At 42.1% G+C, this 144,179-nt stretch overlaps 3 protein-coding genes across 3 annotated transcripts; 1 reads left to right on the top strand and 2 right to left on the bottom strand.

Annotated features, from left to right (window-relative positions):
* Positions 1-7,165: 7,165 nt before the first annotated feature.
* On the bottom strand, positions 7,166-8,319 carry LOC133454432 (alpha-taxilin-like). Its single transcript, XM_061733164.1, has 2 exons — positions 7,510-8,319; positions 7,166-7,204 (listed from the first exon to the last, which is right to left on the bottom strand). Exons 1-2 carry the CDS (start codon positions 8,317-8,319, stop codon positions 7,166-7,168), a joined length of 849 nt encoding a protein of 282 aa, XP_061589148.1.
* An 11,004-nt stretch (positions 8,320-19,323) lies between these two features.
* On the top strand, positions 19,324-23,442 carry LOC133455065 (proteinase-activated receptor 3). Its single transcript, XM_061733894.1, has 2 exons — positions 19,324-19,575; positions 20,922-23,442. The coding sequence occupies exons 1-2, from the start codon at positions 19,512-19,514 to the stop codon at positions 21,980-21,982; spliced, it is 1,125 nt and encodes a 374-aa protein (XP_061589878.1). The 5' UTR covers positions 19,324-19,511; the 3' UTR covers positions 21,983-23,442.
* Positions 23,443-31,784: 8,342 nt separating this feature from the next.
* Positions 31,785-117,253, bottom strand: LOC133454604 (synaptic vesicle glycoprotein 2C-like). The gene is made up of 13 exons (XM_061733325.1): positions 117,120-117,253; positions 103,410-104,318; positions 83,980-84,160; positions 75,054-75,205; positions 46,184-46,317; positions 42,757-42,846; positions 42,561-42,671; positions 42,372-42,460; positions 41,258-41,422; positions 39,107-39,240; positions 35,699-35,902; positions 35,335-35,494; positions 31,785-32,808 (listed from the first exon to the last, which is right to left on the bottom strand). Exons 2-13 carry the CDS (start codon positions 104,014-104,016, stop codon positions 32,625-32,627), a joined length of 2,211 nt encoding a protein of 736 aa, XP_061589309.1. The 5' UTR covers positions 104,017-104,318; positions 117,120-117,253; the 3' UTR covers positions 31,785-32,624.
* Between the last annotated feature and the right edge of the window lie 26,926 nt (positions 117,254-144,179).

Genomic DNA, 144,179 nt, shown 5'->3' with positions numbered 1-144,179 from the left:
AATCACACTACATGCATTTTTGTTTAGGTTGTATTCCCCCACAATGCCCTGTATTGTAGCCAAAAGTGATCACCAGGATGGTTCTCCTTCTTCCTTTTTCCTTGGCAAAGTCAGTTTTCTAGCCCAGTTTGGTACAGTTCTTCTCTGGCTACATATGACAGCTGTGGATTTAACAACGTGGTAATGGCCATGTGGCTTCCACTGTGGGCCCACATGTTGTTCATGGAACCACGAGGAGACCACAGCCTGTGTTTTTCAACATAAACTCTTGGGTAATTTCACTGGAAAGTGCAAGTGCACAAACTTTATTTATAAAGCACCTTTCATACATAGAATGCAACACAAAGTGCTTTACATAAAACAAATACAAACATAAAATGTATTAATGCCCTGCCCCCCTCCCCCCTCCCTGCACACACACAGACAGACAAGCACACCACAATTCACCCAAGTTACACACAGACACACACGCAGACACACAGTGTAGACATGGCTGAGCACTGAGGATCCAGGTGAGGAAATGGTAACAGGGAGCCGTCCACGCCAGGAGGTCTCATAACTCCACAGAGACCATCCCAGCCCGGATGGATAGAGGAGTCCACACCACAGCGGTGAAGCTGTGGTGCAGAGTTCCACAACCATCCAGGCCAGAACGACCCCCAGGACGACCCCCAGGACGACCCCCTGCAGGCCAGAGTCACTCCCAGCATGGAGGCTCCCCATGAGGAAACACTGGAGCTAAAAGCTACAAGAAAGCAGGATAAAATACGCTAAAAGAGTTTAAAAACTATAACATAACATAAAATCACTAAAAGTATAGAAAGCAAGACATTAGAGAATAAGACAATAAAATGTATAAAATAGACCATAAATAATGACTAAAACATTTAAATATAACATTGAGATAAAACAATGAGATAATAAAACAGGATAAACTAAAAATTAATATAAAACAGAGTAGTAAGATCCAATAGAAATAGGGGTGGGCATAAAAGAGTTAAATGAGTCAGTTAAAAGCCTGATTAAAGAGATGGGTCTTGCGCCTCTTTTTAAAAACATCAACAGTCTCTGCGGCCCTGAGGTTCTCCGGGAGGCTGTTCCACAATCGGGGGCCATAATAACTGAATGCCGCCTCCCCGTGTGTCCTGGTTCTAACTTTTGGTATTGTTAAAAGGCCAGCACCTCAGGGTCCGCGAGGGTTGATAGGGTAAAAGGTAGTGCAGACAAATAAGAAGGCCCAAGACCATTAAGACACTTAAAAACTAGTAAAATAACCTTAAAATCGATCCTGAAGCGCACAGGGAGCCAATGCAGCGATTTTAAAACAGGTGTAATGTCCTCCTGCCCTCTGGTCCTCGTCAGCACGCGTGCGGCTGTATTCTGTATTAGTTGTAGGTTATACATGTTCTTTTTGGGAAGACCGGAGAGCAGGGCGTAATCTAAACGACATGAGATAAAAGCATGCATTAGCACCTCCGTACTAGCCTGAGAGAGAAACGGGCGGACTCTGGCTATGTTCTTAAGATGGTAAAAACCTATCTTTGTTATGTTTTTAATATGTGGAATAAAACTGAGCTCAGAGTCAAGAATCACGCCCAGATTTTTAACTGATTTTGAGGGTTTAAAATCCTGTACCTTTGGTAAAAGTTTCTCTCTCTGGCCTTCAGGACCAATGAGTAAGACCTCCGTTTTGCCCTGGTTGAGCTGTAGGAATTTTGCTGCCATCCATGACTTGATGTCTAAAATACAGTTAAAAAGGGCATCAATTGGCCCAGTGTCATCAGGAGACACGGCGATGTACAGTTGCATATCGTCAGCGTAACTTTGGAAGCTGATGCTGTGTCTTCTAATGACGTCCCCAAGGGGCAGCATGTACAGATTAAAAAGAGTTGGACCTAAAATTGACCCTTGGGGAACTCCATACCTTATCTTATAGGTTTCTGAGGAACAGGTATCCATACTTACGAAAAGACTTCGATCAGCGAGGTAGGACGTGAACCAGTTAAGAACAGTACCAGAGAGGCCGACCAGGTTCCTCAGTCTATTTAATAAAATGTGATGGTCTACTGTATCGAAGGTGGCGGTTAGATCCAGCAGAACCAAGACTGAGTTTTTGGTATCTAAATTACACCTGGTGTCATTTAAAATCTTTAAAAGTGCTGTCTCTGTACTGTGGTTCATCCTAAAACCGGACTGATGAACATCTAAAATGTGTTTTGAGTTTAAAAATTAATTTACTTGATTAAAAAAAAGTTTTTCTAAAATTTTACTTAAAAACGGTAAGTTGGATACAGGCCGGTAGTTATTTAAAACATTGGGGTCTAAACCACTCTTCTTCAGAAGGGGCTTCACCAACGCTGTTTTAAAGGAGGCTGGGAAGACACCCGTCTGAAGAGAGCAGTTGATCAAATACATACAGTACATACAATACATATAATCTTTACACAACCATATCAGGATATTATATCAAGAAAAAAAAGGAAAGCAAATAAAGACAGGAAAGATACAGGAATATACAGTATATATATATATATATATATATATATATATATATATATATATATATATATATATATATATACAGTGGGGAGAACAAGTATTTGATACACTGCCGATTTTGCAAGTTTTCCCACTTGAAAAGCATGTAGAAGTCTGTAATTTTTATCATAGGTACTCTTCAACTGTGAGTGATGGAATCTAAAAAAAAAAATCCAGAAAATCACATTGTATGATTTTCAAGTAATTAATTTGCATTTTATTGCATGACATAAGTATTTGATCACCTGTCAACCAGTAAGACTTCCGGCTTATGTATATATGTATATATGTATATATATACTCTCTGCAGAGACACCGTGTATCAGATGGTCTGACAGACTGACATTGTCAATTGACAGGACAGGGTGAATAAAACAATAAGATAATGGAGGTTTGGGAATAGTTCAAGTTCAAGTCTAGACATCAACCCTGCTGAAATGTTGTGGTGGGACAGAGCTGTGTATAAAAACCTCAATGAAGTGAAGCAATGTTGTGAAGAAGAATAGAGCAATGTTCCTCCACAGACATTAGAGAGACTGATAAAGTCATACAGGAAGTGACTAGCTCACATTATTGATCTTAAAGTTGACTCTAGAGAGCTAATGAATCATAAAGTACACAGTATTGCCTTCATTATTTTAGTTATTTTTGGCTTCATTTTTGTAAAAAAAGAGTCGTCTGAGTCTGATTTTACACCAAAAACAACCAAGCGCTGACAGAGATGCACTATTGACTGTCTACAAGGAAGATGAGAAACAGGTGGTGGTAATCATGAGAGGCGAAGGAAAGCAAAAAAGTAAGAAAAGAACAAATAGGAGCTTTAAAGAAAGAACACCAAAACAAAAATAAAATTTACCAAAACAAAAGAACCAAGTTAATTCACACCAATTATGGTCAAGGGATTCAAAACCATGTCCGATGACACCACCCACAAGTCTTTATGTCAAACCATTCAAAAGTTATGGCCAAAAATAGGAACTATGAAATATCGACCAATCAGAAGAAGGGGCGGGGCTAATTTGCACCAATGAAGGTCAAGTACTCAAAACCCGAGTTCGATGACACCACCCACAGCTCTCTATGTCAAATCATTCAAAAGTTCTAACAGAAAATAGGGATCACCAATAAGAAGAAGGGGCGGGGCTAATTCAGGCCAATGAAGGTCAAGGACTCAATACCGAGTCCGATGACACCACCCACATGTCTTTATCTCAACCCGTTCAAAAGTTATGGCAGAGAAACGTTTTCTAGGGGGGACTGTTGAGCCATTAGGCCACGGCCATTAATGCAAACCATGAAATAACAAATTTATCGCCAGGCCTGGCTTGGGTGTCAAATTTGGTGACTTTTGGGGAACTATCAAATATGGAACAATCAGATGAAGGGGTGGCGCGCTTTTTGGCGTCTAGCGTTGCCGCGGTAACGCTTTTGAAAGAGAAAAGTAATGCACGTTGTCACAGGATGGAGACGCACCATTTTGATGTATAACACACCTTGGTGCACGTTACGGTTCGGGCTCTGAAGCAGCTGAAAAAATGGCATAAATTGTGCCAAAATGACACGATTAATTCAAAATGGCTGACTTCCTGTTTGGTCTTGGACATGACGCCAAGAGACTTTTCTTTAAGTTGCAACATGATACAGGTGTGTACCGATTTTCGTGCATGTACGTCAAACCGTATTGTGGGGCTTGAGGCACAAAGTTTTCAAGGGGGCGCTGTTGAGCCATCTTGTCACGCCCATTAATGCAAACCATGAAATATCAAATTTATCGTCAGGCCTGGCTTGCGTGCAAAATTTGGTGACTTTTGGGGAACTATCAAATATGGACCAATCAGATGAAGGGGTGGCACACATTTTGGCGTCTAGCCAAGGTAACGCTTTTGAAAGAGAAAAGTAATGCGCGTTGTCGCAGGATGGAGACGCACATTTTGATGTACAACACACTTGGGTGCACGTTACGGTTCGGGCTCTGAAGCGGCTGAAGAAATGGCATAAATTTCGCCAAAATGACACGATTCATTCAAAATGGCCGACATCCTGTTCGGTTTCGGCCATGGCACCAAGAGACTTTTCTTTAAGTTGCGACATGATACAGGTGTGTACCGATTTTCGTGCATGTACGTCAAACCGTATTGTGGGGCTTGAGGAACAAAGTTTTTTCTCTCTGAACCAATCAGATGAAGGGTGGGCACACATTTTGGCGTCTAGCGTCGCCAAGGTAATGCTTTTGAAAGAGAAAAGTAATGCGCGTTGTCGCAGGATGGAGACGCACATTTTGATGTACAACACACCTGGGTGCACGTTACGGTTCGGGCTCTGAAGCGGCTGAAGAAATGGCATAAATTTCGCCAAAATGACACGATTCATTCATTGTGGGGTTTGAGGCACAAAGTTTTCTAGGGGGCGCTTTTGAGCAATTTTGCCACGGCCATTAATGAAAACCATTAAATATCAAATTTTTCGCCAGGCGTGGCTTGCGTGCAAAATTTTGTGACTTTTGGGGCACGTTTAGGGGGGCAAAAAGGCCTTCCTTTTGTCAGAAGAAAGAATAACGGCAATAAAAATTCCTACAGATACAATAGGGCCTTCGCACTGTAAGTGCTCGGGCCCTAATAATAATAATAAAAATTCCTACAGATACAACAGGGCTTTCGCACTGTAAGTGCTCGGGCCTTAAAAATCTTGTTATTGTGTAAACGTCCTCTTAAGAGAACAATAGAGGCAAAAACAGATTTATTACAACGATTAATTAGGGCCCGAGCACTTACAGTGCGAAGGCCCTATTGTATTTTCTATTTACACTTAAATATTAACCATAAATATGTAGCGAACTGATGTCTGAGGAGAAGGGAAGCGACTTTTGTTATTTTGACTTTCCTGAACTCTTGATCTTTGTCCCAACAGATGACGCTTCTGCAGTGTTATGATATATCACCGTTTTGAGATGCAGGTTTTGCTAAACTCTGCTCAGAATATTGGTTTGGAGGCAATGCAAAACAACCTGCAGTCACAGTCATGAATAATTTAGAGGAACACAGATCCATTAAAGCCACTACTGGAGAAACCAAACATTTAGTCTGAGTGGTGTTTGTGGCCGCTCTGTGGCTGCTGACTCACACTTCTCCTCTTCGTTTTGCTTTCTCTCCACAAACTCCTGAGAAAATGCATGACATGTCTGTTTTGTGCCAGCTGGCGTCTCTCTGAGCCCGTCTGTAGCTCTTTAGTTGAGCATAGCTGCTCTTGCCTGCAGCAGAAGGAGCAGGGCTGTTTCCTGTTATACGAGGACTGTGTATGTACAGAGAGGCTGTGCAGCCACTAGAGGTCCATAAGCAGGGACATCTTCAATACGAGGTATTGGAATAGGAATAAGCTTTTCTGCTTTTTTGAAGTAATCTAAATAAGAACATTTCAGTGCTTCATTCAATGCATTTAAATGCACATTTGAGCCGAGCTGCAGCTGTTTACTTTTACTCTTTTCTTTGTATGCATGCTTTTGGTTTCTTTACACAACCCAGTAACTCAGAACTATGGTGAACGATGAACTTGACGGGTTCACACCTTTGCATTTTGCATGCGTCATTTGTGGTTTCCTTCTTGTCTGTGTTGGAAACTTCTGTTCTTTCAAAGAAGGCTGACGAAAGACACCCTCGCTCTCCCCCACATCTAGAAAACTAACATCCACTGCAAAATTAAAATGCATATATATCTCACCGATAAAGGTTTTACCAGATCATGGTGGAAAACCTCTCAGCACTGTCTCAGCAGTAAATACTGCTGTGTATCTGACTGAGCTGTGTGCATTTCAATGTTTTAGATGCATTCTACCTAAAGGTTCTGTCTGAATGGGGTAACAGATGTTCTTTTTACACCCACTCATGTCGCTGGCTGGTTGTCAATGAAGCAACTTAGCTTCACGATGTCCCTCCGGCTTTTCTTTTTAGTAAAAGTTGCTGCCACCAACAACTTCAAAATAAGACTGTACTTCTCAATAGAAGTAAAAATGCCTATTTCCAACATTTGTTCAGTTTTAAGTTCTATTGTGAAAAAATATATATCAATGAAATGTTCAAATTAATGCATTCTTTATCTAATATTTACACAGTGAAACACACTTTTCTTTGTTACAGCAGGGGTGCATTTCTAATCTTTTCTGTATTTTTAGAGAACTGCCGTATCCTTATGTAATTTTCTACGCTGTTGTGTTAAGCAGTTTGGAACATTGTTTTAAAAAAAGTGCTTTGCGTTTTAAAAAAAGTGCTTAGTTTTACCTGGACCATCTGCAGCAAGGCAACAAATACTGTGTCATGAACTGACTTCGTCATGACAAAAATGGGAGACGACACACAGGGATAAATGTTCAAAACAATGTATTTATTTATAATTAAATCAATCAAAATATATCTAACAGGTAAAGTGGGGTGTGAGTCATCAGTTTGATCAGTGGTGTATGGCAGGTGTGGATGTGTGTAAGTGTAGTGTATGTGCAAGTGCAGAAAACTAAAGACAAACAAACTCAAAACAACCAAAAGAAAGCCATGCTTACTGAGCAGGGGAGAGAGGCCAAATGGCCCTGACCAGCCTGCTTAAATATTGGGCCTGATTGGAGTCAGGTGTGCCTCCTCCTCTAGGCACACCCATGCAGGCTGGTCTCCTCCTCCTGCACCTGAACAGAACACCCTGTTAAAATAGGGTGGGTCGTCACACCTCCCCCCTTAAGAGAGGAGACCAACAGGTACTCCGTAACTTTTACCCATAACCAATACAGGTACCAAAAAAAAGAAAAATATATATATGTAAATAACTGAGCATTGCACTATAATACACGTGAAAGGGGATCAGCCATTACGTTTTCATGACCTTTAATGTGCCGAATGTCCAAATTGTATGGCTGCAAGAATAATGCCCATCTCATTAACTGCTGATTTGGGTTCTGAAAGGAATTGAACTTCTTCGAAAAGAAGACTGTGCCTGATACAGCTTTGCATCCACCAGCTGTTGCTGCAGGTCTTTATGCTTCACCACTTTGTCGATGTGCTCCTCGCGCAGTTTGTACTGTTCGTAGAGTTTCTTGAGTTTTTCTGCCAGGTCTGCGTTCTCTTGTCGAAGGCTGGCGTTTCTCTCGTTGTGCTGCTCCATCTGACTCTGGATGTCGCTCAGCGTCACCTGGAAATGAGAAGCCACCTCCTTCCTCTTCTCCTCCTCCAGCCGCGTTCTTTGGATTCCTTCCTCCTTGAGTGTCCGGTTGTGTCTTTGCAGCTCCCTGGAGAAGCTTTCCAGCTTGCTGCGGGCCAGGATGGCCTTGCTGTGCTCGTTCCTCAGGTTGTCTTTCTCCTGGACCAGCTGGTTCTGCTTCTTCTGCAGCACCTTCATCTGCTTCTGAGTGTTACGGTTCTCTTCCAACAGTTCGGCGTACTTCGTGCAAAGGCCTCCAAGCTTTTCCTCGGGGGTGCTCAGTGTGTTGAGGGTCTGCATGAGGAGGGTGATTTCTTTACCCAGGCCTTTCACTTTTTTCTTCTTAGCATGGGTTACTGCGCATGCCGGAAAAACCTCTGTTTTTCCCTCTTGTTTACTTGGGTAAGACGAGACTGGGACCTGGTTAACCACATTTGGAGCTATAGCCTCAGCCCACACTTTATTCCCCGCCAAATCATTTCCAAGTACTACATCGACCCCTTCCACTGGTAACTCAGGCCGCACTCCCACCACCACCTCTCCACTAACCAACCCACAGACAATGCTCATTCTATGTAGGGGCACCGGAACTATCTGCATACCCATACCTCGCATCAAAACGAAATCGCCCGTGTCTGACGTGGAGGAGAATGGAACTATGTTGCGACGGACATAAGTATGTAACGCACCCGTATCCCTCAAGATGTTAACCTTAATTGCCTTTCCACCAGACAGTGATACAAAACCCTCTGAAAGGAATGCTGAATACTCAGCCTTAGGGTCACCCCCAGCAGAAAACATGTCAGGAACACCTTCCATTTTAACAATTAGCTGAGGTGAGGGGACTACAGGTGCAGCCAACGCGGACGGTTTGATTTGGCAACCACTCAATGTCGTCTCTTTAGCTTTAAGAGCAAAACAAGAATTTTTCCAGTGTCCAGTTTTATGGCAAAAATTACAAACATTAGGGTCACTCCGTTTCCTGGAACCATGCTCCGAATTTAGTACCCCTGAATCCCCCTGCTTTCCTGTACGAATGGACCCACCAGTTTGAAGCGTGTAGTCACCAAATACACTTGTGTGTTAGACAGTACTCGTCAGCCAAGATGGCCGCTTCTTGGGGGGTCTTCACTTTCCTCTCAGTTATATAAGTGGCAATATCAACGGGCACACAGTTTTTGAATTGTTCCAGAGTCATTAAATCCCGAAGCCCATTAAAGGTTTTAACCTCTGATGCTACACACCATCGGTTAAACTGGACCAACATATCCCTCCCAAATTCCACATACGTTTGATGTTCCTCTTTCCTCCAAGTCCTAAAACGTTGTCTGTAGGCTTCGGGCACCAACTCATACGCACGTAGCACTGCCTCCTTAACAACCCCATATTTCTGACTATCAATCACTGATAAGGAAGCATAGGCCTCCTGGGCCTTACCTGTAAGGACACATTGGAGCAGTAGGGTGCGCTCACCATCTGACCAACCTCTGGCGCCTGCCACCCGCTCAAACAGGGCAAAGAACAAATCTGGATCTTTCTCTGTAAACTTGGGAAGTAATTGCAGATTAGAACCAACATTAAACTGTTTTGCTTCATGAACAGTCAACTGGAACTTATGATGCTCCAATTCCAATTTTTTTAACTCAGTCATTTGTTTTATCTGTTCCATTTCTTTCTCATGTTCAAGTTTAATGTTAAGCAATTCCTTTTGTTGTTCAAAAGTTAATTGGCTCGAAGAAAATGAAAAAGTCCCACCAGCACTTGGGTTCTCATCATCCTCTGGGACTACCTCCTCTGACAACACACCCTTTGTCACCAAACTGTCGATCAGAAAAATCTTCACCCTAACCTTTGATTGTTTCGAACGGACAGCAATTTTGTAGTGCTCTGCTATTTGTACCAGCTGGTCTTTTGTGCATCTGTCCAGTCTATCCACAGATGGATCCTGCAGAAAGTCCTCCACAGAACTCATTTTTTTTTTTTTTTTAAATATAAAAAAAACCCACTGCAACGGTTTAAACTAACAAATAGCAAAAGACCCCAGGGCCCAACTCCCCTATGTAACCTGCCTACCCAAAACCTGACTGACTGGCTCAACCCTAGTCTTCAGTGGCCCTCCCGAGTCCCCCCCTCCAACAAGGGCCACTCAGTGGTACCACCACACTCCAGCTTTCGTGGAATGCAATCTAAACCAGACAAAAAAAAAGACAGTGGGTCACATATGGAGACCCACTGTTAAAAGCTACCGGGAGTTGGAGCCCCAAGGACTAAAGCACTTTATAAACTTTATAAACCTGCAGTGAAAGAATGAGTTCCTAATGCTCTCCCCCCTCCCATACATACAAAACCTATGTGTGTCTCCCAAACCAGTTTGTTCCACAGAACACAAACAAAGCTTAAGTTTACCAAACAATTGATAGAAAAACAAGAAAGTAACAACCAAATCTACCAATAAACTTAAAGCAGCACAACGTAACTTTCAGCTTTTGTTGAGTTTGGCGTCTCCTTTGGACAAAAGCGGTAGTGCTTTACCAGTAGTGTGGCAGGGTTCCTACCATGCTCCTCAAAGTTACATAATGCCAGTGGAGGCGATACAGACCCCTCAGACCATGACAGAGGTTCATTAAACCTGTTGGAAGTTGATGAACCATCACAATGACTCTGGAAATATTATATTAAGGTGGAAAAGTTACGTAGTGTCGCTTTAACTAAAGTGACGAGCCCCCATCTTGTCATGAACTGACTTCGTCATGACAAAAATGGGAGACGACACACAGGGATAAATGTTCAAAACAATGTATTTATTTATAATTAAATCAATCAAAATATATCTAACAGGTAAAGTGGGGTGTGAGTCATCAGTTTGATCAGTGGTGTATGGCAGGTGTGGATGTGTGTAAGTGTAGTGTATGTGCAAGTGCAGAAAACTAAAGACAGACAAACAAACTCAAAACAACCAAAAGAAAGCCATGCTTACTGAGCAGGGGAGAGAGGCCAAATGGCCCTGACCAGCCTGCTTAAATATTGGGCCTGATTGGAGTCAGGTGTGCCTCCTCCTCTAGGCACACCCATGCAGGCTGGTCTCCTCCTCCTGCACCTGAACAGAACACCCTGTTAAAATAGGGTGGGTCGTCACAAATGGTAACTCTGAAAAATGTGTCTTAGGTAAGGAATACTGGAGTAATTCCTTTTTTACACGTTCCCAATGGTGCAGCAGCGCCTGGGAACATGTTTCCGTCTTACAGCTGTATTCCCAAGCGTAAAGTCTAAAAATGACTACCACTACTATAATTGTTGAACTAAAAATAGGCTCAGTTTACCAGACGGTTGTATCCATTGGTTTGTTTTTGTTCAGTGAACTTATGCATATACATTAGTTTGGAAAACGTTTCCACAGTTTTTCTCTTTTCTTTTCACCAAGAAGTTGAGCGTGATCAGTTATATGCTTACTCTCGAGGTATCAAATTACACTGCCAGTGAAGCGATACCAATATGACAAATAGTAAACAAAGTCACAACTTATTGTGTCGTCTTTTGTCTTTTTGAAGTGTGTCTGTAGAGAAAGCTATTAGTTCAGTCTGAGTATACACCATGTTCTTAACTGTAGTCAAGTCTGAAATGAAATGGTCCAAGGATTGCATCTGGCACACGTTTGGTTCAAGCATGTGTTCGTGAACATGAATAAAAATAACACGTGATAGCAACTTCTGTTGGTCTTTTCATTTTTACATCAGAGGATTGCCTTAATCTCATTGCGATTGAAATGTTGTTATCCATATGAACATACGCAATATATTTGGGATACTTCTTTATGAGATATTGCGTAAAGCCTGCCCCCTGCCCTGTTGTAATTGGTTCAGGTATACCCATTCCTACTGAGAGTATGGCTGTTCTGCTCCATCCTGGCCTGTGACCAACGCGGCTAGGGCGATGGGAGCTTCGGTGTCCTGACCAGGACATGCAGGGCTGAAAAAAGATCTGGACGTCTTCTGGCTGGAAGGCAGCTACCTCTCAGCCCACAAAGCCACACAAAATACAGCCATGATGTCATAGAAAGTACTAAAAGCATTAAAAAGGGAGGATGTAGTCCCCTAGAAGGAAAATGTATCAGTTTTATGACTTTAAATATTTTTCAGATGAATTAAAAACAAATAAATGACATATATGCTCTACTTTGTTTCATCAGTTAATGCAGTTTTAATGCAGACACCTGTGTCCTACCATTTCTGATGGCAGGACACTTTCATACATTATCTCCATCTAGCACAACCTACTTGTGTATCTGCATTACAAGGATTATTTCTATAACTTCTTTTAAATGTTCTTCTTTTAAAAAAGCTTTCATTGATTAGTTTAAAACAAAAAACAGTCATGGGAAAAAAGAGCTGTGGGGGCTGGGAATGTACAGACATGCAGGAAGCAGCTGAGTTGTGCAGATGCAGGGCTGAGAAAAGGAAGGAAGATCGTCAGACCAACATGCCTGAAATAGATTTGAGTGGGTTGTTGTTTTTTTTGTTTGGTTTGTTCTGTGTTTACCTGTCAATTTGGCCACAAATGTTAAGTCACAGACGATAAGTGTAAGATGACTTCTTGACAATAAACCCAACCCTATTTCATTTTCAACACATTTGGACGCAGCATGTCTCTGCTTTGATTGTGATGGTGGTGGATGGTACTTCTGTGCAGTAGTTCTTTGTTCTCACTTTGACACATTGAGGAAGTATCCGGGCTGATGTTATGGGTGAAAAAGGAAGATCTCACACCTGCAGCAGTCTTTGAGTGTTTATCAAAGCAGCAGACACATTGTTTACACTTTTGGCTCGGTTTGGCACTAGCAAGGGGATATATTCCAGCGGTCAAGAGTTGGGTAGAACTTAAGTATGGCATGTTTTTGATGATAGCTAAACACAACATACACTGTATGAGAAGAACTGGACAAGCCTCCCCCTGTGATGTCACCCATAGGTTTTTCAAAGAGAGTTTTTGAAGACTCTTTTTCCTCGTATTGCATGGTGCCATGTTGTAACGTTGGCTAGAACAAGCAGGCCTTAAAGTCAGCTAGAACATGTCAGTTTCGGTTCAGTCACCATTATTTAGCTATTCTCTTGGTTACCATAGCTAATATTAAGCTATGCCACTATTACTTTGAATTTATTTGAATCAAATCTGTATAAATATCCTCAGTTCAAGTTTGACGGCCAGAATCGCATCTGTAAGAAATGCTGCCGGAGTTGAAACAAGAAGCTTCTGTTTCCACCCCTGGATGCCTGCCACAGTTGTAGTCCCCTGCTGGTCTAGCAAGCCTACCGGTGTAAGACTCTTGAGTCACAGGTGACTGTGCCTCCCAGCAGACATCTCTTTCTGCTTTGGCAGCACTCGTTTCTGCATAGACGCTGATGTGCAACAGACAGTCCTGCTGGGGTCCTCTGGTAAGCCCAGACTTGTAGCCTTTGACTGGAGGTGAAGCTACTTTGGGTTGCTTTGCTTTATGTTCGAACTCGTCTACCCAGAACCAGTCACAACTGTCTCTTAAGACAATTAACAGCAAAACCAGTTATATTGTCTTTAAAATAAAAGTACCTGTGGCCTGTTGGAAAACACCTGCTGTCAGCCCGGCCCACTACAGATCTTGACTCATTATCTGATCCAATCGCATCCCACTCACTCAAGATTTGGTCCCAGATTCAAATATTTTATGGGTGTCAGTCTGGTTTGCTTCAAGGCCCTCTTCTAAAACCACCCCTTTACACCTTCATTTAATAATAGTGTTTAAGGATGGGTTTAAAAAAGGCATTCATAACTTCTTTGATATATTCATAGATCAGGGTTTCCCCTTCCACACAGTTTCACAAATATAAACAGATAAGCAAATAATTCATCATATTCAAAGGCTCCCTACCGATCCTCAATGGAAGCGATACTAATGCAAGCTAACTGATAAAGCTACCATGGATTATCTGAGGACAGTCCGGCAAGACGACCTCGGCAGGGTGATTACAGAAGGACAATGGTGAACAGCCCTCACACAAACTCTCGACTCGTCAATATGTGTGAGGCGTTGCCTCCCGCAGTTTAAAATAATACACAGCTTACATTGGTCAAAACAAAAGATTCCTAACATTTTCCCCTCAGTTGATCACTCATGTGACAGTTGTGGTTCGGAGTTTTATTTAAAAAAATTGTTTTAAGGTGACTACTGTGCTCTCTTTCTTAAACTTGATTTCTCTCAAAATACCACACTGGTTCACAGAAGTCATGTGACTTGAGGACTCGCCAGGAGGCGAGGTTAGAGGGACTTTCATTAGGAGAGCAATCAATTTAGGTATACAATATGTTTCAAATAATTGAGGCATATAAAATGAAGTTGAAATAAAAAATACTTTTGTTGGAATTAACATTACAAGATTGGCAGGAAAGGACAAGGCAACAGATGGCAGGCAGCATCTGGCAGGAAGCTGCAAACCTGTCTTCACTTCTCGGTTTTGTTGAGTGTTTTTTGGATTCATGTTGAGGTTCCCATACCAGCACATCGTGGAAAAACTGAAACAGTCTTGGTACAAGACTTATAAACACATTAAATTAAAAAAAAAAGTCATAGGACATATGACAGGTCATAATGTACCTGTCCATGTAAAAGTAGCACAATTTACTGCTGGCCCTTCTTTTTTTTTTAACAATCTGATTATAAGATAGGATAAGAAGCTTTATTGTCATTGTACAGTATAACGGCAGCATCCTCCAGGGACAGCAGCTACATTCACAGTCAGAATCCCAAACAGCAAAAAATAAAGGGCAATTAAATTATTTACATAAGGACTGGTGTTACAGTATGACTCCTGTAGCAGTCTCTTTACAGCCGTGGGGAAGAAGCTGTTCTTCAGCCGGTCGGTGCGGGCTCTCAGAACTCTGAGTCTACCGAGGTATCAAATTACACTGCCAGTGAAGCGATACCAATATGACAAACCAAAATTGAGAGAGGGACAGGTCCAAAACATTTGTGAATTGTGTGCAGTGATCTGTTGACATTGATTGCAAAGAGGAGACACTGTTTCAAACATTTTCGCAAGCAGAGCTAGTGGACTTGATGGAGAAGTCGGCATTGCATAAAGCCATGCCTGGCACAAATTGAAGATTTGAGCACTCTTTTTAAAATATCTTCCCAAACATAATCTAAGATCACCTCCCCCAAGTCTGTCTCCCAAACTGTTTTAAGTATGGTAGAAGAGCCTGGGCTTAGTTTATAGATATTCAAATACATAGGAGAGATGGCCTCCTTTAATGAACAGAGAGGTTTAAGAAATGCCTCCAATTCTGAAGGCATAGGAAGAACAGGGAAGTTTGGGAAATGAGTTAGGGATTAAATTTCGTAATTGAAGGTACCTGAAGAAGTGACTGTCAGGGAGTGAAAATCTATTCACTAGTTGTTAAAAAGAAGCAAAAATAGACCCAACATAGAGGTCCATCCATCCATTTTGTATCCCAGCTTTATTCTTTGCAGGGTCACAGGGGTCTGATGGAGCCTATCCCAGCTCGTTACAGGTGAGAGGCAGGGGTTCACCCTGGACAGGTCACCAGTCTATCGCAGGGGCATTTATGCCTAGGCTAGCCCTATAGAGAAAATACTATCCAATACAAATGGGGGAAAACAAGAATGTGCCTTAAGTATAGCCCAAACAGAAATTATTTGAAGATCAAAGTGATGTCTAAAATGAGACCAAATTTTAATACTGGAGGCCACTATAGCATTGTTAGTATAAGTAGAAAAGGACAAAGGTAAATGCAGCAAAGCCTTTAATAAAGTCAGGTGAATAGAATTTGCTTCCATGAGCAACCATGATGGATGAGGTAAAATTTCTAATATTTGTTGGTCAGTAATAATAAAGAAAGTTTGGTAATACCATCCCCCCTTTAAACTTTGGGCCTCTGTAAAATTTGCCAGCACAACCTGGGAGTTTTCCCGTTCCAAATAAAATCCAAAATTAAAGTATCTTCTTTACGAAAAAACAAAAGAGGAAGGAGAATGGGAATGGATTGAAATAAGTAGAAAAAGCATGGAAAAATGTTCATTTCTTTTTTTTTTTCTCCCTGTTTGCACACATATTAATGGTTAATACCAATGCGGGTAAGAACCTAAGGCATATATATGTGAATTGTTACTATATTTAATATATATACATATACGCATACATACGCATACACATACATACATACATATACACATACAAACCCAGTTTTTTTTTTTTTTTTTTTTGGGAGGGGGTGACATCCGCTGCTAATCCAGGACGCGAGAACACACATGGAGGCGTACGTCGAGCACTGGAAATCTGCAAAAAAAACAAAACAAAAAAAAACAGAACAGACACGAAACTCCCAAGTCTCTAGATCCAATCACAATCTGAGCTAAGCTACCGCGATTAACTAACTCCAAAAACTACAGAGCCAGCATGCAGGTGAACGAGCCGATGTATATGTCTATGTGTGTGTGTGTGTGTGTGTGTGTGTGTGTGTGTGTGTGTGTGTGTGTGTGTGTGTGTGCGTGTGTGCGTGCGCGTGTGCGGGTATATGTATGTGAAAAATGTTCATTTCAACTGCATTTATCCTGGCAGATATGTTAAGATTTAGTAGAGACCAACGCGCTGTTTAATTTTTGAGAGCAGAGCAACAACATTTTTCCTATAAAGAATATCCAAAGTTATGGCAACGTATACTCCAAGATTAATAAAACCAGAGATTGAGATCTTAAATGCCCAATTTTTAAGCAGAAGTGAGTGTTTATCTGCTCCTCCATTAAAAAGGTTTTATTTAGACGGGACAATGCATATTCATGAACACTACATTAGGCAGTGTAAATACACATTAACTACTCACTCTTGCTAAGATTTCATTTATATCCAGAGAATCTGCTAAATGTTTGTAAGACTGAGGCTCCATCTCAATAGCGAATAGGAGTGAGTTTAAAGAGCAGCCTTGTAGAACGATGTAAAAGAAAATATTCAGTTCATTTCATTATATTGTACCATCCTAACCTTGGCCTGAGGACAACATTGTTTATGTAATAACTGCTCGGGGGTCATGTTCTGGGTATGGGTCTCTGGAAAGCGTCTAGAGACAACTTTTGTTGTATTAGACGCTATATAAATAAAATTGAATTGAATTGAATTGAACAAGCATATTTTGTTTAACCCATGAAACCCAAAACCCAAAACCCAAAACCAAATTTCCCCAAAATAAAAAAAAGATAATCCACTGCTGACCCTTCTTTTGCAAGTTGTCGATTAGAGTCTCAAGTTCTCTCCACAAACTCCTCCTCCTGACTCTTTGCGATGGCGGTCGGGGGGATGTAGCTGCTGTGGAAAATCAGCAGACTTGGACAGAAAATAAGTCATCGTCGTCACCGTACAAGTTCATCAATGATCATTTTCACTGTCATCAAAGAGACTTGCAGAAACCTGATCATCAGTTTATGTCTAAATGAACCGGTAATTCCACTGACTCTATCAGTCATCAGTGGAGAGGGAGGAAGAGGCATCCAGACCCAGCTGATGAAGTCAAAGCATCTCACATAAACTTAGTGAAGTTCTGAAGTTGGTTTGACAATCAAGGATCCAACCAACCACATTAAAATCCAGACTAAAAAGTTTTAAAAGTGTGGCAGTCGTGTTCAGAACCAACAAAGTCAGAGTAACGGATGTAAAATCATTCATAACCAGTGTTGGGTGCAACGCAGTAACAAAGTAACGCGTTACTGTAACGAGATTACATTCGCCAGTAACGCAGTAATGTAACGTGTTACAGTTGTAATTTGGGTAATCCCGTTATAGTTACTCTAAGACAAAAAAAATACGTTACTTTAGTTACTTTAAGCTTTTCAGCTACATGTAGAACGGGAGAACAGAAAAGAAAATCAAACTTGCCTTTCATGCGTCTTCACGCGTTGCGCAACACTTGTCTGACTTAAGGCTGATTTATGGTTCTGCGTTAAATTGACGCAGAGCCTACGGCGAGGATACGCGGCGATGCACACCGTACGGTGCGCGTCGCCGCGTACCCTACGCCGTAGGTTCTGCGTTGGTGTAACGCCATAAATCAGCCTTTAACGTGATCTTACGGGATTTTACGGGACTTCTGGTGCTGATCTGGGCACTGCAGTAATAAGGTTCCAACTACAGGACTGTCTCAGAAAATTCGAATATTGTGATAAAGTTCTTTATTTTCTGTAATGCAATTAAAAAAAACAAAAATGCCATACATTCTGGATTCATTACAAATCAACTGAAATATTGCAAGCCTTTTATTATTTTAATATTGCTGATTATGGTTTACATTTTAAGATTAAGATTCCCAGAATATTCTAATTTTTTGAGATAGGATATTTGAGTTTTCTTAAGCTGTAAACCATGATCAGCAATATTCAAATAATAAAAGGCTTGCAATATTTCACTTGATTTGTAATGAATCCAGAATGCATGACATTTTTGTTTTTGTAATTGCATTACAGAAAATCACATATTCTAATTTTCTGAGACAGTCCTGTACATGTTGTTCATTGGCAATCGAGTTATGGTGCAGCTCAGGTGATATTGCGGAGTAATCCAAAAGTAATGTAACTAGTAATGTAACTAGTTACTTTCAGCAACCAGTAACTAAGTAGTGTATGGGATTACTTTTTTAAAAGTAACTAGTAATATGTAATGGATTACTTTTTTTGAGTAACTACCCCAACACTGTTCATAAACTTGGGATGTTTGGGATCAGCATGCTCTGTGTCCAGGTCTTCAGGACCCTCGGTTGATTGAGTGACGACTGAAAAATGTAAAACACGACCGGTGCTAACTGCTTGGCACAGTTCCAGATCTGCTCGGTTTCAGTCAAAGCCGAGGGATGAAGTTTGCTCTGAACATTCTTTGCTCTGTGGGATGTGTTGATGTTTGTGGCCACAGAGAAGATGGAAGGTCACATCTGTAATCAGCTGGATGTAAGCGCCCAAATAACAAACAGCCTTTTTATTACGTGCAATAAAAGTCGTGGAAAAATACTTTGACCTGCACGTGTGCATGACATCATAATCGGATTCATCCATTTAAAAATTGATAATGATACTTTAATCTATTTTAGTTTGGTTCTGATATCTTTCAACGATCTGGACTATGGAGCATCGTTACTCTGCTTTCTAAAGGGTTTACGGGGGAAAAGTTCACCGATGCTCATTTCTGAGGAAGCGAAGACTAAACAATGTCGTGTTCAGACAGGCTTATCATCTTCATACAGCCATTTCCTCACTCGTTCGCTCTTCTTGACCTTACGTCATGCTGCCCCGCAGGCACCACAGTTTCCAAACGCCAACAGAAAGTTGTGAAAATGCTTTTTGTAACATTTGAAGTAACAAACATTGACGCTTCAAATGAGCCTCTACATCAATAACAGAACAAACAAAAGTGTGAAACAGAAAAGACAAACAGGAAAAGACACTGAACCACATGTGTTTGTGATTAGCTCTCTTGAACATTGAGGCGTGTTGGACTGTTCCACTGAATCATTAAACACAAGGTTGTGACAAGGATCATGTGTGGGGCGTAGCCTAGAGCACTCACACTGCATGCTGAAGCAGAAACCAGAGACAGAGCACATTCCTGCCCAGCCGTCCCCCGATGCCTCGGTTTTCTCTCTTCTTATACTCAGCATTTGAGGAGATTTAGCGCTTTAAAAAAAAGTAACAGAGACGAGAGTAAACAGCGATGAAACCAGCTCCTCAGAGAGAGGAGGGAGATTTTTTAGCGTCTCAGTTCTGATTAAATAATATGAGAAATCTTCTGGTTTTTGTCCTTGTTGTTCTCTTGATAAGTGGGACACTTCAGAAAAAAGGTAAGAGATGTTTTTCATTTGGTGTCATGTTACTTTTTTAAAATCCTGGATGTTTTGTAAAGTGTGTTGCTCGATGAAGAAGAAATGAAATTAATCTACCAGTAAAACACACAACAGTTTATGTCCACCAAAGTGACAGCTATTTAATTCAAATTGATTCAGTTTCAATAACAGCTTTGTATTGATAAATGTGTGACTTTAACTTAATGTGATCATCTGTGGTTCTTGTACAATATGTTATCTTAAGGCTCCCAAAAGCCATCAGATTCTAACAATATAAACAGATTTCCTGCTATTAAGGTCAAAATGTCTCACATTCAGTTAATGTTAAATGTCTACAAAACACTCACCATTGATTGAATCATGTGCAAAGGTTTTACATGGTAATGCACTCTCCGATATCAGTGCTCCATTTGCTTCTTTTGAATGTAAAATACATATTTAAAGGAACATGTCATAAATCCAAGCAGTTTTGGGTGGGGCATGAGTTTTCAACAAAATTGTTGATAAATGTTAAATGGAATAAAGCTACATCCATATAAATTGTGTTTGTGGTATTTATTAAGAGGGCCCGTTTACTGGATTAAATGCTGTGTGCGGTTGCTTAGGGCCATACCTGCTAAGCACAAGATCAAATGGGTTCCAACTGGGGGTCAGTTTGATTTATTTAACACATAAGCATATTGCAAAAACACTTTTCTTATGAAAGTTAATTCAAATGAAGTAAGTCTTTTGTTGATGGTTAATTTGTCCACCTGTCTCCAGCTGTAAGCATTGCTTGGGGTAGTGTTTGCACTTGGAGTGTTTTTTAGGCCACTAACAAAATCTCGTTTAGGACCCCCTAAATCTTAGAACCAGCCCTGCCGACAAGACTCAACGCTGTTGATGATGGAGAGAGAAATAACAAATAAACTGAAGTAACGTTTACAAAAAGAGTATAAAAACAGTTTGGACATAAATATTTTCATCTTTAGTTTGTGGGGTCTGCTTCTTTATTATTGTGTCTAGTGACAGTTACTTGAGCAACATATGCTAGTCGGCTTCTACAGACTTATGACAAGATGAAGGCGACTAGACGGAGATTCTGGTGCAAACCGTTTTTTTGCATAGTTTTGTGTATGCTATCACTTCGGTGGAATGACGTTATTGATTTTTGTCAGAAGCCAACAGTTTAGGAACGACTCTAGGGAACGTCACTAAGGCCACGGACTGATTATTAATTGTCAGAGGGTTAATAACGTTGTCCTTGGATAGTGTTTATATTTTTCCTCCCTTAAATTGAACAGATCAGTAAAGCAGCTTATTTCATTGCAAGCCAACAGATGTATTTTTTGTTTTTGTTGCAGAAAAGAGAAGAAGAAGAATGAAACAGTCCAACAGCTCTGTTGTTGGGCCCCGGACATTTAAAGGGGATCTACTCAATCTAACAAAGTCTGACTTTGACGCCACCCAGGATCTGTTTTCATCAGATGACCCTCCAGCTCTGGCCCTCCTAAGCAGCGGCACCATAGCCTACCTCAGCGGCCCTCTGAGCACCCTTGTCATCCCCATCATTTATATGTTAGTGGTTGCCGTAGGGATCCCAGCCAATGTCTGCATCTTGTGTTTGCTCGCATCTAAAATCAGGAAGGTGTCCTCCGCCATCCTCTACTGCAGCCTGGCCGTCTCCGACCTCCTCCTCCTCCTCTCCCTCTTCTTTAAGGCTCACTACCATCTCTATGGCAACCACTGGGTTTTCGGAGAGACTGCCTGTCGAGTGGTCACGGCCTGTTTCTACGGCAACCTGTACTGCTCTGCCATGACACTGACCTGCATCAGTATCAAGCGCTACCTGGCCGTGGTCTGCCCGTTCCTGTACAAAGGCCTCCCCAAGAGGATGTGCACCGCATGGGTCAGCTTGGCCGTGTGGGGGATGTTTGGTGCCGCCATAATCCCAGAGCTCCTGGTCCAGCAGACCTACTGGCTGCCCGAGCTGAACCACACCACCTGCCATGACGTGCTGCCCCTGGACCACGGCTCTCATAAGTTCCTGCTCTACTACAACCTGGCCCTCACGGTGCTCGGTATTGTGGTGCCACTGGTTGTCACGGCCGTGTGCTTTGTCCGAATCATCAGAGAGCTCAACCGATCGCATTACGACTGGGCGATGTACATCAAGGCCAGCTCGCTGGTGTTTGGGATCTTCCTGGTGTGCTTCCTCCCTGCTGGACTCACGCACTTCCTCCATTATGTGCGGCTGTTTGTGGATGGAACTGAGAGTCTGTACGTGTACTTTAACTTGGCAGTGTGTCTGTGCTGTCTCCACGCCTGCCTGGACCCATTCCTCTTTATCGTCATGTCCAAGTCTGCAGGATCCAGGCTGTACTTCATGACTTTCAAAGGGAAGACCCTGAGCATATCAGTCTGATGGAGACTTTGAAAGAGGAAATCTTCTCTGTGGCTGGAATCCAAGAGAGAAACTAACTTTATGTTATTCATGTGAAACTGGCAATGGATTTGTCCTTTATTATTCTAACTGGATTTAGATGTGGCTTTTTTTTTTCAAAGTGAACATAATTGTGACATTATAATAGAAATATATATGAAAACGTATGAATATCCATCCATCCATTATCTATACCTGCTTTATCCTTTGCAGGGTCACGGGGGTCTGCTGGAGCCTATCCCAGTCAGTGTTCTGTATAAAATAGAGATAATGTTGGTATTTGTAGAACAACGTAGATTTCACTTATTTTAACCAACGGCTTCATAAAAAAGGAAGAAAAAAAGTTACATTACCACTTTACAAAACACAACTAAGTAGTTATTTAGCATAAATTACAAAAGAGCCTTGGTGGCCCTCTAATTGCCAAATAGTGCTTTCACAAATGAGCTGCACGCAGCTTCATAAACTGAGACTTAAATGTCCAACACCACAGCAGAACACGTTCACAGCCTTGTACAAAGTGGTTGTCTCTAACTCACGTCTTTTATGACTCACGTCAGAAAGATAATAGCTTGGACAAAATCCTTATGGATTTCTCCACCGTCACCACGACCCAATCAAAATGTATTTCTCACCTGAAAGCATCCGGCGCTGGTGACCGGACGGCTGGTGACCGGACGGCCATGGATAACACCACCCTGCAGTGGACCAGCATTAATACGTTTTATGTTTGTATTTGTTTTATGTAAAGTCTTGGTGTTGCATTCTATGCATGAAAGGTGCTTTATAAACAAAGTTTTATTTGATTTTGAAAGAATTAAAATAAAATGTGAGCGCTGTACTCTGTTTAAGGTTTGTTGGATAAGATGGTTGGATTCTAATGACACACACACAGTCACAGACGATCAAGCAGAGTTTTTATTTTACTGTTTTGTGAGAGAGGCCCTCGGCATTTACAAGGGTTAACAGAATACTCAGTTGCATGTCTCAGTAGTTGCACAAACAGAGGAACAAAATATTTACAGATCTGCTGCAGCTGTGTTGAATTAATCTTTCCTGGCACTGAATCTCTGAACCACTTCCCACCACTACAACAACTTTACTTAGCCAATACTTGGTCATTTATCCGCTTCCACAAGTAAACGAATGTCTTATTGTTATGGCTAATCAACATAAAAGATGTTTAAAAATGACAACTTTTTTTTTTTAAGTAATTCTGTTAATGTTAAAGTTCAGGGTTCCGGTGATGACGTCATACTGAGAGGGTTGAGGTTGTATCGCTCCTGACGCAAATCCCCTTAAAAGTTATATTTTACATTTATATCAGGGATATTCAATTGGCGGCCCGCGGGCCACATGCGGCCTGCCAGGAGCTTTTATGTGGCCCCTAGTCATATTTCAAAAAAGGGGGTGTTTGTTGAAATTTTTTTTTTTTTTTTTTTTTTTAATAGTGATGCACCGAATGTTCGGCCGAAAATAGCAAAAAAAAACACGTTTGGTGGAATAAGTGGGGAAAAAACCGAACAGTTAATAACAGCTGGAATGAGGGAGCAGTGTTAAACGCAGCAAACCTGTCAGCATGTCAGTACTTCAGTTCCGAGCTCGAGCTGTTTTCTTTTTATTTAAATTGATTTTGAGAGAGTGCCAACTGCGCTGCGCTGCGCTGCGCTGCGCTGCGCTGCGCGTAATTTTGTTGGCCCGCTGCACACCGCTGGCTGACGAGCAGCCTTGAGATACAGGCAGACACACAGGCAGACAGACATGCCAGGAATACGTTCACACAAGGTGCGATTTTTATTTGTAATGTGTGCAGAGAATGCATATCGCATCTAAGTTTAAGATGCTCGGTAGCCTTTTTTTAGTTGGTTAACGATGCATAGTGTTTGTACATGTTAATCTCTGTTGGAGATGTTTTTTACTTCGGATTTTTTGCCAGTATTGCACAGTGTTAATGTTTGTCACATTATTATTAACCTCCGTTGTATAGAGGACTTGTTTACATCATTAGGCTTCTAGGATTGGCCTGAATTTTTTTTCATTTGAATAAGTGAGGACTTTGCATTTCAGATGGAACTTCTAAGCCTCCTATAATTCGTGATTGTTTTGTTTTGCTGATATAATGCACAGATGTGTCATTAATAAAGGAGCTTATGGTTAATATTTTGGTTGCTTATTTATAACATCAAACTGGCTACTATTGACTAAACATGGACTTGTGCTCAATGCTTAATATAATATTCAAATAAGGAAATATTGGTGGAAAGTGGTGCTTTGTCATTATGGCATGTTTTATTAAAAGTAGGTCAATATCAATTTCATTAAGTTTGCACAATGCATGGTTTCAAAATGAACTTGCATTCAAAATAATATGTCTTTATCTGAATATTATATTTAACATTCACAATTACTAAATCTGGAGACAATTAATACATAATTCATATGTAAACTAGATATATTCAAATGTATAATACAAATGTATTATATTTACATAAGTCTTCGTCTTTGAGTGCAAAATGCATTTTGAAAACCCCCACATTTTCAAATTGTGCGGCCCTCTCCATACAGTCCTTTTGCAGATGTGGCCCCCGGCCAAATCTAGTTGAATACCCCTGAATATAGTTCAGCCAAACTGGCTGTGCTTGCTGCTGAATAACCACGGACGATGTCGAGACCAGATGGGACCGCAGACGCGATAAACAACAGAAACAACAACGGCCTGCTCGAAAACCGACTGTGGCTAAACCAGCTATGGCTAGCAAGGACAGTGGGCTGAGTGAGCTAGCAGAGGCTAACGCTAGCTGGCCTGTTGATGTGCCGGCACTGGCGAGCAAGATCACAAAGAAGGTTGCAGTTATGATGGATGATAAACTGTTTGCCCTCTCCAGTAAGTTCGACCTGTTTGTGGCAAAGTATGAGCAAGATGCTAAACGTTTGACAGAAGCTGAAACTCGTATTTCTACTGTTGAAGACCCTGTCAATGATTTAGCAATAAGGCTACATGATGCTGAATTCAACGTGACTACCCTTGTAAACCGAATGAATATGCAAGAAGCAAGATTTTTACCATAATTCATAAAAAATGCCATTTTCTGTTCAAAATGCCGGACCTCCTGTGTAACTTAGAGCATGGGTCCAAGAGACTTTTTTGTAGGGCTTTGTCTGATATAATAGACACATAAAGGTCATTGCTGTAAGTCAAACCATATTATGGGGCTCGTCGAAAAACATAAAATAGGTGGCGCTATAGAGCCCATTCTCGTGGACCCCATGCCTGTCGCCCATAAAATACGTAATTTTTCGCGACTCTGGAAGCGTGTGCAAAATTTGGTGAGTTTTCAAGCATTTTAAGGCCTCAAAAAAGGAAATATATTTACGGTAATAATAATAATAATAATAATAATAATAATAAACATCACAGATACAATAGGGTCCTCGCACTTTCAGTGCTCGGGCCCTAATAAATAAATAGGCCCAACTGAGGCAATTAACTAGCTGAAAAACAAGTGCCCACATACTGGACCCGCGTGAACTGACATGGGTTCTGTTACCTTGTTGACCCAAGTCGGAACCAGGTGAGACATCCATTTTGAACCCCATCGTGCATGGACTGTAACCAGAGTTATACTGTAACAGTTTTGAATTTTGTGATAGTTTTATTTTCAGTTTGTTTTATTATTTCAGCTTAGTTTTAGTTAGTTTAACAAGCTCATCACTAGTGTTAGTTTCAGTTTTTGAGGTATTGACCTACAGATGTTGACAGAAACATCTAGAATAAAAGAATCATATCAATAACAGTACAAAAATCTGTTATTCTATATTTTGAATAAAAATGAGGCTAAAAACATTTTAAAAAGCCAACAAGGCACGAAATGAAATTTTTAAATCTTAAATTCTATTTAGTTTCAGTTATTTTAATATTAATTTCAGTTTTATTTGGATTTAGTTTTATAAAATCTTTAGGTTTTGGTTTTATTTTAGTTAACAGGATAATTGTTTCGTTTTCGCTAACTATATTAATAATGGGAGTAATTCTCACTGGAACAATAAGGGACCCGTGCACAGTTCCCGGTGGGATCCCCATTTGTTTAATAATTTACTTAATACCTCAGATGGGCCCCTCGTACAAATACTGGCTGGGCCTCAACAGTCTCAGTGCAGTTGAAGAACAGAGGAAGCAGGGGCGTGTCCGTTATTTATGTGTAAATGGTTCCATCTGCTGGTAAAATTGGCCTCCAAGCCATTTAAAGAATCTGACCAAAGACTCGCTGCAGTTCAAATGAAATTCTTTATTCAACATGAGGAATCCACCTTTACACTGCATCCGCCCGAGCCTTTTCTTAACAAAATAAATCATATCAAGGACTGGTAACTGTTTTACAAACATATTGTTCAACAGCAGATGTTTTCAAATCTGTGAGCCAAAAAGTCTGTGTTTTATTCCTTTCTTTACATAATAATTAACCAATTTGACCCCCCTCCCTCCTGCTGGATAACAGCATGCAGTACATACAGTCATCTCACCACTGAAAAGCCCATCCACGACAAATCTCACGAGGCGGATACATTCACCTTTGACCCAGAATCACAGCTGTCGACCCCCTGACGGGGGCGGGGGGTACAGTTAAGACACCAAAAATGGAAAAAGCACACACGACGTTAAGGATTCAGTAACAAACATGCAGGGTTTTATGTACGGTGAGTTGGTTCAGCACAAGTGTTGGAGGGAACGATGCGGACGCCACGTGGAAGTAAAGCACGGCAAAGAGGATTCATCTTTCAGGCTTAATAAGATCTTTAAAAGAAAATAGCTGCACCTGTGAGTCAAGAACAAATGAAATCTTATTAAACCTAAAATCATATATTATTGAAACAATATCATCAGATCTGGTAAAATAAAACATAAAGAAGAGTAGATAACTTCTGCTCAAGAACTGATATTATTATAAAACCTCAAATCACTGATGTTGTAGCAGCAAGAATCTCATCTTTAAGATGATTTCAAGAGTCATTTCATCCAAGTGACAAAATATTGTCTCTTTTTTTTTAGCTCAGGTTTAGAGATTTGGGTGAATTTACCCTTTTAATGCATGGCTTTTCATATTAACTCACCACATGAACCAGTTCTTTAAAACATTGTAGTCCCTTGTCAGAGCAAAAAGATAAACATAAGATAAATTATAGTCATGTGCAAATGTTAGTGCCCCCTCTTTTGTCATCTGAGGCTATATTTGGCTACTTAAACCTGCTAAGACTCACTTTTATGTTTAAACATTGAAGTCAGGATTAAAAGAGGAGGTACTACCTTGTGCACATGACGGTTGGTGTCTAGGCACAAAAACACGAGCACACACACAGATACATAAAGACAAAGTAGACGGGAAAGAGCAATAAAGCTTCCAGCAAGGTTCGGAAGAACAGATGGACGAAGAGGCACGACATTTGAGAAAAGGCCTTTGAGTTTTGGCGGAAGCAGCAGAGGCAGAACGAGGTAAGAGGACAAGGACAGAGAGAGAAACACCACGAGCAAACAGAGACAGTGACGTAGATGAAGAAAATCAGAAATAAAAAAGGAGCAGGTGTTTTGACATCCGACATTATGTATTTCTGGTTCTTTTTCACGGATCAGACTGCAACAAAGAACGAAGCCCTTCGTGATGAGCTACAACACGGATACGATGGAGGAAGCATCCAGACGAAAGGGTTCTGATGCAAAATTCTCGACTGTAAAAAGCAGAAAATGTAAACTTCTTTTCTCTTTAGAAATGTAGCTGCTGGAGTCGCCGGTTTTGACTAAACTACTGTTTTGCTGTTCTTTTATTTGTTTTTTTTTCTCCTATGGCCTTGTCATTTTTGCAAAGTTGCAGCAAAAGGCTTAAAGATCGTCAACCTGTAGTGGAGTACAGATCAAAGATCTGCACTGTGCCAAAAAGTAATTAATAAGTCCCACAAAACACCAACAGGTTAGCTTAGCTTAGCATAAAGACGGGAAGAGAAGAGGGAAATAGCCTCCTTTACCTGTAAATATTTAAAGCTCACACATAAACATGATGAATCTTGTTGGTTTTATTCATCGATTTCCTTAAAAAATTAGTAGACCACATATTTGCATCCTTTAATCAAATAAAAGTAGTAATACCACAATGTAAGTAAGTACTTTATGGGAAGTATATGGGAAGTATACTTCAGACTGATCACATCTCATCAGCCTTTTAGCTTCATAATCTTGATCTACCTCTGTATATTATTTATACAAATAATGTGGGGTTTGATGTTAGAGAAATGCCACCTGTATGCTGATGATATGCTTATTTATTTTTGTGCATCACTTGTACAAGCTGTTGACTTTTTACAACAGACTGTTTACGTCTTCAATATTGTCCTCAGTAATTCACCTGACCTGAAACCTTCCCTTAATACAAACAAAACTAAACTAATGCCATTCTCTCATAATCTTTCCTCTGTGTCAGTAATTTTGTCTCGTTTCTCTCACAACAGGTTCCTTGATGTAGTAGATGAAAAAGTAGACTCCCACACAAACGCCTCAGAGCTGAACCTAAGTTCTCAGCTTGACTGAGTGGACTTAAGGCAGCTCCACCACTGGCCAAGAACAAAGGAAACATGGTGTGTTGTTACAGGTAGTATTGGCTGGTTGTGCTACAGTTTACTGTGCTTTCATGAAAAGTATTCCTCTTGTTCTGGTGCAGATTTAACAAACATGATACAGCATGTAAACGTGTGAGCTTTGGAGCAGCTGGTAGAGTTTTCTTAGGACCTTGCTAGGCAGCTGAATCTCTTCCCTCCAGGCTTTAAATGTTTGATGTGCGACCTTAGAGAGACCGCTGGGTGTCACACCAGAGCAGCAGACTGAAGGGCCCTTTACACTTTCATAAGTTTGTACAGCTCTCCATTCTGAATATTTTTTCCGTCACTGTCCCTAAAACTTTTGTGCATCATATGTGTTTTTATGTTTTTTTGGCAACACATCCACCAGGAGGTAGTGACGAGTCAATCACTGATCTGCAATCAGCGATTGCAGATTAGTCTTTTGCTGAGAATTAATGTAAAAATCTTAGCTGCGTTTCCATTTTAAACAAAGCATAAATGGCCTTTAGACTTGGTGCCTTCCGTTTACCTCGGAAGTTAGAGATCAAAACTGAGATTGAAAATGACATTAAAGCCGAGCTGTTCGAGTTCTAATAGCGAATTCTGAAAAATTAACCTTTCCAAACTTCAGATAAGCTGTTATAGCTGCTATTAATTGTGAGAACTTAGAAATAGAGTACAAATAGAATGCACTCAAACACAATTAAGACAGAAACAAAAACCATCCTAGAGCCCATAGACCCCTGATTCTTGTACCGGTGTAAAAGTTGAGTTGTGAACAACCTGATCTCACAAAAATCCGTAAAATGCCCACGACCTCTCACCACTATTTTCCGTGGCACCAACACGGAAATGCTATAATTCCATGTGAGCACCACGGATATTGTACTATGCGAAGTCAATGGGCTCCGTTGTCGTGATATATACACGGATTATTACATTATTATTATGTAAACCGTGGTGTTGTTTTCGATCAGGATTTGTCATTTAAACCATATGTTAATCAGGTTTGTAAAATAGCATTTTTCCATCTCCGTAATATTGCAAAGATTAGGAAAATCCTCTCGCAGAGTGATGCAGAAAAACTAGTTCATGCGTTTGTATGTTCTACACTAGATTACTGTAATATGTTATTAGCAGGATGTCCAAGTAATTTGCTGAATAGGCTCCAGCTGATCCAAAATGCAGCAGCCCGAGTGCTGACAGGAATCAGCAGGAGAGACCACGTCTCTCCAGTGTTAGCGTTGCTCCATTGGGTACCCGTAAAATTCAGAATCCAATTTAAAATTGGATTACTTGCGTATAAAGCCCAAAACGGCTTAGTTCCGCATTATTTGCAAGACCTGATAGTGCCTTATGTTCCTGGCAGAGCTCTCCGTTCTCGGAGTGCAGGTTTACTCATAGTTCCTAGAGTATCCAAATGTAGATTTGGAGGGCGGGCGTTCTGCTATCAGGCACCATTACTATGGAACCAACTTCCAATCTGGGTTAAGGAGGCTGACACCACCTCCAACTTTAAAACTAAACTTAAAACATTTCTGTTTAGTAAAGCCTATAGTTAGTGTTTAGTAAACCTCTAAGCTGGTGTTGGTCAATCTCTAGGTAGTGTAAACGCTAGTGTGTTAGAGTCGCTCCTGTAGTTTCTTGTGCCGGCCCCCCCTTTTCTTCTCTTTTTTCTCTTTTGTACATGGTGCAGCATCCTCTGCCGGTGGCGAAGAGCATCTCTGAATGCACAACACCGGAACCTGCAGCGTGGGAGTGAGAAGGGCAGGGTAACGGCCCAGTCAGGCGGGGGACAGATTTGTCCGTCAAGACTCCTCTCCCTGGCCCTGCCCCTTCTCAACCTTTCCCCGACCCTGAACCTAACCTGGGGCTTGCTGATTGGGCCGGAGCTTCGGGAGCTGCGTGCTGGCCTACGGTCCCCACCCCTGGTCATCCCGTTGCTGCTTCCACCTGCCTGCTGTGCTGTTGTCGTCCCTGACCCCCAGTCTGGCCCTCGGCAGGAAGGTCCCCCCTTATGAGCCTGGTCCTGCTCAAGGCTTCTTCCTTCCTAAAGGGGAGTTTTTCCTTGCCACTGTTTGGCTTAAGGCTTTTCTTTTTTTTACCTGCCATTGTTTATGTAATAATTGCTCAGGGGTCATGTTCTGGGTCTCTGGAAAGCATCTAGAGACAACTTTTGTTGTATTAGACGCTATATAAATAAAATTGAATTGAATTGAATTGAATTTTATATATTATTCTTTATTATAGTGGCTAAGTTATGAGTTACTGTTTGTTACTGTCAGTTTGTAAAAGCATGTTTTTAACGCTGTTTTAACAGTGTTTTAATGGTGTTTTTATGCTTTTTAACAGTATTTTGACGGCGCGTAGATCAGGATCTATGCTCGTCACTCTATGACAGAGGGGATTCCCAGGGAATTCCCTGTGGTTATCGAAATGGCAGAATGGTTAAAACAATGAATTTAAATATCGCCTGTCTCCACTTCCTGGTTCAAAAGCAATTAAAAAGGATATTTTGTCGCTGGATGAGGCTCTGGTTAAGGTCTGGTTAGGTTAATGCACCACTTATGATTGGTTAGAAGTAGGAAACGCTTGTGGTTTTTTGCTAAAAATAATAATTTCATCACTTACGCCACCTCCGTCGTCATGGCGACAGCAAACAACATGGTTAAATACTCGAATTTACGTTCAATACTAGAAAACACGGTTTAATACTCGCCGTCAAAATACTGTTAAAAATCATAAAAACACAATTAACACTGTTAAAACAGCGTTAAAAACATGCTTTTACAAACTGACAGTAACAAACAGTAACTTGTTCGTCAAAAACTCATAACTTAGCCACTATATTAAAGAATAATATATACATAATAATAATGTAATAATCCATGTATAAATCACGACAACGGAGCCCATTGACTTCGCATAGGTACAATATACGTGGAGCTCACACGGAATTATACCATTTCCGTGTTGGTGCCACGGAAAATAGTGGTGAGAGGTCGTGGGCATTTCACGGATTTTTGTGAGATCAGGTTGGTTGTGAACACAGATTTGATCCCTGTCTTTGCGGAAGGAAATTATGGCTTAAAAGCAGGAAATGGGAGGCCAGCAGAGGAGTAGAGGCTGCGCCCCCTGGTGAGAACATCAACATGCCACTATACTGCTTGTTTGCAAAAAAAAAAAAAAAAAACTTGCATTAAGGTTTAAAATGTGAGGAGCTTTAAGCTAAGCTAACCATGTGTTGGTGGCAGTTTTAAAAGCTTATTACCAAAACCTGCAAACAATCAATTTATTTAAAGCAAGACTTTGTGTGGAAGAGAGGTGTTCCAGGCATGTCCCACTGGGAGGAGACCCCCGGGGAAGACCCAGGACACGCTGGAGAGACTATGTCTCTCGGCTGGCCTGGGAACGTCTCGGACTCCCCTCGGAAGAGCTGGAGGAAGTGTCTGGGGTGAAGGAAGTCTGTGCATCTCTGTTGAGACTGCTGCCCCCGCGACCCGGTAACGGATAAGCGGTGGAAAATGGATGGATGGATGGATGAGTGTGGAAAGGAGTAGGAAATAGGAAGTCCAAGCCTTTTGCAGCTTTGGCAAATGCATTTGTGGGTTGCATGTGTCAGACAACCCGTGGTGGTTAGCGAGCTGTTGATTTACAGAGTTTCATTAGCGATCATAGCTTTGAAGAAGCCTTTTTCTACCAATTTCTCCATGAGCAGAAGCAGTTTCTGCAAAAAGAAACTTGGGACTGACTGTTGCAAACATTCTCTGTACATCTACAGCTCTGTAAAACTGCATTTAACTGTTCAACTTTACCAGATATTTTACTCAGAAGTAACAGAACAATGATTATCTGTCACAAGTCTTTCATGATATTTTGAATTATTAGCAAAATGTATGCAACAGGGAGGTCTGCAGTGATTGTTTCAGTGATGTTCAAATAAATTATAGTCCATAAATGAGTCATTATTCGGCATACTGAGTAAAAACCTGGTAAACAAAACATTGTTCTGCGCTGAGGTTTACATGAGGACGTTGGCACGAGTATCTGGCAGCCGGAGCCCCACCAGCCCGCCGCCAACCAACACGGATGATGCCAGCAGGATGGGGATAGCCTTGGTGATGCCAACCAGCGAGCCAAAGATCAGGTTGCCGAGCACCGCTGCCAGCTTACACATGGCGTTGCAGAAGCCAAATCCTGTGCCCCTGAAGACGAAGAAGAGAGTCAGAACGTGTTTCTCAGTTATTTCTGGATTAAACAGACTAAGAGACTACCACAAAGTCACAGCATTAAAAAAAATCCAAAGCTCTTATGAAAGGAAGCTGTTGCCTGTTAATATAAACGTCACTGTAAATGTGATTATCAGCATTAAGGCTGAATTAAGGTTCTGCGTCACACCAACGCAGAGCACACGCCGCAGCCGTGATGCCGTCGTGAACCCTTCGGACTTCTCCGTCACTCCATTTCGTCGCGGTGCAGTATCCCCCGCGGCCGCTAGTTAGCGATCTTTTTATGAATGGTTTATCCGACTTTTTCCGGTCACAGTAAATCAAAGAGATAAGGACAACTATTGTGCAAAAAACCAAAACAAAAAAAATCACATATAAACGAAGAAAAGAGCCCTGAAAGTTCACTACTGCTTCAAACCGGCAACCGGAAATGCGTTGCTTCCAAGCGAACCAATCACAGCCCTCTCTGTCTGCGTGTGGTCTGCGTCGCCTCGACGCGTAGTTACAATTTTCGGGAGGTGCACGTCAGTGACGGCGCAGGTGACGGCGCAGGTGACGACGCAGGTGACGGCGCAGGTGACGGCGTGTGGTCTGCGTGGACGAAAACCACATGCCGTAGGCACGGCGTTGTTTTGACGCAGAACCATACCTCAGCCTTTATTGTTCTTATAGTGGATACTAGTTCTCTCAGTTTAAAGGTAGGTTAAGCAAGCTCTGGTTCCTGAGAATGAGATGGAAATATTTTCTCAGGTAAGGGAAGGGAAGAGCAAACTCAATGTTTTGTTAAAATAGCTTTGGATAAGAAATTGCTTATCCCGCCTTTAAATCTGGGAAGAGAAAATTTAGGAATTTGAATGAAAGTCATCAACAGTTACTTAAAACCTTCATTGTGTTTCTAGTTTCTCTCCTTTATTTGCCCAGATTTAACTGATTTTTTAAGTCATCTAAAAATCATCCAAGTGAAATTGAAACTGACACTTCAATGTTAAAAAAAATGTTAAAGCCACTTATGAGCACATGGAGGCAGCATATCAGAGGATAGTATGTGAACCATGTGTCTCATGGTTCTGGTATAAGATTTATATACATCTTTATGCATTTTGGGCAGAAGACTCAACAAAAAATTGGAATTACAAGATGGTCCAGGCCGTCCCCATTCCTAATCACAGTATTATCAGTGGCTCTTTTGTGAAAACTGCAGATCTATATGCCCCCTTGTGGTCAGATGAGGTATTTCCAGATAGGGTGGCTTTAACACTGACTCTCTTGATAAAAAAAATATTTTCATGACATTAACCAAAAATGCAAATCACCATGCAATAATAATAATAATAATAATAATAATAATAATAATAATAATAATAATAATAACAATAATTAAAGCTGCAAGCAGCGATGAACGGGCCCTTGCGCGTGCAATTTGCACCAATTAAAGGTCAAGGACTCAAAACTAAGTCCGATGACACCACCCACGACTCTTTATGTCAAACCATTCAAAAGTTATGGCAGAAAATAGGAACTATGAAATATCGACCAATCAGAAGAAGGTGTGGGGCTAATTTGTATCAATGAAGGTCAAGTACTCAAAACCGAGTCCGATGACACCACCCACGACTCTCTATGTCAAACCATTCAAACGTTATAACAGAAAATAGGGACAACCAATCAGAAGAAGGGGCGGGGCTAATTCAGGCCAATGAAGGTCAAGGACTCAATATAGAGTCCGATGACACCACCCACGACTCTCTATGTCAAACCATTCAAAAGTTATAGCAGAAAATAGGGACAACCAATCAGAAGAAGGGGCGGGGCTAATTCAGGCCAATGAAGGTCAAATACTCAAAACTGAGTCAGATGACATCACCCACAAGTCTTTATGTCAAAACATTCAAAAGTTATGGCAGAGAAAAGTTTAGTAGGGGGTGCTGTTGAGCCATCAGGCCACGCCCATTAATGCAAACCATCAAATATCAAATTTATCGCCAGGCCTGGCTTGCGTACAAAATTTGGTGACTTTTGGGGCACGTTTAGGGGGGCAAAAAGGCCCTCTTTTCGTCGTAAAATAAAAAAGAACAAGGAAAAGAATTCCTACAGATACAATAGGGCCTTCGCACTGTAAGTGCTCGGGCCCTAATAATAATAACACCATCATATGCTGTGACAATGCACCTTCCAATTATCATGTCTACCTCATACTGCTGCACCTTTCACTTTTTAAAAATTGTATACAGTGTATAATGTTAATAAGAGCTGTCATTTGTCTATTACCTATTTACTGTAGAGTGAGCGAAAATAACCGAGTCAAATTCCATGTCTTGTCTGACCTGACCTGGCCAGATAAACATGATTCTGTTTCTGATTCTGAAATTAAACCTGCCTTAACTTAAAAAAAAATATCTCTCTCATACCGTGTTGATTTGATTTTACCTGGGTTTTTTTATACACAATAAAATGAGACGATTTCTTGATCTGTGGAGAAAATTGGTGCAGAATTGTCTTTACCTCCTGTCTGTTGGGTACAGCTCCGCGGTGACCACGTCCAGGGAGTTCCACGCTGAGATGCTTAGGCCGTTGTAGAGACAGAGCATGAAGATCATCATGGACTCGCTGGTACCAAACCAAAGGAAGATGCAGCTGATGCCTGACAGCACCATGGAGCCTCCTGCAGGGGGAGGGACACAACATCTTTTACGTCTCGATCACAGAAAAAGAAAAGAAAAACCTAACGTACGTCACTAGAGGTCTCTTCTGACATGGAGGTCAAAACCACAAGACACTGAGACATTTTACAAGAGGTATGCTATTTTTATTCCAAACAGTGAGCTAGAGCTGGTCCTCGGCCATCCGAGGGAATGTCACGTCGTACCTAACATGCTGAGGCGTCCTATCTTGTCCATGAGCAAAGCAGAAACGATGTTTCCCGGTAACACTGCCAACGTTCCCAGGAAGTTGACAAAATAGACCCAGTAGGCGCTGTAATCGTCGTCAAACGTCATCTGACAGCCTGTCTTGTTGTGGTGGAAAGAGCTGTTGATCACCCTTGAGTTTGTTAACTTGGTGTCGTCAATATCTGTAAATGTGCGAGAAGAGAGCAGTTATTACTCGGATTAACGGGAGGGGCTAAAATTAAATACAGATGTAACCATGACACACAGTGTTTTAATCAGTGCTTTAAGTGGGCCGGTACGGAGCGGTACGCAGTACCGGCACTTCTAAATTGTGTGCGGCTCGTACCGGTACTGTTCTTCCCAGATTCCCCATCAGTCAGTAATTCCCCCCGATCTCCCCAAAGTCTACAGGTTGGATTTGTTGATTAAGGTGTTTTGATGCTCAAAGCTTGCCGTACAGACGTGAAGGCGCGCTTGGCCAACCCACGGCTCGCGAGCCGCATGCGGCTCTTTGGCCGGTGTCATGCGGCTCTCGCAACTTTATTTGATAGGTGCAGTGAAAGACAGACTCGTAGGAAGTGGGTGCAAAATATGCCGCGACTGGAATCGAACCCGCGTTCGCTGTACGCAAGTCGCCTGCTCATCCCGGTGAGCTATACGGGCGCGCTCATGGTTGTGACGGAAATAACTTGGAGGGACAAAATGCACGGCCAAACGGAAATATGAAGGTAAACACAGGAGGTTTTTAACAGAGTGGGAGAGTTTAATATATATATATATATATATATATATATATATATATATATATATATATATATATATATATATATATATATATATATATATATATATATATATATATATATATATATATATATATATATACAAATTTACATCCAATACGTCCCATATTTGTATGACTGGAGGGGGAGAGTACCGGCACTTATTTTTTCCCACTTAAAGCACTGGTTTTAATGAATTAAAATATGAACTTCACTTGAAGAAACATCGTGACTGGATAATACCAGCTTCAAAGTTGTCACAGTTGCTCTTCAGCATATTTGGTGAACTTGAGTGTGCGGGAGGCCTGCCTTCCCAGGAACCACAGAGCAGAAAGGAGGAATCGGAGGAACCTACAGCGCAGCACGATCCACCCTAGATCTCCCACCAGGACGCCTGGTGTCAGGAGGAGCCCACATGAGTCCACCCAAGCATCCCTGTGACAATCCTCCCAGAGCCTCCTGGCCCTTTTGCCAACCCCACCCAGGGTGTGGGCGCTGAAGTCATGGGGGAACCAACACGCACTTCAGCGCCCACTTCGTCCCTGGCAGGAATTGAACCCAGGACCTTCTTGCTGTGAGATGGCTGCACTACCAGCTGCGCCACCATGCCCCTCCAGACATCATATCTAACTCATCTTCAGAAGTATGAACATGTGTTTTACAGTTATTTGCATACGGACGCAAACTCTGGGGCGGGCTTCCACTGATATCTGTAAGATGGGATATCTGCTAAATCGATGCAATCAAACGCTGCAAAATGTTATGATTCTTACATAAATAAAGATGCAGGAGGGGAGAAATGGCTAAAGCTATGCCAATTAGCCATAATGAGAGTGGTGTCCGTCCTCTGATCTAACTTTCTTACACCTTCTGGTCATTTAACTTCACTGAACTTCCTAGTTTATCTATTATTTAAAAAGCCTGACAGGAAACCGGGGAACACATCCAGTGCATGTACTGCTGTATCATTCTGACTAGTTTAAATGTCTGCAGGCTCTTCCCCGAACACAGACGGTGCACAAATAAACTTCTGCGGATGCGGGAATTAGGAAACGCTCACAGCTTGCAACCCCCCCCCCCCCCCCCGTCTCACTCCGCCTCTCCTCGTTTCTTTTTATCCTTTGCTCTCAAGACATTGCTGCGAGCGGAGAGACTTCATTTCCCATGGGGCATTGCTAGCAAACCTGACGTGCCTGCTCCGTTGCTCCATGCTCAGCGCTTTCCTGAGTGCTGGGGGGAACTTACACAACTTCTTATTCAGCTCCACTTCTCTCACATAAGTTCACGCCCCTCCACTTTTCCTTTCCTTCTAGTCTACTTCTTCAGTCAGCTCCACCACAACTGGACAGAACTTCTGTAGTGTACCCGTTCCTCTCCCCATGCAACACATTTGCAGGATGTCCGCTGTGAACGGCTCTCTTGAGCTCAGTCCACAGCTTTTCTATGGGATTAAAGTCCGGGCTCTGACAGGCCCACGCCAAAAGGCGGGTTTTCTTTTACTGAAGTCATTCTGTGTTAGATTTACTTCCATGTTTAGTCTCATTGTCCTGCTGCGTCAACCAATTTGTGACGTAAGCCCAAGCATGACACTCCCTCCACCATGCTTCACTGTTGGGATGATGCTTGGATGCTGCGAAGTTGTGCCTGTTTTGTTCCATAGATGGTAGCTAGTAGATTTCCTGAACAAGCATGCAGAGGTGCTTTTTGGCAGCTGTGTTGTTGTTTTTGGATGGCAACAGCTTCCTCTGTGGCATTCTGCCATGGACAACCTGCTTATTCAATGACTTATGTACGATAGAGTCACGACTCATGATGTTTGCCAGTTCCAGTCATGTCTTCAAGCCTGTAACTGTTACCTGTGAGCTTTTCTTTATCTCACTGAGGACTCAGTATCAAGTGTTTGGGGTCTTCTTGTCCTGCAACAACACTAATCTCTTTCTAGACAGTTTGTCTAACTGTGCATAAACACATTGAAGCTGCCTTTGACCCGTCATTGAGCATTCAGAGTCTGTCAGAATGGACGTGGTCGGCTCTGCACTCTGCTCTGGAAGCAGGTCACTATGCGATGACACATCAACGTGTCCAACTGGCCTCTCAGTAAGACCCTCACACACAGATGAGCCAATAACAACAGATGATGCAGGTCCATTTTTTTAAAAAGCTGATTACACAACAAGAGATTTTGTTAAGAACAAATCTGCAAGTCAAAATACAAAGTACTAAAATGTAGCTGCTCTGAGGTGAATGATTATGTCACAATCATGCAAACAAAAGCACCACTGCAGGGCTCTGTGTGGGTTCTGCGCTCGGCTGCTCACTCTTGCTCATTCTTGTTAAATCACCAGAGGTTCAGGAAGCCAATCTGCGCAGGGTGCAGAGAGGTTAAGCAGTAATTTAACGGCACAAAGCAAAGCCATGAACGCTCACACTCATTCTTTATGACATTTAGCCCAAAATGAGCTGTCAGACAGAGACAAAGACTGAGCAGGATGTATGTGGAGGCACGTACAGAATAATAGGCTTTTCTGGGAAGAATAAATACCTCGGTTCAGCGCACGGAAATCTGTGTAAGAGTGGAAGTACATTTTCCAGGTGTAGACTCACCCGTGTTGTAGAAGAAAGAGTCCACAAAGCTGCAGTTATTGAAGGATGATCCCACTGAGGTGACATCTTCAAAGTAGCAGTTGTAGAAGGATGAGTCAATGAATGTGACCGCCTTGAACTTCATGCTGATAAACCTGGGCAGAGATGTTGGTGCACGAGGAGAGAAATTATTGTAAGTAAAATCGAAAGGAGAAACCAACCAAGAAAGAGATTTGTAACATATACCTGACAGCAAAGCTGCGAAGGCAGAGCTATTTGTCTTTGAAAAGATGCACACACCCTATCTAATCAAATCACTGAAATGCAGAGTCACTGAACATAATGATAGCAGGTTCAAAATACATCTGAAATGGCATATCATTTAGAGTTGTACATTTCAGGGTCTCTACCTATCTGACAGATACAATTTAAAAATAAAAAAGTGCTTGGAACTAATGCTGACTTTAAACTTTACAATTTGACAGAAAAATTCAAGTTTGCAGACAATCTCCAGATTTAGAAAATAATCATGAAGATTCTTCCTGGAGTCGGTTCTTGCTGCAATCATCTCTTTCATTCTTTTTATGTTAGGCGAAGATTTATGATTCTACATAACAGCTAGGCAGGTATTCTGTGTATGGGATCTATACAGTGGGGCAAAAAAGTATTTAGTCAGCCACCAATTGTGTAAGTTCTCCCACTTAAAAAGATGCGAGAGGCCTGTAATGTTCATCATAGGTACACTTCAACTATGAGAGACAGAATGGGGGGAAATAATCCAGGAAATCACATTGTAGGATTTTTACTAAATTAATTGGTAAATTCCTCAGTAAAATAAGTATTTGGTCACCTACTAACAAGCAAGATTTCTGGCTTTCACAGACCTGTAACTTCTTCTTTAAGAGGCTCCTCTGTCCTCCACTCGTTACCTGTATTAATGGCACCTATTTTAACTGGTCATTAGTATAAAAGACTTGTGGTAAGTCTTGTAGAACTCAGCCAGAAGTTCCAGCTTCGCTAGTGACGTCTGAAATAAACAGATGAACAGATTGACGCTGGATTCACACTGCAGCGTTGTGGCAACGCATGACGGAGGATATGTCCAACACCTCTGGCTGACACTTTCGTCATGGCCTGGGATTAACTTTGCTTTCCACAGTTGATCTGACAACTCTTGTGTCAGGTAAGGAGTATGCATTCTAACCAGGCTCATTTCTTCTGCCCACTTTTTTTTGATATATCAGGGTTTAAGTAGGGTCAAGTACTGCCAAGATGGCATCCCCTGTATCGCTGAAAACTAGGCTTCAAAACAAACAGGTCTTCAGAAACGTATGGGTGACGTCATGGAAGGAACTGTCCAGTTCTCTTACATATCTTACTGAGCCTAGCCGCTGTAACTTGTGTAAAATGTGTTTTTGCCGTGCTGAAATAAGCAAAGCCTTACCTCAAAAAGACCAAGCAGTGGTTTCTATCAATGAATGCGGAACTACATGGACATGGAGTTGTGTAGTTTGCGTTTTTAACTCTGCAGACAGAGACTACACACTACCCAGGACTGATGTCAGTCCCAGTTATGACTATTCCGTATTTGCAAAATAGTTTCCAGTAATTTATAACAAAGTATTTTGGTATTCCTATGATTTATTTATTTTTACCAGAAGACAAAACAACCACCCACAGTTGGTGATTGTTAACAGTTTGCACGTTTAACATGCAGATCTTTCACCTCAGGTATTTCTTCATGTGACCCATTACAGGCCATGATTTAATTTATCATAAATGTAATTTAGCTCTTCAGTAAGACTGTAAAAATAATTAAAAAAAAAAAACATGTCAATGTGCCTTCTTTGTAGTCTTTGTAAATAAGTGAGATTTGTAACCAGAAGAACAGAAGTGAGTTTCCATGTGAGAAGGACCAAGGAGAAATAAAAGAGAGATAGGACTTTTAATTTCCTGGTGTTGGAGGAGATAAAAGAGGCATGATTAATATTACCTGCATAGGCTGTTAGCGGGAATGACAAATAGTCCTGCTATTCCACTACAGGACAAGCAGCCATAACTGCAACACTGTGCCAAGGCAGGCTCAGAGGATTGAAATCATGGAGTGTTACGCCACAACAGGTTGCAAACTGTTCTTACAAGAAAACTGGAATCTCTGGAAAATGTTTGTACCTGTCATTTATAAAGACTCCATTTCTGTGGATATGGTTCTCCACGGTGAAGTTGAAGGTGAAGTCTTCAATGCGCTCGTTGACAAAGATTTTCACTCTGGAGGCGTAGTCGTCGGCCTGAAGGTGCTTGATGACATCAGGGAACCACACCGACAGCCCGTAGTAGCTGCAGACAGCAATAGACGCTGTTTTAAAGTGTGTCATGTGACCAATCACAAAGGTTCCTGCAGTTTTTGTGAAAGTGGTGTCTTTGATTTCATAACCAAGACAAAGAACAAATTTGCATTTGTTGTATCTAATACCAGATGTAGCTGCATCTCCGCTACATTAAAGGTTGTAAATGCCACCGTAAAAGCTGTATTTGTATTTGCTTCAAGAAACCATATTAATGTGTACGGCGATGATACTATTTTCTACACATTCTGTTCCTCTCTTCATACTGACCTGTCTTCATTACAAATCAGCTTCATCCAAACTGCTTAAGGTGAATACTAAAAGTATTGTCTTCCACAAGAATCTCCAAAACACTGACTGCCCAAAGACAATGTTCTCTTTGGATGGTTCTGAGATTCAGTTTGTCAGCTGCTATAAGTATTGTGGTATCCGGCGTGACTCTTCACTCTAATTTGAAACACTTATTAGTAATTTGGTCAAATAAAGGATTGTTTTTGTTTTTTTTATCGTAGTAAATCTTGATTAAAAATCCAGTGGCTGACACGTTAACTGTCTTGCGATAATCAGTCTTCATGTTGTTGGTAGTGGTTATTTCTACTTTGTTATTAAAAACATATTAGTGCTGGAAATATTTATGGGTATGGAGACATACAATAAGAAAAATATGAAAAATACAGTATAGGAAAAAGACAAAATAAGATGATTGGTAAAAGATAAAGAAAACAAAAGATAACAGAAACTGAGATGTTAAGTGAATGCAGGAAATGGAAACTAGTCTAATATTAAAGAAATATACATTATTATCATGCTGGGGAGTAATGATGAACCAGTCAAGTATCCCCCAGTGCAAACAATAACCTCATTAAATGGGATTGAGGCATACAATAATAACATAGATGAGTGTAGAAGAAGCTGGAGGAGACGTGCAGATCCTTTCTTACCCGAAAGACAAAGTAAACCAGACTACAGCCAGTTTCAGGGTGTTGTCTTTTACTGGGTAGTTGAAACATTTCATAAAAGTCAACCAGATCTGTTAGAAAAAGAGAAAGATGTTGATGGGACTGAGGCCATAGCAACCATGAAATGCATGAGACAAACCAGGTCCAGGAGGAAACTAGCTTTATTCATACTCCTCGGAGCTCAGCCTTGATCTTGAAGAGGACCTTGAGCACTGGGTTGGCCGACTCATTTTGCATCTCTACCAGCTCGTCGAGATGTTTGGGGATTTTTATCCTGTTCACCTGCAGGGGGAGACACAGATCTGTCACCCACTCACAGTGCTGCAGCAAAGGGAAATATGATGTGCAGGGGCTGGAGAGTACTCACGGTGAAGACCCTCTCAGGCTCCCCTCGAGCGCGCATGTTGGTGTCGTGGATCTGTTTGAGCACCATCCAGGCCTCATCGTGTTTACCCACCTAAATCACAGTTTTGTTCATCATATTATACAAACTTATGCACAGCTACTCCAACATTTTGTTTTAATACTCTTTTCATAAAGTGAGTACACCCCTACACAATAATCTTTTAAATTAGTCAGAAGAATCTAATAAACATTAAAACATTGGTGTGCTTACTCTTAAATGTAAAAACTAAAAGGTTAAGTTTTTATATAATTTCCGGTTAATGCCTGAAATATTATATAATACACAAAATCCATTGTGCAAATGTTTGGATGTTAAACAATACACAGTCCATCGCTGCATCCAGAGATGCAACCTGGTACCGTTACACAAGGAGGAAATCAACGTCAACTTTCTGGTTGTCTGGAAAGATGTTCTGCTTTCTGCTAGTGTAGCTCCATTTATCTTTTAAAAAATCATTTTTTTATCATTTTGCATGGTTTCTTGGTTTGGATCTGTCTCTTAACAATAAGAACTGTCTGAACCAGATAGTGAAGTGGTCTAGTAAGATGATGAGAGAGTAGCAGATGAATCCGGACATGCTGTTTTCCAGACAGAAACGCTGTCTAGATCTATTTTAACAGATACCTCTCATCCGCTACACGGCCAGTTCCAGCTACTTCAGTCAGGACGCAGATATACACCACAATGCAAAACCAAACGTTTCAAACATAGTTTTATACCCACTGTTATAACCCTCCTAAATAAATAGATAAGGTTTTAGCCTTTTCTGTTGTGATTATGATTTATGTTCATGTTTATGTTGTATAATGTATGTATGCACTGATGGTGTCTTATTGCTGGACTCGCTTGACCACCTTATTGAAAGGCAAATTTACCTTTGGGTATATACAATAAAGTTGAACTGAACTGAACTGAACTTTAAAATGACCCCAAGAAGTATTAGATTTAAGTCAGGCATACTTGGTCAGATCATTTTTTTCACTTTTGTTGACAGTTTTTGGCAGTTTGATTTACATCGCTGCTGAGCTGGACTGTCCCTCCTCTGCCAAGCACCTGGAAGTAGTAACGCCTGGATTCTGGTATTTTTCATTTTATCTGGTGCGATCCAGACATGTATCTTTTGCACTTAACCAACCACATATGATCACACTTCCACCTTCCACCTTATCGAGCTTCACTAGATATGAGACCCCAAACACAGAGGAACCTTGTGTTGGCCGCTTGTATCCCATTTTTTAAGTCACTTCCCACAGTTTGTGACCATAAGTGTCAAGTCACGGTTTGTCCATAAGAAATACCATGTTCAAGCATAAGAGTGTCCTTATGTGCACTCGGCATTAGGAAACCCTAGGTCGCAGATCGATGATTGACTTCATTGTTGTGTCATCTGACTTGCAACTGTATTTCGTTAACACGCAGGTGAAGAGAGGAGTGGAGCTGTCAACTGATTACCACCTGGTGATGAGTTGGCAGGGGAGGATGCAGTCAGACTTTGTAGGCCCGAACGTAGTGTGAGTGTCTGCTGGTAACATCTGGCAGAGTTCTCTGGCAGATTGAGCTTCATCTCTAGCAGAATTTCAGCCATGTCCCGAGGGAGGCAGAGAACATTGAGTCTGGGTGGACCATGTTCTGCACCTCCATTGTTGAGGCAGTTGACTGGAGCTGTGGCCGTAAGGTTGTTAAGGTTAGTGCCTGTCTTGGCAGTTATCTCTAAACATGCTTGTGGACACCAGGGGTGAGGGATGCTGTCAAGCGGAAAAAGGAGTTCTATTGGGCCTTTTTAACCTGTGGCATTCCAGATGCATCTGATAGGTATCAGCAGGTCAAGGTGATCGTTGAGGCAAAACCTCATGGGGGGAGTTTGGAGAGGCCATGGAAAATGATTTCCGGACTCCTTCAAGGAGATTCTGGTCCACCATCTGGCAGCTCAGGAAGGTGACGCGGTGTACCACCAACACTGTATGGTGGAAATGGGGTGCTGCTGACCTAAATTTGGGACATTGTGAGTCGGCAGAAGGAATCCTTGATCGCACCAACACGCCTTAACAAGGAATCAGAGCCTTGAGGTGGGCTCTCCTACCTCTGGGGGTGAGGTCCCAGAGGTGGTGAAGAAGCTTCTTGGTAGCAAGGCATGGAGGGCCATTGAGCGTGCTTCAGTAACAGAATGATCGCACACCTCAGCCTCTTTGGTAAAATCTATGCGTGGGTACTGGAGAGGAGGATCCATCTGATCGTTGAATGTCCAATCCAAGAGGGGCAGTGTAGTTTTTGTCCTAACCATTGAACAGTGGACAAGCTCTGCACCCTCAGTAGGGACCTCGCGGGTTCACAGGAGTTTGCCCAACCAGTCTACATGTGTTATATAGACATGGAAAAGACATTTGACTGTGTCCCTTGAGGACTCCTGTGAGGGGTAGTCCAGGTGTATGGGGTGTCAGAGTTCCTTTTTTTCGGGCTGTCCAATCCCTCTACATCCAGTGTCAGAACTTGGTTCGCATTGTTTCCAGTGAGGGTTGGACTTCCAATTCTTCTCATTATTTTTATGGACAGAATTTCTAGATGCAACCGAGGTTTGGTGACCTCACAACTGGGTCTCTGTTTTTTTGCAGATCATGGGGTTCTGTGGTCGTTGGATATAGTTCTATTGGCTTCATCAGACCACTCACTGCAGCAGTTTTCAGCCAATTGTGAAATGGCTGAGATGAGAATCAGCCCATCCAAATCCAAGACCACAGTCCTCAGCCAGAAAAGGGTGGAGTCCCCTCTCAAGGTCAGGGATTAGATTTTGCCCTAAATGGAGGAGTTCAAGTGCCTTTCAAATCTGACTCAATTAAAGCAATCCCCACCTTACGTCATAGTACCATTATAACACCAAAGGTAAAGTCTTGCAAACTCAGCATTGCAAGACTTGGAGACCCTGCTTATTTTGTACACAAATACAACACCTAGTACTCTCTTCTCTTAATCATATAATGGGGTCTAAGATAAAAACCCATTTCATACAACACTTGAAGTAAGTCCAAAAATACTGAAAAGCATGCCCCGTTCATTTCTAATCCTTTCCCATAGGTTTTTACATTGTATTTTAATAATATTCATTTGTTCAATCTTCACTATTCATAAGGTTGATGGTTTTCTGAAATAATTTATATTTTGACACCTAGTGCAAAAATGTGGCTTGGCAGTGTATATATAATAATAGAGTAATATATAGAATATATAATAATAGAGTTAGATGAACTAAGGTCTTGATACACAGAAGGTGTGTGTTCATTGTTGACTTTTTTTAAGAACAGTTTACGGAAAGAAGTATAGAAATTCACGAGTTCCGTCCTTTTTAGAGACATGACAATGCGGCCGGTATAATGATGTAGACTCTCTGTTTTACCTCCAGGAAGAAGCGGGGGCTCTCAGGCATAAAAGTGAGAGCCACGACAGCAGAGACGCACGGCAGTGCGCACACCACCACAAACACCCGCCAGCTGTGGAACTGGTAGGCTGATCCCATGCTGAAACTCCATCCTGCACACAAACACAGTCACACAGACATCAGTTTGAGTTATCGGACGCTACATCCCATCATGTGATCCTACTTAGTAACATGAAAATGCAAGAAAATTGAACACAACAAATTGTTAAAAACAACTTTTATTTAATACAGTTTCAAACCGATGTTAAAATCATTTTTCTTTCCTTCAAAATCATAGACATTTTTATGATTCTGTCCGTTATTGATGGACAAACAGTTGTTACTACACATACTCTGCATGTAAAGTATTGAGGGTTTCTTCTACACAGCTGCTTCTTGCCATAAAGCAGACTATACAGATGCAGAGGGCCCCTGCAACCACCAGGGGGCCCTCAAGGTACAAGGTAAGCTTCCATACACAAATACATGTACTGTACAGTATTTGAGAATACCTGATGTGACCGCCCTCCTTTGGTAGCCAGCTAAGCTCCTTCATGATGGATGTTCATTAAAGCTTCCATTGAACATCCTTGTCTTATTCCAAGCATTATTTGTCTCACCCAGACATGGGTGCAGGATCATATTCTGGACTCTAACAACTCTATATGTAGATTTCAAACAATATGGACAGACAGAGACACAAAGGTAAGAGTACAGGAGGAAGAACTGCTGCAGTTTAGTCTGGCTTCTGTAGATTCAGCTAGGATTTCCAGAAGGACGGTGCCAATCGACTGTCCTGGCGTCCAGAGGAAACTGCCTCTGCCATTGGTCAGATATATTACCAGTCAAAGAACTGAATGTGATGTAGAGTAGGTGGCTCAGTTGGTAGAGCATTCGCTATGAACCTGAAGGTCAGTGGTTCGAGCCCTAGTTCTTCCTCCTCCCGGTTGTCAGGCCAGCGCTGTTGTATGGCAGCTCTGCAAACAACCGGTGTGTGCGTGCGTGCATGTGGGTGAATGTCTACAGTGTAAAGCGCTTTGGGGCTTTAGGCTGTAGTACAACTGGAAAGTGCTATATAAGTGTAAGCCATTTACCATGTAAGCATAGCGACAACCAGAATAGTACCAACAAAAGACATCCAAAATCAGGGCCGCTTCTAGGATTTTAGTGGCCCTAAACAAGCACAAACACCAAATCACACACACACACACACACACACACACACACACACACACACACTCATAACAACTCAACAGAATGATATAACAGAGATGGACACATCTGTAACAAATCTATTACTTATTCGGAAATTAAAAATATTATATATTTGATTTAACTTTCTTAAGGAAAACATTTTGTGGAATATGTTTACATGTTAAATAAATTGAACTGAACCTGAGTTGGGACTCTTTGATCATGTGGCCCCCCTCAGCAGTTGTGGCCCTAAACAACCACATAGAGCGTTAATGCAAGGAACTGGCCCTGTAAAAATAGTTACACTGGAGTTAGGAATGCCGTTAACAACTGCTGTTTGTTTTACTGTAAAAACGTGGGGATGCAACTCCTAAATGAGTCAACATACAACTCGCATTGTTGCGATTGGTTTGGTATGTTTTATACCAGTCGATTGGCTGTCAATGTGAGATCTGGCAGACCCATTCCACAGGAAAATTTCCTTTCTTGTGACAGAGAATTGGTCCCTGGATTTTTTTATTTTTTTATTATCAGAATATCAGTGGGGTCCCACATATGAAAGAGAATTGATCTGTATCAAAGAATAAGTTCAGAATTGACACCAAATTTTGTCTCTGTGTGTGTGTGTGTGTGTGTGTGTGTGTGTGTGTGTGTGTGTGTGTGTGTGTGTGTGTGTGTGTGTGTGTGTGTGTGTGTACGTGCGTCCATGTGTGCAAGGCTTCTCCAGCATGTTTGGCCACAAACCTGATTAGCAGGATTAAGGCTATAAAGGACCGGAGTTTATGGCTGTGTCATTCTGATACTCAGCAAGATTTATGCTGCAGTTTCACAAGAAGTGAGCGCTGCTAAAGCTCACATCCACATGCATGAACACGCACGCACGCACGCACGCACGCACGCACGCACGCACGCACGCACGCACGCACGCACGCACGCACGCGTACACACTGTCCTTGGTGACTGTTTGCGCTATGGACATGAATATTAAATCAAAGGTATATTCGTGATCATGAACACACACACACACACACACACACACACACACACACACACACACACACACACACACACACACACACACACACACACACACACACACACACACACACACACACACACACACACAGCTCCTATCATCAATATACTGTGAGCAGCGGCTTTTATTGCCTATATATTTATCCTGGCAGGTCTTAATGAAGAAAACAACCTCCTTACGAACTTCATTGACATTCAATTGAAGAGTTAAACCCTGTAGGAAACCCACAACTGAAAAAGATGTACTACAAAGAGAAGACGACTGTATTCAAAGCAAAGTAGCCATGTATTCTGTTATGTCTTTCCTCTTTTATAATTTTCATGCTACAGTCATTAATTTTCTCAACAATATTTTTTAATGACCATTAATTATTTGTTCATGTCATCTACTGCACTAATGTTAGTAACATCAATCAAGTTAATCTCCAATGATTTTGAGCTGCAGCCATAAGGAGGTATTAAAGGAGGTCCGATAGACTCGTCAGCTAACCAGGCTAAGTTAGCGGCGGACCGGCCTGTAGCAGCAGCTGCTAGCCGCTCCCCTGCAGCTCCCGAGCAGCGGGCCAGGCAGGGCGGCTGGGTGACGGTTCGGAGGAAACATAGTCCTAAAAGGCACACGGAACACCACCACCCGCTTCACGTGTCTAACCATAGTTAGGTGCATCCCAGGGGCCAGAGCAGGCGACATTGAAGCAAATTTGAAGCTACTGGCAAAGGGTAATCTTAAATATGGTACAGTTATCATCCATGTCGGAGCTAATGACTCCTGTCTTCGCCAGTCGGAAGTCACTAAAATGAATATTGTCTCGGTTTGTAACTACGCCAAAAGTATGTCGGACTCTGTAGGTTTCTCTGGTCCCCTTCCCAATCTGACCAGCGATGACATGTTTACTCGCATGCTCTCGCTCCGTCGCTGGTTGTATCGGTGGTGTTCAGAAAACGATGTGGCCTTTATTGACAATTGGGAGACGTTCTGGGGAAAGCCCGGTCTGATTAGAAGAGACGGCATTCATCCCACCCGGGATGGTGCAGCTCTTATTTCTAGAAATCTGGCCAGTGTTATTAGACACTCCCCCTGACAATCCAGGGTCCAGGCCAGGATGCAGAGCTGCAGTCTAACACACTTCTCTGCTGCTTCCCGAGGACCAACGCCTGCCAATAAAACTGTAGGATTGCATTTTGTAATAAGCGACTCTAAAACTGTAGGATTACATGATATTGGCGACTCTAACCAGGTGCCTAGCAAAATACTGTAGAAGTGGTTGCAGTTCCCCGCCCTCCAAAAGTTCACCAGGTGCGGCGTTATAGAGGTGTTAACCAAAATAATCTTGTAAAAATTAAAACCAATGCACATTTGGTACCAATTACAGACCGAAAAATTAGATGCGGATTACTAAATATACGATCGTTAAGCTCTAAGTCTCTGTTAGTAAATGATATAATTACAGAGAGCAGGAGTGATATTTTCTGCTTAACAGAAACATGGTTACAGGAGGAAGAGTATGTTAGTTTGAATGAATCGACTCCGCCCGGCTACTTTAATCATCACATTCCTAGAAGCACGGGCCGAGGCGGAGGAGTCGCAGCAATTTTTAACTCCAGTCTCCAAACAAAAATTGAACCTAAGTGCAATTATAATACATTTAAAAGCCTCACGCTTAGTCTGAAATTTCCGAGCTGGAAATCAGAGAAGCCAGTTGTGTTAGTGGTAGTGTACCGGCCCCCTGCTGGTGCTTATCTAGAGTTTCTGTCTGAATTTTCAGATTTCCTTTCTGGATTATTGACCAGTACAGATACATTCATCATAGTGGGTGATTTTAATATTCATATGGATGATGAAAGCGATAATCTTAAATTAGCTTTCGATTCTCTTCTAGAATCAATGGGTATCTCACAAAAAGTGGATAAACCGACGCATTGTTTTAATCATACTCTCGATCTTGTTCTCACCTACGTTGTTGAAACTGATGATCTATTGGTGTCACCTGTAAACTCCCTTTTATCCGACCATTACTTAATAACGTTTGAATTTAATTTTGTTGATATTGAAGTGCAAAATATGAGGTATTATTTTAGCAGATGTTAATCTGATGAAGTTATTGCTAAATTTAGGGAGGCCATTGCTCATCTTACGACAGTGCGAAATAGTGATAGTGATGTATTCGAGGCCAGTGACTTGGGTTCTACCTCTGCAGATGTTGATTTCCTTGCTAGTAACACTGCTGATTTGTTGCATTCAGCTTTAGAGGAAGTTGCTCCTTTGAAAAGGAGGGTTTCCAACCATAGGAGCTTAACTCCCTGGTATAATTCAGATATCCGCATGTTGAAACAAAACGTGCATAAAATGGAAAGGAAGTGGTACTCTTGTAAGTCTGTAGACTCTTATCGTGAATGGAAAGATATTCTAATAGTATATAAAAAAGCCATTTGCAAAGCCAGAACAGCTTATTATTCAACATTGATAGAGGATAACAAAAGTAACCCACGTTTTCTGTTCAGCACTGTAGCCAGGCTGACAAAGAGTCACAACTCTGTTGAGCCGTGCATCCCTGCAGCTCTCAGTAGTGAGGACTTTATGAGCTTCTTTAACAGTAAAATCACGAGAATTAGAGAAAAATCAACCAGCCGGTTGTAGGTGTTTCTTCACCTTTAGTGACTTCCCTAGGCTCTGACTTGACTCTAGACTGTTTTGATCCTATGAGGTCAGCTCCTCCCTGAGCTGACCTCACTCGACAATAGAGCTAAGTCAACCACATGTATGTTAGACCCCATCCCGACTCGACTATTCAAACATATTTTTTATCTTATTGGTACTACAATTCTGGACCAAATTAACCTATCCCTAAGTTTAGGATATGTACCACAGGTTTTCAAAGTTGCAGTAATTAGTACTTAGAAAAACCTTCTCTTGACCCAGACACCTTAGCTAATTATAGAGCAATTTACAACCTTCCATTTGTATTTAAAATTCTGGAAAAGGCAGTTTCAAGCCAGTTATGTGACTATTTGTATAAAAATGATCTGTTTGAAGTCTTTCAGTCAGGGTTCAGAATGCATCATAGCACAGAGACAGCACTGGTTCGAGTCACGAATGACCTTCTTATGGCCTCAGATAAGGGATTAGTTTCCACACTGGTTCTACTGGACCTCAGTGCTGCTTTTGACACTGTAGATCAGGGGTAGGCAATTCCGGTCCTCGAGGGCCGGTGTCCTGCATGTCTTAGATGTTACCCTGCTTCAGCACACCGTGATAAAAGTACCTGTGTCATTAACAGAATTGTGCAGCCCTGGATGACAAGCTGATGACGATGATTAATTAGAATCAGGTGTGTTAAAGCAGGGAAACATCTAAAACATGCAGGACACCGGCCCTCGAGGACCGGAATTGCCTACCCCTGCTGTAGATCATGGCATTTTACTGCACAGGTTAGAGCATGTTGTTGGGATTAAAGGGACAGCTCTACATTGGTTTAAATCATATCTATCTGACAGGTTCCAGTTTGTTCATGTACATGAAGTTTCTTCAGAACAGTCAAGGGTCTGTTATGGTGTTCCGCAGGGTTCAGTGCTAGGGCCAATCTTGTTCAGTTTATTTTTGCAGCCATTGGGAAGTATAATCCAGAATCACGGCATACACTTTCATTGTTATGCTGATGATACGCAGCTCTATTTGTTTATGAAGCCGGATGAAACAGAACCGTTAGTTAAACTTCAGGCATGTCTGAGGGACATCAAGGACTGGATGTCCAGAAATTTCTTGCTTCTAAATTCAGATAAAACAGAGGTTATCATTCTTGGTCCAGAGCATTTTAGGAAGGGATTAGATGTGTTGCGATGGCTTCCAGTGCAACTGTGAGAAACCTTGGTGTTGTTTTCGATCAGGATTTGTCGTTTAAACCATGTCAATCACGTTTGTAAAATAGCATTTTTCCATCTCCGTAATATTGCAAAGATTAGGAAAATCCTCTCGCAGAGTGATGCAGAAAAACTAGTTCATGTGTTTGTATCTTCTAGACTAGATTACTGTAATGTGTTATTAGCAGGATGTCCAAGTAATTTGCTGAATAGGCTCCAGCTGATCCAAAATGCAGCAGCACCAGTACTGACAGGAATTAGCAGGAGAGACCACGTCTCTCCAGTGTTGGCGTCGCTCCATTGGTTACCCGTAAAATTCAGAATCCAATTTAAAATTGTATTACTTGCATATAAAGCCCAAAACGGCTTAGCTCCGCATTATTTGCAAGACCTGATAGTGCCTTATGTTCCTGTCAGAGCTCTCCGTTCTCAGAGTGCAGGTTTACTCATAGTTCCTAGAGTATCCAAATGTAGATTTGGAGGGCGGGCGTTCTGCTATCAGGCACCAATACTATGGAACCAACTTCCAATCTGGGTTAAGGAGGCTGACACCACCTCCACCTTTAAAATTAAACTTAAAACATTTCTGTTTAGTAAAGCCTATAGTTAGTGTTTAGTAAACCTCTAGCTGGTGTTGGTAAATCTCTAGGTAGTGTAAACTCTAGTGTGTTAGAGTCGCTCCTGTAGTTTCTTGTGCTGGCCCCCCCTTCTCTTCTCTTTTTTCCCTTTTGTCCATGTTGCAGCATCCTCTGCCAGTGGCAAAGAGCATCTCTGAATGCAAAACACCGGATCCTACAGTGTGGGAGTGAGGGGGCAGGGTAACGGCCCCTTTTGGGCGGGGGAGAAGGTTCCTCCCTCAAGACTCCTTTCCCTGGCCCTGCCCCTTTTCAACCTTTCCCCGACCCTGCACCCCAACCTGCAACTTGATGATTGGGCCGGAGCTTCGGGAGCTGCGTGCTGGCCTGCGGTCCCCACCCCGGGTCATCCCGTTGCTGCTTCCACCTGCCTGCTGTGCTGTTGCCGTCCCTGACCCCCAGTCTGGCCTTCGGCAGGAGGGTCCCCCCTTATGAGCCTGGTCCTGCTCAAGGTTTCTTCCCTCCTAAAGGGGAGTTTTTCCTTGCCACTGTTTGGCTTAAGGTTTTTCTCCCACTAGGCGAGTTTTTACCTGCCATTGTTTATGTAATAACTGCTCGGGGGTCATGTTCTGGGTATGGGTCTCTGGAAAGCGTCTAGAGACAACTTTTGTTGTATTAGACGCTATAAAAAATAAAATTGAATTGAATTTAATTGAATTAAAGGAGAAAAGGATTTTCTGTCCAGGTATGTTATACTTCTATGTATTCATAGTTGCTTTTTTAAAACACAAAGATCTTTAGTCTTAAAAATGCAACTTTAAAATTCAATGCAAATTATGCATTGCAAAATACAATTCTAGATATAAATGAGCCATTTGATTTTAAATATTAAAATTAGTGCTTAACGCCTGACACATGAAACACCCAAAAAAGCCTATTTTTTTATTTGAAGTGTTGATTATATATTGAAATTGAATGTAAATTGAATGTAAATTTTGGACTTAACAATTTCTAAATTACCGTATTATTTTTCCTTTGATTATAACTACATTAGGTAAGTTTATGTTTTATATAATTTTTTGGTTTGTATAGAACCTTTTTTTTTTCTTCCCTTTTTTGATTATGGGAGTGGTTCAGACATCTCAGAAATTCAAACATGATACATAATAGGGTTAAATCAGCAAGTTTCATACTTATTTATGAATTACTTCACACATATGTTCTTAAAAGCTTGTTGTTTTTAGTAATTAAATACGTTAAGTTTATAATGATCTATTTTTCACATTCTTGTCCTAGGACATTTTCCCGAGGTCAGACCATGAATTACTCAGAAAAACACTTAAGAGCCACATCTCAAATCCTACAAGCATCACTTAGCATCTTAAAGTCCACAACAGCGCAATCAGAAGAACGTTGAGCTACTGTAGTACAGAGGGATTGCCTGGAGACAGCCTGTTCTGTCTGGATGGAGTTGCTTGGGGTAACACTCAGCACCATATTTGGAACAAACAGCATTTCAGCAGAAACATTTAAAGCCGACTGTCAAGCATGGCGGTGGAGGGATGATAATCTGAGCCAATTTTGACGTAAAAGAGCCTGGGCACCTTGCAGTTACTTAGTTGACCATGAACTCCTTTGTATACAGTATTTCAGAGGCAAATATGAGTCTATTTGTCTGATAGCTATAGCGTAATCAACACACCAGCAAATCTATATTAGAATTCCTGAGGAAAAAAATAATAATAACAACACTAATACTACTACTACTACTACTACTAATAATAATAATAATATTACTTATCACTGCCCACATCATGTTATTTCTAATAAAGTAAAATAACGACACTATACAAAAATAAAAAGATGTTATTCATTGAAGGTTGTAATTGTTAACATAATCACAAGGGTCCCAACTTACCGGTAGGTTCAGTCAAATTTGTTCAACACATGAATATATTCCATAAAACCCTTTCCTTATAAAAGTTAATTCTAGTAACAGATTTGTCCATCTCTATTATTTGTTTCTGTTCATTCGGTTGTAAACGGTGCATATGGTTTGGTGTTTCTGTTGGAGTGTTTTAGAGGCCACAAACAAAATCTTGTTTAGGGCCACCAAAATCCTAGGGCAGGCCCTGCACACAGCATTTCATGCAGCTCCTTTTCAGTAAAAGATTCTCAACGCATTATAGAAAGACAAAATGGCTCTCTCTTTCTTCTTTGCTCTCTTGCTCACACACATTTCTCTGGCCTTTGTCCACCAGTCAATGAAGTGAGCACTGCGGCGGAACTTATTACCCACAAGCCACTGCATGTTGGAGGAAAAAAAATGTGTTAAAAAACTGGCATCTGATGGCTTGAGTTTAATTGTGAGTCCCCGCATTCATGCTCGTAGTCATCCATAAATCAAGTTTGCGATATAATAAATGGAAATCTATGTGTTTGGCTACACAAGGACCATTTTTTGAAGGATGAAAAACATTCCTACCTTCTTAAGATTCAGCAGTCCCTGTTCCTTCTTTTCTTTGACTCCCAGAAATAAGTAACGTATAATGTTAGTGCTTACAGACCTGAAAATGTTCATTGTAATAAATCAGTGAACCAATTGTCTCAGATAGAAGAAGAGTGTGAAGAAGAGTAAAAGGGCATTATAATACTTTTATCCTCCACTACAGCAAATGCTTTCAAAGAGGAATATGAATCCCTACTACTATCCGCCACCCTAAAAGCCACAAAAAGCAAGTTAAAGACATATCATCTATAATTTGGGTCATTTAACGGTTAAAGTGTCTTGAGTTGCTACATAAATTAGTGTTAAAAGAAGGTCAATAAGATTATATTCAATATCAAGATTATGCAAATGCACTTTTTTGACCAGTCTGAAATTAAAAATATACTTTTTCTCATTTAATTTGCACTTAAAATCTGGTTTCAAGAAACAAAAAATGAAACAAAAGCCGCTGCATTCCTGGTAATGGACATGAATACAGTAGGATAAAGATAGATACAGAATATGAAGATATGATATTGGATTAAGAGGTTTCTTGTCCACGTTAGAGTGTTTGCAGATGAGGCAGGACTCTGGGATTTGTTGTGTGTGATAGACAACATGAAGAGGTCTGTTTAGATGTCTTCCTAATCCTAACCATGTGGTTTTTAATGCCCCAATCAAAACAACTGGTTTTAAGTGTCTAAATTGAACCAAACTGTGACTGAAAGCAGAATTGAAATGAAACACATGGGCACATGATGTGAAATACTTCTGTTTGACGGAGATGAATTGAACATATTGTGGCACTCATTTTAATCCTGTAATGTCAGATGTATTATATTTGATACAAGAGACCTCTGAACCGTCCCCATAATCAATAAAGGAAAATAAAGTTTTATACATACCATAAAATTATAAGAAAAATATACACATCTTAATCAAAAAACACATAAACTCAGCTAATGTATTCATAAGGATATAAAAAGTATTATTTATAAATTGTTATTTCAATATATTACTAAAATTAAAAAAATAATTGTTAGGTGTTATTTCATATGTTAGGCATTAAAGAGTTAAATTAATTTCAGTTTTATTCATATGTCCTCTGCACCAAGTAAATCTCTTTAGGTTTAGGCTGTGATTTAATAACTGCCTGTTTTTAACACCAACCAATGTTTTCCTAATCCTAACCAAGTTGGCCTAAATCATAACTCTTGCTCAAAGCACCGGAAAAACCAAAACAAAATAATGCAAGGGAATCAGTCAGTCTAATAAGTTTAGAAAGTTTGTCAAAACTGGAAAAACTCTTGGCAGGAAGTATCAAGAAGATGCAAAACACAACACGGCCTGACCTGAGCTACTGCATCAGTGGCCACTCGAATGGCATTATTCCACCATTTAAGTTTAAACTCCTTGAAATGTTTTTGCTGCCATAGAGATGTTGTTACTTTCTCCCAGATAATCAGCACACGTCAGTGAAGGTGCTTAATCAACGTGGTGTATAGACATCTATGGAGTAACACCTACGGAGAAACGTCTCCAGCAAAGACGGCGCCCCAATGGCCGGCGTCCAGCGGCAGACTTCATTACACCGGATCAACACTGCCCTGAAAATGGGAAGGAACAAACCCCTCCTGTTTGTGTCCCTTTTCTGTTCCTCTCCTTTTACACTCTCCCTCCCAATGTTTTCTCTCTGCATCCCTCCCATCCTCTGTTGTATCCCTTCACCTTTCGATTATCCCCGACACGGGCGCCATAAATCACTTGCACTCCCCCCCTCTCCTCTCCTCTCCTCTCCTCTCCTCTCCTCTCCTCTCCTCTCCTCTCCTCTCCTCTCCTAGGACAGGATCTCTTCCCATTTCCTGTCAACGGGCAGTTTTATCTTTGCTGCCAAAAAAAGGGGACCTGGTCTTGCTTAAGAACTGGAGACCCATGGCCTTACTTTGCACGGACTCTAAGATTCTTTCCAACGCTATGGGCAGAAATATGTGCCACTAGAAACTGAATTTGAATAATTTATATTTGAATTTGAATTGCTCAACTTGAATAATTGCAATAAAAAACTGAATCTGAATCACATAATTTGAATTTGTCTTGTTTAATTTGAATCATTGCATTGAAAAACTGAATCTACATTCAGTTCTCACAATTCAAATTCAGTTCTCAATTTTACTGTGCCAGACATCCGGGTCTTCCAGAGGAAGAGCAATCGAGTGCAGATAAAAATAACTCCTTTTCACGTAGCCTACTATAACCTCTATTTTCTTTCAACGATATAAACGACCAATGGGAGCTAGATATTTCGAAACCTATTGTGTTTTCTCCATTCTGTGTAAAAAGTATATATATATATATATATATATATATATATATATATATATATATATATATATATATATATATATATATATATATATATATATATACATACTGTATATGCTCTGATGAACTCCCACAAAACAATCTCAGAGTAACCGAACACGTGCAATAAAAAATCATCTAGCACCTTCTTTAATAATCATGTCTGCCTCACTCTGCTGCACCTCTCACTTTTGTATTTCTTTTGTATAATTTGTATAATCTTTTTTGTATTTTTTGTATAATTTGTCTTGTAAAATTGTAAATAGGTTATTTTTATTTTTATTCAGAACTATCCCTTTTCTTTTCTCTACCTCAAACTGCTGCACCTTTAAATGTTTATTCTGTACATAGAAATACCACATTTGTTTATTGTTGTTTATTTTACTACCAAAGAGCGAAATTACCGGAGTCAAATTCCTTGTTGGACAATGTTTGAACCTGGCCAATAAAGCTGATTCTGATTCTGATTGGATTCGGACAGCAGGACTCCATCTACCTGTTGCTGAAGGAGGTCAAGGTCTCATTGATATTCAGTCCAAGGTTGCTTCCTCATACAACCTGGAAAAGTGGACCTTTTTGGACTTTCGCCTTTTTATGTGTCTGTGCTGCAAGCATGGAAGGTTTTCAAGGTTTCTTGCATGCCTGATGAGACTCCGGGGGATGTGGTTGTTTGAGGAGCCGTTGTTCTTGAACAACTTCTTTCCCTCTTTGATGCTGGAATCCTCCAGTCTGCGGGTTCGCTCAGGGATGCACAAAGCTTGGCCATCTGCGGAAGTTGTCGAGTACTTCCTTGGAAACGTTGAGGCGCGTTTGAACATTACATCTATCAGACTGACTGCACTATTGGCGAAGGAAGTCTCTGCGACTCTTTCACGGCCTTTGCAGTCTTTTGCAGAAAATGAGTCTCTGTCTGACCAGTGGGATGAAGAATGCCTTTATGGTTTTCCCAACTTGTCTGTGGCCCCTGCAGTAGGAGAATGGCGGGACGAGGAGGGTTTCCTATTGTCTTTTACGAGTCCTCATCTGGATAAATGTTAGTTCCTGAATTTCAGTTCCTGAAGAAGAAAGCAGTTTATCAGGTCTGCCTGAAGGTGCTTAACATCCGTTCTCTGATGGGTTTACGGGAGTCGGGGTGGACTACGTTTTTTGGCCCAGGGTTTTCCCCGAGAGGCAGTTGGCGGTCCCTGTACAAATTGCCCATTGAGAAGAGGACAGCGGACCTCCAGTGGAGGATTGTACATGGGAGTATAGATACGAACAGATATAGAGCACACCTAGATCATAGTGTGGAGGAAGCCTGTTTATTTTGTTCAGGGACTGAGACGCTGGCACATTTGTTGGTCAGTGTCCCCGTCTTGTTGGTCTTTTTCAACTTTTGCGGACATGGTTTCAAGATTTTGGTGTGGTGTTTCCTAAATAAAGTGTTAAAGAGAAGACTGTCATCACGCTTATTAATTTCTTGTGTGGTTTAGCTAAACTTCCATTCTGGCTGACCAGGAAGAACCGACTTTCAGGTTCTGGTAGTGTTGATACACTTGCAGTTTTGAAGGGTCTTCTGAAGTCCCGTCTTCGAGTGCACTACTTGTATTACAAAATGGTGGGAAACCTGGAGGCTTTTGAGGATAGATGGTCTGTTGGAGGGGTCTTGTGTTGTGATGTAATTTGTGTTGTGAATATAAGAATAGAATAGAATAGAATAGAATAGAATAGAATAAAATAGATCTTTGTCACAAAATTAAAAGTGCTCTCCAGTCAGTGCATCATATATAAAATAAAATAAATAAAAAATAATAAATGAAATAAAAACAAATAAAATGAATATATATCTAGACACATTCACACCTCTGCACATACATCAACACACAGACATTACAAGAACTTCCATCAACATACAATCATTTTTGTTATTGCATATTAGCCCCTGTTTTTGTTGAGAGTGGTTATTGCTGTTGGGTAAAAGCTGTGTTTGGAGATACAGTATGTCAGAATACTTTCGATGGAGGCTCAGTAGAAGGACACCAGCAGCCTCTGTGTGATGTTCTCTTTCCTCAGGATCCTGAGGAAGTACAGTCTCTGCTGGGCCTTTTTCAGCAGCTCAGAGGTGTTCACACTCCAGGTCAGGTTCTCCTCAATGTGGACTCCCAGGTACCGGAAGTTGGCTACCCTCTCTACACAATCCCAGCTGATGATGAGCAGAGGAATCGCTGTCTTTTTCCTCCTATAGTCAATTACCAGGTCTTTGCTCTTGGAGGTGTTCAGGAGGAGGTTATTGTCTCTGCACCACGACGACAGCCGCACCACCTCATCTCTGTATGCAGACTCATCCCCTCCCCCGAGATGAGCCCCACCACTGTAGTGTCGTCAGCAAACTTCTCTATAGTGTTGTTATGATGAACGGGGGTGCAGTCATGTGTATACAGAGAGTAGAGCAGGGGACTCAGCACACAACCCTGGGGGGAGCCGGTACTAAGGCTTAGGGCCGTGGATGTGTGATGGCCCACTCTGATTCTCTGTCTGGGGTCAGAGAGGAAGCTGCTGATCCACGTGCAGGTGTCATCTGGAATCCCCAGGTCCCCAAGCTTGACCACCAGTTTGTGAGGGAGGATGGTGTTGAAGGCAGAGCTGTAATCCACAAAGAGCATCCGCATGTAGCTCCCCTGCTGCTCCAGGTGGGCTAGCGCAGCATGAACTGCTGTGGCCACTGCATCCTCTGTGGATCGGTTTGCTCTGTAGGCAAACTTGGCGGGGTCAAGGGTGCGGGACAGGGCTGCTGTGATGTGACTACGGACCAGCTTTTCAAAGCACTTCATCACCACTGGGGTGAGTGCAACTGGTCTGTAGTTGTTGAGGCTGTAGATGTGAGTCTTTTTGGGACAGGGAGGACTATGGTGGAGGACTTCAGGCAGGATGGGACAGTGGACTGTGCTAAGGATTGGTTGAAGATCTTAGTGAAGGCTCCAGCCAGCTGGTCTGCACAATCCCTCAGCACCTGTCCCGGGACACCGTCCCGGATCCGTTGCTTTCCTTGGGTTGATGGACCGCGAGGTGCGCCTCACCTGATGTTCCTCCAGGGTGAGGGTGGTGCTGCTGTGGGCCTGGTGTGAGTTGGCCCTATCAGGTGAAGTGACCTCAAAGCGGGCAAAGATGTTCAGCACCTCTGCCAGCGCAAGATCACCCACCGCAGCTCCCGTGCTGGTCCGGTAGCTGGTCAGGTGCTGGATACCCTGCCACACCTTCCGGCTGTTATTGCTGTCCAGGTGGTCCTCAATCCTCCTCCTGTAGTCCGCCTTTGCCTCTCTGATGCCTCTCTTCAGGTTGGCTCAAGCTCAAGCACTGTCACCAGAACTGAAGACCAGTGATAGTTTCTATGCAGTTTTTAACTTAACAAAGTACACTATCTGTGAACAGCTCCAGGTCTTGATGTTCGAAGACTTCCCAGTTGGTCTTGTCAAACAGTCCTGCAGCTGCTGGGAGGCATCCTTCGGCCATGTGGCAACAGTCTTAGAAAGGATGGGAGCAGTTTTCCTAGGGGGAGTATATGCAGGAATTAATAGCATGGACAGATGGTCAGACTGCCCAAGGTGTGGTAGTGGTTTAGGCCTGTAGCCCAGTTTGATGTTTGAATAGACCTTGTCCAGGGTGTTCACTCCCCTAGTAGCACACTTGACATGCTGATGGAGTTTAGGGAGTGCTGTCTTTAAGTCTGCCTGGTAGAAATCCCCTGCTATAACCTGCACAGCGTCAGGGTATATGCTCTGTGTGTGGCTAATGCTAGCATGTGGCAGTCCGATGGCTGAGTTAGCATTAGCATCAGGTGGTATTTACACAGCCGTAACCATGACTACAGTAAACTCCCTTGGTAGGTAGATGGGCCTGCATTTGACAGTCAAGTACTCTATAGCCGGTGAGCAGTAACTTTTCATGATCACTGAGTTAGTACACCAGCTGTTGTTTACTTACACACAGAGCCCGCATCCTCTGCTCTTACCGGAGTCAGCTATACAGTCATGGCGCTGTGTAGTGTAACCCGTAACTCGATAGCCGGGTCCAGGATGGAGGGTTGAAGCCAGGTCTCAGTGATGAGAAGAATGCATGCAGTTCTTTGCCTTGATCTGTAGCCTCAGTTCATCCATTTTACTCACGAGGGATCTGGCGTTGGAGAGGAAAAGGCTGGGAAGTGATGGTTTGAATGGCTTTCTCCGTAGCCTTACTAGTGCCCCGCATCTGCATCTGCTTCCTCTCCCTCAGCCGCCTGCGCCTCCTCCCCGCCGGGATGATAATCCACAGAGAGCTGGGGCCCCTCGCTACTTCCACCGGGATCTTGTGTGAGCGGGGAAACTCATGTGTTACTTTCCCTTTGTAACATAATCCGATCTTCAGTATATCATGCCGGCTGAAGGTGATGTTCGCTCGGCAGAATGTGCACAAAACAAACACGTGTACATGAACAACATCCAAAAAACACTCCGACTGGTGAACCACTGAGCTGCTGCAATTGTGTGCGCCGCCATCTTGCCCATCTTGTCCATCTTGTCCATCAAAGCAAACCTACTTGCAAATGTGATCCTGTGGATTGGTCAATAAAGCGCTTGTTAAAACCAAAACCTCTCGTCTCCCTAATCTCTTTCTCTGCTCCTCTTTCCTCATTCGCAGCCCTCTGTAACAGATTTATTTAATTTTGCCTGTTTTGTTCTGATGCTCTGACACACACCTCCTCTCGTCTCTGTTATCCTGCAGCTCACACATTTATGAGATTTGCTATATGTGACGGCCCCAGAGTCAGGGTATGTGACAAACCCTGACCCAGAATCAGGTCGTCTGCAAGTGATTTAGCGCCAGGTTCTCCACAAACATGCTTTGCGCAATGGGAGAGGGGCGACCATCCTTCGGCCGCGCCCCAGCCCTGTCGCGAGTGGCTCTCCGCACGGCCGGAGCCGGCTATCCTGGACCAACCGAAGATCCGCGGCGCTCCGGTATCGTTACGTCTAGGCGGGATTCTGAATTAGAGGCATTCAGTCATAATCCCACAGATGGTAGCGTCGCACCATTGGCTCCTCAGCCAAGCACATACACCAAATGTCTGAACCTGCGGTTCCTCTCGTACTGAGCAGGATTACTATTGCAACAACACATCATCAGTAGGGTAAGACTAACCTGTCTCACGACAGTCTAACTGCGGGAAGATGGGGACACTTTGTGTGTGGGGACTTGGGTGTGTCTGTGTGTGGATGTGTTGCTGTGTGTCTTCTTTGTCTTTCAGAGTGCTGGTTCCTGGGTGGTTGTGCTCATCAAGGAATTGGAGGCAGCTGGCCACTATCTCCTGATCCCTTCCACCCATTCCTGAACGGTACATATCTCCCATTCTACCAACTGGTGTTGACCTGTTAGTCCGTAGCGGAGCTGCGCCGCAGCTTTCTTCAAGAAAACGGACATAAAACCCGACTCAACATGTCTTTCTCCAGAGCACCGGTGAAAAGGTTCAATGAGTACATTGGCTGAGATCAGGACGGGAGAGCTGAAGGGAGCGGCGTCCTTTGACAAGTCTGACCGATTCAAACCCGTCAAGACAGCTGGTGGAGCTGATCTGTCCCCTCCATCGCCCTGCAGGAGCAACCTGGTCTCTCCTGTCCGCAGGACCTTGTCACTCGATTTTCTTACTGAAGGGTCCAGTGCAAGGAAAGAGAGGAATGGCATGACCGTGGAGAGGAAGCAGCAGAAGCTCTTGGAGAGAGAGATCCAGAGCCTGGTGCAGCAGTGAGGGGAGCAGGACCGTCGCTTGGTGGTGTTGGAAGAGGAGAAGAAGAAGGTGGAGGCCAAGCTGCTGGCTGCAGTCAGGGAGAAGACGGCTCTCTCTGCCAGTGTCACCACGCTGGAGCGACAGCGGGCAGAGCTCAAGAAAGTCAATGAGTTTCTCAAAAACAAGGTTTCAGCCGACACCACAAAAAAACGCTGTGATACACGAGCTGCGAGAGGAGGTCAAAGCACTTCAGGGATACCTGGATGCAGCCAATGACCAGATCCAAGATCTCCGCTTGAAGATTGAAGAGCAGAAAAAAGAGAACATCACTGCTGGCTCTCAAGCAGAGAAGCTTAAGCAACGAGAAGTTGAAACCACTCGAGATCTGCTAAGACAAAAAGGAGGAAGCTCGCAAATTCCAGCAAGAGCTGCAGGCATCAAAGGACAGAATTTTTAAGCGGACCTGTTAACAATGCCACTGCTGTCTTTGCAAATGATGTTAGCGATCACTGCATAGTTGCTTGTGTGAGAAACACAAAGTTGGCAAAGTGTGAACCACGTATCATACTAAAGAGAAATAAATTGTTGTTTAAATTGTTCTGTGAACAAGCTTTTCTAAATGACCTTTATCTCTGTGATTGGAACAAATTAAATTTGATCCCAGATTCTGAGATAGCATTGCAATATTTTAAATCTTTATTGTTAGGCATTATAAATAAACATGCTCCTCTTAGAAAACACAAGATTAAAGGACGTGATAACCCGTGGTTCTCAGAGCAACTGTCTGAACTAATTCATGAACGAGACCTTGCCTGGGCAACTGCAAGAAAATCCAAAAATAAGTCAGACTGGCAACATTTTAGGTATCTGAGAAATAAATGTATCTCACAAATACGAGAAACCAAAGCAGACTTTTATGTTAATGAAATATGTGAAAGCACAAACAACCCCTCTGAATTCTGGAAGATGATTAAATCGTTGTCTTCAGGTGCAAGGGACACAGTACTTCCAAATATTTTAAAATTGAATGATGAGACCATTACAAAAAAGGAAAGTGTTAGATTCCATAAACCAGCATTTTATATCTTCTGGTTTGTTGTTTGAGCAGGAAATGAAACAAGGGATAAGTAGAATGGATTACGCTCTGTCTGGTGAAAATGTACTTGGTAATTTTGATCTTGCCCCTATTACTAGAGAGGAGGTATACAATGCTCTCATTAAGTTAAATACCAAGAAATCCTCTGGTCCTGATGGGTTAGATCCATATTTTTTGAAAATTGCTGCTGAACATATTGCTGAACCTTTGACATATATTTTTAACCTGACTATATAAACTGGAATAATTCCTAGTGTATGGAAGTCAGCATATGTCACTCCTTTATTGAAGGGTGGTGACCGATCAAATCCTAATAGTTACAGGCCAATATCAAAACTGTCTGCTTTAGCCAAAGTTTTAGAAGGGCTTATAAGTGACCAGTTGAAAGATTTTCTGACAAGAAATAGCATTTTAAATAAGCTGCAGTCTGGCTTCAGAAAAAAGCACAGTACTGTCACTGCCACCATGAAAGTTTTAAATGATCTCATAAGTGCTATTGATTCTAAAGAATACTGTGCTGCATTGTTTTTAGATCTGTCAAAGGCTTTTGACACAGTTGACCATTTGGTCTTGTGCCAGAGACCGCGGGATATTGGAATGTCTTCAAAAGCTGTCATGTGGTTCGGCAACTACTTGTGCAGCAGAACACAAAGTGTTCAAGTCGATGGTGTATCCTCCAAACCTTTGTTGACTCAAAATGGTGTCCCCCAGGGGTCCATATTGGGTCCTATTTTATTTACTATTTATATAAATGTTTTGTGTCAAAATGTAACTGATGCCAAATTTCATTTTTATGCAGATGACACTATTTTGTACTGTTCTGCTTCATCATTAACAGGTGCCATACAAAAGTTACAATCTGCTTTTAATATCATTCAGAGTAATCTTAATCAATTAAGACTTGTGCTTAATTCTGACGAAACTAAATTGATGTGCTTTATAAAATCTGGGAAGACAAATGATGACTGTCAGATTGTTACACAAAATGAAAAGGTGATTGAACGAGTTTCAGTCTACAAATACCTGGGATTTTATTTGGATGAAAATCTGTCTTTTAAATACCATATTGAGTGTCTTACAAAGAAACTCAGGGTTAAACTTGGTTTCAATTATAGAAACAAAAGTTTTTTTTCCTTTAATGTTAGAAAAAGACTGATTCAGGCAACTTTTGTATCAATACTTGACTACGGTGACATCTTATACATGCATGCAAATCTCTCCTCCCTGAAAATGATGGATTCAGTGTATCATGCAGCATTAAGATTTGTAACAGATTTAGGTTTTCGTACTCATCACTGTAGTCTTTATGAGAGTGTTGGCTGGTCTTCTTTGTACAATGGTAGATGGGAACACTGGTATTGTTTTCTTTATAAAGCCATCTTGTGTGACTTGCTCCCTTATTTGTGTTCTCTCTTGGTTCCTAAAATCAACACCAAAAGCTGTAGTCTCAGGCACGATAGATTGATAATGTATACTATTCCTCGTATGCGGACTGTTTTTGGGGAAAGTGCCTTCAAAGCATTTGCACCCTCGTCCTGGTATAAATTACAGTCATCTTAAATTGGATCATCTCCCAAGTTTGGTAGATTTTTAAGACAGGATCAAGGTCTATCTGACTACTGAATGCGACATGTTCTTTTATCAAACATTGAGTGATTATACTGTAGTGATGTGATTGCCAAACTGTTTTAGCTGTTTTTTATGTCTGTTTTGTTGATGTTGTTCAATGTTGTTCAATGTGTAACTGATGTGGACCTATTGTGCTGCCTTCTTGGCCAGGACCCCCTTGCAAAAGAGATTTTAATCTCAATGGGATTATTCCTGGTTAAATAAAGGTTAAATAAAAATAAATAAATAAATGCCGAATCATGATTAGGCAAACCATCTTCACAAAGTGATGCACTACCAGATGTAAGTGTGTTACTGTTATGCAGAAAAAAACTAATTTGCACAAAGTGTCCCCATCTTCCCACAGCACCACGCTACAAGGAACAAACAAGGAAAACAATTTCTCAACTCCCTACACAAACTCCCCAAAACCTGAGCGCAAAAAGAGGAATCCCCAGTGCTGACGTCATAACACGGGGAATCCACTCAACCTACGTCATCCTCCAGCTGGCCTGGAAGGCGCAAATCCGCAACAAAGCGCTCCACAAAAAAACAAACGCCAAACAGCGTCTTGCCAATTTATCACCTAAACCAAGTTAACAACCAATTAGACAAGCCCCCAATATGTCATGGTCCAGCTCTGAGACCATAACAAAGGAGGGGAGCACACATAGAGGATTAAATAAAAAGTAATTTATTTTTACCAAAGGTACAGTGGGGAGAACAAGTATTTGATACACTGCCGATTTTGCAGGTTTTCCCACTTGCAAAGCATGTAGAAGTCTGTAATTTTTATCATAGGTTCTCTTCAACTGTGAGTGACAGAATCTAAAAAAAAAATCCAGAAAATCACATTGTATTATTTTTATCTAATTAATTTGCATTTTATTGCATGACATAAGTATTTGATACATCAGAAAAAATGAACTTAATATTTGGTACAGAAACCTTTGTTTGCAATTACAGAGATCAGACGTTTCCTGTAGTTCTTGACCAGGTTTGCACACACTGCAGCAGGGATTTTGGCCCACTCCTCCATACAGATCTTCTCCAGATCCTTCAGGTTTCGGTGCTGTCGCTGGGCAATACGGACTTTCAGCTCCCTACAAAGATTTTCTATTGGGTTCAGGTCTGGAGACTGGCTAGGCCACTCCAGGACCGTGAAATGCTTCTTACGGAGCCACTCCTTAGTTGCCCTGGCTGTGTGTTTCGGGTTGTTGTCATGCTGGAAGACCCAGCCACGACCCATCTTCAATGCTCTTACTGAGGGAAGGAGGTTGTTGGCCAAGATCTCGCGATACATGGCCCCATCCATCCTCCCCTCAATACGGTGCAGTCGTCCTGTCCCCTTTGCAGAAAAGCATCCCCAAAGAATGATGTTTCCACCTCCATGCTTCACGGTTGGGATGGTGTTCTTGGGGTTGTACTCATCCTTCTTCTTCCTCCAAACACGGCGAATGGAGTTTAGACCAAAAAGCTCTATTTTAGTCTCATCAGACCACATGACCTTCTCCCATTCCTCCTCTGGATCATCCAGATGGTCATTGGCAAACTTCAGACGGGCCTTGACATGCACTGGCTTGAGCAGGGGGACCTTGCGTGCGCTGCAGGATTTTAATCCATGACGGCGTAGTGTGTTACTAATGGTTTTCTTTGAGACTGTGGTCCCAGCTCTCTTCAGGTCATTGACCAGGTCCTGCCGTGTAGTTCTGGGCTGATCCCTCACCCTCCTCATGATCATTGATGCCCCACGAGGTGAGATTTTGCATGGAGCCCCAGACCGAGGGAGATTGACCGTCATCTTGAACTTCTTCCATTTTCTAATAATTGCGCCAACCGTTGTTGCCTTCTCACCAAGCTGCTTGCCTATTGTCCTGTAGCCCATCCCAGCCTTGTGCAGGTCTACAATTTTATCCCTGATGTCCTTACACAGCTCTCTGGTCTTGGCCATTGTGGAGAGGTTGGAGTTTGTTTGATTGAGTGTGTGGACAGGTGTCTTTTATACAGGTATCGAGTTCAAACAGGTGCAGTTAATACAGGTAATGAGTGGAGAACAGGAGGGCTTCTTAAAGAAGAACTAACAGTCTGTGAGAGCCAGAAGTCTTACTGGTTGACAGGTGATCAAATACTTATGTCATGCAATAAAATGCAAATTAATTACTTAAAAATCATACAATGTGATTTTCTGGATTTTTTTTTAAGATTCTGTCACTCACAGTTGAAGAGTACCCATGATAAAAATTACAGACTTCTACATGCTTTGCAAGTGGGAAAACCTGCAAAATCGGCAGTGTATCAAATACTTGTTCTCCCCACTGTAGGTCTCTTTAACAAATGTTATAAGTTGAACAAATGAACCTGGCAGAAAACAAACTACCAGGTCAACCAAGATAATGCAAACCAAACTATACAGAAACTGAAAGAGAACTCCAAACAAAATGCAACGTGGTGCCAGGAGAAGAGGAGGCCCAGACAACCAGGATGGGGCAGGTCTTAGATAGTGGCCAGCTGCCTCCAATTCCTTGAGGAGCACAACCACCCAGGAACCAGCACTCTGAAAGACAAAGAAGACACACAGCAACACATCCACACACAGACACACCCAAGTCCCCACACACAAAGTGTCCCCATCTTCCCGCAGTTAGACCGTCGTGAGACAGGTTGGTTTTACCCTACTGATGATGTGTTGTTGCAATAGTAATCCTGCTCAGTACGAGAGGAACCGCAGGTTCAGACATTTGGTGTATGTGCTTGGCTGAGGAGCCAATGGTGCGAGGCTACCATCTGTGGGATTATGACGGAACGCCTCTAAGTCAGAATCCCGCCTAGACGTAACGATACCGGAGCGCAGCGGATCTTCGGTTGGTCCAGGATAGCCGGCTCCGGCCGGTGCGGAGAGCCACTCGCGACGGGGCTGGGGCGCGGCCGAAGGATGGTCGCCCCTCTCCCATTGCGCAAAGCATGTTTGTGGAGAACCTGGTGCTAAATCACTTGCAGACGACCTGATTCTGGGTCAGGGTTTCGTGCGTAGCAGAGCAGCTACCTCGCTGCGATCTATTGAAAGTCAGCACTCGATCCAAGCTTTTGTTTTTTAAACAAAAGCTTGTAAACCTCTTTTTTTTCTTTATTAGATCATAAATGTCAATGGAATTAACAAAAATATTGATTATTCATTTTTAAATGTGTGGAGATTACATCACACTTCTCCAGCAGGATTTTACAAATGCTAAAAAAAATTATAAAAAAAAGAAAAAGAAAAAAGGTGTGCTTCTAAATTAACATTTCACACTGCCTGCTCCTGCGTACTCAGGGTAATTATTTTGTGATCAGTTTACAGAACATAATCATCATAAAGGCTTATGACATGCATGCTTTGTTGTTTTATTTCTGTCACCACTGTAGTTGGCGCTTCCACCTCAACCTCCACCTGCTCCCTGTCTGTTTGCACACCTGGAGGCTCTTGACTTTTAAACAATCCACACAAACAACGAATCATTTGTGGGATCTGTTCGTGCCATATGTCATGTTCTGATAAAGGGACAACATCCCTTTTTTTGGAGCTGTCGCCAATGGAGAAATATGAAAAATTGCGGTTCTTTGAATCATCAATAAGAGGCTGGCTCAAAAAGCAAGTCAACTCCATGGTTTTTGTCTCCGTAGCTACATTGTTTCTGTATACTGACCTAAAATATAAACGCACAAAGTCATTTTGGCTCAATACATGTTTCTCCAACACCTAGCGCCACACGGAGCTGAGGTACGTTTTCTGGAGCATGTTGTTGCACCCTCCGATCCAGAACATTCCCAAGGGGTTCATGTCAGGTGAATATGCCGGCTAGTTGAGAACGACAGAGCCTGTTGTAGAAATTGCACACCGAGTTGGCCACCAGGTGAAGGAAGGAAAAAGAGCAATGATCGTGAGGATGCAGCGCTACATGGTAAGAGAGGAGATCCTGAATAGCGAAGAAGGAGCGCACGCTGAAGTACGGAGAAATGAAACTTCAAATCTTCCCTGACCTGACCTCGGACATGTCTAAGCAGAGAGCAACGTTTCCGGAGGCGAGGGAAAACCTGAGGAGAGCGGGCGTGAAGCATGGAATTATTCACCCGGCCACATTAATCATAACTGTCGGGGCTGGACAATCAAAGAAGTTCACGGATCACGGGGAAGCAGAGGACTATTGGGAGTCGGTGATCAAACCAGGATTGCAGGCCCCTGATCCTGACTGAACTTTGATAAAAGGAGACTGCCTGGACCCGAACCTGACTAATAATAATAAAAAAAATAAAATAAAAAAAAATTGATGAAAGAAAATCACCAGCAGGTATGAAGTAAGGACAAAAGATTGGTTAAATTAAAACTATATGCCCGTTGTATGACTAAGATAGTCAGTGTGGAAACACATGATAAATATAGTTAATATCACAGGAGATGGTGTTTGTACCGTGTGTGTGTGTGTGTGTGTGTGTGTGTGTGTGTGTGTGTGTGTGTGTGTGTGTGTGTGTGTCTGTGTGTGTCTGTGTGTGTGTTGTAGCTCTAAACAGAAATCAAACGTTGATTGATGGAAGAATTAAATAAAAGTGATGACAAATAAAGTTACATTACCAAAGAAGGAACTAACGATAGCTCATTTAAATATTTGTAGTTTGAGGAATAAGATTCATGACATTTCAGACATTCTTATTGAGCAAAGACCACATATATTAGCTACAGTATATCTGAGACACATTTAGATCCAGTAATAGATAGCCCCTTGTTGAACATCGAGGGGTACAGCATATATAGAAAAGATAGGAATGCGTAGGGTGGTGGAGTATTTTTTATGCAGAGTCAGATACCAGTTAAAGTGAGGGAGGACCTAGGAAGCAAAGAGATAGAGGTAATCTGGCTACAAGTTCAACTCGCTTATCTCAAGCCAGTACTCATGGGATGCTGTTATAGACCACCAAATGCTACATTAATGTATTTAGATCAAGTGTGTGAAATGTTAGACAAGGTATGTGACTCTAATAATGAAATATACTTCCTTGGTGATCTGAATATTGACTGGAATTCAAAAGAATGTGCTCTCAGAAGTAAGCTGCTCTCTCTTGCAGACACGTGATTTACGACAAGTCATTACAAAGCCAACTAGGATATGTTGCAGAGCGGATGGTTTAAAAAAATCTAAGCTTCTGATGACTTGTTAGGACCAAAAGTAAGGAAAAGGTACCAAAAGACCATTCGGACATGAAGTGACCGTAAGCATTAGCAAAAAGGAGTATTAAGATCTGAAAATCAAATATAAATAAACTCAAAAGTCTCCTTATAAGATAGGTGGTAGCATACAACGAATACAACCCTTTGAAGCTGGTGAAAACATTTAGCTGATGCAGCAAAAAAAAAAAAAAAAAAAAAAAAAGGGGGAAGGGGGGGGGGGGGGGGGGGTCTGATCATTGATCAATGATTCTTAAATCAAATACCAAAAAATAAATAAATAAATAAATAAATAAGTAAATAAATAAAGAAATAGAGAAAGAAAGAAATAAAGAAATAACAGCAATGAAACCGTTTAAGAAGAATAAAAAAAAATAAAAAATTTAAATAAAAAAAATTTAAATAAATCGATTACGCGCGCTCCGGCGCGCGACCGGAAACAGAAACACCGGGGGTTGAAGGGGGTTGAATGGTTCAAATGAGGAGCGGCTACCAGAAGCTAATAGCTCGAATGTAATAGGAGGCTGCGGGGTCTTTTGTTGCAGGAAGGTGGTGACCTCCTGAGGTGAATCAAAGAAATGTTTCTTCCCACCATGAACGACGCGGAGCCGAGCTGGGTGTAGCAAAGCATACTCCATACCAGCCTCATGCAGCCTGCCTTTGACCGGGATGAAAGCGGCCCGCTTCTTGGCCAATTCTGCGGTGAAATCAGGATAGAAATGGACTCTTGCTCCTCTGAAGAACAGTTGGCCCTTCTCCCTCGACAAGCGTAGAATACGTTCCTTCGTCTGGAAGTGGTGAATCCGAGCGATGAAGGGCCGCGGAGGTTGGTTCTGCTTCGGCGGCGGAGCTAGCGAGCGGTGCGCCCTGTCTACGACCGGGGGGGTGGCGAAGCTCTCCCTCCCGAAAACATCGAGCAGGAATGTCTCCATAAACGCAGCGGGCCGGGGTCCTTCTTCTCACTCGGGGATTCCTATCACCCTGATGTTATTCCGTCTGGAGCGGTTTTCAAGATCCTCCAGCTTCAGCTTCATCATGGCGTTGTCCTGCACCAGATCAGAGCACAGGGCCTCCAGAGCACCGACACGTGCGTCCACATCGGTAAGTGAATCACCGACCTCCTGCAACTTCACCTCGTGTGCTTGCAATGTTGACTGAAGCGTTTTAAGCTCGGACAATATCTCGCTCCGCGACGCACAGATTTCGGAGTGTATCTAATCCAGGAGGGATTTAATATCGGAGGGTTTCAGCATTGCCTCGGTGCTAGCAGTGCTAGCGGTGCTAACAATGGGGTCCGGGCCCGCGGCTGACTCGGTCTTACGGGGGTTTTGTTTCGGCGGCATCCTCGTTGTTGAGGGTCCACCCCACAAGTGGTACCTTGAGCGGGCAGCAGCAGTGACTTTATCGGTGGAAAAAAGTATTAAGAGGCAAAAAAAATAAAAGTATCTCGGAGCAGTGGACTTGCGGTCTTCTCAGGGCGCCATCTTACCGGAAGTCTCCTTATCTCTTGATTATTGTGATGGGCTTCATTTTAGTCTCTGTAAATATCCACAGACTACAGCAGCTACAGCAGGCTTTCTACACAGGTACTCCAGTGATCTATTGTTAAATTGAGGTAGAAAAAAAGAGAGCTCTGCGGTGTTGAGGTACTGGAGTAGTTTAATCTCCGGTATGGATGGCTGCAGGTGAGACACAGCGGCCTGTGAGACACTGTATCAGGAGGCATCGTTTATACAGTTTACAGAAATTAATGCTTTTCACAGTGAAGACTGATGTTTTTGTGCATTATTTTTGTTCAAACTTACACACAACTTGCCCATTTGCATTTTCCACTTTTTTTCTTTATAAAAACAGGATAACTACCTTTCTTTAAAACAGAAATATTTGTAAGATTTCCCAGCAAGAAGGCACAGCTGACAAATATGGACGCAATACAAATGGTAAAGGTCAAGCAAGTCAAAAAAAGCGCCATCTAGTGGTATATTTTTAAATTGCAAACAACTTCTCGGGTTTAAAGCAAAACAGTGAGACTGTGACCACAGTTTCTTCATCTTTGATATGGACATAGTATACATCCAGGGTGCGATTTGCTGGTGGGGATGATGGGGATGATGGGGATGATGGGGATCACAACCAAAAATCCTGAGAAAAAATGCGACAGAAGATGAAACAAGATCTGACATTACTAAATCCATCAAACTGGCCATCTGATGAAGACGAGCGCATCCTCTGTCTACGGCGATGAAAAACTTCTCGCCATGAAAACAACTCTTGCTGTTGAGGCCGCAAACAGTCCCAGACTCCTGAAGGAGTTCCAAGTGTCACAGTGTCATAGGAGAGAGCATGCGCAAAGTTCTCACCGCTGTCTCCACACTCCCAGTGTCCACAGCCGAGTGTGAGAGAGGTTTCAGAGCCATGAACCAGTTCTTACAGAAGGCAGAAACAGAATGAATGTGTCCACACTCAACAATCTACTATTCATCTCTGTAAATGGACCAGATGTTGCCTCCTTCCCGGCCCGCAGATTTGCGGAGATGTGGTTGAAGCAGGGACACCACGCTGCTATTGATCTACCAACCGGAAAGCCAAAAACAAATACAAAAAAAAAAAAAAAAAATTTACAGCACATGTTTTCTGTTAAACTGATATCGAGAAAGAATTAAAAACATATTTACTTTGTTTATTTATCTTTATTTGGCACATTTAAAAACAATATTAGGAGAAAATATTTCTGCAAATGCAGTGGTTCAGTTCATGTTCAAAATAGGCCTACCGCCTACAGTACATTATGTAGCTTAAGTGTAAGGTTTACACAAGAAACACGTTTTTAGCCTATACTGTTGGACCGCTGTTGTGTGGTAATTGTTCTGAATAAAAATTTTTCTCAAAATTATCCCACCCTCTGGTTTTTTCACAAATCGCACCCTGTATACATCTATGGCTCTCAGCCAGAAAAGGCGGGCCTTCTTCAGGTTGGGAGTGAGGAGGGGGACAGGTTTGAATATTTTGGGATCTTGTTCGTGGTTGAGGCAAGAACAGAGCATATCAGTCCAGCATCTGCAGTAATAGAGATGCTGCACTCTGTACCGGTCTTTGATGGTGAAGACAAAGTTGAGTCAAAAGGCAAGACTTTCTGTTTATCGGTCGATCGATGATCCCGCTCTCCCCATCATCAGCTATGAGTAAAGAGACAGCAAATACAACAAAAACAAGCAGCTAAGATGAGTTTACTGCACAGGGTGGCAGGACGCTCGCTCGCTGATGATGCACATCGAGGGGAGCCAGTTGAAGTGGTTTGGGCATCTGGTTAGGAAGCCTCCTGGAGCCCTTACATTTGAGGTGTTTCAGGCATGCTCAGCTAGGAGGAAACCTTAGGCAAACCCAGGATGCACTAGGGAGATTGTGTTTCTGTGCTGGTCTGGGAATGTCTCAGTATTCCTTGGAGGAGGAGGAGGAGGAGGAGGAGGAGGAGGAGGAGGAGGAGGAGGAGGAGGAGGAGGAGGAGGAGGAGGAGGAGGTGGCCAGGGAGAGGGAGGTCTGGGACCTTTTGCTTTTGCTGTCCCTACTACCCGAACAGATAAGCCAAAGTTAACAGATGGATGGGAGGCCCAATATAAAACCAGCTCGGAGCAGACGTAAGCACAGCCAAGACCAGATTTTTATAGAATCTATCTCCATACTTAAAGCCAGGAATGTAACTTACCATAGTGTGGGATGATAGCCCAGGCCATGGCTGAAGCATAAATTCCTCCAATCATCCAGAACATGCACAGCCAGCTCAGATGCTCTCCTCGTTTCTCCCGCGCCAACACCTCCGCAAAGTACGAGAACACTATCGGCACCGCTCCACCGATCCTGAAAATATGGTTTTGTGTCATTAGCAATGCATGCTTTGGAAGCCAGCGTCCATTTGTTTCATATTAATGCAATTAAACCATTTATCATGAAACGGTTGTGATTACAGAAAATCTTTAGGGAAGCTGCGGCATCTATAATACTGATATAAAGGTCACGTAATTAAACTGTGACAACAATGTCAGCAGAAACTAAACTGCTAGAAGACAGGGTATTGTTTTCCTCAGGGATTTACGGTTTTAAATTAATATATTTCAGATAGCAATGAAGCAATGAGAGTTAAGGTTTACAAGAAGGCAAGGCACGTTTATTTGTATATCACAATTCAACAACAAGGTGATTCAAAGTGCTTTACAAAAACATTAAAACATCACATAGTAAAAATAAAAAGCATGATTTACAATGTAAACAAAACAAAAGGAAGAAAGAGGAACAATCTATAAAAACAATTAAATATTTTAAGTTAAAATTTGATCCAATTTTGAAACTAAGCTTAAACACACCAGCGCAAATTTGGAGCTTTATTCAATTACAGCCGAAAACAGGTGAGTCTTCAACCTGGATTTAAATAAACGTGTTTCAGCTGATCTGAAGCTTTCTGGGAGTTTGTTCCAGACATGTGGAGCAAAGAAGCTGAATGCAGCTTCTCCATGTCTGGTTCTGACTGGCAACTGATAAAAAAACGGATCCAGATGACCTGAGGGGTCTTGAAGGGGTCTAGAAAGTCTGAAGGTTATCATCAACATGATCAATCAACGAGCACATTAATGAACGTTGATACAGAGTTTACGATGAGGTGAAAACCACTGGACATGGACGAGAACATTCAAGGACTTGAGCGACAGGTGAGACTCCACCAGAACACATCTAAAAAAGACAGTCTTTGGACAGATGAAACAAAAATAAAAGTTTATCAGAATGTTGTTACAAGAAAAGTCTTGAGGACAAAAGGAACCGCTCACGATCCAAAGCCAACAGATGTGTCAACCATGGTGGAGGAAGTGTTATGGTGTGGGCGTGTTTGGCCGCCGATAGAATGGTGGTGCGACTGCTGTCAGAAGCAGCTCAAGACTTCTTTGAAGGGAAAGACACTGAATATTCTACAGTGGCCTGATCTCGACGTCATGGAGCGTACAGATCCGTTACTGAAGGTGGCTGCAGTGAAGGTCTGGTGAAGCAGCTCCAAGGAGAAATCTCAGGATTAGGTGGAGCTCCAGACTTTAGTCACTGACTGTGAAACATTTTCATCCAAGTATTAAAAATGATGGTTCTATTTACAGTTATGCCTCTTCAGTAAATGGCACATTTTTGTTAAACCTCTTAAATTAAATATCAAAGTTTACACTTTGATCATATTGTGACTGTTTTATTTGAAATCATAAAAACTCTTCCATGGTCTAGAAACTTCTTGCCCCGTCAATAATATTTTGTTTTCTTAGCTATAATAAAGATAAGTGGCAGATGAGTAAGATAAAACATGTTTTTTTCTCCCTTTTTAATGTGAGTTGCTGCTGACATTAGCTTTATTTAAAATCTGATGCACAAATATGGGCTCAAATTAAAGCCATAAATATTGTGTATCTGTAAATAAACTTTGTACTTGTAGAAATATTTTGTGCGTGTGCAAAAAATATTTGTACTTGCAAAAAATATTTGTACTTGTAGAAATATTTTGTGCGTGTGCAAAAAATATTTGTACTTGTAGAAATATTTTGTGCGTGTACAAAAAATATTTGTACTTGCAAAAAATATTTGTACTTGTAGAAATATTTTGTGCGTGTGCAAAAATTATTTGTACTTGCAAAACATTTGTACTTGTAGACATATTTTGTGCGTGTGCAAAAAATATTTGTACTTGTAGAAATATTTTGTGCATCTGTAAAACATTTTTGTAGCTGTGGAATTAATTCGTCTGTGAGAAACATTGGATATACAAAGCTACAAACTTTTTTTACAAAAGCTACAAACTTTTTTTACAACTACGAATTATGGCGAATTATGGCACTGTTTTGACGTGCCAATAATAAGAGCCAATCAGCGATCTTTGGCACGGGTTTCAAAGCGTGCCGAAAAACAATATATATCCCCCCTCACAAAAATAAGAAAAGAAAAAGAAGAAGAAAAATAGAGAAACATATTTTCTCATCAACAAAGCATATTTTACATTTTTATACATTAAATTACATTTTATTGTTATTGTTATTTTATTGTCTGAAAAATGGTTCAAATATGTTATTTTATTTACTCTGAAAGACAAACTTGTTAAGAGTCATCTCCCTGCTGTATCACAGAAAACCTGGCTTTCAACCTTAAAAGGTAATCACAGGTGTGGACATTGTAGCAATATGATAAATGCCAATTATTTTATTGATGTGACATCTGGTCATTCATTTGACATAAATACATTTATTCATTGCAATACCTCTTATGTTGTTTACAGACTTGAGTGTCCTTGTGTACGCTTCTACATTGGGAGAACAAAGCGTAAATTGAAGGCAAGATTGGCAGAACATAAGCATGCCATTAGAGCTGGTAATCCACAGTACCCCATGGCTGTCCATTACAAAGATGTAAGTCACGGTAGTTGTGACTCTTTAAAGATATCCGGCATAGAACATATTGAAGACTCTATCAGGGGAGGAGATAGACTCAAAAGACTCCTGCAAAGAGAGTCATTCTGGATATATACATTAAAGGCCACTTATTATCCAAGGTTGAATGGAGAACTCGACTTTTCTCCTTTTCTGTGAGTGTATTTTGTATTCTGTGACTATTGGTGTGTTTTGTTGTCCTTTAAGATTGACTCTGATGACGGTTCCTTAGTCTCTTGTTAGGCTCAATACTTATATTGTATGCATTTTGGATTTGTTGAATTGACTAGGTAATGTTTAAATGTGCAATGCTGATTTATTGACTGTGATTTTATTTTTTTCTTTCTGTACAGAGTCTCTCACCCTCTGCTTGTCATTGGCAGGTCTTGCTGTTCAGGTCATGTGACCTCCTACCCGCTCACACGGAGCAGCTGTCTGCAATTATCTATTTAACTGTGAATTGAGCTGTCTGACAAACATTTCACTTCTGTCCTGACGAAGGCCAGTTTGGCTGAAACGCGTAGACACGCTTTTAATAGATTAGCCATGCACCAATAAAGGCATTTTAATTAATCTTACCTTCACGAGTGCCTCAGTTCTCTGTCTACAACATGTTATTTTGTTATTTGAATTTTTTTGAATTTGTTATGTCGATGAAAAAATATGTCTCTATTTTTGTGAGGGGGGGATATATATTGTTTTTCGGCACTACCTTGTTCTCTATAGCTGATATAACATGAATTACTCCTATGTGGGATCAATAAAGTTCTTATTTTTGCCGTCTGAGAAAATTACATATATTATATTTGGTGCCTAACTGTTTCCCAAGTATATTAGTGCGTGTGTGAAAGAATAAATGAGGCATAAAATGTAAATTTCTTTGTAGAAAGGCGCTTTATGAAAATAAGTCCATTTACTTGTATTAGTTTACAGCGCAGTCTTGCCACATCCAATATGGTGGCGACGTCAGTAGGCGATGCAATGTGCTGATTGGATATTTTTTGCACACGCACAAAATATTTCTACAAGTACAAAGTTTATTTACAGATACAAAATATTTATGGCTTTAATTTGAGCCCATACACATCAAGTTGCTGCATCTCAGCTGCATTACTGAAACAACCGATGTGTATCTGCAAATCAAAGGATAAGCACATGTGGACAGCAGCCTGCACAGTTGCAATCATCTTGTTGTCAATATCATACAGTCAAAGATATCTGCGGATACTTACTAGGATTATAGTTTTTTACAAATGTTAAGTCAATTCAAATCATCATAGCAACTTGTGATTTTAACCAGATGGTACTTTAAATCTAAGCCTCCACGTTTGCCCTGACAGCTTCTGGAAAGAGAGTTAATGAGGTAAGGAAGAGCTTAATGAAACAAGAGCTAACTGGACAAACTTGGGACAACATCCAAAGCCAGATCATATTTCTCCCGCGTTGGAAGTCTCGGCATTCGTTTAGATCATTACTCGGTCACAGATGCCGCCACATCCGATCCAAACGGCACCGATCTGTTTGTCCAGACATTTTTCTACGGGCATGCCGCATTATCCCAAATATATAAGCGCTAAAATAAGTTTGGTCAGGTTAAGTGATTTGGAAGAGTAACAGCGCATCACAAATACGTGCGTCATAGGTCGGCGTTATCTAGACAGTGTTATCTGACTTATGACGTGTGGATGGAGGAAGAAGTCCAAATGGTACGTAAGCACAAGTTCCAGAATTTGATATTCCGTGATAAGGACTGAGGATAAACTTCCAAACGCACATCAGTAGATGAACTGCAGAATAAATGGATGGTGACAAACAGCACAAATGAGGATTTTGCAAAGCACGGTAGCATGTGTCTGATCTGGTCTGTATCTCCAGTAAACCCCTTTGGGCTGCACAGAAGTGCTCATTTCTCTTCACAACAGTGATAAAATGGAGGCTATTATTAATTATTACAAACTGCTTTTTGGACTCAACCAAGAACTGTTGCTAAATACAAAACTATGCAAGTAAAAGCAGGCTGAAACCTTGCGTTGTGATGGATTACCTGGTTCTCACTGGGCACACAAATACAACCACTAACCGGAAAAGATTCTTACATTTTTACTCACTTGCAGACAGTATAATATTTCATGTTATTTCTCACCAGTGTCATTTGACTTGTTAATATCTTTATATGTTTTGTCTATCATGCCTGCAACACATTCATAAAAAACTGCTTGGAATAGTAAAACGTCCTCTCGATTCCTTGTATGTCTGACATGTGAAGAAACGACAATAAAGCTATTTTGACTTTGACTTGACTTTGACTAAAGCTTTAACCACATAGCACGATGCCATTACTTCTCATGACATTTCAAAGGTTTTTCTGGCAAAAGTTTTTATTCCGTCCAATTCCTTTCAATTCCTTCCTACAAAAATGCATTAATGTCCAACAGGCCCGAGTCTCACCAGGAGCAGAGACATCACAGTCCATCCTCTGGATGACCTCTGACCCCACCAGGAGGGGTTCAGAGGCTCTGGGTGGCTCTGCTCTTATAGCCACTGGTAGCTTGTTCGACCATTGAGAACCACGTACTATAGGAGAACAGTCTCGACTGAGATCGCTTTGAGTTAAGAGGGGGCTAGGCCTGTCAATGTTCTTCTTATGAGTGCAAAACACAGGAAGGGGTAAGCCTTTACAACTGAGATCAGATAAGCAGGTTGAGTCACCTTGAGGGTGAGGGTCAGTGACTTGTGTTTGAGCCAGCAACCGCTGGGAACCAGTGCAGCGCAATGAGAAGAAGTGTGACATGACCCCTTTTGGGTTGATTAAATACCAGTTGCATTGCAGGGTTCTGGACCTTTTGTTGAAGTTTGACTGCACATGCTGGTAGGCTTTGTAGAAGGGGATGCAATAATCAGGCATGATGATCAAATGTGTCCATGATGGGATGCACCAGGAGTTGAGTGGCAAATTTTGCCTGATTTTTCCTGTAAACCGCAAAACGGCACCACCGGGAGACAGAGGAAAGATGGTCAGAGAAGGAAAACCGGTTAGCAATCGTGACACCCTGGTCTTTTGTCAACTTTGCAGGAGTGACAGTAGTGGAGGCAATTTTTATCTTGATATTGTGGCTGATTGAATGACAGGCAGGCATAACCAGCACTTCAGTTTCAGTTTTACTTCAGTCAGGCTGAGTTAAAGGTGATGATCATTCATCCATGCAGATAGATCGGAGTGGCCAGCTGAGATTTTTATAGAGATTGTGGGGTCTCTTGGCGGGAACGACAGGTAAAGTTGTGTAGTAACTGCGGGGCAGTGTATAAGGGAAGCCATGTGAGTGGAGAAACTAGTCCAAGGAGGTGGTGTATATAGCAATAAGAAGGGACCCATGCAACAGGCCTTGGGACAACCCTTTCGAGTGGTGATGGGATGAAGAGGTTTTTCCTTGCCATGACACTAAAGGAAATCAGTAAGGTAAGCTTGGAATAGAGAATGCGGAATGGCCGAGATGCCCAATCTAGCAGTTAGCTGGTTTTTAAAGAAGTATTTCTCAGTGTGTCATGTACTTTCTGAAATCATGCATATGTAAAGGATGAGTGCTGCTTAATATAATGCCCTTCCCCATATACAGTATGTGGTTAAAATCAAAAACCCTCCACAGGTTAACGGAATGTCATCTATGAGTTGAAGCCTACTTGTGGGGTTTTATTTTGAAAATATACCATATCTTGTTTGCTGTGCCAATGCAGCTTAACTGCGGTCAAGCGCCAAAATAGACGTGGTGCGTATCTCTAGCAGAGAAAATAAAATGGTTGCGATTCAGAGGGGCTAGTGCAGCGTAGTTGTTCTCCAGTGCTTCTGTGCCAGCTTTTGTGATGTATGCAAGCATATGTTCCTCCAAACTGTCGGTGTACTTTTCTGCTGCTAGCACAGAAGTGGAAATGAGCAATGAAAGGGGGACTGATACTCAGACCATCACAGAGCCTTGCTGTTGGACCCATTGTTGATAACCCTCTGGACCCTCCTTTTCATCTCTGGTCTGAAGCGCATGGCGCCTATTTTGTCTGAAAAAATATCATAAATACTGATTTGTCTCACAACAGTGCACATCTCCACTGTGAGACTCAGACTCCTCTGAGCCCCGGGATGTTGACATTGCCTCGTCAAAGTCAAAGTCAACAGAAGTGACATTTGTTAATCTATATCTATATTTCAGTACTTGACAAAAGGTTACTCCATGGTTATCCCTTATCCATGAGGATATATCTGCTGTTGCTGCTGTTCTTGATGCAGTGTCGTCTGAGCCCCAAAAATCTTCCAGATTCCTAAAATAATTTCATGATATTATTATTATTATATTATATTAAAATTATTATTATTATTATTATTAAAAATTCCCCTATAAACTATCTTCGGGTAAGAACGAAAATAAATACATGAGAAACTCTTCAAACTCATCAAATGAAGGTTTCAGTCACCTCCCACTTCCTTCAGCCTTTGTGTGAATTGCCTACTTGGATTAGGTTATGTTGTTGGCCCAAAGTAGCCCTAGATAAGGCTCCCATTTGACCCTTTCATCAACTATGTACTTGAGCATAACCAATTCACATTGGGCCCAACACAGGACCATGGACACCCCACATGGGGCTCTAGTTTTCAGCCCATTTACATCTCAGATGAGTCACAACTACAAATCTTGACTTGACTGTTGACATGATCTGGACAGATTTGTTGATCACTTAACTCATCCACAGTATTTTAAATGTGTGGCAGGCCTGCTTTTCCTCTGTACCATGATTGTTGATTATTCAGTACAGCAGCCTGATTTACTCCAGTAGAAGTGATTTTTTAACCCCAAATGTATGGAGCCAAATCAAGGCCAAAAGTTTTGCTAATTTGAAAATAAAATTTGAACCTGAAAATTCTTTTTTACAGTTTCAATTTTATTTTTTTCAGTATCAGATCTTTTTTTCAGTTTCAAATCTTTTTATTTCAGTTTCAAATCTTTTTTTCAGTTTCAAATCTTTTCTTTTCAGTTTCAAATTTTTTTTTCAGGTTCAGACTTTTGGCCCCGATCTGGCGTGGGGGGCGTGGCATCAACTGAGAGGGGCGTGGCATCATGAGTGACAGCAGAACAGAGAAGGCGGGGGACGTTACTCAGTCATGTTGCCTTCAGGAAATGTAGGTTGCAGAAGTTATCAGTAGAAGTATGATTCAACACTGTATATACACCATATTCACGTGATTGGCAGTGGAAAAAACTGATATTAGTGACACATTTCTGTTTGAAAGGCTGTTTTAGACCGTACTTGGCACCAATCGCAGTATAAAAGCAATAAACTATGCCAGACTGTACAGTTGAACAGCCACACTTTAAAGTTTGACATTTCCCACTTTCACATACTACCAAGTATGCCCCTCTCAGTTGATGCCACGCCCCCCACGCCAGATCGGGGCCAAAAGTCTGAACCTGAAAAAAAAATTTGAAACTGAAAAAAAAGAAGTGAAACTGAAAAAAAAGACGTGAAACTGAAAAAAAAAGATTTGAAACTGAAAAAAAGATTTGAAACTGAAATAAAAAGATTTGAAACTGAAAAAAAGATCTGATACTGAAAAAAATAAAATTGAAACTGTAAAAAAGAATTTTCAGGTTCAAATTTTATTTTCAAATTAGCAAAACTTTTGGCCTTGATTTGGCTCCATACAAATGAAAGCCCTAATGTGAACAAAGCCCCTGCCTGAGTTTCAAGTTTAGAAGTATCACCTTAAATCATTAATACTGTAACTAGAGGTTCGTGTGCTGTGTGAACATGTTGTCTGCTGAAATTAGACGAGAGGGCATGTCATTTGTCAAAGATTTGGATAACCAAGCAGACAACACTAGCGTTAAAGCATGCAGATGTTCATTTATTGTGCTTGGCTCATTTCTGCAAACGTTTCTGTTTTGCTTTGTTCCTCCCCCATACACACCCTACTCAGGGGATGAGGATGGGCTGATGCCAGGCAGTTTAAAATAACATCTTGTCATGGGCTTTGACTTTAGAGGAGGGGAGACACACAGAGGAACTGACCGGCCAGTAGGACAGATTGACCTGAGGAGTGGAAAGCTCTCAGACGGGGGCTTCACAGGCTCATTTACACTGAGGAACCAGGGATGAAGAGTAGCAAAATAATGAGGGGAAGATGTTAAGCAGACTCACCCAAAGCCAGACAACATGCGGCAGAAGAGGAACGTACTGTAGCCTTGAACAAAGGAGGAGAGGAAGGCAAAGAAGCCGTTCATGGACAAGGATATTAGGAGGCACTGCTTACGGCCTGCCTTGTCCGACAGGCCGCCCCAAAAAAATGCTCCGAACATCATCCCCAGATACACAATGCTGCCTGGAGAGAGGAAGAGAGGAAGGACACGAAGAGAAAATTTTAACAGCCATCTGGAGTCAAACGCTTTATAAGTGAAAATGCTGAGTGAATAAAACACGTTGCAGACTTGGGAAAGATGAGAAGACAGTTTTCACTTATGCTCATCTTTGCATCCTTGCAACACACACAATACGGAATTTTATTACTAGAGCACAATTCTGAGGACCAATTCAGCAACTACACTAATGTTTTCTTTATCTTACAAACATGAAAGGTAATGAGATGTTAGCACATCCTTTAGATTGCGTTCAGAAAAACCTAACCCAAGTAGGGAGTTGCCTGCACCCTGTAAAAGTTACAGAAAATCTTCATTGCAGGTCCATTCTTTATAATGGAGAGGCACCAATGTTAAGGACTCATGGAACCACCACAGACCTCCGCCAAGGGAAACCTGCCTCGTATTGATGATCTATTTATGGAGCGAACATGCTGTATGTTGTGAACCCCTTGGATCTGTGTTTCAAAATAGAGATGTTGAAAATCTGTGTTTCCGTGAAAGGTGTGAAATTGTGGAATTGCTGTGATAAGGATTTAAGAATGTGTACCTCAATTTATGTTTTCAAAAAAAAATTTAAATATAAAATGATAAACAGTTATAAAGAAATGTGTTAATTATGTTGGTATAGCCTATTATAGATTAACATGAAAATAGCACCACTATATACCCCCTTTTGCATTATTGGTTTTACTATTTTGATATAATATAATGCAATGACAGTTTCTCTTTGTTTTCTTTTTATATATTTCTTTTCTTATTTGTGTATTATCATCCACCGAATGATATACACTGCACAGGATAGGCTATAATAAGCCCTTGGCTTCAGCCTACTCCTTTTTCGGACATTTCTATTTACGGTACCTTTTATTTTATTTGTGAAACGAACATGTAAATGTTTCAATGTATTCTGTCCGAAATAAACCATTCATTCAATTCAATTCAATCTGTCCACATCTGGGTGTATGGGTCTACAGAACAGGAAATGACCATCAGGAAAAGTACTTTAAAAAGAATACTTGTCTAGTGATTGATGATTCGCATGTCCATCATCCTCTTTCACAACAAGGATTCTACCAATCAGATAAATGATGTGGAGTCAGTTGATTAATCAGGAGCTCAAGTGCCACTGTTATTGACTGCTGCCTCTTGTCCCTGCCAGATTATGACTCTGACCATCATTGAAATTTGCTCATTCTTGACAGGAAATCAAATCTGGCTATATAGCCCCATCCATCCATCCATCCATCATCCATCCATCCATCCATCCATCCATCCATCCATCCATCCATCCATCCATCCATCCATCCATCCATCCATCCATCCATCCATCCATCCATCCATCCATCCATCCATCCATCCATCCATCCATCCATCCATCCACCTCACAAGGTTAACCCAAGCTGGCAGTCCAAGATTTTGCAGGTACCGTACTCTGAAGTAATTTAGAGGCCATATAATAGAATAAAAACAATGTATTTTTTACGATGTTATGGTGAACTTGGTGGCAAACTATGAGCTACCTTGAAAATCATTTGTAACAAAGCCCAAATGTTTTCTTTTTACTTTATTTGGATATTTTTAAATTTCCTACGATGGTGTCTGCTTCTGAGATACATGCTCTCCTTTTATCAGCAGCTGGGTAGTAAATCTACTGAAGCTGTGACTGAGGGCAGGAACGTTGTGCAAAATGAAAACGAAGCGTTTAAAGAGTGTTTCACTGCTGGGTGTTAGTTCTGTGACATTGCAGGTATACTGTAGGTGCCATTGCAGTGCAGCAGCCTGCTAAACATCATCTCAAGCGTTAAGTGCTGCTTTCCGAGTGCATCAGCAGAATCAGAGAGCCGAGCACAAATTGGTAGCAGCTATCAATGGACCGCTGAGAGGCTGCATAAAGTGTAAGTCTATAAAAATAGCACAAGTGGGATCGATTAGTTACACTTGGCTCAGAGTAGTACAACAGGCAGGACTGCAAGTCCAGTCCACAACACTTCAGATCATCTTGACTTTGTTTTGACTGTGCTGAGGATTTAGTATTCCAGTGCAGGCCTGTAATGACACTCAGGGTCTCTGGATAAACTCAACAGTCCATCAGTTTCAGATAACAAACATTTTACTATCAAATAGCACCATAAGATGGATTATGTTACACCAGCTGCTCATAGCCCATCCAACATGAACTTACTTTGAAAATGTGGCATTGTAAGATTTCATTGGCTAGTGTGACCAGATTTGGTTAGTTCTGACCGGGTCAGAGGTGCAGCCTGAAGCAGCTATCTTGGTCCTCCAGATGAAGGCTGCTAGCCAGGCCTATCAAAGACCTGGATTGCTTGGCTGCCTCCAGCTAATCAGTGCCTTTCTTTTCCATCAGATGGATCCTCCTGTCAAGCAGCCTTTGCCTCAGATCATTACAGGACCTTTTCAAGTTGATTTACTGGACTACTAGCCAACAACATCTAGACAAGTGCTAATGGGGCCAAACAAGGACTAGTGCAGCCTCACTGGTCCTCATTCAGCTCTGGCAGCACTTGTTCAAGATGTTTTGGTAATGACATCTGAAATTATGATGGAAGGATAGTTTTTATAAGAATGAATGTAAGGTAACATTAGTAAGCATCATAGAGTCAAACTAAGGTTTAGCTAATATAGCTAACTTGCAGTAGCTGAGCTATGGTGGGTGTGTTACAGACGTCTTCCAGGCTTGCTATCACAGACATGGCGCCATGCAGAGAGACAGAAAAAACACTATTTTTTTACGGTCTATTCTTGCAACCGGCCTTTAAACAGTCCACTGGGGTGGTACCCTGACCAGGATTGACACGGGAAAAAGACTACGCCCTCAGAAAGCATAATTTCCTCCTTTATATAGAATAGGACTCCAGTTTGACTGTTTCTGGAGAAACGTCTTTCTTGAAGTGAAAGCAGCAGCAGCCGACCCCGCAGTTTGTGTTTTTTAGGGCTGGTATCCGTCTCTGCAGCTGGTAATTCGTAGGAAGTGGGGGTCATTTCTCCGTCTATTCCCCAACAGAAAGTGTGGTCACAGACAGGGGGGATGTTGTCAAGCCAGTACATAGTTCACGTTACTCTGTATGTGCTAATAAAAATGCTAATGTGTGCAGAGATGGAGATGCCGTGGTTTGATGATGCAGCACCACAAAGAAGGCTGGAGGAGGATAGGAATCCCCCGCCCCACCCTGATCACTGTGTTTGTGGTGATGGGGCAGATACGGTGGAGGTAGAGAGTCTTATCACGGCGTGCAGACTTGGTGCCGAGAGCGAGTGATTCATTACTGGTGACAGCCGCTGGATCTATGTACTCAACTGCAGCTGCAGAGGAGGCTCTCAGGCGGGAGCATGTGAGGAGGAGGCTACGCCACGGCCGACTTACAAATATCATTCTGAACATCATAAACTGCTGCATTCTGCACAGAAAAGTAACGCCGTCTGATTTATGTCTGCCCCGTCTGAATGCTCGTACCGAGGGAAACGCTATCTGCAAGCGTTTCCCCGTTTGTTTTACGGCTCCTCTAACGCGGGTTCCTGCGTGTAATAAATGGAGAGGGTGGTGTTGATAAGGCATCTGAGATTGGATTTGTGATATGCTGATGGGTTCAAAGTCAGGTCGGACCCTAGGGGCTTTTATGAAAGTAAGCATGGGTCAGGTAAAAAGCATTGGAGCATAGGGAAAATACTTTTAAGTATTTACAGGAACATCCCAGAGTTAAAAATACCCCAGTTCTATGATTAGATGCTAAGGATTTTTGAGCAGTTTTGAGTTAGAATTGATTATGTATTCACAGCAAAATGCAAATTAATGTTTGCCCGGGCCCCGGAGGGTTCAGAGAAATCAGAGAAGGTAGTGAACACTTCTTACCCTCCAATAATATATCTGCTGTCATTTTAACTCAAGAATTTCCTTTTAAACTTGGGGAACCAGACCAACACAGAGATACTGCAGGAGTTACCATTAACAAAGAGAGGGAAAAAAGAAGGGAAATGCATGTGTTGAGTGAACCAATTGGCATTGCAAAATCACAGACGACAACCTCCCAGTGCTGTCCATGAGAATCACGCCAATAACGCCTGAAATACCACCAGTTATCCTGGGTCGGAAATGAACCAGTCGTCTCTTCACGGCTAGAACACTAATTTGATGAGTGTGCACGGTTGTGTGGTCTGCTCACGGTATATTCATTTTAATTTCGGCAATACAGAAAAGTTCCTTTTCGCTCATGCGTGTCAACTAGTACAAGCTACACCTCAAGCAGCACTCTTTCATGACAAAATAAACTAGTATGATGGTGAAAAAGTCAGTAGCCCGCTATTCTGGGTGGAAATCTGTTTTGCTGTCTACAACATTTGAGACTTCAGTGGTCTCTTGTAATATAAAAGGAATTGCATCATCTGTTGGTGAGGAGAACTGGCTGCTGCTTTACTTCACAGGACAAACACCAAAATGATTACAGATATCTTTCCACCATCCAAATTTAAAGAAAAATGCTGAACCTTCCTTGATCCATGAAGGTGGGACAGTGAAATTTATGAAAACATTGGCCGGGTTTCCCAGATCAGTTAAGTAGTTCTTAAGAGCGAAAGACTTCTTTCAAACCTTCTTAAGGAGCCTGTGAAAGAAAATCGCGTTTCCCAGAGTCGCTCTTAGCTTAAGTATCTCTTTCATTAAGAAGGAAATGAAAGATGCTGCTGACCCAGTCTTTACAACCATCTTAGTGAACAAAGACTCACAGATCCAGGCGCGTCAGGCAAATCAATATCACACCAAGCAATGAGATATTAAAACAATGCACCCCGCACAAATTTTGATCTATTTTATACTTTAGATTTATATTGTTTAGCATTTATTGGTGACAGCAAAGGGGGGAAAAAAGAAAAATAAGGAATAACAAGTGTGTTCCTGTATATGCTTTATGCTTTACGCACAAATAAAACGATCATCATGAATATCATGTATTTGATAATTTGGCTGCTATACAGCATGTTCTCGCTGCAAATCAACCGCGTCGCCGTGCGCGAAGCAGAACTGTTTTTATGAACGCATTCGTGCGTCAGCACTTCAATCCCCTGGACGTGCTGTCGGACCGGGCTGTCAGGCAGCCGTGACACCTGCGCCGAGCCCGAGCCCGAGCCCGATCACCTACATGTGTGATGACAGGGAAGCAGCAGCTGAAAGAACGGGATCCTTTGATGAATCGTTCATTACAGTCTCAAATATAATCAATGGTGTCGGTTTATATTAAAGAATCTTTTTGCCCAGAAGAGAAAAGAGCGAAGACAACGACCCATAACTATTTTCTTCTCTTGAAAAAACCCACCTGCCGACTCGCGCTGTATACAGCGCGAGTCGGCAGGTGGGATGCATTCAGAAGAGGAGGAATACGTGCGAGGTGGGGATGATCTCTGCAATCTGAAGCCCTCTATAATTGTAAAAAGAATTTCACTTATCACGGGTTCTTTTTGGAACATAACCCCTGCGAAAAACCAGGGTTTGCTGTAATTCCACGTTGCGATTTGCGAAACTCGCCTTCTCTTGGCTCATGTTTTTGAACGCACACACACGCCCACCCCGTTTACTCCCGGTCTCCGTGTGTGGGGAAAAAAAGCCTCACTGTAGCCAGAAATAACGGAGTAACGCACCGTTTGGATGAAAAAGGGTCATTGAATTATATTTATCATCTTAATTTTTTATTATAACGCACAGGCAATAGTGAATTAGTGCGTTAGGCAGCAGTGCTGCGTGTGAAAATGCGCTGATAGTGATCGGTGATCGATTTGCCTGGCATCGATTCATTTGGTTTCAGAACCGGACAGCTGCTCCAAAGAGCGTCTGAAAGAGCGAAACTAAAGGACGGTGTTAAGAAGTCATCTGGGAAACACCCGTATCTTAGGGTTCTCTCTTAGTTCAAACCTTCTTTGAACCTCTCTAAAATCCTTAAGAGAGGTTGGATCTGGGAAACCCGGCCATTGTCTGTGTTTTGAAGAGGATGCCAGACTTGGCCAAATCTGGTTTGAATGTAACAGGTTTCAAAGAGCAGCCGTGGGATCAACTAAAGCATTGATTGGACTCGGAGACAGAAAATGAAAAGATCAAAGAAGGCATTAGTGTCCGCACATGCAAGTAGATGCTTCACAAGTTGCATCAGTATGGAGGTAAAGAGTAATGATGCTGTTAATCTTTTTCTTAAGCGAGAGCAGACGGCGCCTGTTACTTTTAACAGTACACTGTGCTGCTTTGTCTGCTCCCACAGGGATTATTCCAGCCAGCACTTAAGTTCAGCAGTCTCTCTGTACGCCACTTTTTTCCACAGTAATTAGCTGTTATGTGTCAGTGTAATTCTCTCTTGACACAACGGTTTCTGCTCTGCTTTGTCTTCTCTCAGCGATGCGGAGTCCAAGCATGGATGAGAGGAGAGCAGGCAGACAGACAGCCGTCATCGCTGTGCAACTGAGTGATTGTTTGCTCAGCGGGAACGTTCAGGACTTTAAGTAAGCACTTCGGGAGTTTTACAGATGAAGGGAGTCCCAGAGGACGAGGCCCGACTGAGGGCTGCAGTAGGGGGTAACTGGGCACAGAGGAGGACGTCTCAAACATTAGTTACGTCAACCCCTGCTGATTTCTCAGTGGTGGAGTCCACAAAAGGAGTAATCTACTACACATGCCCAAGTTTTATGAGAAATAAGGTGCAATTGTGGCCAATATGTGTTCCTGTCATGGCACATGAGGGCGGTACCTCAAGTGGATGAGTTTCTGGAAGATTTTGCGATCACAAGTGTGGAGCAGAATACAGTTGTAGATGGACATGTGGATCAGTGTGGAATCTGCAGTTGTGCGCACTCTAAGGGCCCGATTTACTAAGATCCTAAATAAAGAGTACTAAATTGCGTGTGCACTGAAAAAGTTTGCGCGTGCTGTTGTTGTGTGTTTTGCGGGTGATCAACTAAGATTGCGTGCGCAATTGATAACAGGTGCAAACCTCAGTATTTAAATGAGGTGTTGCGCGTCTTACGGTTTGCGGCGCAAACTTTGCGCCATGGAGAGTCTGGATGGAAAGCAGGATATAGGCGCAAGCGCAAAATGAAATTTGACGAGTTGGAGTTAGAGATATTAGTGGAAGAGGCAAATTGTTGTGCCGTATTCAGCACCCCTGCCGTGAAAAGCACCCCCTCGTATATTCAATGATAAGTAGACCAAGAAAAAAAACAACACACTGACACTTATATATATAAATATATTTTAAATATTTTAAATATATTTATATATACACACTCACACAAACACATACTCAGGAGTTTATATTATATGTATTTACAAATATTATGAAAGACAACACAGTAAGCAGGCTATTAATTAATGACATCAATAACCATTTACCCGATTATTGTTATCTGTGACTGTGATTGTGGGAAAGTATGACTATTGTGGAATCCATGAGCGCATTTAAACATGAATCATTAACACAAAACTGGACGCTAAACAGAACGTGACACGGAAGGAGAATATAATTTTTGTCAGACGAGGGGGTGCTTTTCACGGCAGGGGTGCTGAATACGGCACAACACCGGGGTATGACAACTGCAGAACAGGCGCACAATAAGAAACACTTTTTTCTCCATGAAAACACGTGATTTATTTATTATCACAAATAAAAAAATGAATGTGCCTCCTGTGGCAACCTTTTGCTGAATAATACTCGATTTAACATTCAAATAAAATATTTCTCCTTTTGCATGTGGAGATTAGCACCTTCCTTTCGAACGTATTAAATACAGACGCAATCACAATCCCTTCAGGCTTGGTAAATCTCATTGCGCGTCGTAAATGGACCAATTTGCATCTTCCCCTCCCAGTATTTAGCGATTTCTGCCGGGTACGCCCCATATTGATTATTCATCAGGGCAAAAGTACTAACTGAATTGCGTGTGCTATTTTGCTCATTTGAGAGGCGCAGTCCTCTTTGCACGCTGTTAGTAGATCAGCTGGCACTTTGGTTTGCGGGTGCTGTCAAGTTTGCACACGTTTTTACACACGCAAACTTTTAGTAAATCAGGCCCTAAATGTATTGGTTGTAAATGGTGGTGGTTGGACTCTCCCTTACAGACAAGTTCAGTCATCCACATCAAGATGAGCCATTTGAGGTGGTTTGGACATCTGGTAAGGATGCCTGCTGGATGGATGGATGGATGGATGGATGGATGGATGGATGGATGGATGGATGGATGGATGGATGGATGGATGGATGGATGGATGGATGGATGGATCACATGACCAAGACAAACAACCTTCCTTTGAAAGATGTCTGGAGTCAGAAACAAACTAGAGATGTGTCTTCTTATTGCATGTGGTCAGAGATAGGAAGTAAGCTGGTTTGAGGTGCAGATCAGGTCTTTGGGACACCTCTGTAGCAGGCCTCCCAAAGGAAATGATTTGAATAAGGAAAACTGTGATGAGACCCGCTGCAGGCCTATAACTTACTGTAAAGACGACCTCTCTAGGATGACTTTGGAAGACATCAGTGGTCAGGTGTTCATCAACTTGAAGTTGCTCATCACACAATGTCAACGGATTAGGTTGAGATGTTTTTACTTTTCCTTGAGGAGGTTTGTGCCCTTGTGTCCCTAACATGAATGTTGAGAGCTGTTTGTGCTTCCAAATCTGTGACCTTTCTGCCTGAATCCTGAATGTGATTATGATTTTAGGTTGTGAGGCTTTGTTGTGAGGGAGAGATGGTGGCAAATGTTATTGTCCCTGGATTTTTAATTAGCTACCCTCGAGCTGCAGCGCAGGCCATTTATCACTGCATTGTGTTGATTAACTTCGCCTGACAGCAGTGTTAGTGATCATATATGTAAAGAAACTGCAATAAACAAAGCTATTTATCATTAAAATATCAATACCATTGATTCAGATGAGTCACTCTGAGGTCTTCACCCTCTGTAATACCTGCAGCGCAGCTTCATCCGAACAAGCGACAATTTCACAATGTTCACAGTGATGTTGAAAAACACCCACAGATGAACCGAAGCCATGTGTGTTGGAGGAGAAGAGGAAGGGGAGAGCATTGATGAGAACTGCATGAAAGCAGTCCTTTCCTTCTCCTCCTACTCCCTCCCTTCCTCTGGGGAGGTACGTGAGCCAGTCTACCATGGCTAAACTGCAGTGAAGCACAATACTGCAGAGATTAAGTCTAGCCCATATCTTTAGATCACCTGCATGGCTATGAGAAACAGAGAAGCTTTTAGAGAGTGTAATAAAAGGATTACAGCACCAGGGGTAATAGAAAGGACTGGCAAGTGAGGGAGAAAAAGACACCGAAACGTCCTCTATCTGGATAATATCTCACAGGGAAGTTTAGAGTGTGACCTGAACGCAGTAGAAGGAGAAGAAAGGCAGGTGTAAAGAGGAAATAAATGTATTTAAAACCACAAAGGAAAAGTGCTACAGGGCAGGAAAACAAATAGCAATCCAGATATACGGGTAATATGTTTTTCCAAAAAAAGCATAAGGAAAGCACTCCACAACGGTTTTCAGGAACTTCTACAGGTTCTTCAGATAGGCATTGAAAAAGCTGCTGGATGTAACGGCCCGGCAGAGAACCCAAATGCAACACACAGAGCACACAGCGGTAGCATGTCTGGTTCACTTTATTTGCCACAACAGGGGTGAAGACCAGGCTGGAATCCAGAACAAGGGGCAGGCAATAATCAGCGTGTCCAGTTTGTACCTGTTTGACTGGCACTTTAGGTTTTTTTTTGTTTTTTTTCTGAGATCTAATAGTTCTAATAGTTCTAATAAGATGCCGTGCTTTGAACTCCTGCCGTCTCAACTCCTGAAGTTGGGTCCTCCTCCCCCGATCCACAACACGATCCGAGTTAAATGTCATTTCACATTTAAGTCAATGCAAGTTTTAAATCTTAAATGACAGAAAGTCTTACATTTGACCCCAGAATAGTTTGGAAAAAACCCTAACCTTCATCGGCAGAAATTTGTCCTTAATATAAGACTACATTTATGACTGTTAAGCATATTTCTAGACGGGCTGTTTTGCAGTGTAAGAACAGAGGTGAATGTTATTACTCATCAGGAAATTCGGACTACAATGAATGAATGAATGAATGAATGAATGAATGAATGAATGAATGAATGAATGAATGAATGAATGAATGAATGAATTGTTTATTTATGTGTCATACACCTCTAAGGTTCCCAGCCTATAAGGCCTACAAGACACAGATACCCTACGCCAGCAAACAAACATCAACTGCGTACAAACAAAACACAAACCCAAAATTATAATATCCACTTATACATTACAGATCAGATCCTTTCTCAATTTTCATATAATTTGTCCTTTCTCTGTTTCCAGGCTCTCTTTATAAAAGTAGCTATAGAGAAAACTTCCTCTTTAAAAAACCATTCCAATTTAACATCATCCTCAGTCCAAAACAACTCAGGTTTACAATCTTGCATTCTCTGAAATAAAAACTTCCTGGCTTCATTATACAATGGACAATAAAACAAAAAATGAAGTTCATCCTCAACAACATTCAGGTCACAAACACTACATAATCTTTCCTCTTCAGGAACAGAGTTATACCTACCTGTTTCTATGGCCAGAGGGAGAATCCCAGTTCGCAACTGAGCACATAATGATCTTTTTGATCTATCCAGGGGTAAGGTCGCATAAGGTTCAGGACAATAAATACTCTTCATCAACCGGTAAGTTCTAAGTTTGGGTTTATGCCAGATGTCATTGGCCCATTTTTCTTTATACTCAGAGAATAACATACGCTTAACATACTGAATATTACACCGCTGACCATTTATAAAAATATGTTGTAGATCAGTTTCACTAAAGATAGCATTTATTCCCTGACACCAAGGATAGTTATGTGCTTTGTCCCAATTAAAAACTTTTTTGGCTATTCTAGCCTCTGGCATAGAAGACAGACGATTCCAAAGTCTAAGCACTTCCCCCTTCTGCTTAATCAAACATGGCTCCCAACCCATATCACCTTGGAAAGCCAGCACAGGAGTAAATTTGTGCACGCCTAAAAAACATCGAATAGCCCGATTTTGAATAGCATTCACTCTGGACAACTCCTTACCCCCCCAAACCCCTGCTGCATAAAAAAGAATTGGAGAAACACAGGCATCATAAAGCTTTGAAAAGGTAGTATAACTAAGATGTTTACAATTCTTCATTTTACTTACAATAGAACCTAACGCTCTGCCTGCCGTATCAGCGAGGATATTAATATCTTCTTTGAACTGTAAGTGTTCATCCAGGGTGAAGCCAAGATATTTCTAAATATTTGTATAACATAAAGGTTCAAATCCAACAACTACAAGAACTTAGTTTTTACAAGTGCTAGAGGTGGTCTCCTGGCCTTATTTCAACAAGAGCTTGTGACAGGGTTCGGTAACCTGGGGTGGGATTACCTAACCGACCAAAACACCATTACCGCCACCGTTGCAATCACGTCTGTGTCGAGCTCAAAACAGAAAATAAATTAAAGCTGCAAGCAGCGATGAACGGGCCCTCGCACGTGCAATTTTCACCAATAAAAGTCAAGGACTCAAAACTAAGTCCAATGACACCACCCACATTTCCTGCAAGTGAGATGGTAATAAGTTGTTCCTAGCTTTGTACATGAATTGTGCAGTTTGGAATTCTACTATGTCAAAAAATTTGATTATTTTAGAATTGAAAAATAAGGAATTGGTGTGTTCAGGAAAACCAGCCTTATGAATTATCCTTATGGCTCTTTTCTGCAGTATGAATAGAGGTTGCAGTGAACTTTTATACGTATTTCCCCAAACCTCTAAACAGTAAGTCAGATAAGGCAAAACTAGGTGTGACGGAGCGGCTCCCTCACTGAGTGCGGTCCTCCCCTGACTGCAGGCAGTGCACAAACATACATTCAAACAACTACACTCATACACGCATGCTGTACATTCTCTCCACTCCCTTTCTGTCTTAGGGTGCTTTCACACCTGTACCGTTTCAAGCAGTTGTTCCGATACAGGGAACGTTTCCCCCTAAAGATCGGAACGTTTGGTATATGTGAACACAGCAATCGCGCTCTGAAACGGTACAAAACAAGCGTTCCGAGATCGCCTAGGAGAGGTGGTCTCGGCCCGATTCCAATCGAGACCTGAAACGGTTCATTTTTTTTATTTGGAGTGAGAACATAATCCACACAGCAACCGAGACAACTCCATTCATTCATTGTGTGTGTGCAGCCGCGGCGCAAGGAGAGGAGTCGGTGCAGCCTCCACCAACTCCTCTCCTATTGGACGTGCGAGATGTCTTCCCAGCACGGCACAAATTAAACTTTGTTTGAAATTAAACAATGTTCAATTCGGGCAGGGTTTGCGCAGCCCAAACCAGGCTGCAGCAGGCGGCCTCTCGTCCGCTGCCGGGCTCCGCTCTGCGCCGAGCGCACATAAATGAATGGGTAAAGCCTGATTTATGGTTCCGCGTTAAATCGACGCAGAGCCTACGCCGTACTCTATGCCGTAGGCTCTTCGTTGGTGTAACGCGGAACCATAAATCAGCCAAAGCCAACGGCTGCGGTCTGTGCTGCGCTGAAAGGGGCGTGTCGTTTATGCCGGGGTGCGGAAGAGGAAACTCCTTCCGCGTTCATTTGACCAATCAGAGAGCAGCTGGTTCGCGCATGGAATTTGTTATCAGCTTTGAAACGGTACAGACGTTTGCCTTGTGAACACAAACTCCACAAACGAGAAACGGAACAACTGTATCGATTCAGCCCCTGAATCGGAACAAAACAAACGGGCCACAGTTGTGAAAGCAGCAGTCGGCTGCACCGACTCCTCTCCTTGCGCCGCGGCAGCACACACACAATGAATGAATGGCGTTGTCTCGGTTGCTGTGTGGATTATGTTCTCACTCCAAATAAAAAAAATGAACCGTTTCAGGTCTCGATTGGAATCGGGCCGAGACCACCTCTCCTAGGCGATCTCGGAACGCTTGTTTTGTACCGTTTCAGAGCGCGATTGCTGTGTTCACATATACCAAACGTTCCGATCTTTAGGGGGAAACGTTCCCTGTATCGGAACAACTGCTTGAAACGGTACAGGTGTGAAAGCACCCTTAGTTGTCCTATGTTTATTCATTCATACACGTATACTCACATGCACACACACACCCACACGCCGCATGGTCGTCAGCTGTGTCCCATTCAGTCTGATTGCCAAACAGAGGGATCAGTGATTGAATCCAGGTGTAGTGGGAGGGGTTAAAAGTATAAATGAAGCCGGTTTGGCTTGGCTTGGAGTGTGAAATCAGCTGTATAGAAGGCAGCATCTCAGTAGAAACTTTGAATTTGTGAGAAACTTCCTGTTTGAATGTTTTGTTTTATTTAATTTTTTTTGCATTTTTCAATTAATTTCGTTTTTCAACTGCAGTCTTTTTTTCTTGCATTATTATAAAAGATGCACCTTTGCATCCTTGAAGGCCGGCAACAATAAAATATAATATTATACTTTAATATTATCCGAATGCCAGTTTTTTTTTATTGAAGATTGATTGAATTTTTGTGATTAATTATCCAGGAATTGCTTTGCTCTGGCCAAAACTGAGATGCCTCTAGATATTTTGTTGTGGATGTATTTAATATGAGATTTCCAGCAAATCTTGTCATCTATAATTACCCCAAGAAATTTAGTTTCATGTACTCTTTCAATGTTTACACCCTCAATCTGTACCTGTGCTTGATTGTTTTTATTGTTTCCAAATACCATCATTTAATAGTAATATTGTTCAAAAGTTGCTGTAAATTCTCACCAGAATAAAATATGTTTGTGTCATCCGCAAATAGTATGAATTTCAGCATTTGAGATACTCTACATATGTCATTGATATAGATCAGTGCTTCTCAATCCTGGTCCTCGAGTACCACTGTCCTGCATGTTTTAGATGTTTCCCTGCAACAACACACCTGATTCTAATTAAAGGTCCTCATTAGCTTGTCACCAAGGTCTGCACAGTTCTGTTGATGACACAGGTACTTGTATCACGGTGTGCTGAAGCAGGGTAGCATCTAAAACATGCAGGACAGTGGTACTCGAGGACCAGGATTGAGAAACACTGATATAGATGATAAACAGTTTAGGACCCAACACTGACCCCTCGGGGACTCCACACTCAATGTCCAAACATTGTGACTGATTTTCTCCCATCTTCACAAATTGTTTCCTATTCTTTAAGTAGCTTCTGACCCACTGTAATGCACACCCCCTTATCCCATATAGTTCCAATTTATCGAATAATATTTCATGATTTATTGTATCGAAAGCTTTTTTTAGATCAATGAATAAACCAACTGCGTATTTCTTGCCCTCTATGGAATTTGTGGTTACTTCAATTAGTTCAGTTAACGCCAAAGATACTTTATACAGAAGATAGCGCATTACCGTTACTGCCAATGGTATGAAATGGTATCCACTTCCTGTCTCCTAAGTGGGCGTGGTCGCCCACCCAGTACAAGATCATCGGATCAGTTTAATATTTTTTTTCCCTTCCAAAAAGACTTCAATAATAACAATAACAGTATTATTAACCAAATAATCAAGTTTTATTTTAGTTTTAAACTTCATTTTATCCAATGGGAAAACGACTTTGGCAGTTCTGCAGTGACCGACGACTCTGAGCAGAGCTATGTATTATTATTATTATATTATATTATTAGCTATGAGAGCCAAATATCGCGAGAGTGTATTGCTCAGACAGACAGGTCTCAAACAAAGTTCATTTTCTCCTAATCTGTCGGTCTGAAAATTGCCATTTTGGTGTCAGAATGTTCAGAAGGAATGTGGCTTTTGAAAAATGGGTCCCATATTTACTTAGGTTACTATGGGGCGAAGGAATTGGTAATAATCTGTGCTTGTTCACTTTTCCCATAGGACTCAATAGACTCAGGACCTGCTGTTAGTCTCCTAAAGGGGCGGGGCAGTGGGGAAACCCACGTGACACAGATACAAGAAACACAACCGTAGTGGGCTGTCTCGTTTATTGAACGTCTCTGGTTAACGCTTGTGCTGATGTTCGGGTTTTTCGGAATCCATACTGACTGTCAGATAGTAAATTGTGTTTATCTAAGAAATTGTCTAATCTGTTATTAAATAGTTTTTCCAAAATTTTTTGAGAATTGTGGGAGAAGAGAGACAGGTCTGTAATTTGTGAAGTGGTGTTTGTCTCCAGTTTTGTGCAACGGCATAACTTTAGCTATTTTCATGCTATTGGGGAATTGACCAGTTTGTAATGATAAGTTAAAAATATGCGTCAGAGGTTTGGAGATCCCGTCTGTGACAGAGCAGACTCTGTCAGAGTAGCTAGTATTATTGTTTTCATGAGCAAGTATTAGGAGTTGGATTTCGGTTCCACAGAAGGTGCATATTCTGCTGTGACATGTGATTTAACTACTGTACTTGTGTCTATCCATGCAGATGCAGTAATTTGGGAGCGGCCATGATTGCCTGAGAGCTCTGATTGCTTTATGGGGAGCACCTTGTGTCTAATGTTGTGATTTGGTGACTGCTTTGCCAGGGGTGGAGACAGGAGCATATACAAAGAAAATGGTTCAGTACAGAGGGGGCTGCCATGGGGAGAGGTTGATGCCAACACCTCTGCTTAACAATGAGTTCTGTTTTTGAGTTGTTTTGTTTATAGACCTAAGTTGTCCAGGCCTGGAACCACATTAAAACATTACTTTTTTTTGCAAGCCTGCCTTCCGTCTGATGTCATTTAAGGGTATTACTTACTGACAAGTAGCCTTTCACAACCCATTCGGTAACACCGTCAACAACCTTTTTTACTATTTTCATGTCTATTTCATTATAGTCAGTTGATGTTTTGTTTTTGCATTTATTCACAATATCTATAATCTCCTTTTCCTCCACAGGTTTAAGGAACATTGTGTTAGGATTTGTTTCTATGAGATTATCATTGGATTGAGACGCACATTTTGATGTATAACACACCTAGGTGCACGTTACGGTTCGGGCCGCATTAACGGCCAAAGAAATAGCATAAATCGCGACAAAATTACACGATTAATTCAAAATGGCCGACGTCCTGTTCAGTTTCGGCCATGGCGCCAAGAGTCTTTTCTTTAAGTTGCGACATGATACAGGTGTGTACCTATTTTCGTGCATGTACGTCAAACCGTATTGTGGGGCTTGAGGCAAGAAGTCTTCTAGGGGGCGCTGTTGAGCCATTAGGCCACGCCCATCAATGCAAACATTAAATATCCAATTCGGTAATTCGGTAATACCCACCATCTGCAGTAAATCACGTTTGTATCGGTGATCATAAACACCAGTCAGCAGTTAAACGCTGTTTCATACTGGATTTGGTTTCTGTATTTAACGCTTGCGTTCTTCGATTCCACTTAAAACGGCGTGTCATTTCACATGTTTTGCATTTCATCAATTTTTTAAAAAGTATCAAAACATCTGCTGGATTTTATGGATTCGACTCAAGAAATCTGGTGTAACTCCTGTTTTTAGCAGTGCTTATAAACATTGGTCAACATTTTGAAATGCTTGTCAGCACAGTAATGAGTGTTCACTGTTCTTAAAATGTTTCAAAGCACAACCACCCCTGAAGGCAGAACCACCCCTGAGCAGCAACCCAGCACCGGTTTCAAGTTGGTCAAAAAGGGGGAGGAGCTAACTCCAGTGCGTGTTTTTTTGTTTGTTTTTTTGTTTCAAATATAAACAAGTGTGACATCCTCTACAAATTCCTTACCCTGCCTTTAAGTGATTTTAATGTGTATGTAAATAGGATAGCATTTTAGCATTTTTATTTTAATAGCATTTTCTTTCAAATAAATCAGTGATAACATCTGTTACTTTTCACTGGTCACATATGAGGTTTATGCACAGACTGATGAACAGAAAGTAAACCAAATCTAAAGTGAGCTGCCATGCAAGACGCTCACCTGCTTTGGTTGCGGAAACTTCAGCACGTGGACAGGGATTACCACCTACATGAGGGAGACATCTGCTTTATCATTTAAACCGCAGCTGCCTCAGCGTCCCCGGTGGCTGTTAGAGCTCTGTCTATAGCTGGCAAGTAGTGTATGTGGCTTATTTGAAATGTTTAATTGCACCCATTATGAGAAGTCATTTAATACCCAAAACATCAAGTAGTAAACTGCATTTAAAGATAATGATCTTGCTAGAATATTTCCAGTAGGACCTCTGCTGAAGATTCAACCCTTGAGTCACTGACCTTCTCAGAGTATCAGTTCTATGTTCTCCTCCAAAAATGAGCATGCACACACATCCTTTTATTTAAGCTGTGTGTATGCCAGTTGGTAAAATGACTCATTCTTTCTATTCTTTCCCTCCTGTCTCCCACAGAGAGATGAGTCAGAATCCGGGATAAATCAGGTTGGATGATAAACAAACCTGCTCTTTTGTGTCATAAGACCACACAGTCCTAATGAGAAGAGGCCTCTGCAACGGCTGAAACCCACAGCATAGGATGAACAGTATATCTGGAAATTGGTTAAGGATTGTGTGGCATTTGTTTAAATTATACAAATCAGAGATTTACTATAAAATCAGAGCACACACACGTTTCCCCGGATATGGAATGATCACACCTCCTACTCATGTATTCAAATACTTGGTGCCATGACAACCTGCTGGCTGCTTCTATAGCGATGAGATGACCACTTAAAATGTCACCTACCCAGCACGATTTGCACAAGAGTACATGTCAGGAACATCAATCACCAGCAAGCATCTAAACATCGATCTAGGTCTTGTATCTTACACTTCTTTGGTCTCTCGATCTGCATCAGTCAGATCGCCTCTGGGCCTTGGCTTCCAGCTGCATTTGAAGCTAACGGTGTACCATCAGATGGTGCGCTGTGTTTCTACAGAAATGCCTGTCTCATGGTCACACAGCGGTAGACCTTGGCTGTTTAAGAGTCATTGATAAGAGAGGCAGAGCAAACCATTTCCTGTCTTGTAGTGGAGCTGATGACAATGGAGGAGGGGAGCAGCATTTATAACGTTTGTATATAAATGTATCATAACCAGCCTAACTGCCCGGGAAAAGTTTCTGTTGAATTTTTGGAGACGTTCAACCAAAGTTTTTCACCCCTTTTCCACTCTGCTTATATGTAAACCAACTAGCTTCATTCAACATGCAAAACTACAATCATACTTGGAAAAAATGAAAAAAAAAAAAACTCTTCTTTTTTCATGCATTGTCTCTGACAGTTCTGTTTTGTAAATTTTATTTTATTTTTTTTATTTATTTTTTTTTAATAGATATATATTTTAAATAATTTTATAATGCTTCACAATAGTATGCAGCAATGTCACTTCTGAACACATGGGGGCGCACAGATGAAACCAGCCTCCACGTTTAAGCTGCACTTGGTTGAGTGTATTTCTATCATATTTACGAGGTAATTTGAGGAACAAATGTGCTCCTTTGGCACTACCTGCAACTCGCAATGCAGCTGTTGCCAACGGAGCACTCAAGGAGCAATGCAAGTTTTCACCGCTTCCGTCACAGCTCCTCCAATCAGAGCTGTGGGCGTGTTTACAAAATGTCAATCACAGAACCGCACACACCTCAGACAACTCCCCATCCCCACCCCCTTTCACATTCCCACAAGACTCGAGGAAAACTAGATGTGAAGCATTTGCATGAAGTTTGTCATATATGAAACTTATCTACATTAATTTCTTTTATTACTGATTTATTCTCAAGTAAAGTTGGTTATTTTAACAGCGAGGTCAGTGGTAATTGACTCCCTTTTGGAGCCAGCCTCTAGCGGCCAGTCAAGGAACTGCAATGAATCTAGTCTGTTCCCCTAGAGGTGCACTTCTTTGTGTCTTTCACCACCATGTGACTGTTTTTTTGTAATATGTTAGAAGTGGTATTGCTACATAGTGGGGCTTTAAATGTCAGTATTAAGAGCTTCTTTAGAAAGGCTGTTAAGATGCGCCAAGGTGAAATCAGTTTCGCAAATGCATCTACATTGTTGTATTGGTGCTCAACTCCCAAGCCCTGCAGCAGCTGCTGTCAGTGGCATTTTCCTTTTAGTTTGGTCACAAAATTACTTCAGTCTTCAGGATTTTAAATGCAATCTATGATCTTTGCTTGATTAGAATTAAGATTTTTTTATTACATTTTTTCTCTCTATCCTTACCAAGCCATCCTGCACCAGAGTTGGGGACACACATGTCTGTCTCGGCACTGGGCAGGACAAATCCCACTACGAACACCTCCACACCGTCCGACATGAGCGCCAGGCCAAGTACAAAGAACAGCTGCCACTGGAATCTCCCGTGCCCACACTCCTGCATGATCAGCTCATACTGCTGGGCCAGCTCCTCCTCGTCTGCCTGTCTCTCGTTCTCAAGCTCCTTGCGGCTCTTGAGGCTGTCTGAGACCGGCTTTCCCAGAGCTACCTGACCATCCTTCTGTTTCTCATTGCTGACGCCAGGCACGCCTTGGTACTCCCCCTCGTAGATCTCGTCTTCATCATCGTGGCCCTCCGTTGCATCACTGGAAGCCCCTTCATCGTCATCATTGGCTGCATTGTCAGCATAGTGGCCACCCTGCTGATTGTAATTGTTGTAGTTGTCCTCCTCGTCTTCGTCATTGTGGAAACGGTTGTAGCTGCGATGGGTGGAGTACTCATCTGAGGCATGATCGACAGCTTTGCTGAAATTTTTGGCAGCTTGCCTCTTGGCTACTTTGGCGATGTCCTTGGCTCCTTTGACCAAGGAAGTCCTGTTATGCGTTTCATCCATCTTGGCACGAGGATTGTTGCCACTAATTGCCTTTTTACTTCAGCTCTATTGCACTTTTATTAGAACTTGAATGTGCTGATAGTTACTTTTACTTTACTTATGTGCTATGTGCAAACACAATGAGATTTAAGGCAGTTGATAAGCAGTGAGAAGCCAGCCAGCTGCCAGGGGACTGATTCTTAAATAGCAAAGTCTAATTCCATCAGATGGGAGTAATCAGACAGTCCTCAGGTGGAGACAGTCGGCCTGAAACTGGAAAGACCCTCAGTCCTATCAGAGCTCAGTCGTAGAGAAACATCAGCCTGTGGGGACAAAAAGAGAAAAGCAGGTTCAGACTGATTCAAAACCACCTATCACAAATACCTGAGTGTTCTTGTCACACAGAAAATCCCTCCAAAAGAGCATTTTTGCAACCAAACGGCAAACGTTTCCGCTAAATCTGAGGAAATGTAGTCTACCAGGAGAACATTTGATTTTTGAGCTTGTACATTCATAGAAGCAAATGATTGATGAATTTATTGTTGTAAATCAAGCTTTGTCATCCTGTGATATACATTTTCCCTGAGAAGTTTGAGTTTGTGCATGTTACGAAACTTCACATTACATTTGGCAGAAACCTTTTACCTAAAGCAACTTGCAACAGAGGAGTACAATCAAGCAAGGTAGGAAATAACACCATAGCCCAGTCACCACAAGTTCTCTATTTGAGCTCATAGAGGTTCTGGGATGGGTGTTCGACCCAGCTGCGGTTCAGGAGGTAGCGGCAGCAGAGACTGGACCAGCTCCATTAACTTTGCTCTTCAACATCTCACATTTAAGCAGTAGCAGCCTGGCCCAGAGGACGTGACGCAAATTTACGAATCCTACTATGGCAATGCCAAGAGCCGCCCCCTCTACTCTGTCTCTGATTGGCTGGCTGTGCATGTTGTGTTACCACTAATATGAGGGATTTTGCCCATAGTGATCTTATCTTATTCATTTCTTATCTCTGATGTGTAATTTGAACAACGTAACGCTTTTGCAAAGGGGTAATTAATGTACAGTTGCATAACTATAGGAAAGTTAGACTTTTCTGTACAGACAGTGGGGCATATTTAGTCCCAATCAAAATGTCAAAATTGATGGTAATTTTTAATAGTCGGAGACAGGAGACAGTATTTTGCCGTCTTATACATCAGCTTCGCAGCACTGAGAGAAACTTGAACTGCAGCTGTAAAAGGCATACCTGTCAAGTCTCTCATTTTGGCCGGGAAACTACTGCATTTTACCCCTCTTTCTCGCTGTCCTCCCGTATTAGTATTTTCATGTAAATGTCCTGTTTTATAATATATATTATAATTACTATATATATATATATATATATATATATATATATATAGTATTATTTTGCCCCTCCAAACTGAATTCTTACTAGCCTCGCGATAACTTGCTATAGCCTGGGTGGCAGTTCTCGTGAGGTTAGTGGCGACAACGGGAACACACTCGGAACAACAAATCAGAGATGGATGGATGTAACGAGAGAGAAGGCATTTCTTCCAAAAAGCAAACACTTCATGTAAATATCTCTAAAAATGGGAAACCAAATTTGCTTCCCTAAAGAGGAGCATGATGGGGCTCAGTTGCATGTTCTGAAAGATGTTTTACTGCGATGTTAGTGTCTCTGACGGGGGAAGGACTGATGTCCATCAGCAGCAGCAGCTGGAGGCTCAGAAACATGCGTCTGTGCCACTCAGTGAACGCCAGAGGGCCACATGATTGAAAATGTAAATGTTTCACTTGAAGACAATCAAGGTGTATATAAACTGAAAATAATTCAAATAAATAAATGTGCTTTAATTCACTTTTATGTTTTCATTTAGGCTCTATTATAGGAATTACATACATATGAATGTCCACAGCATGTCAGTGTCAACAAAGGTCGGCCTGTCGGATTCTGAGCACATAATTTTGGTTGTAAGTGGTTGACAGGTAGATATTTTAGATTTGTTGTAAACCTGTCTTAAAATGTAAGATACTGGACCTCGGTTGAGCTGGTGGGACAGCGGTGGAACATTTCCCTTATTTTTAAATCGAAAACTTGATATGGCAAAAGGTGAGGCATGGTGGTGGACAAATAAGAGACAGAGGAGGGCGTATCTTGACAGTGACTTGGTGTGGCCATAGCAGGATTCGTGAATTCATGGACGGGAGATGCAGGTCTGCTTTCAGACAAACTAACTCCTTAAATAAAACAGCAGTTGTCATGGATATGAAATCCAGATGTGCAGACCAAAACCATTTTTGAGCCTTATTTTCTCAAGTTGGACATTTCAACATGGGGACTGACTGACTAATGGTGTCAGTCAGTGCCTCTAATGGTCATTCAAGGAAGTTTTTCTTCCAAGTTCATGAACACATACGAGAAAAAGAGTTTGAAGAATAAGCCAAAGCCGGGGCTCGTCACGAGGACTGGATGTTGTTCTTGGAGTCCTGTTGCTTTTTTGTTTTGACATGGGAACATTTAATTACTTTTTTGCTATTAAAGAAAAATCAAGTTTGCTTAAATGGATCATTGCCCGTTTCCATGGTATCTAAAGGTATTATCAAGATGTCATCCATCTTAAACCCAGAAGTGGTAATAGTGCACGTCGTTTCGGTATCTGTGTGGAAATAATGTTTCTGTTCGAGCTATGAGCAGCCAGGCATAAACCTGAATTATGTTGTGTTAATAAAAAAATTTTTTAAAGCCAACACTTGTAATTAAGGCAATAAAAACGGAAATTAGAATCACATCACACACAAAAAAATGCCCAAAGAAATGTCATTTGTGAGGAAGCTATGCTACATTGTTGATTAGTTTGTTTGCTGTCAGCCTGAAGTCCAGAAACAGGACTCCAACTAATTACACCTCATGGTCTGTCTATGTTTCTGGAGGATTTCCAGGACTGTGGCACAAATTACAAAAAAAGTAAGTTTTGAGCTCTGTGCTCACATTGTTGCAGCCGTTTGTAGGAGCAACTGTAACACAGACTGGAATGAACCAGTCCGTGTAAACTGGAACACCTCCAAGTATGGTGTTGGCATTTGTGGCTAAAGAAATTTTCAAACATGAAATTAGAATCCAGAAATTGTCCAAAGTTTGCTTTGTGGGAGGCTGGAAAAGACACCAACTCCCTTTCAGTGGTTTACTTCCCGCATTTTCTTTGAAGCTGAAGCCAAACAGGAAAATCAGATTACCACTATGAGTTGACAACAAAAACTAGTCTATTTTTTTCTATTTACTCCTATTTAAAAATGTCTAAATTTGATAAATATAAACATATTTCTCCAAAACATGTTTTGCTGTTGTTATCTTAGGCAGTTAAGATGGCAATGTATGTCCAATTCCTCCTGATGGTTGGTTTCCATTCATTTTTCCATTCATTTTTATGCTAAAAATCTCATTTGGGTTCACGCTGACTATCACATGAAGCCAGATCAGGCTGTCAGCATATTTTTCACACCTGACATTAATAAATCCTTATGCATTTGGAAATGGATGGATTGTCTCAGAGCTGATTCATATTTCGTTTAAAATTTTGTTTTCAGGTGGGAGTGCACGTCAGCCGGTATGACTGACGCCCCGCAGGACACTCTCTATTATGACAGTTGCGTGGCCTCTCAGAAGACCTGTCAGCTTGCAAAGCTGAGTCGTCTGAGCTGCCAGCGGCCACTGTGCTGCAGGAGAAACACGAGCGTGGCCACTGAAGAATCCTGAGTGGGCAAACACATGCATCATAAACTGTAGATGCACCAAGAAGCTGCATTTTTATGCTCAACGTTAGAGAAAAAGGATGCATCCATCCATTCATCCATCCATCCATCTTTTAACTAAGACTATTCATACAGTCAATCTTAATAACAGGTCTTAAATATAAATATATTCTTGGATAGTTCTGTGTTACAAAGGTAAAATGGTAAACTACAGCCAAATAGTAATTTCATATTGTGCCCAAGTTTCCACATAAAAGGAAGAAAATCCATGTTAACATGCTTCTCTATTTGGATCTGCAGTCCCTGCGGTGAAAACTGTACACCGATGTGTTAAGTACCCAAATAGACCGTGGCAGGTTGATGTATGGGGCTTCTTCTCACCTCTACTCAGCAGGATAAGATAAAACATCAGTTGGCATCTATCTATGTGAGCTCTTGAGCACCGGGGGCTCCACAGCCACATACAGCAGCCCGAGAGGTTTTGGTGCAATGCAGCAGTCAAATGAAGTAGGAAAAGTGTCCTGACTAACTTTGCGCACAGCCAGATGACGAGACACAAACTCCCTGAGGCCACGAAAGCATCTGTGCACCCAGTCAAAGAGAAAAGTTTCTGTACTCTGAAGAGTTGGGACAATTCCCCTTGTAAACCTACACTGTGTGCACATACAGTATACCAGAGTAAGTGTGGTCACCTGAACTCAGAAGGTTTCCCATTAAACTTTGAGAGTGAGTAATTTCTTTTGTCTTATTGACAAAATAAGCCAATGTTAAATTCTCCTGTGTTTCTTTTGTAACTTTGTAGAGGAAACATTCAACCAGTAGCTGATTAGAGAGCAGGCAAGGCCGGATAAATATGATCAAATTGTCTTATTTATCAAAACTGACTCTGCTTATAGTGTAAGAAAAATTTTCATGGCTAGAATTCTTACTATGGTTTTTTTTAGTTTTTCTTGAAATGAGGCTTGTTTTCATTTTCTTTAGTGGATAGTTTTTGCAGTGCACTCTTCTCTCCTCCAGCCACAAAGAGCAAAGAAAATGTAGGAGCCGGTGGGGATTTGTTGGCGTCGAACCTTCGTCATACTGAGGTTTGCACATGTAGTCTTCGACAGCCTTGTTCACAGCTGTGGAGCATCTGAAGCGTTCCCCTTTTGAATATTCATGAATTAATCGTTCTCTCCATGGTACTGAAGCAGCAGAGTTTCAAAATTCAGCTTTTTTTTGCAGGTTTTTCTTGGATGTACAAGAATATCAAGACTGTGGATACTTATTTTCACACTGTATTGCAGTGTGTTAAAGGCTACAAACCAGTCATCTGTTGTTATAGAGAAGCAAAAATCACAAAGACTGATGTGTTATTACTATTAATTATGGCATGATTTTGGAGGGTTAAAAAAAGTTTTAGATTATTTTATTTCAGGTATCAGCGTAATAAAATATATTTTTTTAAATCTTAAATAACGAGGCATGCCCAAGATGATTACATGTCAGATATTGAATTCCTAAGTTCATCCATAGACAAAGGCCAATAACTGAGCTAACTGGTAAAAAAAAAAAAACTGGAATTTTACATTTTGAACTTGTTAATGCTAGTGTTAGCACCCTAAGAGAATATGCACAAATACCTGAATTAAATTAAGCAAGATTGTAAGGAAAAGCAGGCCAAAATTCCTCCACAACACTGAGCGAGATAAAATCATAGCAAGAATGGCTACTTTAAATTAAGGCTGCTAAAGGTAGCTCTACAAGCTACTCACTCAGGAGGTACTTAATATTGCTCACCTGTCTGTGGGGATGTCTGCTGTGTGCTTACTGATGTCCTGGCCTGCCCCCTCTCCCTTCTCTGTTCTTTATTCTCTCTGTCTGTTCTCTTTTCCTGCTCTGCCCAGTCTGGCCTCCGGCAGGAGGGTCCCCCCTTATGATCCAGGTCCTGATTACCGTTTCTTCCTTCCTAAAGGGGAGTTTTTACCTGCCTATGTTATGTTTATGTAATAATTGCTCGGGGGTCGTGTTCTGGGTCTCTGGAAAGCGCCTAGAGACAACTTCTGTTGTAATAGATGCTATATAAATAAAATTGAATTGAAATGAATGATTTATTTCTTATGGGTTAAATTTTTGATAGATGAAAAAAGTTGTTATCTGCGAGAGATTTCAAATTAGTATTTACCAAAAAACACTACGATCATATCTTGTGTTTTTACAGGATTAAAAAAAAAGGTTGCAAAGTTTTTTACATGTCTGGAGCACTTTCCCCAGAGCCGGCCTAAACGGCCACAAAGAGCGATTTATGCCAGGATCTGGCCCTGACTTTCCCAAAAAGATGTTAACCCTTTGTGTCATCCAACTTCGGCCATTCCCCTCCATAAATTACTCAAGCTTATATTGTTTATGATTGCATTTATTTCCCTTCTTTCACTTTCCTCTTTGTTGCTGTGATTGGGTTTGTTATAACAGCACCCTTATGATGGGATTTCAGCAAACTGCAACATTTCTGTGAGCTCTGAATCAGCAGTCCACGTACAGCAGAAATGATTTCCTTGCAGTCGTGCTGTCATGGCCGGCTAACGCCATCACCAACGTTCATTAATCAGTACCACAGAAATACACATACAGTAGAGACAGAAACACACACACACACACACACACACACACACACACACACACACACACACACACACACACACACACACACACACACACACACACACACACACACACACACTGTAGACTGGAAGGCAATATAAAATACATTTTGTTCAGCAGGATTTGAACGAAACAAGCTATGTTACAATTTGCAATGAGCCAATGAGACACAAATTAACTCAAAAAGTTCCTGCATCAGCAAGTGACATAATGGTTGATCTGTACATGCAAGTGGTGTGTGCAGAGCCCTCCAGGCTTTCTGGGGTTCCCGCAGATGGCTGCAGTGAACATTTGCTCATGTGCATCATGTGAATAAAGCACGGGGAGCGCTGCAGATGCCACACGAATACAGAAACAGCACAAAAGCTAAAGAAGCCATTTATATTTTTATATATATATATATATATATATATATATATATATATATATATATATATATATATATACTTTAATTGCAGGGAGAAGCTTCTGTCAGAGAAAGTATTTATTTTGAATTCAAGTCTGAAAGTAAAAAGAGTCACTGTCCATGATTTCTGCAGCAGGTTTTTAAATAATTGAGCCTGAAAACAGCAGAAAATTTGAAGATTGTAAATTGAAAAAAGACAAGTTGCAGTAAGACTACCCTGCCTCATATTTCTTCATTTTTACTAATTATCATCTGTTAACAACATCTTATTGGCTCTTCAGGACTTCTGAAATCAGCATTAGTTGAGACACCAAACTGAGAAACTCCTCTGATGGGTTGAGATCAGACCACCGACTTGGAAGTTGAAGAACATTCCAATTTTTTGCGTTGCTTTCTCAGTATGGCTTCAAAACCACATACACACCTGCCACATACACATCTGCCGAAAAAAATAAAAAACCTGCACTGTGACTCAATTAGTCAAGTCTAGGAGTTCCAGATGAGGGAAGCAGCTCAAGTTGACATCTTTAAGGAAAAGTTTGCTCTGAATCCCAGCCATCCCAGACTGAAAACTTTCATTTTCACTTTGGTTTCATCTCGCGAAGCGATGCTGATCGACAAGCAATTCAAACCCGCATCCCCCAGAGAGCTCTTAAGCAGCCGGTGCAGCAGTGGAGAGGAACTTTAGATTCAAGGTAATAATGAATACACACCACATTAAACATCAGACTCAGGCTGCATATTAAAATCAGGAACATCTAGTCTCAGACTGATAAAGAAAAACGGATCCATAGATTTGTTACTTCAAGATTAGACCCTTTATTATTGGGTTGTCCCACAAATTTTCTAAAACAACCTCCAGCTCATCCCAAACGCTGCAGCCAGGGTTCTGACAACAACCAGCCGGAGCGATCATGTCTCCAAAGTTTTAGCTTCTCTTCATCGGCTGCCTATAAAATCCAGAATATAATTTAAAATCCTTATCCTCAAGATAGTTCTGAATGACCAAGTTCCATCATATCTTAAAGCTCATCGTTCCATATTTTTTCAAGCAGAGCACTTGTCTCTCAAACGGCAGGTTTACTTGTGGTTCCTAGAGTTTCTATCAGAATCAGACTCAGAATCAGAAGGACGTTTATTGCCAAGTAGTTTAACACACACAAGGATTTTTTTGTGGTGATTGGTGCAATACAAAAGGACAAATAAGAGGTACAACCTTCAGGTATCAGGTTCCTTTTCTCTGAAACCAGCTGCTAGTTTGTGTTCAGGAAGCGGACACCCTCTCTACCTTTTATAATAAGGTTAAATCCTTCCTTTTTGATAAATCTTATAGTCAGTCCGGAAATATTACTTATTTATGCTGCTAAAGACCTAGACTGCTGAGACCTGCCAATTTTGCACTTTTCCTCACCTTGTTCTCTTCTACTCCAAATATAATAATGATATAATTGTTATAACCTGTGTTCATTCGTCCCAGAAGGTGTTCCTGATCTGTTGTTCTTGTTCTCTCCTCTTTCCCGTCCTCTCAACCTCCAACCACTCGAGCCAGATGGTCGTCCATCCTGGGTCTGGATCTGCCAGAGGTTTCTTCCTGTTAAAGGGGAGTTTTCCTTTCCACAGTAGCCTGGTGCTTGCTCCAATATCAAAGAAGAGTTTTGATGCAATCTGTTGGTTTACTTAGCCTTGTTGTTGTTATTGTTGTTGTTGTTAGCTGGACAAATTTGGAACAAGTTGAACTGCAATGTTGAAGCGCCTTTAGATGACATTTGCATATCCATAAAGCTGATTTGATGCTAAAACCTCTTTTGGCAACAATTACTTCAAGTGCTTTCAGTAGCTCTGGATCAGAAAGTTTTTGCACATATGTGACGACTTCAAACAATATCAGAGCCTTTTTTCAACTGATCTCACTGATCTTAAAAAAAGAGAGCTGAAAATCATTTCTGCTGATTCATTTCAAGATGACTTAAAACTTTTCTTTTTTTAATAAAAGGCTATAGTATTTCTTTAGGTACACTGCATTAGGTCTAGACTACTGACGGACCTCCCATGATACCCTGGGAACCTCCTCTAGTTCCGCTCTTATCCATCTCCATATCTCCATACTTTTCCCTGCCATAAAAAGTTTATGTTTCTCCTTTTCTCCTTTTCCTTTCTCATAGCAGCTATCCCTGGTTCCCTGGTCTAATGTTTTTGTGCTTCTTGGCATCTCTGTTTAGTCCTCTCGTCCCTCCAACCTGCTGAGGCAGTCTGGTTCTGCTAGACTATAAACTGTATAAAAAACATTTAACAATGCCTCTGTGGTTCTAAAGTCAGTTTTTTTATTTCTATTATTATTTTTTTATTATTTCATTCAAGAAACTCAAAATCAAAAGGTGCACATGGCTTCCTTCCTCAGAAAACATTTTGGTATGTCACAGTAGATAACAATACGATAAGCAATAAATTAAATGATATGCAAAATACTTTTGGCTGCTTTCGTTGTGAGGTGATGTTTCTGCAGATGCTGATGCTGTCACTGAGATCTTTTTCAACCTGGTGCTTTGGCCTTTACAGACATCTGATACAGCATCAACTGCTTATTTTAAAAGTGGTTTTAGATGAGTCTTTGACAAAACAGACTTTCATGAAAAAAAAACAAGGGAAGGTGTTAAACCCAGAGTGGTTGTGAGCTTTGGACTACTTCACCTGTAGTCCTGCAGTGTACTTGAACTTGAAGTCAGTTTTTTTAAGCCTATGACGATGCCATGTTGTGAGGATAGGGACTCTGCTGCACCCCAGTTAACCAACAAACTATTAAACGAACCTGACAGTCAGACGTAAAATGACAAGCTTCTAATTTACCACTATTGAAGTTCAGCTTAGCTCTTGTTAACATATGATGCAATTTAACGTTATTTACAGTAGTTCATTCTGAATTAATCTGGCCAGACCTTTCCAGAGCTACTATGCTCATCTGTTGCTAGCCTAGTCTCAGCTCTGATCTGGATCCCTCCAGGGGGGCGAGGTGGCTCATAAGGAGCATGCGGCTGAAGCAGCGACCAGTTTGGACCCTAAATGTCGGCTTGGACCCCAAGCCACAGGTCAGCCAGTCCCACCAGGGCTCATCCTAGGGTTTTGGTGGCCCTGAACAAGTTTTTGTTAGCAGTTGTGGCCATAACTAGAGCGTTTATGCCAGTGACCGGCCCTGAGTCACACCAGAATAAGACAAATCTGGCTACGTGAGCCCTCTCCTCCATGTTGATTGATTGATGATTATGTTTCTTAGCTATTAGTTAACAGCTCAGAAGTTAGTGATAAGTAGCTAAAGCCAGATGAGAGCTCGCTGTCACTGTCAAGGACTGACAGCTTACAGTAGGTGTCACTTTAAAAAAAACACCCGTAACTATACTTAAATTTGCAGATTTATATGATTTAATGGATGTGAAATCTGGATAAGGTGTTCAAAGCCATGTTTTGAATCATGGAGTAAATATGTTTACTCATATAAATTTAATTTTATAAAGTCAGAGTTGTCTTCATTAAAGTCTAATAGATGACTGCACTGTAAGTTTAAAAGGTATATAGAAAAAAAAACATGTTTGAGTTTTACAAAACAGTAACCCCCAAGCGAATAGAGCCCCCCCAAAAAGCTGAAAATGACCCGCTACAGTTTGGCTGACTGCATCCCGACTATCTGCCTTAAAGGGAAAGTTCGGTTTTTTACAACCTGGACCTTATTTCTGGCATTTTTTATGGTCGTATACTCACCCAGGCAAGTTTGGTGTCATTTGGAGTCCTTCGGAAGATATTAGGGTTTTTTTTACGAGCCGCTTCTCCATATAATGGTACCGAATGGGGGCACAGCGGGACACAGACGATGCAGCTTCTAAATAACACATGATTGCTGCGAAACTCATCTCTGTGCACGCACTCTGTCCTCCGTTCAGTGAGCCCTTCAGCCGTATACTCTGGCTCAAAACGGTAAGGACGTCCATCATATTCAAAGTCGTCGTCCACAACCTTAGAATTTGACAAATATTCAGACATGTTTCAAATAACTATCAGTAAACTAACAGTAGCGAACTCCAGCTGTACACAGAGCTGTGTCTGCGATGCGCGCACAGAGATGACGTCATGAGTTCAGAGGTCTTGTTTACAAACTGAGTTTCGCGGCAATCATGTGTTATTTAGACGCTGCATCGTCTGTGTCCCGCTGTGCCCCATTCACTACCATTATATGGAGAAGCCGCTCGCAAAAAAACCCCCTAATATCTTCCGAAGGACTCCAAATGACACCAAACTTTTCTGGGTGAGTATACGACCATAAAAAATGCCAGAAATAAGGTCCAGGTTGTAAAAAACTGAACTTTCCCTTTAACTGTCATCGTGACATGTGGTGCAGACATACTGTACAAGCTACAACCTTCTTTTGTGCTTATCTTCTCAAATGCAGACATTATGATACAGCCAACACACAAATGGTTAAACAGACCGACTCTGTGCCTTGATTGCAATCTGCTGAGCTAAATCAAACAATGATGTGTACATGTAGGCCTGAGGCAAACACTAATCTACTGACTACAAGTGGAACATTTATTGCAGGAGAACTTGAAACCTTGAGGCAAACACCTGCTCAGAATTGACAAAGGGATTTGATGGGGAGTTTGGAAAAGCAACATGCAAAAAAAAAAAGGTGGTGGGGGGCGGGGAGGGTGTCATCCAGTACTGGAGTTGAGGGGGGATGAGGGGGGATGGCATCCCCCCTGAAATAAAAACGGTCAAAATCATCCTACCTTTCCATCCCTTATGTCATTTCATCACTGAATGTGGTTTTACTGCTATTTCAACATTTAGAGTCATCACCAGAAAAATAACACCAGAAAAATAATTTATTTGACAATTTTCACCTGTTTCAGGTAAATTTTCACTTGAAATAAGTAGGAAAATCTGCCAGTGGGACAAGATTTATCTTCTTATTACAAGCAAAAAAATCTTGTTCCACTGGCAGATTTTTCTACTTATTTCAAGTGAAAATCTACTTGAAACAGGTGAAAATTTTTGTTTTTTCCAGTGATGAGTCTTGTTTTAAGTGTAATGAGATTGTTTTACTAAAATGAGACATTTTAACTAGAAATAGGACAAATATTCTTATTTTGAGTTTTTGCAGTGATCCATTTTACTTATCCTGTGAAGGACAGAGTCATATTGATAAGTTCAGAAAACTGTTTTTTATTTCTGTGTTTTGATGTATTTGATGTAAGCCCAGTGGATATTTAAAGCTTACAGAAGGCTGCATTTAACTGCTGCTATGTCGTTCCTTCAGTATTTCTGCAGGTGTTTTGGTCAGTGCGATTATTTGTAATATATTATATTATTTGTAATCAGCACAAATTATCTGTCCCTATATGATAAAATCCATCATCCCCCCTAATTTTTTTTTACAACTCGAGTACTGGTGTCATCTGTCACTTTCCTCCCCCGTGTTCCACTTCCACCGTTTACACTGCAGGACGGCGCAGCGCCACTACACGGAGCAGAGCCGTACAAGCGAGAGCATCAATCACCAGGAGTCTTTTGGCGCAAGTCGCGTCCCATTATTAGATTACGGGCTGTCCTACTGCCTGTGAATCAGCGCCCACCACCCCACAAACACCCTCCCTTTCCTGTGAGGGGGTGTCACGGTGATCCGTACACAGTTAGATGACTATTACACACACACACACACACACACACACACACACACACACACACACACACACACACACACACACACACACACACACACACACACACTGCGTCGAGCTCCGGAGGACCAGATGGATCAGCTCTGCTCTCTCTGCGCAGCTTCACTGCAGCTTCACTGACTTGCACGACGGTTTTCCTCGCGTGCAACTCATCCTTTCACGACCATTGATCACGTCAGCACACTCACACACGCACACAACATGCCTATCAAAAAAAGTCAGAAAATGGCAAAATTTAATATTCATCTCCATGTTCCGCATTTCAAAATAAAATAAAGAATGCATGATTGAATTAATCAATTGACGATGGTTAGAATAAAAAGTTTCACAAAACGACTGAATGATTTTTCGCTCGTAATTGCTAAACTACTTGGAAAGTTCCCCAACTTTGCCGTCAACCATGCGCACTGACCATTTATTGACGACTTTGTTGCTGCTGCTCAAATAAAAATCAGCCTACAAGCACGTTTTTCGTCTTTATACATGTTACATGACAGACGAAGATGGGATCTACCTAATGCACATTGCGAAGGAGGATTAATACAGTAGTTGTCAGAGTTGAGGGTAACCTGTGCAATATGAGAGGAGGAAATACTTACAGTTTACACGGGAATAGATGCATCGCAGCCTGGTGAGACTCCGATTCCCCCCCTTACACGGCCACGGAGGTAATAAGCATCGGGATTTCTTTTCTTTTCTTCTTCAATGCAGCGGATTTTCTGCTGCAGTCCAAGAAAGCCGAGAGGCTGAGGGGAGGTGGGAAGCGTGAGTGTGATGGGAGGGAGGGAGGGAGGGAGCAGGAGGAGCAGGGTGTCTAGGATAGCAGGTCTGCATTTCCGTTTAATACAAGTACCTGACAGGATGGAGGAAGCATATACGGGCAAAGATGTGGATCTTTAAGAGAAGTTTGCTGGAGGGGAGAACTGAAAGGCTGTGAGCTGATACACTGCGTACAAGTTATCAGTTTCTTTCAATACTAATTTCCGTCCATTTAAAACAAAGAAAAGAGGAAAAAATTAAACCCGCCGGGTGCATATGTATTGAGCCTTTTATTACGAAGCGCTTAAATACCTTCTGGTGCTGCCAACTACCTGCAGTAGTCACATGATCAGTTACATAAAGGGCACCTGCAGTTATGATCAGTGTTGGGGTAGTTACTCAAAAAAAGTAATCCATTACATATTACTAGTTACTATTAAAAAAAGTAATCCCTTACACTACTTAGTTACTGGTTGCTGAAAGTAACTAGTTACATTACTTTTGGATTACTCCGCAATATCACCTGAGCTGCACCATAACTCGATTGCCAATGAACAACATGTACAGGACTGTCTCAGAAAATTAGAATATTGTGATTTTCTGTAATGCAATTACAAAAACAAAAATATCATACATTCTGGATTCATTACAAATCAACTGAAATATTGCAAGCCTTTTATTATTTTAATATTGCTGATCATGGCTTACAGCTTAAGAAAACTCAAATATCCTATCTCAAAAAATTATAATATTCTGGGAATCTTAATCTTAAACTGAAATCAGCAATGTTAAAATAATAAAAGGCTTGCAATATTTCAGTTGATTTGTAATGAATCCAGAATGTATGACATTTTAGTTTTTTTTAATTGCATAACAGAAAATAAAGAACTTTATCACAATATTCTAATTTTCTGAGACAGTCCTGTAGTTGGAACTTTATTACTGCAGTGCCCAGATCAGCACCAGAAGTCCCGTAAAATCCCGTAAAATCCCGTAAGATCACGTTAAAGGCTGATTTATGGTTCTGCGTTACACCAACGCAGAACTTATGGCGTAGGGTACGCGGCGACGCGCACCGTACGGTGTGTGTCGCCGCGTACCCTACGCCGTAGGCACTGCGTCGATTTAACGCGGAACCATAAATCAGCCTCAAGTCAGACAAGTGTTGCAGCGCAACGCGTGAAGACGCATGAAAGGCAAGTTTGATTTTCTTTTCTGTTCTCCCGTTCTACATGTAGTTGAAAAGCTTAAAGTAACTAAAGTAACATATTTTTTCTTGTCTTAGAGTAACTATAACGGGATTACCCAAATTACAACTGTAACGCGTTACATTACTGCGTTACTGGCGAATGTAATCTCGTTACGCTCGTAACCCAACGCGTAACCCAACGCGTTAACCCAACACTGGTTATGATGGCGTGTGAACACCTGTGATGAAAGACCCCAGAGTCTGCAGCTAACCTCCTCCACACATCCTCATTCTTTTCCTTTTGGATAGAAAAATTAGCCTGGTTCCTGTAGAGTCGATTTTGATTTCTGCGGTGCAGTACCAGCAAACGGAGAAGAGGCCTTTGGACATACCAGTCAGAGAACTGAAGCATGTGATGCATTTTGCTGTAAACACTTATTGATCCAAGGTGTTATTAGCAATTCTGCAGCCATCTTTGTCGTTTGAATAGTGCCTCCTGGATATGTCATGTCATAAAGGCTGCTAAGATTGGTACGTTCTGTACCAGGTGAAATTACTTTGAGAGGGAGGGTGGCAGCACAATTGTTCAAAATTGCTACTAGGCTGTAATCATATTTATTTCTGCAGTAAAACCAAAAAGTTTAATGTGCGTAGTTATGTGTGGTCAATGGAAATGAATGCACTTTTGGACTGATTGAGGATCTGCAATTTCTTCAACTGATTCATAGAGTCCCAGACTCGCAGGTAAGATGGAGCCTCTTGGTTTCCTCATAGAAATGTCTCAGATTATAGAATTAGACTCTTGAACGACTCATAATCTTTCTGGGTGGAGTTTGCTTGTTCTGCTCATGCTTTTGTGTGTTTTCTCTGGGTACTCCGGGTTCCTGCTGCAGTCCATAAACGCGTTGACTGATTCTGAATTGCCTCTAGGTGTTTGTGTGTGTGTCTATATATGTGTGTGTGCATGCGTGTGGTTGTTTGACTGTTTGTGACTCTGCAATGGACTGGAGACTCATCCAGGGTGTACCATTGATTTTTCAAAAGCAGGAATGGACACCAGCAGACCCCCATGACCCTGAATTGAAATACGCTGGTATCGATAAGTGATTTAAGTGAAAGGGTTGAGTGCACTTGGGTGGCTGCTTGACTTCCAGTCATCAATTACTGCATTTTTTTTCAGTCTGCTTGACTCGCTCTCTTATGATCAGTTGTTTTTTAATCGTAGTGGTGTTCAAACTTTGCAACTGATCAGCAACCGGGTGTCAGACTGCACGATCATACAGTGACTCGTTGACGTACGCAGTCAGTGTAACCACACACACAAAAAAAAGCAGTTGGTTGTTTGAAAATGACCTGAGAGACGACACAAACAGTGTAAGCTGATATTTTTTGATTTGTTCAGGGCACAAACATAAGAATAAAAGACCAAGAACATGTGTGCAGGACCCTCTACCCATGGGTAGCAGTGATTGTGCAAGAGAAATTCAAAGATGAGTTAGCCAGTTTGTGTGCGTCACCTCCTGCATCACAACTTTCCTCTTTGGTATTCCCTTCCTCGTGGTGACCTCACCCAATGCCTTCCAGCCTCACTGGCTCAGACTCAGAAGAAATTAGGCCAAGTCATCTCTAGAAAAATGTTCTTTATTTATGAAAGTGGAGAGCGAGGAGGATGACATAAAACCGTTTCTCCCAATGATCCTCAATGAAAGACAGTGCCATAAACGTACAGAAACAGGGACGTCGGTGCCCATCGATAATAGATGGTGTAATCACGGGCACGTTACTGTGAAGAAGTGTCTCCAGAAAAGTTGGTTACGTGTTTCCATCCATGTTTCCAGGCTTCACCTCTGTTCTCTTTTAACCAAATGTGTTTGTACGTCTTCCTTTTGTAAGTGTTGGTGACTCACCAGCTCACATAAAAGGTTGGAGGGTGATAGATTTCAGTGTGCAAGTCTGAGCAGAAATAGTAAGCAATCCCCAAAAACCATCTATTCCGCATGGCCAGAGAAAAGCCATTATAAGCTCCGGAGGATGAGCACGCTTCTCCTCCTAGAAATAACCATCAAGGGAGAAATCTCTATGAGCAACCAAGAGGCTTGGAGGGACTTCCCTTTTCTCATTAAGAAGGAGAAATAAAAGAAGAGATACAAATTAATTTCTGTTGCCAGGGAGGTTGAAACAAGCAGAACCACGTCGCTCTTTAGATACCGTAAATTCCAACAACCTTTTTCACAACGTTGAATCAGTTTATAAACCCGGTTCTAGCTGTTGTTTTCTGGGATATCTCCTAATCGGGGGTTGGAAAAAGGGCAGTGTAGTGGCTTGGTTGCTGGCATTCAAATCTAGGAGGTTCCTGCTCTGAATACCGACTGGCGTCTTTCTAAGATAAATTTGCAAGTTCTAACCAAACTTGCATGGGTGTTCTCCATTTTTCCCCCAAAAGCATGTGTCTGAAGCAGCCTGGTGATTCTAAATCGACTAATATGTTGGAGGTTCCCTTTTTGTACCCCTGCAAGATATACATGCACTCATCCACCACCAAAAATTATTGACATTTTGCAATCCTGTCGGCAAACAATAATTTTCAAAATGATGGAAGGAAAACATTTCCCTCATTATGGCTCTGATTGTATATATTTCTGTTATTAACAACATTTGACATCCAAATACAAGGGACCACAAGTGAGCTAAATGTACCTGTTTACATGTCTTTACTTAAGAACAAACCTGACATTTTTGCAGTCTCCAGCAAACGTCTCAATGAACCAATCTTTAGAGAGTACATTTAATGATATATTGCTAAAACGGTTTTGAACAAATTAGCTGGATGTGTGATATGGAGTTTAATTGATTTCTAATTATATGCCCTGGTGAGCACATAATTCAATGCTTAAAGAAAAACAAAGAGGGCTGCTGGCAAGGTCTGCTGTGGATTCATCAGGATGCGTTGCTTTGTCTTCCTTGTAATTACACGGTACCCTCGTCCTCCAGCTCACACGTCCCACACTGACGCACCTTTGTGAAGAACGTAGTTTGAGAAGCCGGTAGTTGCAGAACTGCTGCGGTGTAGCATTTCTACCGCTGACACCCTCCAGCCTGGTCCAGTCAAGCACAAGACCCTGGCCACCAGCGCTGACTGCTCCTTCAAAGTGTTGTGTCAGTTCATGGTGACCACAAGGACCCAATAGCTAACGTAGGTTTTCAGCCGTAGTTTTAGATTTTTCTTTTTTAAAGTTTATGCTAGTTTATGTTAGGTCAAATGAGGTGGCAAAGGAGTTGTGTTCATGGGGCAGCCTCTGGTTTTCCTGTTTGTGTAGTTTCTTGAATGGCTACGAGGGGCAGGCTCAAACAGTTTTTGGCCTGGACGAGGTGAAGGAGGCTTGGGTGGAGCCGAGGATGAAGGCGTGTACCTGTTTTCCATGTTCCAGCCATACCCATTCACGTCACATAAACTGTGTCAGGACATGCATCTTGTATCCCTCCCATTCAGTCATTTCCACCGGTTCTTCTACTTCAGTTTGTCTGGATTCAGCTTTGATTTCAAGGACTAACTAGTTTAATTCTTTGTACAGAAAGATGAAAACAGTTGGCAAAACTGTCCAGGTTAGGATAACAGCGTAACAGCAGAGAATTTCACTGAGATCAGAAGGTCAAGCCTCTGGTTTTTATGGACTGTGCTGACCTTCTGGTATCATCGTAGACAAGCCTTCAGCATTCAGCTGGACCATTAAACGTAATGCAACTGGGATGTGAATTAGCGCTTCTACATCTGAGGCCAATAGTTCTGGTCATAGACGAACGCCCATCCCAGCTAGGGGTGTTAGTTTTATCTCTGGATCATCTTCCGGAGTGATTGAAAATGGACAGTGAGACTGGCTTGTCCATTTTTTACATTGTTTTATGTAAACACCACCACCACCACCACCACACACACACACTGAAAATGAGTTCCTGGAAATCAAAACTGTGAAACTACTGTGGCCTCATTAGCTAAACTCTGAGGATCTCAGTCAACTCAGCTATCAACAGTCATTTTAGCTCCTTATACCCATGAAAGGGTGCTGTTTGCTCACACACAATATATGATCCAAGCTACAACTTCTGTATCCATCCCTCTATTCGGCTGACTGAAAAAGCAGAAAACATTGGAAGGGCCTTTTCAGGTTAAAGAAAGGTTAATTACCTTTCTCAACGCAGGGGCGTAAAGGACTGCAGAGAAGGAGGAAAAGCAGCCTGAGAGGCATCAGTATTTAAAAGACATTAAAGAGGAGTTAAGGGCCAGAATTTATGTTTTTTAGTTCTGTTGTATCCCAACAGGGTTGATTCATGGGGCACAAAGGTATTTAGTGCATTTTCCTATTAAAATGGAAGATGTATGACAACTATGCATGGTTGCTGTCCAAGTATTTTGTAATAAATTGCATCCAAGTTGGATGCAGGCTGTTTCTTCACAAACATATCTCTTGCTTTATCTGTGCTAACAATGGGGAGGAAACGAGATGCTGCACATAAAAGGACCGCGTGACCTGAAACACTAAGTCAGAATTGCATACCTGTCAAGTTTTGGATTTAAAAATAAAGGAAATTTTCCAACACTGTCCCAGCAGCCTAACCAAGGTCCAGTATCTTATATTTTAAGACAGATTTACAACAAATCTAAAATGTCTACCTGTCAACCACTTACAAACTACAATTATGTGCTTAGAATCTGACAGGCCGACCTTTGTTGACACTGAAATGATGGGGACACTCCTATGTATGTAATTCCTATAATAGAGCCTAAATGAAAACACAAAAGTGAATTAATGCACATTTATTTATTTAAAATATTTTCAGTTTATATACACATTGATCGTCTTCAAGTGAAACATTTAAATTTTCAATCATGTGGCTCTCTTGCAGTCACTGACTGATGACACAGACGCATGTTTCCGTACCTCTAGCTACTAACGGACATTGTTCCTTGCCCCGTGAGAGACACTAAAATCGGAGTTAAAAATCTTTCAGAACGCGTAACTGAGCTCCATCCTGCTCCTCTTTAGGGAAGTAAACTGAGTTCCCTATTTTTAGAGATATTTACAGGAAGTCTTTGCTTTTTTGGCAGAAATGCCCTCTCTATGGTTACATCCATCCATCTCTGATTTGTTCTTCCGAGTTTGTTCCCGTTGTCGCCACTAACCTCGTGACAACTGCCACCAAGCCTACAGTAGGTGTCAGTTATCGAGAGGCTAGTAAGAATTCAGTTTGGAGAGGCACAATAATGCTTTTTAAAAATTATTATATTATAAAACGGGACATCCGCTGCCAATCCAGGACGCGAGAACACATATGGAGGTGCACGTCGAGCACTGGAAATCTGCAAAAAAAAAAAAAAAAACAGAACAGACACAATAGACTAGACGGGATGTACCAAAAAGTGAATGTAAGGAGCATTTATGGGTACAAGTCGGGAACCGGCCTACTTTACATATTTCAAGGGTGCTGAATCCAAAAAAAACGGTACCCGAGCAAAATTTTGAGTTTTTGACCTTCTAATTTGCATATCAAAATGGCCGCCAAACTGCCTGTCTTGCTCAGTCGTTGGACCATTTTCCCCAAGTTTTTTTGTAAGTAGGCATTCAAAGATGATGAATTAAGTGTCTAGATCTATAGTCTAGGGTCAGAGCAAGGATATAGTGGAGGCTCAGTGCCTTTTTATGTATATATGCAAAATACCAACTTTTAAGGTGAAATTAAGCATTATTTGTGTCATTTTTAAGGCCGACATAAATATTCAGTCAATATCACTCTTAAATGTTACTGTAACGGGTACCGTAGTAACGGCACCTTGGTTGACAGATACGTTCCTGAGAGACAGGAGAGAGATGAGGACACGGCTGTTCAGTTTCAGGCACTTGCAGTAATTTTATTAAAGTTTCACTTTTAAACACACTCTTGTATTAAGTTCTTTTTTTTATGTTCAACATATTCAGTATTCAATGTCCTTTGAGCATTCTCAATGAATTTCAGTGTCCATGTCATCACAAAATCATAATATTCTTCAATACAAAGTCCATAGCAAAATAACATCTCTTCTCCAAAGTACATGTTCACTTACTCTTCAGCATAGTGTTTTAACCTATTTATCAAAAATGAATTACATAGACAATGGTATATTCACCAGCTTAATGTTAAAGTTACTTTTAAACTTCTCATGAAAGTATTTTACTTCGTTTCACATCACAACAGTACTGCATTTTACCCTCATAAACCTTAAGGGCTTAATGTAAACAAAACTCGTTTTAAACAGTCACCTTTTTTCCTTCATGAACATTCATAGCAAAAACACAATGGTTGGGACCTTACAGGCGGCAAAATAAACGATACACATCGAGATTGTAAGTTTCTAAAACATTACTGAGGCGTACGTTCACGTGGGGAAGGCGCGTGCATTAACTGAATTGGTTTCCACTACCATGCATGTCGTGCGTGATCACTGCACTGTCAAACGGCTAGACTTTGCCTTCGTTGCAAACTTGCTTAAAACAAAATCACAAGAAGTCTCTTTCGAAAATTACTTCACAAAAACAGTTCACAACCATCCCAACTACATTTCAGCAGGGCTAATCCCAACTTTCAAAGCATATTTGCACATTTACGAACCTGAGAGACAGGAGAGAGATGAGGACACGGCTGTTCAGTTTCAGGCACTTGCAGTAATGAAGGGAAAACGCAACGCAAGTCACTAAAAACGAAAACCGCCCTCGCCCCCTGCTGGCTTGGAGCAACATTACAAGATACACATTTCAATATGGAAATAAACCACTGCATAAAGAAATGCAAACTCTTTGGGGTACCTTTTTTTAAAATGAATTACAATAAATTTGTATTCAAAATAAAAGACAATTTCTCTTTTTCATAAACACAAAATGTGACACTTTTGTGGTCGTCACACACTCCCCGACAAAAAGAAATGGGTCCCACCATTTTCTACTCAACTTCTTAAATAAAATTCTCATTCTTTCCTAACAGGTGACAGGAAATGGTAAGATGTATGGGTGTGATGGGAAGGGGTAAGGCATGTATGTAAAGGGGGAATAAGGTGTGGAATAGGGGTTGAAGGGGTATGTTTGTGTTGTGTAGGGAATGAGTGGATGCATGGGTTGTATAGTGTGAGGTGTGGTGTAAGCAGGTGAGTGTAAGTCAGCGTTTGCCATGTTGACTCTAGCTTGTGTTGCCAGTGTGGGCTGACCAAGTCTCTCATATGTTAAGATCTGTTTCGGTTGTCTGTCCCTACTTGACCTTCTGACCTCTGTCGGTAGGTCTGGCATTGCATTGACCAGAGGCTGCTCTTCCTGGACGGGCTCTGGAGCCTCAGCATATCCATCTTGCTCCTCTGGTCTCGCATCATCAGACTGGACTTCATCCTGTTCAGGTTCCATGATCTCTGCTTCTCTTACAGGTACTGGTTCTGCTTCAGGTAAGCAATCAACGTCAACTCTCACCACTTCACGTACAGGTACTGGAATCGGGCGACTCACTGTGATGGCTGATCGTTGAGGTGGGGCTACGGTAGGTACCTCCTGTATCCTCTCCGCAGGGATCCTCAGCCAGTAACGGGGACCATCAGAGTCGGAGTTCGAGTCAGAGTCTGAATCTGCTTGCGGTGGGTCCACACGCTCTGGTGTCTTACATCGGGTCGGTCGTTTCCTTTGCTGGGTTGTCTTCTCAGGAGCAGCCTGTCGTGGAGGCTCTTCGACTGGAAGGTCATTCACAAGTAAGAGCAAATTGCGATGGAGCGTTCTGGTCTTTTTCTGGTCCCCAGACTCGGGATACACTACGTACACTGGGTTATCAGCAAACTGTTCTTTCACAACGTAGATGGCCTTCTCCCAGTAGGATCGTAGCTTTCCTGGTCCACCTCGCTCACTGAGGTTCCGGACTAAGACTCGATCGCCAGGCTGTAGCACCACTCCTCTTGCCCTCTTGTCATAGAGCACTTTGCCTTTGGTGCTGGCCTGCTTGCTGTTCTCACTGGCAATTCGATAGGCTTCAGACATCTGCTTCGCCCACTTCTTTGCGTATCCTTTCGGCGAGTCAGGCTCTGTGTCTTCAAGCAATCCAAAGAGCAGGTCAATGGGAAGACGAGGATGACGCCCATAAAGGAGGAAGAAGGGCGAAAAGCCTGTCGACTCATGGCGAGTACAATTGTATGCATGCACAACTCTCGGGATCTGATCTTTCCAACGTTCTTTCTCTTTGTCAGTCAACGTTCTCAACATCTGCAGGATCGTCCGATTGAACCGCTCCGCCGGGTTTCCCTGGGGATGGTAGGGCGTTGTTCTGGAGTGACGGATGCCTGACAGCTGCTGGAGAGTACGGAACAGCTCGTTCTCAAATTCACGGCCTTGGTCGTGGTGCAACTTGGAGGGATATCCAAAGCGGGGGATGAAGTCATTAAAGATGCGCTCGGCCGCTGTCTTTCCACTCTTATTCTTCGTTGGGTAGGCCTGAGCGAACCTTGTAAAATGATCAACGACCACTAGGATATACTCGTAGCCACCACGGCTGGTCTCCAGATGCAAGTAGTCGATGCACACTAACTCTAGTGGTGAGCTTGATGTGATACTACCCATCGGGGCGCGAACGTGAGTAACTGGCTTCTTTGACTTTATGCATGGACATTTCTTAGTGATATGGTCTTCGATCTCTTTTGCCATGAATGGCCAATAGAATCTCTCCCTGGCCAGGTCCAGGACTTTTTCTGTGCCCACGTGAGCCATGTCATTGTGGAGTTTCTTCAACACAAGGTCTTTGTACTTGGCGGGGAGCACGAACTGCTTTCTGCCGTTGGCGCGCCTGTACAGGATACCATTTTCCAAAGCAAGCTTTCCCCATTCATGGAAGAGTCTTTTAGTAGCTCCACTCGCAGCTTTCCGTACGTCATCAGTTAAGGGTGTACCTGCCTCTTTCAACTTAATCATTTCACTGATGGCTTCGTCTGCACGTTGCGCTTCCGCAAGCTCATCATGACTGATAGTTTTCAAGTCATCAAAAGAAGGAGACGGGTCGGCTTGGGAGTTGATGTTCAGAGCTGCAACCCAGGCTACATCTTTCTGCTTGGCTAATTTACTCCCATCCCAGACAGCACGAACCACGTCTTCAGAACACTCTTTAGTGCAGGACTCACTGTACGCTTCGATGTCTAACGGGAGACGCGACAGCGTGTCAGCGTCTATGTTGGCCTTTCCAGGTCTGTACTTAATGTCGAATCTGAAATCTGAGAGCTCCCCAACCCACCGATGGCCTACAGCGTTCAGCTTTGCTGTGGTCATTACATAGGTAAGGGGATTGTTGTCTGTGTATATCGTGAAGTGAGGTGCATAGAACAGGTAATCTCTGAACTTTTCGCATACAGCCCACTTCAGGGCAAGGAACTCCAGTTTTCCACTGTGCAGATGGTAGTTTCGCTCAGCTGCAGTTAAGGTCCTAGAGCCGTACCCGATGACCCTCAACTTGCCATCCTGGTGCTGGTAAAGGATTGCGCCCAGTCCCTGGTCAGAAGCATCCGTGTGCAATACGAACGGTTCGTTGAAGTTGGGGTATGCCAACACAGGGGGGCTAACAAGGAGAGACACAAGTCGGTCAAGGGCTAGCTGGTGCTCGGCAGCCCACTCCACTGGTGTTCTGGACGGTAGTTGTGGACCTTTGCTTTTTCCACGCTCTACAGCTGCTTGTCCGGGCTTGACTTGTAGTAGCTCATAGATGGGTTTCGCTATCCTTGAAAAGTCCTGGATGTAGGAGCGGTAATAGCCCAGGAAACCGGTGAGCTTTCTCACATCTCCAACTGTCTGTGGCGTCCTGCTGGCTAAAGATCGCACTGCATCCAAGTCTTTGGGATCGATCCTCACTCCTTGAGCTGACACAAGGCGTCCCACGTATCTCACTTCTCGGCGAAACAGCTCACATTTTTCAGGTCTTAGCTTCACCCCGTGTCTCTGAAGTGCTCGGAGTACTTTGCGGACCCCCTCCACGTGCCCATCGAAGGTTTTCGCATAGCAGAGCACATCGTCAAGGTACGGGAGACAGCAGTCATCTCTCAAGGGACCAAGCATCTCTTCCATACTCCGCTGGAAGGCTGCGGGGGCGTTTGAGAGGCCAAATGGGATACGGACCCATTCGTACAGTCCCCAGGGAGTAATGAAGGCGGTGAGGTGTTGAGAGTCTTTGGCAACGAAACCTTGATGGTAGGCTTTTCCTTGGTCAAGGATGCTAAACCAGGAGTAGCCACCAAGGGTGTCAGTCAGATCTTGTATCCTAGGTAAAGGATGTCGATCAGGGATGGTTTTCTGATTCAAGAGACGATAATCTATGCAGAGGCGGAGCGTACCATCCTTTTTCCGGACGCAGACCACTGGCGCCGAATAAGAGGACTTTGACTTCACTATCCAGCCTTTCATCAACAAGTCTTGCACATACTCCTTCACCTCTTTAAACAGTGGCTTGGGGACAGAGGAGTACGCTCTCTGCACTGGAATGTCGTCCTTGAGGTTGATCGACATCTGCAAACTGGGAATACAGCCGATATCGTGACTGTCTCGAGCGAAAGCAGCTGATTCTTCCCACAGCATTTTCTTTACTTTGTCTTGTTCTTCTTCACCCAGGTGGCTGAGGTCCACCGGAGGCTGCCACAAGCCTAGAGCAGTCTGAGCAGCTGGTGTTGTTGCGGCATTGGCAGCTACTTTGGGCCTGGATAGTTCCTGTGGGTTGGTCTCAATCACCCTAGCAACAGCCTGGACACTTCCTAGAACAGTCTTTCTCGGTATGATCACAGGGTGCTTGGTGCAATTTCTTACTGGTATTGTTACATAAGGTCGCTTCGCTGACTGCATTTCGAGCAGGCCCTCCCCAATCTCAAGTTCTGTAAGCTGGGCGTTGTTTTCCTCAGGTTCAAACAAGAGAAGGGGGTCTGACTGATCGACAGCTGGCGGGACCTGACACTTAACCCAAGCAACTTGTCCAGCTGGAACTGCAGTATCGTAGTTGCCAGTTCTTAACAGTTTTGGACACGTGGCGGGTTTGCCTGTCTGGATGAAGTTCACCAACAGCCCCACCTGATCCACAGAGGCAGATATGGAGTCAGAGAGGAGTGTGGTGAGGGCTGGAAGGAGCTCTGCTGGTTTATCCTGGACGACTTCCTCGAGCACATTGAATCCAAGAATTGGCCGTTCAAGAATAATGCTACTGATGAGGAAAGGCACCATTATGGATTGGCTAAGAGCCCAATCTCCGGCAAAGCTGACTGCGATGAGGACCCAGCCATCAAAAGGAAGGACTCCTCCATTCACAGCTTGTATTTCCAGCTCTTCATCATCAAAGATCTCACTGAGGGGCCTCACCGGTGCATCCGGTATATACTTCTTCTTCCAAATTCGATCGATCATGCTCACTTGAGCTCCGGTGTCTAACAGTGCATCGACTGTCAGGCCATTCAGGTCACATCGTGCAAGGGCTTTGGCACCTATGAACTTGGCTAGGCGCCTGCTTGTTTGAGTGGGTAGGGAAAGGGGGGATTGGGTGTCATCATCATCGTGTACTTTAGGCCTTTTATTCAGCAGACTCTCTTTAGCATGACTCTCTGCGCTGAATACATTGCACTTCACACTGTGGGACTGAACATGAGACCCGGTCACTGATTGTCCCGTTGCAGCGACCGGTTCCAGTTTTCCTGACGCTTCGGCTTCAAGCAGCCTACTGCTCTGTGGCCGCCCTCACCACAGTTAAAACAGTGAGTGCAACCTGGGAGGCTCTTTGCGAGGCAATTAGCACAGCCATATGACTTGGGCTTCTTTTGTTCTACTTGAGCTTTGCAGTGGTGGCAGGGCTCTGAGCTGTGAGTCTGCTGTGGCCGTTGCAGTAGCTCAACCTTAGTCATTAACTCTGCTACTCTTTCAGTTAACTGTTGGAGTGCATTAGCCTTTGGTTGTTTATCGGGAGCATCTTTCTTTGCACCACTGCCTTGTGCAGCTGCAACTTCGACCTCCACTAGCTCAGTGCTTTGCACGCTTACTTGTCTCTGTTTCACGTCTGGTCCCAGACGTCTCTGTCGCTCATTCTCCGTGCTTGTTATCTTCATCATTTGTTTCAGAATTGTCTCATCAGACACACTGCTGTCAGAAAGCAATGTTTTAAGTTCTCTGCGTATGTCATTATGTTTGTGGCTGAGGCCTTGATATATGGTGTGTAAGAATATGTCTTGAACTGTGATCGTATTGTACTTCACTTCTGTGTCAGCATGTTTTGAAGCAAAGAGGATCTTTTGTTTCAGGCCAATGACACGATACAGGAACTGTTGGGGGGTTTCACTATCATTTTGTTTCGTGCACATCAACTCTTGGAAGAGCTCGGTGTTGCTTCGCCCACCTAAGTGGGACTGCAGGAAGCCCTTCAGCTCATCTATGGTCAAATCATCTTTGTGCATTAGCATGTCTTTGAAATGCCCTGGCGTGATCACTCTGAGAACTCCCCTCAGTATTTCAGTCTCACTGAACCGGTCTTTTACTCCATCATCAATTTGTCTGCATATGTTATTGTAGCTTAGGTCTGATTTCTGATCCCCGATCTGCCCACCTTGAACCTTGAACTCACGTCGCAGCATTGAGAGCTCTCGAAGGGGCACGACTCGGTCATGTTTGTCATGTGTGTTTCGTTCAGGGGTATGTTGTTCAGGTGTGTGTTTGAGGTCAGGTGGTAGTGTAGAGAGTAATGGTGTAGGGTGTGGTGTAGGTGTGTGAGTGGGTGGTGATGTGGGGTTGTTAATGTATTGTAGGAAACTAGCAAACATTTTCTGTAACTCGACTGTGTCTGTGTTTTGTGTGGTTGGGAGAGGGTGTGTGAGTGGTGGAATGGTAGTTGGTGAGAGGACAGCCGGGCTGACCTCAGCTGTGTGGGTTATATTAGTGTTAGGGACACTGGGCACCATCTCATCAGTAACTGTATTCACACTTAACTCTGGGGTTGACGTTACACTATTCACATAATCTGCAGTTGTCTTAGACTCAACATTACGTACCTGAATTACATTATTCACAGTATCATTCAACTCCAACAACACAGCCATACCTGAATCCTCAGATTGAATGAGAGTGTCACTGTTCATGAAAGCGAGAACGTACTCAAAGCAGCTTTCTTCTTCGCCAACCTGAAGCGTAGATGCATCGTGCCCCGTCACAGGACCAACACTCTGAGCCAGTTGGAAAAGTTCATCGGCCGTCAGAGTGAGCAGACTCTTCTTGATGTCCCACACCAAGCCTTTTCTCACACCGTCCGCCATGACTGCTTTTCCGTCTTCCTCACTGTTGGTTGCTCCTCCAGGCAGCTCTTTCACCCGTGGCTCCAGGTCTGGTTACAGCTGCGTTGCACCGCCACTGCTTCACAGGCACTCGTTGTGGTGGATGCACAGCCTGTGCATCTGGGATGATGGATTGTTGAGGTAGGTTGTGTCGTCACACGCTGAAGGGTAGACGAGGCGCTGACATCTCAGGTGTAGGGCCCAATCTTCCTCCAGGTGCATGGGCTGAAGCGTCATCAGCTGCCGAAACGCTTCACACGGCTGGTTCTGGTTGTACTTGTCGCCTGCGCATCTGACGCCGATCCCCGTACGGGCCACCAAAAATCTGTAACGGGTACCGTAGTAACGGCACCTTGGTTGACAGATACGTTCCTGAGAGACAGGAGAGAGATGAGGACACGGCTGTTCAGTTTCAGGCACTTGCAGTAATTTTATTAAAGTTTCACTTTTAAACACACTCTTGTATTAAGTTCTTTTTTTTATGTTCAACATATTCAGTATTCAATGTCCTTTGAGCATTCTCAATGAATTTCAGTGTCCATGTCATCACAAAATCATAATATTCTTCAATACAAAGTCCATAGCAAAATAACATCTCTTCTCCAAAGTACATGTTCACTTACTCTTCAGCATAGTGTTTTAACCTATTTATCAAAAATGAATTACATAGACAATGGTATATTCACCAGCTTAATGTTAAAGTTACTTTTAAACTTCTCATGAAAGTATTTTACCTCGTTTCACATCACAACAGTACTGCATTTTACCCTCATAAACCTTAAGGGCTTAATGTAAACAAAACTCGTTTTAAACAGTCACCTTTTTTCCTTCATGAACATTCATAGCAAAAACACAATGGTTGGGACCTTACAGGCGGCAAAATAAACGATACACATCGAGATTGTAAGTTTCTAAAACATTACTGAGGCGTACGTTCACGTGGGGAAGGCGCGTGCATTAACTGAATTGGTTTCCACTACCATGCATGTCGTGCGTGATCACTGCACTGTCAAACGGCTAGACTTTGCCTTCGTTGCAAACTTACTTAAAACAAAATCACAAGAAGTCTCTTTCGAAAATTACTTCACAAAAACAGTTCACAACCATCCCAACTACATTTCAGCAGGGCTAATCCCAACTTTCAAAGCATATTTGCACATTTACGAACCTGAGAGACAGGAGAGAGATGAGGACACGGCTGTTCAGTTTCAGGCACTTGCAGTAATGAAGGGAAAACGCAACGCAAGTCACTAAAAACGAAAACCGCCCTCGCCCCCTGCTGGCTTGGAGCAACATTACAAGATACACATTTCAATATGGAAATAAACCACTGCATAAAGAAATGCAAACTCTTTGGGGTACCTTTTTTTAAAATGAATTACAATAAATTTGTATTCAAAATAAAAGACAATTTCTCTTTTTCATAAACACAAAATGTGACACTTTTGTGGTCGTCACATTACCAGTGTGTATATGATATGTGATGTATTCCATATTACATAATAATTAAGAAAAACACCATTGCAAGTTGTCTGAGAATTCATTTTTCTATGCAAACAAAGCATAATGCTCTTAATTCAGAAATCGAAAAATTTAAGTGAATAGGGAAAAAAAAACATGAAACTTCCCTTGAACAGTTCTACAGATCAGATCTTGTTTCTGTATATTTTCTTTCATGTTTCTAGCTGAATTGCTTTGCTTTCATCTCTCTTCTTCTGTAAGTTCCATAGGTCACTTGTTTTGGTAAATTGTTTGTATACCTTTCTAGTTTGCTTGTGTGCCATTTGTCTTTGGAATTTCATTTTGATTAGTATTTCTTTCTGCAGTCCTTTTCCAAGTTCTTTGGTTACCCATTGCCTTGGTATGCTTGAGGACTACAACTCCACATTTAAACAAGGACATTGGTCATCACTCTGACATGTACACATTGCAGTGCATAACAGCCCCGATTTTCGGCATTTGGCTATAGGTGGCTGTAGGTGGTTGTAGGTGGTTGTAGTTGGCTATAGGTGGCTGCAGGTGGCTATAGGTGGCTATAGGTGGCTGCAGGTGTCTGTAGGTGGCTGCCGGTGGCTATAGGTGGCTGCAGGTTGCTGGAGGTGGCTGTAGGTGGCTGTAGGTGGCTGCAGGTTGCTGGAGGTGGCTGTAGGTGGCTGTAGGTGGCTGCAGGTTGCTGGAGGTGGCTGTAGGTGGATGTAGGTGGCTGCAGGTGGCTGTAGGTGGCTGCAGGTGGCTATAGGTGGCTGCAGGCGGCTGCAGGTGGCTATAGGTGGCTGCAAGTGGCTATATGTGGCTGCAGGTGGCTATAGGTGGCTGCAGGTGGCTGCATTTGGCTATAGGTGGCTGCAGGTGGCTATAGGTGGCTGCAGGTGGCTATAGGTGGCTGCAGGTGGCTGCAGGTGGCTGCATTTGGCTATAGGTGGCTGCAGGTGGCTATAGGTGGCTGCAGGTGGCTGCAGGTGGCTGCAGGTGGCTATAGGTGGCTGCAGGTGGCTATAGGTGGCTGCAGGTGGCTATAGGTGGCTGCAGGTGGCTGCAGGTGGCTATAGGTGGCTGCAGGTGCCAATAGGTACCAAAGCGTGTGAAACTATTACGATCCTCTTTGCTGTTAATTCACCTCAGGCAAAGGGTGCTCAGTGATGGGACTGACCATGCTATGTACTGATCTAAATATTCAACTTGGTACGTTTCATGGTGGTCTCTTTTTGATTATTTTTCCCTATTTACATGGGTTTTTAGAGAATTTAGAGAACAAATGCTTAATTTGAAAAAAAAAACAAAAAAACAAAAAAAAAACATGAAATCCCAGACAACTTGCAATGGACTTTTTTTCTTTGTTTTCATATAATATGGTGTACATCATATGTCATATGAACAGGGAAAATTTCAGAGTAACTTTTATTTAATATTTATGTCAGCCTTAAAAAATGACACAAATAATGCTTAATTTCACCTTAAAAGTTGGTATTTTGCATATATATATACATAAAAAGGCACTGAGCCTCCACTATATCCTTGTTTGACCCTTGACTATCGATCTAGAAACTTAATTTCCTCATCTTGATTGCCTACTTACAAAAAAAAATAGGAGGAAATGGTCCAATAACTGTGCAAGATGGGCAATTTGGCGGCCATTTTAATATGCAAATTAGAAGGTCAAAAACTCAAAATTTCACTCGGGTACCGGTTTTTTTGGACTCAGCACCCTTGAAATATGTAAGGTAGGCCGGTTCTGACGAGGGAACGTGGGTGGTGTGGGCCCCTTTCCAGCCCCTAGTGTTGATTGCATGTGGCTAATGCAATAAAAACAGGGAGGGGAAGGTCAGGGTATGATGCTGACAATGATGCCCCCCCTCCAGAATGCTAAGTATCCTTGTTAAATGTATTTATTAAATGTTGAGTGTGCGGTGTCTACGGTGTTGTTAAAACTGTGGGGCGGGGAGTACCGGGCCACGCGGGACAGTGTCCCCCACGCCCCGGACCCCACGCCCCCTCAAACCTATGTGCGTGTGAATCATGTAGGGGGGGCAGGAGGGGGAATGGATGCCGAAGCCAGGAGGCAGGGCCAGCAAAGCCAGCCCTGGAAGGCGCCCACGCTCCCCCACCGGCCATCCAGGTCGACGGTGGCCGGCCCACCGAGCCGGGTCAGGGACCTACCGTACCTCCACGGGCGCCCCCGGTGCCGGAGGAGCCCCCAGCGGAGGGGGAAATGGTCCAACATCCCTCCATTCATACTGACATATATAAGACATCGACACCTGAGAATGACTCCACCCCGCCGCCGCGCCCGCCTGCACTCCCCCCGGCCAGGGGAGGCCCGCCCCCCTGGCTTTATGGAACCTAACGTTACACCTTTGTGCCATAAAGGCGCCAGATTAAATCTTTTGAGTGGGGTTTCTGTCTGTGATGGACTGTGGACCTGAACACGTCTTGCTTGAAGCCAGCCCTGCCCCAGTGACCCTCAACAGGGAGAAACAGTTATAGAAAATGGATGGATGAATTTGTATGTCTCTATCTGCACAAGAAATCAAACGAAACCAGAAATAATGCTTTAGACCAGACGGTCAGAGCCCAACTGCATCATGGATGGTAACATTTATACGTTCAATGAGCCCTTTGAAAGGCTATTTTTAAAGTCTATTCACTTCTTCTAACCTGGAAGGTTCCATGACAACAGCTTGTTTTGCCTTTGGCCTGTGATCTTTTATGTGTCACGTCTCCAAACCCGAAGTAGAGCAGATTCTTTTCTCTTCAAACCTACTGCAAAATGCCAAAGTGTCAACTTGTTTTGCTCTGAAGAGGGGAAAAAATGAACCTGGTGCTCATTTAGAAGCATATGTTTTTCATATTTAAACACTTTGCTTCATTAATAACTCAGTTTTATATTAACAGCTTGGTTATTTGGTCCTGAAGTGCAGAGGACTTTATCAACAAACACAGGTTTTTATGTATTGATAGCGGCAGTTGGTCTTTAAGTAGTTTTTATTTTAACTAGATTACATGAAGGCGCCATCAGGCAAAAATGACTTACTATTTCATCTGCATTCAGGTGCAAATATGGCATTACAAAGAAACAGCCTACAGTATTTTTCTCACTTTTTAAAGTAGCAACCAACCCCTTTGATGTGAAGCGTTGAGTAAACGATTATCTTTGAAGCTGTCTGCTCAGAAAGTGCTCATACTAATTACAAGCCCTCCTAATGACGTGTGTGTGTGTGTGTGTGTGTGTGTGTGTGTGTGTGTGTGTGTGTGTGTGTGTGTGTGTGTGTGTGTGTGTGTGTGTGTGTGTGTGTGTGTGGGAGTATACATGCTGTCAAGTGCATGCGTGAGTAAGTGTCATGAGAAACTTAATGCAATGAGGCAAGTGTGGGCGTTGGTAAAAGGGAGGGCACATCACTCAAAACAACCTGTAATCACTCTCAGTTGATGCTGACCTATGAACAACAAGAAGTGAGACCACACGAGAACTTAATGTGCCGTTATTCATCAAAAAAAATTATAATAGTAAGGAAATTATTCCTCTGAAGATGCAAAAGTTGAATCAGAGAGAAAAGAAGTCAGGGAGCGCACTGACAGGGGAGTGGGGGTAGGGGTGGAAGCCTCAAGGGTCACCATCCCAGGGTCGAGAACACTGCGGTCCGCACAAAGAGCCACAATGTGCTGAAGGTAAAACAGAGGTGGATGTTTCTATTAAGAGAAAAATGAGCACTGACTCAGTTTATCCCTCAGGAGGTGAACTATCCAATCATAAGATGTCAGTGCGTTGAAATAAAGAACTAACGGTGGTGACCAGAGGTGGGAGGAAAAATAAAACCTCCAACAGATAAGAAGTTAAGTAAGGAATATCAACTGAGGTAGAGAACTTTAAATCGTTTTCTGTCATATTTTAAATCAACACTTTTATTATTATGCATCATCAGGTAAGATTAGCATAAAGACAACAAAGAAAAAAGACAGATTAATTGCCTCTGGTTCCTCTGGATTTGATATTAATATCCAGGAAGGGTATCAACAAATCCTGAAACTGCTCCTGGACGTCATTGGATGACAGACTAGCAAGTATAAAACACATCGAAAATGATCCCAGTGGAGCAGGAATGCTCTGATTGGTTCGGTACATTCTGTACCGGCGGATATGGAAGTGAGTGGGAGGAGCATCCGTTACACAAGAGAGAGAGTTATCACAAAGTGGATGACTAAAGCGGACTTGGCTGTGTTTGACACACATTTAAACAAACCTTTTCATGTTATTCTATGCTATTTATGTACGAAAAGGGGGACCAGGTTATTTATGAAGCAAAGGATCTTTCTTTAATGCAAGGACTACAGCAAATCTTCCACCAGTTGATGGTAAAGTCGACTCTAATCTAATCGATACGATAGTTCTTCCACGTACCAGTACCAGGTCCATCAGGCTCAAGGGGTTAGAAAATCACATACAGGTTACCGTTTATGTCAAGTACTATAAACAACAGAATAAGTGAAATACTACCATCTAAGTGACTCTGATATTTTTCTGTTGGACTGGCCTGATGATTCCTAGAGCCTTGACATTTTTCAGTGTGTTCTCACACCATTCCCTAGATGGGTAAAAAACTAAAATCTTCCCCCGTAGATCGATTTTTGTATAGTAGCCTTTTTAGATAAATTTTGAAAGAATCAAGTGTTTAAAGATAAAACAGCAAAAAACGTTCTCGCCACAGTTCACGTGAAGACTTACACTTCGCTCCAGCCGTCACTGACAACATTTTTCTCGCATCAGCTTTATGTCACGGCTACTTTGCAGAACGCTGGTGACACATCAGGTCCTGTTGTTCTCCCAAATCATTCCTTCGGATTCCTGACAGTCGCACAAAATTTCCCTGGCCTAGTTTCTGCATGTGCTGTCCAAGTTGTAGTCTCTTTCGGGACAAATACAAGAATCCACTCCGTCTTCTATGGTGCACGCACATTTGAGATGGGCATCCCATATTGCACCCCGTAATTTGTCATCTTCCATTAGGACGGAGGATAATAGATGGATAGTGACAGTGATGCTAATTGGTTTCACCCTCTTTGTCAGCTAAAGGTTGTCCAGAGAGACGGCAGGAAAGGAGTCTGAAAAAAGAGGGAGCGCTTTTACTCATCTGAATGAAAATGACACCACAGGCATTTCCTTTTTTGTTATTTAGCTAGTTTTTATTTTTTCATGCTCTCAGTTTCAATGAATCAATCAATATTGTATTGGGTCTCCAGGGGGAAAAAATCAGTAGCCAGCAGTACTTTGCTCACATCATAAAGAGCTGAAGAAAATGAAAAGGAGTCAAGATACAAGAGTGTTACTGTGGCAGGGTGGAGAGGTTGATGGGACACACGCACCTGTGTCCCATCCGCCTGAGTTGCTGCCGCTCTCCACCCTGCCTGCCTTATAAGGCAGAGCTGGACAGCAGCAAGGGGTCGGAGGAGCTGCTGCTGAGGAGCTGTGTGATGCTTGTGCACATGTGGGTGTGAGTTGCTGTAATAAAAGAGTCTGCACTAAACTCAGTGTCCTCCTCTATCCTGTCGGTCGGGCCCCGTAGCACTCACACTGCTACAGTTACACAAAAACACCTTCCAAATAAGGGAAAAACAGCTAAAACAGCTTATCCCTCCTGTCCTTTCTACCGTCAAAAATGCGAAAGTTGGAGACAGGGAAATAAATAAATGTATTTTATTAACAAAAAGCGCTGCACACAGCCGGCTGTCCATTGGCCCACGAACACTAAATGCAGAGATTAGAAGAGGAAGCAGGAAAATGGCGTGAGGAATCACAGCAAGGCGGCGCAACAGCCACTGTGACAACAGAATGACAACGGACTGGAAAGCGAAGAAACACAGGCACGGTTTCGTATGAACAGAAATGTGATCAAAGAGCAACAGTGGACAATTACAACCAAACAAACAATGACAGGAAGTCAAATAAAGAATAGAATAGATGCTTTATTGTCATTGAATGGTGGGGTACAGTGGTGCAACCTCTCTGCTGCAGTGCAACTGGGGTACCACACTGTACATGGGTAAGTTAGGACACTTTCTCTATTGTGCAGGGGTAGAAGTTCTCCAGCAGAACTAGAGGGAGTTTGTTCCTCTTCTAAGTTTTCAAGAAGAAGAGATGCTGCTGGGCTTTTTTGCATGGTGTTCAGTCCAGGGAACTTGAAATCTGTGACACCCTCCACCTCCTCCCCGTTGATGCTTAGACCTGAGTACTTTATGGTCCTTTCCTTCCTGAAATCAATGATGATTTATTTTGTCTTTCTGGTGTTACGGTTGAGATGGTTGTGTTTGCATCAGGTTGCCATCATCTGGACCTCTTCTCTGTATGGTGCCCCATCGTTGTTGCCGCTCAGTCCCACGGCGGTCATGTCATCAACAAATTTGAGAGGGGTATTGGAACTGTTGATGGCGATGCAGTCATGGCTTAACAGCATGAAGAGGATTGGGCTCAGGAAACAGCTTTGGCGAACACCAGTGTTGAGAATAATGGTGGAGGATGTGGCAGTGCCCATTTTAACTTTCTGGGGTCGGTTTGTCAGAAAGTCTTTGATCCACAGACAGACAGGGGTTCTGTTATATTTATAACCCTTTCCTGATTGATGTGGACCAAAATGGTTTCTCTTGGACTGCTGCTTTTGTTTTTGCCTCTTTACATTGTGTTAACACACACATGAATGTTCCAGATTTGCTTTTGTCTGCACACCTGCTGATGATCAACTAATCAAGGACTGATAATCAGCAGCAGCTGGCTACCACCTATTCTCTGGAGCCCCATTCAAAGCGTTAAAGGGGTACTTAATATTGCCCACTTAATTTTTGTTAAAGAACCAATGTCACAATAAAATAACTTTGTGTTGTTGTTCATACTGAGACCAGCTGAGCTCAGATGAGTTTCATGTTTTTACGCAAACTAAAATTGTAGGTATAAAAGATTGAACTTTTGCATTACTGTAACTACAGCAAATTTTGTTGATGATATTCAGGAGAACTTGCACAGCATCACTATGAAGTATCGATCGCCCCCTCAGAGGAGTTCAAGTATGATTTATTGTCCAAGAGAAATTTGAAGTGTTGCATGAGAAACCAGGCAGATCTTTAATAAAGAAGAGACAACAAGCATCGATTGATGGGGAAAACATGGTGGGGGGGGCCAGTGCAGAGGGAGGAAGCTTATCAATACATCACTTACATTTCCCAGCCAACTAATTCTCCTTTTTCGAAGAGATGATGATTATCAAGTGTACATTCATAAACAGAGAAGACTCAGTGCCTGCAGACCAGTATCAGACAGTAAGAAGCTCCTCCAGAAATAGTTGTAGATGACATGGAGGTAATCCTGATGCAGTCCTGTTCAAGCCACCCTCCAACAACCTCACAGTCGGATGATGTCACGCAAGGCCGGCCTACGGACGAACACGAGACGAGGAGCGATTGAGCGATATTTTATCAGTGTCACTGACTCGTTTCCTAGTGAAAGTCAAAGACATCAAACGTCACCTGCTGTCTCAGTAACTCGGTGGCAAAAGTACTCTGGTAAAAGTAGAAGTACTAATTCACGTTCTTTACCCAAGTAAAAGTAATCATGGCTGGACTCACCAGAGGTCCGACAGCGTGGCCGAAGTTGTAAAGCAGTGCCCATAAAATGATTAAATAAGCTAATAAAAACTGAAAATACACTCTACCATTATGTCCTTTTCTATTTTTTAGATTAGATGGCGAATTCTTAAACACCAGAAGCTTGTGGGTTTTAGGTTGCCACAAGACACACCACATTTGCCATCAATCATTTTTGGGGACGACAACAGCAATGTCAAAACAGTTGTTTTAAACACGATCATGAATGGCAAATGTCATGGTTTTCCAAATCTGTTGCAGCATCGTCAGACTCAAGAATAGTTCCTGGACCCCTTTTCCTCCACGTCTCGTTGCAAGTTATCTCTATCATCACCTGTATATTCGATTTCTCTCTAGTTATTTACGTCTTTTACAATGTCTGTTTTTATAATGGAAAAAGTAAAAAGTAAAGTTGTTTTTTTTGTTTAGTATAGATGCCTGAAAAATCTACTTTAGTACTTTAGTAGTATTTGTACTTCGTTATCGCCACCTCCACTCGGCAGGTAGACAGCAGAGACACAATTTTGGACATTGCTATTTCCAGACATTTTTACCTCCACAGCGACGTATTGGTTTGCATAAAGTTTGCTGCTTCAAAGTTTTGTAGATCTTTGTCAGATGCTACTATGGTATACTGTATACAAGTATTTCATAGGTCTTAAAGTGTTTTATCTGCAATGCATCTGTCATCTGCATGCTGTCAACCAACTTCTCATCCAAATCCTGACTGTTGTCCACCCACCTCCTCCATGGCAATATAGTGAAAGAGCCCACTTCCTTGGATGAGAAGCAACCCCACCTGATGCACTAACACCTACCTGCTGCCCTTCCCGAGCAAGCTCTGTACTAGTGGTGCCGCGATCCCCCTGTCGAATCAACTTTAGGAGATGGTCCTGGACTTGCTCGACTTTCTTCGGCACCCTGAAGCCTTCTTCACAACTATTGAAGCTCTTTTTGACGTTCTTGACAAACTGATAAATGGTTGATTCGGGTGCAGTCTTACTAGCAGCAATATCCTTGCCTGTGAAGCCCTTTTGTGCAAAGCAATGACGACTGTGTGTTTTTCCTTGCAGGTAACCATGGTGGAGGATGAACAACGATTTCAAGCACCACCCTCCTTTTAAAGCTTACAGTCTGTCCATGCTCGTCCACCTCAACACCCTCACCTGTGCTAACGAGAGAATCATGACGCAAGCTGGTCCTTTTATGGCAAGGCTGAAATGCTGTGAAAATAGTTTTTTTGAGTATTATGTTCAGTTTCATGGAAAAGAGGGACTTAATTCATCTGATCACTCTTCATAACATTCAATATATTCAAATTGCCATCATAACAACGGAGGCTGCAGCTTTGAAAATGTATCCAAACTTTTGGCAATGGCTGTACATTGGCTGTGCAGCATTAAATCACTCCTTGCACCTATTGCATGCCTGGTGACTCCAGTCAGGTACTCCCTGTTTTTGTTTTTGTTCTTTTGAATTTCAGCCTCTTGCCTTGATTCCAGTTTTCACTGATGTAAAGCTGTTGGCATTGGCCGAGGTCAACGTGCAGAGTTCTTTCCGAGGCAATGAGCCGGGGCGTTCTTAAAGCTGAAGGGTGTGTTCATGCCAGAAATTGAACAGATACGTGATCCAAATGCACAAGTGGCCGCTGAGCTATTCAAACCACAGAATCCCCAGGAATTGAATTGAAAAGATCTCCATGTAACCAACAACATCCAACAGATATTGCTCCTCTGTGTAGTTGTTTACAGCAAAACTTTGAAAAGTGCAGCTCTTCAAATGCATTTCTTAATATGTGTGTGTGTGTGTGTGTGTGTGTGTGTGTGTGTGTGTGTGTGTGTGTGTGTGTGTGTGTGTGTGTGTGTGTGTGTGTGTGTGTGTGTGTGTGTGTGTGTGTGTGTGTGCGTGTGTGTGCGTGTGCGCGTGTGTGTGTGAAAGCCTTTGTAATTAATTAAAGAGTGCTGATGTTTAAAAGTGTCTTGCAGTTGCTTATTCCCTACAAATGTTATAGAGAGTAAAAGATTGCTGCAGAGATAATGCAGCAGAAGGTTTGCATATATTTGCAGATAATGAGAAAAAGAAAAACAGACTCATGTCGCTGGAGGGAGCATGTACAAAACATGTGATGGAAATATCGTGAGCTGGTTGGGTTTTTGTTTCATCACCCCCTCTCTGAGCTGATTTGCATTACACTGTGCGTCTCTCATGGAAGAAAAAATAAGAGAATGAATAGTGAGGGGAATCAAAGGTCCCTGCAAGACGGCGTTCCCTCCCACGGCTTCATGTCTCACACATCAATGAACCATGTATGAGTCATTACTGGGGAGTCCTTGTGTAGTGAGACAGGTGGAGATGGTCTGTCATTGCCATAGCACCTCCATCTGGATCGAGTTGGCTGGTTAAAATAATCAATAAAGCCTCTCCTTTTCTTTTTCTTAATCAGTTCTTAAAAAAGCAGATATTACTTGTGATCGACAGACGGCGGATGCCGCTTCGTCCTCCATTAGGGTCCTTAGGAAAGCATTGCAGCCATTCCTGTCCCAGTGGGCCTTGGCAAGCTGCTCCTCGACTTCCAAATCTGGATTTCAGGACCGGGAATGAGACTTCTCTTTGATTGGAAGAAGCTTGAACTTGTGAGTGAGAGGAGAGGAGGGATTGTCCAGTTCTTCTCATACAGTCTATGGTAATGTACAGAAAGTCCTCCATCGGGATTCAAACCAGGAACTTAACTTGTACCTACTGAATGTACACTTTAAGCATTGCCGGAATTTCTGCTGTTGATCACTTTCACATTCATTCCTTCCTGAAACACAGTACAACTCAATGGTTATCAACCAGATTGTAAACAATGACTGGGTTTATGGATTAAAGCCCATCCTGGTAACAATCCAGCATGGGATTGTAAAAATGTCAACGTGTGTCTCTGAAGCTATTTGTCTTGGTCTTCTGTGTAATTTAATTAAGATTAGAGCTGAAAAGTGGCTCACTCTGGGCTGCAAAGGAGCCAGTAAAGACAGCACACTCACTTCTGACCACGTTCTCCACATAAACAAACACTCCTCCTTTTCTGTGTGACTGAAAATAGTTTTTAGGGGACTGTCTCTGCCTCAGAAGTCATTGTGTTTTAAAACTACCAGCAGCTCTCTGAAGACTAGGCAGCATCTCCGGTAAATACACTCTTGACTGATTCAGTGAATGATCAAAGTGAATCAGACTGAATGAGCAATAATAATAAAAAATGTGGAGCAGACAGCT

This window comes from Cololabis saira, chromosome 11 (genome assembly GCF_033807715.1).
Source record: "Cololabis saira isolate AMF1-May2022 chromosome 11, fColSai1.1, whole genome shotgun sequence".
Classification (NCBI taxonomy): Eukaryota; Metazoa; Chordata; class Actinopteri; order Beloniformes; family Belonidae; genus Cololabis; species Cololabis saira.
The sequence above is the reverse complement of the archived record's forward strand: the minus strand, read 5'-3'. Positions and strand labels throughout refer to the sequence as shown.

Bases quoted from the DNA above. Each gene is read 5' to 3' on its own strand.
- LOC133454432 (XM_061733164.1), bottom strand. From the start codon at position 8,319: ATGGGTATGCAGATAGTTCCGGTGCCCCTACATAGAATGAGCATTGTC. The intron at 7,205-7,509 runs GCACAGTCTTCT...TGTTCTGTTCAG, and splicing joins TGGATGCAAAGCTGTATCAG to GTGCAGGAGGAGGAGACCAG.
- LOC133455065 (XM_061733894.1), top strand. From the start codon at position 19,512: ATGAGAAATCTTCTGGTTTTTGTCCTTGTTGTTCTCTTGATAAGTGGG. The intron at 19,576-20,921 runs GTAAGAGATGTT...TTTTTGTTGCAG, and splicing joins TGGGACACTTCAGAAAAAAG to AAAAGAGAAGAAGAAGAATG.
- LOC133454604 (XM_061733325.1), bottom strand. From the start codon at position 104,016: ATGGATGAAACGCATAACAGGACTTCCTTGGTCAAAGGAGCCAAGGAC. The intron at 84,161-103,409 runs GTAAGGATAGAG...TCCTCTCTCCAG, and splicing joins CTCTGGTGCAGGATGGCTTG to GCAGCATTGTGTATCTGGGG. The intron at 35,495-35,698 runs GTACGACGTGAC...CTCCCCCTGCAG, and splicing joins AGGACGCCTCAGCATGTTAG to GAGGCTCCATGGTGCTGTCA.